This window comes from Polypterus senegalus, chromosome 3 (assembly GCF_016835505.1).
Source record: "Polypterus senegalus isolate Bchr_013 chromosome 3, ASM1683550v1, whole genome shotgun sequence".
Taxonomy (NCBI): domain Eukaryota; kingdom Metazoa; phylum Chordata; class Cladistia; order Polypteriformes; family Polypteridae; genus Polypterus; species Polypterus senegalus.
In genome coordinates this window covers 175,240,574-175,384,752 of record NC_053156.1, presented here as the reverse complement: position 1 = coordinate 175,384,752, position 144,179 = coordinate 175,240,574, and the positions used below count along the sequence as shown (strand labels likewise).

The 144,179-nt window shown below is 38.0% G+C and overlaps 3 protein-coding genes and 1 long non-coding RNA gene across 5 annotated transcripts in view; 2 read left to right on the top strand and 2 right to left on the bottom strand.

Moving 5' to 3' along the window:
• The window catches only part of lin9 (lin-9 DREAM MuvB core complex component), a 268,691-nt gene extending 263,087 nt beyond the window's left edge, over nucleotides 1-5,604 (top strand). The window contains exons 14-16 of one of the 2 annotated variants that reach the window (XM_039748225.1): nucleotides 403-500; nucleotides 2,889-2,986; nucleotides 4,932-5,604. In XM_039748225.1, the coding sequence (XP_039604159.1) occupies nucleotides 403-500; nucleotides 2,889-2,986; nucleotides 4,932-4,951 (216 nt within the window). In that variant the 3' untranslated portion in view covers nucleotides 4,952-5,604. Of the gene's footprint in view, nucleotides 1-402; nucleotides 501-2,888; nucleotides 3,212-4,931 lie in introns of those variants that run through there. The other variant, XM_039748226.1, reaches the window with a different exon arrangement.
• Nucleotides 5,605-35,628: 30,024 nt separating this feature from the next.
• Nucleotides 35,629-38,597, bottom strand: LOC120526628 (homeobox protein Mix.2-like). The gene is made up of 3 exons (XM_039749790.1): nucleotides 38,266-38,597; nucleotides 37,842-38,026; nucleotides 35,629-36,234 (listed from the first exon to the last, which is right to left on the bottom strand). Exons 1-3 carry the CDS (start codon nucleotides 38,324-38,326, stop codon nucleotides 35,629-35,631), a joined length of 852 nt encoding a protein of 283 aa, XP_039605724.1. The 5' UTR covers nucleotides 38,327-38,597.
• Nucleotides 38,598-55,524: 16,927 nt separating this feature from the next.
• acbd3 (acyl-Coenzyme A binding domain containing 3) lies at nucleotides 55,525-115,835 on the bottom strand. The gene is made up of 8 exons (XM_039748224.1): nucleotides 115,479-115,835; nucleotides 93,185-93,326; nucleotides 89,588-89,728; nucleotides 87,413-87,571; nucleotides 79,142-79,316; nucleotides 75,972-76,149; nucleotides 73,232-73,516; nucleotides 55,525-58,407 (listed from the first exon to the last, which is right to left on the bottom strand). Exons 1-8 carry the CDS (start codon nucleotides 115,741-115,743, stop codon nucleotides 58,193-58,195), a joined length of 1,560 nt encoding a protein of 519 aa, XP_039604158.1. The 5' UTR covers nucleotides 115,744-115,835; the 3' UTR covers nucleotides 55,525-58,192.
• Nucleotides 115,836-115,839: 4 nt separating this feature from the next.
• Nucleotides 115,840-124,480, top strand: LOC120525697. Its single transcript, XR_005632997.1, has 2 exons — nucleotides 115,840-115,976; nucleotides 124,184-124,480. It is a non-coding gene; the product is annotated as an uncharacterized LOC120525697 (long non-coding RNA).
• Nucleotides 124,481-144,179: the final 19,699 nt, after the last annotated feature.

Sequence of the window (144,179 nt, the reverse complement as noted above, 5' to 3'; positions counted from 1 at the left end):
ATTTGCATTCATTAACAGGTACATATTTAGTACAATGTTAAGCAGTTATATACTTGCTTTGTTACTTGTACATTTTTATACTGTATTTTAAACATGTGAATGAAATTAACCATCAAATGCAGTCACTAGACATACTAGGTATTTGCACCGACTTAAGCACTTTTGCAGGCATCATTCTATTAGCTTTTAGTACTACACAAGATAACCACAAACATTTCCAATATTATGCACACATGTTCTGTGTCAGGGTTTTTCAGCTAAACTATTTTCTGTTGATAAGCTACTATAGGTGGGGTTTTGTACTAGTTTAGTAGTCCTCAGTGGAGACTGTGACTTTTAGTTTTCTTAATTAAAAATAACTTTTCATATTTTTTTCCCTTATTTTATGTGTGATCTTTACAGTGTCTTGCAGAAGGGGGTGATTTGAACTCGTTTGAATTTAAATCATTAACAGATACATTGAACGACATCAAAAATTCAATAGATGGTTCAAATATAAGGTAAGAATCTGAAAATAAATCCAGTAGATCCAGTGAAGCAAAAACAAGTTGTAATTGTTTAAAATATAATAGGTTGATTTGCTGGACTTCAAAGAGCTTATGGTAAATTTTGTTTTGCTTCTATGCCTAATAGTTGGTGTTAAGTGTGTCAGCATTACTTTATAATTTAATGGTATTTTTCCTTTAATTCTTTGTATTAAGACAAATGGATACGTTAAACCAGGAGTCTACAAAACTCAGTTGAGTGTTTTATTCATGTTTTTAGTTAGTTGAGTAAAGAATATACTGTTAAAGCAGCAGCCTTTTTTTCATGCTTTGTAGTGATTCGTGAAATTGTGTCCCCCAATAAAATACAAGGTCTATGGTTTAGTGCTTTTGCTTTCAAATGCTGGTGCCAGCAAGTGCCTCCTACACTTAATTAGCCTGTTAAACAGGTATCTTCAAATCCAATTTTAATGACAGTGTTGCTTCTATTTTTCCTGTTATTATTTTTTAATATATAAATATAAAGCTTACAAATACATTACTTCATAGCTTCCTGAAATAAAAATGGTTTTAGAGTATGCTTGTGGTTCCCTCTTGCACTTTAATAGTAGGCAGCCTAATGTTCAGCTTTTTTTCTCAAATGTTTTTGAAACCATGCAAGTTCTCACATTTGAAATCCTGGACATAATGGTATGACAGGATAAACGTTATCCCTTGATTGCAGAATCACAGCTCAACTGAAATAGTTCCCTTGTAATAAGGCGGAGATTAGGTTGAGCTGTGTTTTATTTTCCCTTCCCCCCCATCAGAGAATTCACTTTGGCACTTTTACCTGTAACATGTAGTCATATTTTTTTTACACCAGTAATGACCGTTTTGCATTTTCATTTGGATCTGTGCAAGCATGCACTGTCAACATTTGCAACTTGCAATGTTGTTCACTGCTGTGCACTTAGCAGTAATTACAAGAAGGGGTTTTAGTTGCAAGTCAACAGTATTTTAAAGGTCATCCATGATCTTTTTCAGGATTCTTTCCCATGATTTTAACATGGGGGTTAAGAACATAACGTTACTTAAGATAATCCACTTTTAGATTTTTTTTTTTTAATCCTTTAATTTTGCCTTAAGGATACTTTTCACAATGAAGTCTTTCTTACTACATAAAAATCTGCAAATTGATCAACTGTGTTCTGTTTATACAGTAACAGAGTTAGATCATGTACTGTAACATCCATCCATCTTCCAACCCGGCGAATCCGAACACAGGGTCACGGGGGTCTGCTGGAGCCAATCCCAGCCAACACAGGGCACAAGGCAGGAACCAATCCTGGGCAGGGTGCCAACCCACCGCAGGACACACACAAACACACCCACACACCAAGCACACACTAGGGCCAATTTAGAATCGCCAATCCACCTAACCTGCATGTCTTTGGACTGTGGGAGGAAACCGGAGCGCCCAGAGGAAACCCATGCAGACTCAGGGAGAACATGCAAACTCCACGCAGGGAGGACCCGGGAAGCGAACCCAGGTCTCCTAACTGCGAGGCAGCAGCAAATGAAGAATGAAACCTCAGAAACCTCGCTACAGCAGCTGAACATAGTCAAGGCAGAGACATCTCGAAAAACCTAACCAACATTTCGCTTGTTTTAAACATGATCAAAACACACCTTTTTTTTTTTTTTTAAACTTGTAACAATATCTGAATCTAGTCATTTTATTAATGTACACACACAAAAAGGGACACACCAAGGGACAGACTAAGGGTTTTTGGCTAAGCAAACAAGTAAAATCCTGCCTTTTCTACAATACATCAATGATAGGCTGTGACTCCTTGGACCTCTAAACTCAAATGAGATGGTTCAGTTAGTGAAAATATTAGTGGATTATTTCCATAGTCCAGATAATAGGGTATTCACTTTTCCATAATTAAAGGAATAAACTAAATTATAAAAAGTAAAATGTACTTGATTCACTTATACATTAGCTCCATACTTGCTTTGTTTACTTTAAATGTTTTTATATCTTCATATTGTTCACCAAAAGTAAGACATTGTGACTTTCTTGAGCATTCTATTTGACATTGCCTGAAGATAGTCTGATTTACAATTTGTTTAATTTGTATGTGTATTTCTTTTAGAGCATGAGGTTGTGTTTTTAAAAAATATAATAATCCAGAGTAAACAACTAATGTTAGCCGCACTTTCAGCCTTACTGTAATGAAAATGCTGCAAACAATATATTATGTTGAATGTCCAAACTATCCTGTAGATTGGGAAAAATAAGGTTTAATAGAGATATTTTCATCTGTTTTTCATTTAACATGCTACTTTATTTTTTGTTTAAGAATTGCATGTATATTTATTCAGATCTGAATTTACCTTATGTTTTTACCGTTTTAGTTGCTTCCAGAATAATGTAGAGATCCATGTTGCACATATACAGAGCGGCTTAAGTCAGATGGGAAATCTTCATGCATTTTCAGCCAACAACACCAACAGTAACTGACTTTAAATATCTGTACATTTTTTTTACAGTATTTTAAAGGTTACCATGAATTGAAATAACATTGTATCAGTTTTTTTAAAGTTATCTTCATATAAATCTTCTTAATTAAATTGTTGACAATTTGGCACCAATATAATGACATCATGTAAGAGAGGTTTTGTTTTTTCCCCTTAATAAAATATGTAAAAAGGGTGGTTGGAGTGTGTGTGTGTGTGTGTGTGTGTGTGTGTGTGTGTATGTATATATGTACATATGTGTATATATATATATATGTATATATATGTGTATATATATGTATATATATGTGTATATATATATATATATATATGTATATATATATATATATATATGTATATGTGTGTGTGTATATATTAGGGCTCTCTATATATATATTTATATTAGGGCTGGGCAAGTTATTGTGCGTTAACACAGTTTTTGTTATTATTTTGAAAGCCTTAGTCTTGCTAGCAATTGATGGAGATCAGTGATCCTCTTGTTACAGTGCTTTTCGATACGCTTTTGCTAGAAGGAAAGTTAGCTTTGTTAATTTGACCTCGATTCCCTGTGCGTACATGAGTAGCAAAGAGCAAACTGCTTCTAAAATGGGATGTGAAGAGATACCAAAGTGAATGCTCAAAGCAAAAGTTTTTTTGTATTATCGCTGAATCAGACACTGATTTGTTGGACTCCAATTTTGATGCAGGTGATCTGGAAATATAGATCGAAAACGAAAGTGAGGTACAGGCATCAACTGATCGGTCCCCAGCTGGTCGATGTGCTGAACACGTTCGTGTAGCTAATACACCTATGGCAATGCCTGGGAGTACAGACACTTAGGATGACAGGAGGTACAAACCATATTGCGTCTCACTGCAACTGCCACCCCTGCCCACCTGTCTTACAAAGACTGCCCGGCAGCCAGTCCACCGTGCATTCCTGCTGGCCGTTGAGCCGGCGGCTGCTGCTGCAAACAGGCGCCAACAGCAGGTAAAACGGCAGCAACAGACATTTTATGTTGATTTATGTGTGAAACCATTGCTTTGTGTGCATTTCAGAAAACTAAGTCTTTTGGGGAAAACAATATTAGCCTTCAGAGAGTTGTCACTAAACATAGACTGTTTATACTGCTCCCTGGTAAAAGAAAATGTTTCTGCTGGTATCTGTTCAGGTAAAAAAGAAAACGGCTTTAGAAATGTTAACTTGCTGTTGCTTGGAAGGTGCCTGTTATAATGTTGTAATCGTGGCTCTAGACTGAGGGTAACTTGTTTTTCTATAACAAACTAGATAAAACATTAATACCCTGGCAGTGGCAAATAGATTTGGTTTTATATTTGATTTGATTACATTAATGTTTAAAGTTGAGATTTACAAGAAATATTTTAACTGCTACTATGTAAAGGGAATACTGCTGTTAAAAAGCACCTTTTGTTTAAAGTGTTTGCAAACCAAATATATGCAATACACTACTTTAGAGTTCATTATTGAATTTTGTGCATATTAATATAATTGATGTGATGAATCGTGATTGAAAATGTTAATCGTTGCCCAGCACTAATTTTTATATATGTACAGTATGTGTGTGTGTGTGTGTGTATATATATATATATATATATATATATATATATATATATAAATAAAACACAAAAAGCAATAAAATAAGTTCTAAATTGCTGCATTGTAACTTTTTCTGTTTTATTTCCTTTTTTTTCTCCAATGCCACTGATCTTTGTTTTAGTAACATATAATTATCATATGGTAAATTTTAAAACACACATAAAATTACAAACTTACTGTCTATATGTGCAGTTATTTGTAAATATTAGACTGTCTACTATTTGTAGGACAACAGGGTTGGTACTCTTTTTTTTTTATATTTTAATGTTTCATTATATGACCTAAAGTAATGGATATTTATTTAAATTTTGTTTATTTTACAGTGCTGTGGCAGGTATTGTGACTAACTGGATAAGGTGTTGGACCTTAAACCACAAAGTTAGTGCTTTACTTCCCACCTTTTAAAAGACACTATGTGACTCTCACTAAGTTACTTTACCTGCCAGTGCTCCATTTGTACATAAGGGGCAGGGGGCGTGAATGACCTCCTTATGTTGTAAATGCATTGCAGGGGATGGTTATTACTATAAATAGAATATTTAACAATGACATAATTTTAATATCATGTTCACGGACAGTATTTCTAGAGTAACTGGTTTAGCAAAATCCCTTAAATCAAGGTTTTCTATTGAGTAAAAACAATTGTACTACAGAAAATCATTATCTTAGTTAGGTGGGCACTGTATAATAATGATGACTTTATGAAATAAAAAAATTAATTTACATTAGTGTAATCTATTCAGCATATTTGCACTGGTCTGCTACAATTAAGAAGAAAATGTTGAATGCTTGTTTAACTATCTTGGAGCATATTTCTTTATTTTTGTAAATGCATTGTTTGCTAATAAAAGTACAGTATAACATTTTAATATCTTAATCTTCAAGATGAACAGTAACCCAGTTCCTAGTGGCTGTATTTGATTTTTGTGATTTTTGTATATCTGTAATTTATTTCATCTTCATAATTTCAGGTGAAGAACAATAGAAAATTCAAAATTATGAAAAACTGGCACATGTCCTTTGAAATTTTTCATTAAAAAAAGTGACTGTAGATATATTGTACAGTTTCAAATGTAATGTAACTTTTAAGGTTTTAAGGCTAAGCAGTTTGTTTTAGAATGTTTTAAAATGTCTAAGAAAAAGTTGAAGGTATCTTCAATACATTATTTAATTAAATTAAAAAACATTGTATATTTGCATTTGAAAAGTCTTATTTGTGTTTACAAGTCATTTTTCATGTGCTACTTATTTTTATTTTTTTTTGTTTGTTTTTAAGTATCACAGTACTGGAAAAGAGTTATAGAAGAATTCAAAGCTGATTCTGGACATTTTTCAGCATTTTTTCAGAAGCTTTACAAAACAGTATTAAATTCTTTTTTCAATTTATTAAAAGAAAAAAGTTATTTTATAGCATTTAATGTTGGGAACCCTATTACAGTAAAAGTAAAGCATTTCTATATTTTTTTTAATTTTAAACATAAAATATATAATATGAGAAACACATCTAAAACACTTGATCTAATATTGTTGAATAGTATAGTGTGTGCCACACAAAATTAGTTCTTGGATGTGTAAACTATGTATTTCCTTCAAAGAAGTGATTTTTCTGGGGGCAGTTCTTTTTAAAGGAGCATTTCTTGTTTTTTGCTTTAGAATGATTTTTAATTCTCTAGGAACTTCACAGTCATAGCATTTAGTGCACGCATCTATTCAAGATGTAGACATGTTGCTCATTTTCTTAAGATTCTGAGCCATGGATTGCATATATGAAAATAACTTTCTTTTGCTACCATGTGATCTTTGTTCCATCAGTACCAAATTGTGTTTATCATAATACATGTGCCTTGCATACAAAATCAAGAAATTAAAAAAAATTGAGGTTTAGGGGTAGTGTATTAAGGCAATCCAGCATTGCTCATTTTCTCTCCATACATCCAGAGCAACAGGTTTCTGATCGACCAGAATAAGGTGCCACAAGGAAGTGGCAGAGGTCTGACAGTTTGCAAACTTGCCACTGTGCAGTTACGTTGGCAGCACTGTATAAACAGCTCGGTAAGGCTTTATAATCTTGGTATAATAGTGTCTCACAGTTGTGATTGTGTTGCTGAGTGGCGTTCATTATTGTTGTTGCATTTTCTTGTATGCCACCGCAAGAATGTCAGACCTTGTAATGGAACAAGCATTTAATTTCTTGTTAAACTTGGCAAGAATGGAAATTAAATCGGGGACATGTTAGTCCATGTTTTATGGAAATAATGCAGTGAAGAAAATGGCAGTGTACAAATGGATTAAACATTTTTCTGAGGGGAAAGAAAGCATCACTGATGAAGAGAGGTCAGGGTGGCCATTAATGAGCAGAACTGACAAAAACATTGCAAAAATTCATTGAATTGTGTATGAAAATCGTCGTCTGACTGTGAGAAGCACAGCAGACCAAGTAAACATTGATAGAGAAATGGTTAGGAAAATCTTAACTGAAAATCTTGGCATGAGAAAAGTGTATGCAAAAATGGTCCCAAAGGAGCTCACCAATGAAGAAAAGCAAAGGAGAGGCGAAATTTGCCAGGACCTTTTGGAGAGACAAGACAGTGTTTGGGACGTGTTTCCACTGATGATGAAACATGGACGTATCAATGTGACCCTGAAACAAAGCGTCAAAGTGCACAATGGAAGTCGGCCAATTCTCCATGACCAAAAAAGTTCAGTCAGTCCAAATCAAGTGTCAAAATGATGTTACTAACCTTTTTTGATATTCATTATGAATGTATACCAACTGGACAAACAGTTAAGCAAGTTTACATTTTGGAAGGGCTGAAAAGGCTGCATGAAAAAATTAGATGAAAATGACCTGAACTTTTCACCAACAACTCATGGCTCTTGCATCACAACAGTGCACTGTTTGTGATGGAGTTTTTAGCCAATAAACAAATAACTGTATTGGGAAACCTTCCCTACTCACTTGATCTGGCCCCCAGTGACTTTTTTCTTTACCCGAAGATAAAGGAAATATTGAAAGGAAGACATTTTGATGACATTCAGGACATCAAGCTTAATACCATGACAGCTCTGATGGCCATTCCAGAAAAAGAGTTCCAAAATTGCTTTGAAGAGTGGACTAGGCGCTGGCGTTGGTGCATAGCTTCCCAAGGGGGTGGAGTACTTCAAAGGTGACCATAGAGATATTCAGCAGTGAGGTATGTAGCACTTTTTCTAGGATGAGTTTGCAAACGTAATTGTCAGATCTCTTATTCAGTTAAGACAAAGAATGTTCTTGTACTTAAGATTTTGGTTGGCCAAAAACCTGCTCCCTTGCACCAGCTCAATGGCTTATGTGTGTCTTCATACTGATGGAAGTGCCAGAAATGTAAAGACTTTACAATAATCAGACTAGCAGAATTGTTTACCTTTTACTGAAAAAATGAACAATGAGTGAACTTGAGTAAACTAACTAATCACTGCAATGTTTTAAATCATAACTGAAAATTCATCACTGGAATATCAAACAGAAGTATGAAGTTAGTAATTCACAGAAGGCAAATTGATACATCAGTTTTTTTATTTTAATGTTTCTACTACTGGATCTATTCCTGTTCCCACCCATTTTTTTGAAGCAAATCTGATTGAAATTGGTCTAGCAGCTTTGTTTTCATTATACCATTCAAGCTTTGGAGGTTCCGTTTGTTTTTAAGTGAGTGGTATGGTGGTTAGCTCTGATGCTTCACAGCCCTAGGGAGCTCTCGGTTTTATTACAAGTGTACCTTCGGTGGAAGTAAACATCTAGTAGTCAACAAAAAAGTGTGTGTTCAGTCCACCCACATGTAGCGTTTCATACTGGGCAAACAACATTGAAAATATTGAGAAGAAGTCTAGTGATTTTGTTGGTATCACTCGTTCTTGGCAAAGTCTTCAGTCCCAATTAATGAATGTTCAAGTGCAGAAGATAATGCTTTATCAAAGGTAAGAGCTGGGACGTACTGTATGTGTGAACACTAAGAAGAGAAAGCAGAAAGGAAAAGTGATTGTGCTAATAATCCATCTAAATATTTCTCATTAAAAATGTGTAATCATTTGAATTTGAGCTACTTGATTGTATGGGACAATGAAATTTTAATAAACTTTTCAAGCTTTTAATTAAAATTTAAAAATTCAAGTGTGTTAATATGTAGGCAGCAAGTATTGAATTTAGCCATCACAAAGTTTAATATACGTGGTGTTAAACCTTGAGTGTCGCTTGGAATTCTGTATAAATATAGTTAAGCCTGAGTGAACCTCAAAGTGATGTGTAATGATCTGCTTTACTGTGTTAAATCTTAACTCTTGGGACAATATTCTTCTACCATCTAGTTAATGGAATAACATGATGCTGCAAAAAAAATATATATTTTTATGCCTTCTGCCACTTTATGGTAACTAATTCATTTGTGTTTGAGCTAGACCCTTTAACCCAAAACACAATGGCAAACAAAAAGTCGTAAAGCCAGTTTTCATATTAAAAAAAAAAAAAAAAAAAAACTGACCCTTTGCTCAAAATGAACAATAGTGATGACATTGTCAGTTAGTCATAAGACATTGATCCACAATGAAACTAACACAGAACTATCCCATTTGTAGTGTTAGATGTAATATGTGTAATATGTGATTTCTGAAGGGAATATGTCATTTGTCCTCATTCATGGCAGCCTCATGTGTGCATGTTTCTGCTCAGTTTTGCAAATGGGCAGCACCTAGTGTTAAGCAGTGCTACTCTTCCTGTGTTGTTTCCCTTTCTTTTTTTAGATTTGCATCCATGGCATTTAATTTATCAAATACACTGAAATTAATTACACATTGTTTACAAATTTAAGACACTTGATTGCAATCAATTCTGTAACAATATGATGGTGCACAACCATACCACCTTTTAGCATTGTTAGAAGACACACAAAGAATTAGAGGAGAGGGTATATTTACAGATCATACGGACTTCTTGTCCCATGATGATGACTGCTTTCTAAGTTGATTTAGTTTTCCAAGAACTATCCTCTTGTAGCTGTGTGCGGTTAGAATGCTGGGATTTATATTTGATACCATTTTTATGAGATGCATTGAAGTATGTATGTTACAATTTATAAATAATGTATACTGTTAATAATTTAAACCTGTGGAGGTAGCTGTAGTGATGAGTTGGCAACCCAGCCAGGGATTGTTTGTGCCTTGCACTCTGTGCTTGCTTGTGACTGCTGTGACCCTGGATGGATGAAATAATTTAGAGAGTGAGAGAGAGTATTTTGTCATTTCATCCATATACAGTAGTACAGCATACAGTGAAACGAAACAACGTTCCTCCAGGACCATGGTGCCACATCAAATACAGGACAACGAAGAATCCATAACACAACATAAACACACATACTATATAACAAGGTGCATGCGAGTCAAATGTGCAACCATGTGCAACATTGCAGAGCAGAACACATATATCAGATATACATGTATGATGTTCCTTAAAAGTTTCAAAGAAACGGCGCTGTAAGCTTACAGCTGGTTTTACATTTATTATAGACCCTTATTGTGTTGCAATAGGTTACATGGAATAAAGAAAACCAAAATACAGGAACTGGGAATTGGTACCTATGACAGACATGGTACTGCTGCAATAAATTATTCCATTAAGAGTTGTGTATGTGTGCCAGGAAGCATCTTGCTGGAAGTAGAAACAATCCTTGGACGGGGCACCAGCTCATCGCTACCACTGCGCCACCGTGCCCCCATGTTTAATACATGCTTTAGATAGATAGATAGATAGATAGATATGCATTTCATCATGAAAATTACATCAAGTGTACATCTTACCATTCTAAAATGTTCAGAGGGCTATATTATGAAAGTAATGCATTCTGTGTGGCAATCACTTTTTTCTTCACTGTGTCCCATGTGGACGAAATCTCAGACCCGACAGCAGGTGCGGTTATAAAGCAGCTTTATTTTCAGAGTCACGGTGAGAAGAGTTTCAGAAAAGCAGACAATCAAATATACATGACAGCGTCAGCGCTCTTCTGAACCCCGTCTGTTGGGTGGGGTCCAGTTTTATACCCCTAGAATGCGTAATTTAATATCATTATAAAATGTAACAGTCAACACATTTATTATACACAAACCTTTAGCCCCTTCAACGCCCCTTGTGCAACTTGATTTCTTTGCTCCTTTTGTTATGGCGTTCAGATGTAAGCTAAGGGAAAACGTGATAAGGCAGACTCATGTGTGGAATGCTCAGACCTTGAGTCCTTTGCACAAACATTTTTCTGTTTGCTAAAACAAAGCATGCTGTTACTTGGTTTCGTAAAGCTTACTTCTCAGACATGAATTAGTACAAGGGAAAGAAGAGAACATTCGTCTTCCACATTCCCCCCTTTTTTAGCAAACAAAAATATTTGATCAGGGAGAGTTGAGTAGGAAAGGGTAGGAGAGGAGGATGGAGTGGAGTGGGCGGAGGAGTGTGGGGTGGCTGTGCTGATCTGAAGCATTTTTCTTTGTGTAAAAAGTAAGCCTTTGCCATAGAGGCAGTAAAATACTTGGATACAATGTATCTTATCAAGGGAACAATACAGCAAGCTACAAGCAGGAGAACAATTAAAGCAACCGTAAGAGAGATGAAAACTGATTTAAGCCATTGGCCCCAGGACCCAAAAGTGGACATAAACCATTTGTCCCAAGGATTAGAAATGTCAGAATTAGTAGCTAGTTCATGTCAAATCAGCTAAAGCATGGGTGATTGATCCATCAGGAGCTGTATTATTATCACCAAACATAGCACAAACGCCTCCTTTCTCAGCCAAGAGCATATCTAAAGCCAATCGATTTTGCCAGGTCATGAGGGATGTTTTATCAAGTTGCTCATGGATACCTTCAACAGCTTCTTAGTAAAATTTAAGAATCTTTGTTGATTGTAATAGAGATAATTAATCCAATCTACATTTTTGTTTATAGTAACCTGAGGAAAAATAGACTCAAATTCGCAGCAACTTGGTCCCTTGCCTTGAACTTATCAGGGACTCCACGAGGGACTCGAATGGAATCAAAATACACCCCAGGGCCATGTAGGGAAAACTGGGAAGGGTCCACAGAATGGGGTTGACGATGTCGGCCAAACATGGTCGACACATGGAAGGCAGTTAAAGGGAAAAGTCGGAAAGGCATAACAAATTGTATTAAAGCAGAAGTGCCAGTCCAGTCAGGTGGAAGGATGTCAAGCAATTTAGACCTATGGCACATCCACCAAATATCAGTATTCTGAGTAATCAGAAAAATTGATAATTTGGAAGCTAAAGAGGAAGAATTAATCGGAAAAGTTTGGAAACAAAAGAGGATGGGATTATTACCAACATTTGTGCCACGAGAAGAAGTAAGGTTTCTAAAAAACAGGTATAAATACCTTCATCAGGCTGGAACATCGGGGGAGTCATGGGAAGAGTAGGGGGAAAAAGAAGGGAAAGTGTAATGTAATTAGAGTCGATTGGAATAGAGGAAGAGATAAAAAGGGCAAGTAGGCAAGGAAGGCCAGTAGGATCAGATATGTTAGAAAGAGGAAAAGGGACAGTGGCCAAATGTGGCCTAGCTATAGCACATGCATAGCAATCAGATTGATTCACTTGTCTAGCGAATATAATACCCATTGCAGCCAACGGTTCTGATCCCCATACCCAATTTCAATAGAAAAGTGGAAGAAGAGGTGGAAATATTCATGACCTTGACAGGGGGCGGGTTTGGACCAGGGGTAGGAGAGAGAGGTGTGTGTGTGTGGGGAAATGGGAGGTGTTATTAACAGGGTTCTCAACCTTAATTTGAAATCTCCCTAGAGGATCTATTCCAGATACACATGCCCCTAAAATACAGGTTCCTGAATCATGTAAAGAAGGGTTCTTCAGAGTAATGATCAAAGGGTTACAATGGTATTCGGCACATTCATGAGGGGCATGTCCTTTTATAATAGAAAACGATATTTCAGACCATACTTCTGGGCCTTATAGGGTTGATAAACCCCAGTCATCAGTTCCAGTATTAGCCAAAACCCAGTCCCACATGTCACAGTTACTTCGAATCCAGAGTTTGTAACAGTTACACACACATATTTGTCAGACCAGTTCCACTGGATTTGTCGATCAGTCCCACAGTCAATAATAGAACAGAAATCCACCTGAACTGATGTGGTGATTCCGAAAGGAAAAGTCAAGGTGACCAGAGCAGTCGACAAGGGGATGGAAAGACATAGTAGGACCACAATCAAGGGTGCCATCTTTTGCAATGTGAGATGTGAATCCAAGCAGGCAGTCCCTCAACTTTAACAGCATGTGGTGTCTACAGCAGAACTTGGAACGGTCCTCTCCACGAGGGTGATGCCAATGTTTCCTTGAGTATCTCTAGCCAGAATCCAGGTTCCTAATGGAATCGGGAGTCCTTTGATGGAGGACTAGTTCTCCAGGCCTGATTCACCTGCTCGTGGACTTCCTTCAGAGAAGCTCGGAGACCTGTAAGACTGGAAAGAAGATCATTGTCCACAGTATGCAGTGTAACATTACCTATGACCATGCCGACTGGCATGGTCCATCCGGTCAGAATTTCGAATGGCGACAGCCCTAACTGCCAATGTGTTCTTCCCCTTAATCCCATCAAGGCCAGAGGCAGAGCATCAGGCCAAGTTAAATTTGTTTGCTCACAGATTTTAGCCAATTTAGATTGCAAGGTACCATTGCATCGTTCCACAATACCTCCACTCTGGGGGTGGTATTTGCAATAATGATGCACATTTATCTGGAGCCAGGTGGTTAATTCATTTATAACGGAATTTAGTGGGTGCCATTATCAGTTTGTAATTTCTGTGGTATTCCCCATCTAGGAATGATTTCCTTTATCAAAGCTTTTGCCACAGGTTTGGCATCTGCATGTTTGGAAGGGAAAGCTTCCACCCATCGGGAGAACACATCAACAATTACTTAACAGTATCGGTACCCTTTGATGGTGTTAATTCAATGAAGTCCATTTGAAGGTGTTCGAATGGACCCATTAGGTTAGGTGTAATGGCGGGACTTACCTGGGTGCCCTTTCCTACATTAAACTTTTGACATAATGCACAGCGCCTGCAGAACTGCTCTGCATATGTAGAGAAACCTACAGCTTCCCAATATTTTTCAACATCTTGAACCATGGCGTCTTTTCCAGCATGGTCTAGCCATGGGCGATTTTTCCATACCTGGGAAAGAAGCTTTGGGAGGAAAGGTTTGTTAGTTTGCTTATGGGTCCAGACTCCATCAGAGAGGGACCCTTCTTTGGACCATTTTCTCTTCTCTGTGTCCGTGGCTGCATTCTGTAAAGAAATAATTTGATTATCAGTGTCCTGGTCATTTCTCTGTTGGAATAAAAAGATTGGTGTTATTATACGAAGCCCGTTTAGCAAAATGTTCAGCTAATTTGTTTCCTTTGCTGACAGGATCCTGTTTCCTGTGTGAGCTTGACATTTAATGATCGCTAGCTTTGATGGTTTCGTTATGGCCTCTAAGAGGGATTCTTTTAGTTTTTTATGTTGAATGGGCTTGCCAGTACTGGTCTTGAATCCCCTGAGTTTCCATAATGCCCCATGATCATGGCAGACTCCAAAAGCATATCTAGAATCAGTATAGATAGTTACAATTTTTCCCTCTGACAACTGACAAACTCGGGTGAGAGCTATCAACTCAGCTGCCTGCGCGCTTAAACTTGAAGAAATTCGTTTTTTTCCTGTAGGTCTGGTCTAGGTTTTATAACCTTAGTTATTTCATCATGACAGTTGTGGGGTTCCCCTTGATTTTCAGTTGGAAGCAATGTAGCTGGATTTAAGGTGGGTGGAGCACCTTTCTATGGTAACGTTTGACAATGTACAGAGTATATTTTGGTAGTGTATTTCCCTAGCAGTAGTGAGATGTGAGGTTTTAGCCTGTACTAAAATGGAGTGTACGGCGTGAGGCACTTTTACCACTAGGGGGCTCATGAGCACTATATCTGTACTAGCTAGCACAGCCTCTGTTGTGGCTGCTACAGCTCTGAGACAGGTTGGAGTTGTGTAAGAAATGCATTCATATATCCCCCCTTTTCGTCCACAAACAGAGTGAATGGATGAGATAGTCAACAGTCCCAACGCATGCGCAAACAGTAGGGCACTTTTTTTTTTAAGTTACATAGAGCCTTCCCAGCTTGATCTTTCCATGCCACCTGACCAGAAAGGGGAGATCAGGGGTTGCAAAAGCTGTGCTCTTTCATTGAAGTTTAAAATCCATTGCTGGCAGTATCCTATAACGCCTAATACAGACACAACCTGTTGCTTTGTAACAGGTCTTGGTCAAGGAAGATTTTGAATGGTGTTTATATGGTCGCTAGAGAGAGAGAGAGAGCTCTCGTTCCGCAAAAAATGTCATGACCTGAATAGTTCACGGTTGTTTGAATTAACTGCAGTTTTGTTTTAAAAACTGTGTGGCCATTTTCTGCTAAATAATAACAATTGCTGAGTATCCCATGCACAATCTGCTTCCGTAGTACTACACAACATTCCACATAGTGTATCAATACACTGTCTTTTTCCGGCCAAAAGCCTTTTAAATTTTGAGCAAGAGCTTATCCAAATACACAAGGGGTTTCAGTATATCCCTGAGGCATAACGGTCCATGTCCAACGGCGGTTTTAGAAAGTAAAAGCAAACCAGAATTGAGAGTCGGGGTGCAAAGGAATACAACAATAAGCATTAGCAATGTAAATAACAAAGAAATAATAGGCGGACGAGGGTATCGTAGAAAGAATAGTGGAAGGATTAGTAACAATAAGTGCCCTAGGAAAAACTGCAGAATTAACGTGTCGAAGATCTTGAACAAAAACGCCATGAACCGTCAGCCTTTTAAACAGGTAAAACGGGGGAGTTGACTGGAGAGTATTTAATTTGAATGACTGCTCCACATTTCACGAGATCGGAATGTACGGCGGAGATGCCAGCCTCTGCTGCTGGAGACAGAAGAACTGGGAGCGATGCGGGCGGAAGGAGGATTTTTGGGTAAATCACCAGTGGCTCACAGTGTGCTATCCTTCCATAATCATTCTTCCCCTGGGACCAAAGTGCATCGGGAAGTGAGGAAAGCCAAGTGGGAGAGGTGGTTTGCAATGAAAAAGCAGAAAGGGAAGGACGGCACAATGCACGATGTACTAAAAAATCATTTTGAAGCACAAACTTTAGTTATCAAATGATCTGAGGTATCAAAGATACCCGAAGCAACATGCAGCCAGTCCGTCCTATTGAAACATTGTTCCACCCAATCCCCACTTTCAACTCAGTGAATGGTGCTATAATTGGCTAAAGAAAAACATGGGGAACCGAACCTCCGAAATAGAAAACACTTTGTGAATATGTGAAGTGCACTGACAGCAGCAGCTGTGTGTGCATGAGAAAAAAAATGCAAGGGATATGGAGGGTCTCTGGGCTAGTACCTGAAAAGAGACAAGATTCTAACCAAGGTGTGTTCACTTCAGAAGGGACGTACTGGGCAGTGCAGTGGAGGGTATTGGGGACTTGCAAGTGGGGAAAAGAATATAAAGATAAAGAGTGTAGGGCTTTAAGGAGAATGGTGTGTGAGGAGATGTTCAGGGTCCGAGCTGCAAAAGAGGGCTTAGTGTGGGGGGAGGTTTGGCACAGGAATTTAGGAATAGAACAGTGAAACCCTCGTTTGGTTAGAGAAATAGAGAGGGAGAGCGTAGTCATCATCCCTTCCTGAACAGATTAACAGGGCAGAGCTGATTTAACAAAAAACGGTGCATCAAAGTGGAACCACTGAAATGAAGCTGAACCCGAAGAGTTTTAGACACCAGCAAAACATGAGGTTGTCCAGAAGTAGTAAGTACAGTCAGTGTATCGTTCGAGGCAGACTAGAAAACAGTTTCAGTGCCATTCACCAGCAAAGTCAATAAAGGATCTGTGTCCGCATGGCAAGTGAGCAGAGGCAACTGAAAAGAGTGGCTGGGGTCCCTGTGAAAGGAATATGCTCAGGTTCAGGTAAGGAAGGTGGAGGGAAGAAGCTGATGTGGGCAATTGCTGCAGAAGTGTCCCATCATAACAGGCAAGATGTGTAGATGCTTGATCTGAGGGGAGAGGCGGCTGAGCAGACGAATTCGGATTAGGGAGTAAAAATCCACGACCTCTCCCCCGGCTTCGCCCCTGTTCTCGGAAAAATCCACGTCTTTCATGTCCTCGCCCCCTGCCTGAGGCAGCTCCACCTGCATAATAATTCATTTGTGCCGCGATTTGTTAAGTCTGTCGTTCAGCATGCTCCGCGTGTCTTTTTTTTTTAACTTCATCAAAAGTGGCACTTTCCCATCCAAATACAGGACATGTTATTTTGAATATCACTTATGAGTCCTGACAGAAAAAGAAGAACTCCTGCCTTGTTACGGTCGTCTGGGCTGTCTAAGCCAGAATGGTTTGTCAACAAGTCCTGAATGTGGTGTGCCCATTCATCTACTGTCTCATCTTTCTTTTGTTTGGCAGCTGAAAAGGTAGTCGGTGCCCTTTTTATATTTTGCAGTTATTGCAATTTTCACGGGTTCCCATTGGGGAAGGAAAGGGCCCTCATTATTTTGTCCACGATTGACAGTAGCTCAAATGGTGCCCATCTTTCTGCGTAGCACTTGGGTCCACTCGGCCGCACTGGGTTATATATGTTGTCTAGTTGCTGCACCTGTTCCACAAACTTCAACCCACCGATTACCTTACGATCAGGCAATTCGGACACTACGTCTTTCAGCTCTTGAATATCCCAGTTACGGTGTATCATTACAGTAGTGGGGTTATCGTTTCCTGGGGGCAGTGTGGGATTGTGTCGGGGGTTAGGAACCTCAATTAAAGGGCATGAAAATGTGGGTGCTAAAGGTTTAGGGGACTTAAATGGGGTAAGGTTTTCAGGGGTCTTATCTCTGAGGGTTTTGGTTCTAGCACGTTGTAAAATGGAGGGCTTTTTATGTAAGTTAGAAGAGCCTCCCATAGCCCCTAACAAGTGGCCGTCAGTCTCATCATCAGGATCTGTAAGTGTGGAGGGGTCACATTGATATTGTTCATCAAAGAAATCATCAGTAACTGTGGCATCGGTAACCACAGGAGCCGTTGGGGCAATGATTGAATGTGGCAGTGGAAGGGGTTGTGGGTAAAGTGTTGGGGAAGAGAGCACTGGATATAAAAGGGTTTTTTTTTTTATCACTCCTCTTCCTCCTTCCTTCAGACTGGGGTCCCGTATCAGCCTACACTTTCTGTAAAGCTATAAGCAGCTGTTCTTTTTCCTTTCTATTCTTAAGTTCAGCAACTAAAAGCTCATTCCGTTTTTGTGCCGCTTCCAACGTACGGTCTTTAATAACCAATTCCCATCTGTCATAAATATCCATCCGATAAGGACCTCCATTACAACAACCCTGTGTATTTCTGCACAGTATTTTTCTAATTCATATCTCCAGTTCCTTCCACTGGCCATCCACCTCCACTGTCCTTATTCCACCTCCTACATGCTTTTTTTTTTTCCTGTCTTTTCAATGAGCTTTCTAGGGGACCCGCCTTTCGATCCCGACAGCACACTAGGAGCCTGGCGATCCCCCGAAAATAATCCTTCTAACGTTAGGTTTTAGGACTCTTGGGGGACTGTTTGACTGGCTACTGATTGTTTTTCCCATAGTGAGTGGCAGGATCTCAGCAGAAAGTGACTCAGCCCTCGATAAACCCCGTTCCACCTGCCGTCCGCTCCTATTCCCGGATTACAGCTTCAGGTGACTTCGTGTCCGTTTATTCGCATCAGCAGAATCCTACATCAATACGCCCCGTGGAGTCCAGGATATGGAGGTTTTTACCCGATCCCTTCATCAGACGGTTTGTATGCGTCAATCTGCCAGGGTATTGTCTCCGTCACCTTAGCAACCCGTTGAAACAAGAGTATGACCAGACAGCGGATGAAAAACTCGACCTCCCGTTTATTTAGACACACATTCTCTAAATACGCCCTTTCACCCCGTTCCTCAAATTATTATAGGAGCGTGCAACTCGCCCCTTTTCTAATCCTTTCCACAGGGGTGACTAGCTAACATTCACACTGTGCTGTTTTCCGTAGGGTCCCCAAGCCTCTTTCCGTGAGCCCCTAGAACACTCCTATGTATTTTCCATACAGTATGCTTTCTTATTCTTTATTTTGCATATGCTTTTTATTCCTTTTCCTTCTATATTCATATTACTTCCAGCACACCAGTCAAACTAACAGGAATCCCCCGATCTACTCACCGTGACTCCATCCACCTGCATGGAAATGCCCGTCAAGTCGTGCCTCGTATCGGCTAGGAGGAGGGCAGGGACTCCCCACGCAGGAACGCCCAAGGCAGGCCAATCCTACATTTACCGAAGCTGGACCCGATCCGGCCGGAATCGGCTCCACCACGGTCATCTGGACAATCCTGCATGAGGAGCTGTCTGCCGTCTCCTGCCCACGTTGGGCGCCAAAACTGTGGACGAAATCTCAGACCCGACAGCAGGTGCGGTTATAAAGCAGCTTTATTTTCATAGTCACGGTGAGAAGAGTTTCAGAAAAGCAGACAATCAAATATACATGACAGTGTCAGGGCTCTTCTGAACCCCGTCTGTTGGGTGGGGTCCAGTTTTATACCCCTAGAATGCGTAATTTAATATCATTATAAAATGTAACAGTCAACACATTTATTATACACAAACCTTTAGCCCCTTCAACGCCCCTTGTGCAACTTGATTTCTTGGCTCCTTTTGTTATGGCGTTCAGATGTAAGCTAAGGGAAAACGTGATAAGGCAGACTCATGTGTGGAATGCTCAGACCTTGAGTCCTTTGCACAAACATTTTTCTGTTTGCTAAAACAAAGCATGCTGTTACTTGGTTTCGTAAAGCTTACTTCTCAGACATGAATTAGTACAAGGGAACGAATAGAACATTCGTCTTCCACACCCATAATATGCTTCCATATGACACTCGCTCACTTTTCATGTCTGACCACTTTTTTTTATTTTGTGCACTGTATGACTTTCTGACCTTCAACTTTTGATTGTCTTCACCACGCTGTGATACTCTTGTCAGTTTTGTTTATACCACAGCCTAAGCCACCAAATAGTATGTTTTTCCTTGCCTCCACTTCACTGAGCAGGACGCCCATTTTGCATTCACTGAAATTCTTTCTTTTTACACGTGCTTTTGCCATTGTTTTTTAACAAAACACTAAACAGAAGGGGCTATTTATATTGATTTGCATATTCACATATGTGAAATTCGGGGAGAAGTTGGGATGGGGCTGTTGGTGCTTGCATGTGCGTTTTAAAATTCGCATTCATTGAGATTTATGAAGGGGACATGTGTGGAACTTTCCTTACACACAGGTTTATACATCTGAATTTTTTTTGTGCATATGTTCATTTCTAGTTTTGTCTGTACGCTGTGTTTTAGTGTGAATTCTACGCAATGCTTTATACACGAGACCCTTGGTGATGGGCAATTTATTTAAGACTAAAGTTCTTCTGATAAATATTTATGCACCTAACGTCGATGATAAAGATTTCATCCAAAATGCATTAGTGTCTATTCCTAATGTGAGCACTCAAAATTATTATGGCCGGAGACTTTGTATTTTAAATCCAGACCTGGGCAGATCTTCAGCTACAGCCATGATAACATCTAATACTGCAAAAGTCATTAATTACATAGTCTGTAATGGATCAAAACTTATTAGACCCATGGAGGTTTTTGAATCCTAACCTTACATATTCCTTCTTCTCACAACTTCATCATTGTTACTCAAGAATTTATTATTCACAATCATTTTTTGCCCATTATCAAATTGTGCAAGTATGACGCTATTGTTATCTCTGACCTTGCTCCTCTGATAATAGTAAATTAAGCTCCATGTCCTTTACACTCATCTCGTAGCTGACATCTTAACCCCCTGTCATTAGCTGGTGCACGCTGTACAGAATTCATATCCAAGAAAACTGATTATAACCTGGACACAAATGCATCCCCAGAGGTCTCTGCAGGTATACTCTGGGAAACTCTGAAAGCATTTTTAAGAGGGCAGATTATTTAATCTTTCTCACAAAAATAAACGGGAAACCAAGAAAGCATCAGAGTCAATCAACAAAATTACCAGAATAAATCTAGAATACTCCTCTCCAAATTAGACACCTGTTATAGGAAAAGACTGGTTTTGCAATCAGAATGTCTTGACTACCAAAGAAACGGGACAGCTCCTGTTTAAATCATGACATCATTATTATGAACACTTATAGAGGGCCAATGGGCTTTTAGCTCAAAAAATCCATAAGCAGGAAGTCCACAATGCAATAACCGCAATTACCAATATATGTAGAAAGAAATAAAATCATAGACCATAAAAATACGACCCACACGTTCTGAGAGTGTAATACTAGAAGCCCTTATATTCCACCCAGACTAAAGAAGATAAGACCCAATCTAATGAGTTCTTTGATGCATTACAGATACCACAGCTAGATATTCTTAGTGCTGTGGGCCTGGATAAGTCTCTGAGACAATCAGAATTACCAGATGCTATAAACTAATTTCAAAGAAGGAAGGCAATCAGCCATGATGGCTACCCAGTGGAATTTTATTTAAAAAAAAAAAAATCATCATATTAGCAATGTTTACAGAAGCTAGAGACAATAAAATTCTACCTCAAACTTTTTCAGCAAGCATTAATTTTCACCTTTCCTAAGAAAAACCACTCACTACAATGTGCATCATATACTGTAGACCATCTTCACTGCTGAATAATGTTAAGATACTCTCAGGTTCTTGCTAGGAGAATTGAGAAAGTGCTTCCTTCTAATCTTCGACTTTTGTTTAATATATTCACCCATTAAATCTTTAACACCCCATAGATCTTAATATCTTGGGATGCAGAAAAAGCATTTGACACTGTTGAATGAGACTACCTCTTCACCACATTGCACAAATTTGGGTTCAGCCCGAACTTGTGTGCATAGATCAAACTACTATATATCAGTCCAGAAGCTTCAGTTTGTATTAGCAACATTATTTCAGACCACGTGGCACACAACAATGATGTCCCCTTTCACCACTGCTTATTGCAATCGCCATTGATCCATTGGCTGTTTACTTTTGAAATGCATCAGAAAAAGGGGATTTTCAGAGAAGGACTTGAACAGAAAATATCATTATATGCAGATTATATGGTATAATGTGTGTGTGTGTGTGTGTTTAATATATATCTATATTACCCACAAAATTCCATGCCAGCAATCCTAAAAAGACCAGATTTTCAAAAGATATCGAAAATTAATTTGAACAAGTCTGCTTTTTCTAGTGAATTCTTTTGCACACAATATTAGATTGGACATCTTCCCATCTATCTTGGCAAATTAGTTTAAATATCTTGGGGTAAATATAAGTAAATTTAAAGCCCTTTTTCAATCAAGTTTTGCTGTCTGCATGGAAAAAAATAAAATGTGAATAGGTGGTACACTCTTCATCTCACATTAGCAGGCAGAATCAAAGATTAACATCCTTCCCAAGCTTCATTTTCTGTTTCAGACCATCCCCATATACATTAACAATTTTTTCTGTAAAAAATTAGATTCAATCATAACCTTATTTGTTTGGAATTGTAAACGTCCATGCATCCACTCTACAACAATTTAGGGCAGAAGGGGGTATGGCAGTACCTAACTTTAAGTTTTATTACTAGGCTGCAAAAATACAGGCCATAAAGACCTGGGCATCAACACAAATCAATGAATATACAAAAGCCTGGGCCACAATAGAATTTTAAATCTTGCAGTGTTATTCCCTGCTCTTTGCCCCAGCAATTAGAAATTATCATCAATACATTGATAATACAGTTGCTCTTCATTCACTCTTATTGGTGCACTTCTGCATGACAGTCACTCTTTTCCACCCTCTCAAACATCATACATAACATTTAATGCTTGGAAAATGTCTGGAATTAAAACCTTTAGAAACTTGTACATTGGTAAAGTTTTTGCATCCTACGAGAAATTAAGCTTCAAATATAACTTCTCATTGACGTCATTTTTCCACTACTTTCAAAATAGAAATTTTGCTGAACTAAACCTCACAAACAAAAGTTTTCCTCACATTCCACTTGATTTCTATTCCAGAAGAAATACTGAACAATCTTGAAGATTCAGATAGCATCTTAACAATTTATAAAAACGTCCATTCTTTCAAAGATTCTAGGGCACAATTGGTAAAGGATCTTTCACTTAACATTTCAGAAAAGGAGTGAAAGGCAGCCATGCACAGAATACACTGTAGCTCCATATGCAGAAAGCACTCAATTATTCAACTTAAAATATTCAGTCAAAGACATTCATCTTGAAGTAAATGTTTCCAGGGCAAGATTAAACTTGTGAACATTGCAGTCTAGGTCCACCATCACTGGGCCACATGTTTTGGGCTTGCACCAAATGAACATAGTTTCCGACAAAAATTGACTCCTAACCCATTAACAACTGTATTTCGTGCACTTCCAGATGGGCTTAAAGTGGAGAAGGACAAACAAATCGTAATTGCCTTTACCTCTCTACTAGCACGTAGACTTCTCTTGCTCAAAAGGAAGAATCCCAACCCACTACCTTTAAGTCAATTGGTAACTGGTGTCTGAAATTACCTCAGTGGATCTGTTTAAAACTTTTTGAAAATATGTCTGGATCCAATCAATAATATATAAAAAAAAAGCTTCTATATCATGGAAAAGGATATCTTTCCTTCCTTTCTGCATCAAAGATTTGCTTTGTTAGCTGGCTCATCTGGCATTATTTCTTTTGGGTGGGGGTTGAATATTGGTTTTGTTAAGTTTGATTTGATTGTATGAATTATTTGCTTTTAGTTAAAATTAATTGAAAAAAAAAAAAACTTTAACAACTGCTCAGTAGATTCCTTTGTGCCAGATTTCACTGATGTTTGTGTTTGTTGCCTGACAAGCCTGCACCCCCTCTTTACCCATTCATGGGTAACCACAGTCTAAAGATCTCTGTTGATCATGTGTATGTGGACTATTTACAATTTCTATGATAGTCTGGTAGAGAAAATAGTTGTTAAAATGAACTGCTATGCTGAGCAGTTTTGAAAAAGTCACATTAACACTTTGCTTGTTGCAGTTGCTGGCAACCTGTCTCTGCAGACAACATGTGGGTGTTTTTCAGTCTCATAGTACTGCTGGGCATATCGGGTAAAACTGCTGTTGAAGACGCCCATTTTCATAATATCAGTGAAGTTATGAGTAAGTGTTATTTTTAATTGTGAAATAACTGTTTTTCGGCAATTACAATGACTATGATGAAACCAATCACCCAGCATCAAAACTGTACAAACTGTTGGGTATGTATCTGGCAATCAGCAGAAATATACAGATGGTGGTGCTCCTGATTGTGACACAATTATTGATTAAAGTCTCATGACTTACAAGGGAAGGCTGTCTTGGAAACAGTATACAGCATCCAGACAGCCCCACTCTAGTGTCAGGTTCTACATGCTGTGCAAAGCAAGCTCTGGGTACATCTGGAACTTGATGCTTTACACCGATAGAGGGACCAAGTGGGATGGCAAGTACAGTCAGTACACGTTGTTACATCACCCTTTGCTTGACCCAAGATTACTGTATAATGGGCCGTTTCTATAGAGTACCTAAACTGCTTGAGAATTTACTTGAAAGGTAAAGTGGTGTTTATGGCACTTGTACAACTGAACCATAATATATGCCTGATTTACTCCGGCTGCGTGAACACATCAAACTGCGGTGTGGTGCCGTGTGGCAAAATGACTGCAATCAAGTGGAGGAACAAAAATGGTTTCCGCCTCTTAAGTATTGTTCACAATACATCAACTATCAATGTTTTTGTCAGGGGAAATGAGGAAGTCACTACCTTGCTCTGTTGTAGACTACAATAATATAGTGAGAACTGTCGATTGTGTGGGTCACAAACTGCCCTTCTACCCTGTCATGTGCAAGCACTAGGGGAAAAATATTACAATAAAATCTTTTGACATATGCTTGTACAATGCATAGGTGCATTGGTGACAATTTTAAAACCTGTCACATGAAGCAGTACACTAAATCTGCATCAATACAGCTACTCACACTAGATGTACCTTTCCTATTGTGATTATGGTGACATTTTGTTATTTACATGTTTCTGTTACACAATATTTTTTTGTTGTTAGAAAAAAAATCTGTGCTTTTGGCACACTTTTCCAAAGGTAAACATACAGCGATGGAGATTAAAACAGTAAAAAAGAGTTAGTGTTAAAGGAGTACTTTGCAATTCAAGGGTTTGGTATTGTTAATGTACTAATTAGCAGGAACTACTAAGGGTTGCCCGTAGACTAAAATGTACCAGATGAAGGTAGGTAGTAAACGAGAGACTTGCATATTCAATTACATAGAAAGATAGTATTATAGCTGCAGCTTTGAAATGAAACATCTCAATATTATTGTGGTTTTATTTCCTTTCTTTAACAAGATGCTCCTGATGAAAAAAACTAACACCTCATTATTACTAAATTCTTATAAAAGGCACTGACTGATGACATACATGGGAAGTTAAACATCTGAACTCCTGGAAAAAATATGATTTATCTGCTCTACTAAGCATTTCTGTCTATATAGGGCAATACATTACTTTAGTAAGAAGCGCATTTTTGCTTACTTTTGAGAGCTATTTTCTCTTGAAATTTAAATTCTTACCCATGTCAACAGGAGCTTTCTTTTCCAATTAAACTTCTCAGACTAGAGGAGGAACATGCTAGCATCTTGCTTTGAAATGTCATGTTGACCTTACTTCTATCACATTGTAGAAAAGAACAGTGTAGCAGAAGATCTTGATCCACCGGGCCTCGTGTTTACTGTGTGTATGCACAAAAATGTTGCATATGTCTGTTTCCACGCACACTTTGAGATGTATTAAAAACTAGGCGTAAAGCTACGCATATTTTCACGGCAGCCTTCCCCCTTGCATAGGCAACTTTCTGCATGGTTTTGCATCAAAGCAGTGCTACTGTTTCTGTGTAGTCTTCTTTTTTCAGATTCACATCAATGATGTGGGATTTATCAAATATATCGAAATAAATTGCATACTGTTTACAAATTTAAGGCACTAGATTGTAATAATTCTGTAATAATATAATGTTGCACACAATGTTACAAATACTATAGCTGCTTTAACATTGTTACTCTCAGTGCACCACTCAGAGTATTTTAACCCTTTGTTTCTATGTGTGGAATCGCAGCTATACAGCATCTGATCAGAAAGCCCTGGAGGGCATTTATAGCACATGGTGCCTCTGGAAAGCCACCAGCATCTGCATGAATTCCACTTAGCCATGCACACAGTCTATTTGAACTTCTCCCGTCTGGCAAACACTTTTAAGCTTTTCCTGCACAGACTTGAGGCTCAGAAACAGTTTCATCCCAAAACATATAAACACACTTGAATGAGTCCATCAGGTGCTCCCAGTAGAACTGTTTTTACAATTACCTCACTGTAAACTTGCACTACAACTGTAATATTGTACAACCTGAGCCACTTTATGAACAATTTGTACCATCCGTACTATATGTACATGTATATTGTACTTTTGCTTTCATGCTATATACAGTCATATGAAAATGTTTGGGAACCCCTCTCAGCCTGCAAAATAATTTACTTTCAACAAAAAAGAGAACAGTGGTATGTCTTTAATTTCCTAGGAACATCTGAGTACTTGGGTGTTTTCCAAACAAAGATTTTTAGTGAAGCAGTATTTAGTTGTATGAAATTAATTCAAATGTGAAAAACTGGCGCTGCAAAAATTTGGGGACCCTTGTAATTTTGCTGATTTGAATGCATATAAATGCTCAATACTGATTACTTGCAACACCAAACTGTTTGGATTAGCTCGTTAAGCCTTGAGGTGTGTCCAATCATGAGAAAAGGAATTTAAGGTGGCCAGTTGTAAGTTATACTTCCCTTTGCCTCTCATCTGAAGAGTGACAGCATGGGATCCTCAAAGCAACTCTCAAAAGATCTGAAAACAAAGATTGTTCAGTATCATGGTTTAGGGCAGGGGTCCTCAATCACTGTCCTGGAGGGCCGCAGTGGCTACAGGTTTTTGCTCCAACCCAGTTGCTTAATAAGAAGCACTTATTGCTCAAGTAACACTTCTGCTTCATTTTAGTTGTCTCGCTCATTATGATTTTGAACCCTTATTGCTTATTTTAGTCTTAAACAGATGTATTCTTGGTGTTAATTTCTCCCAATTAGTAATAAGATGCAAATGATACCAGCATTTCTCCATTTAGCTTGTTTCCATTTACTCCTCTGTGTGTGTTTTATCATGCAGTATTGGATTTAATTAAATACTTGGAAGGAAAGTGAAGAGAAAAAAGTAAAAGACTGAGAATTATTCATCCATTTTAGCCTTCAAATCACTTGGATGCTATCCTTAAAAAGGAGAAGAAAATCCAGGATATTAGAATGAGCTGACATAGCGGAGTTAAAGCACAAACACGCTATTAAATTAAATTATTGGCAAGAATTGCTTTATAATTAGGCAACCGGGTTAGAACAAAAACCTGCAGCCACTGCGGCCCTCCAGGACTGTGATTGAGGACCCCTGGTTTAGGGGAATGCTACAAAAAGCTATCTCTGAGGTTTAAACCATCAGTTTCAACTGTAAGGAATGTAATCAGGAAATGGAAGGCCACAGGCACAGTTGCTGTTAAATGCAGGTCTGGCAGGCCAAGAAAAATACAAAAGAGGCATATGCGCAGGATTGTGAGAATGGTTACAGACAACCCACAGATCACCTCCAAAGACCTGCAAGAACATCTTGGTGCAGATGGTGTATCTGTACATTGTTCTACAGTTCAGCACAATTTGCATAAAGAACATCTGTATGGCAGGGTGATGAGAAAGAAGCCCTTTCTGCACTCGCACCACAAACGGAGTCGCTTGTTGTATGCAAATGCTCACTTAGACAAGCTAGATTCATTTTGGAAAAGAGTGCTTTGACTGATGAGACAAAAATTGAGTTATTTGATCATAACAAAAAGCGCTTTGCATGGCGGAAGAAGAGGACCACATTCCAAGAAAAACACCTGCTACCTACTGTCAAATTTGGTGGAGGTTCCATCATGCTGTTGGGCTGTGTGGCTAGTTTAGGGACTGGGGCCCTTGTTAAAGTCGAGGGTCGGATGAATTCAACCCAATATCAACAAATTCTTCAGGATAATGTTCAAGCATCAGTCACAAAGTTGAAGTTATGCAGGGGTTGAATATTCCAACAAGACAATGACCCAAAACACAGTTTAAAATCTAGAAAGGCCTTCATGCGGAGGGAGAATTACAATGTTCTGGAATGGCCGCCACAGTCCCCTGACTTGAATATCAGTGAAAATCTATGGGGTAATTTGAAGCAGGCTGTCCATGCTCAGCAGCCATCAAATATAACTGAACTGGAGAGATTTTGTATGCAAGAATGGTCAAGAATACCTCCATCCAGAATCCAGACACTCATCAAAGGCTAAAGGCTACCTAAAGGCTGGTATATTAGCAAAAGGAGGCTCAACTAAGTATTGATGTAATAGGTCTGTTAGGGTGCCCAAATCTATGCACCTGTCTAATTTTGTTATGATGCATATTTAATATTTTCTGTTAATCCAATAAATTTAATGTCACTGCTGAAATACTACTGTTTCCATAAGGCATGTCATATATTAAAAGGAAGTTGCTACTTTGAAAGCTCAGCCAATGATAAACAAAAATCCAAAGAATTAGAGGGGTTCCCAAACTTTTTCATTAGTGTATTTTTCATTTTTTTACCGTATTATTGTTGTTGTTATTATTGTTATTTTATATGATAAAAAGTTTATGAAGGATTTGCATATTGAATGTCATTGTACCATACTATGATCATGAAGGAATTTAATTCAATTCAGTAGAAGTTGATTTAGATTTCCAAGAGCTATCCTCTTGGCGCTGTGTGCTGTTACAATACTAGGATGTATACTTGATGTCATTTTTATGATGAAATGCCTTAAAGTATGTTTATTACACTTTACATATAAATTAACTTCATCTAATGTATACTGTTAATAATTACACGTGTGGCAATGCTGGCACAGCAGTAGCAATGAGCTGGCTGCCCGTCCAGGGATTGTTGCTGCCTCGCGCTGTAAGGTTTCTGGGACTAACGCGACCCTGGATGGATAGATGGACGGGATAATTAATCGTGTATTTAGATTTTTCAGTGTTCCTTAAAAATTTGGAGGAATCAGTGTTCTAAGCTTATAGCTGGTTTTACATTTACTATAGAGCTTCTAGTGTGGTGATTGGTTACGTGGAGAATGAAAAATTGGGGAGTCTTTTTGGTATGTTTGACATAAAGAGTACGGCAAAAAAATTATTTCATTGTGGGTCACGTGTGTCCCAGCAAGAATCTTGCAGGAGTCAGGAACAATCCCTGGAGGGGGCGCTGTCATCTATATATTCATCTATACCGCTTTGTCACCGTGCCCCCATGTTTAATACAAGCTTTAATGCATTTCATCATGAAAATGATATCAAGTATACATCTTAGTATTCTAAAATGTTCAGAAAGCTGTGATATCATGAATATACTGTATTCTGTTTGATGAGCAGTGCCTGCACGCTTCCGTCTGCGAAATAGAAAGCCTATTTAAGAAGCATGTAGTGATTCACACAAATAGAACACAAAGCATTTAATGTGCTACTTTAGTTACAATGGGATTGGAGAAACTCTAGTAAATTAAACAAGTTTTAAGATGAAGTTTACGACATTCTACTTTAATCTCATAGTTTATTTTGTAATTAAAGTCGACATTTTGACCTTTTCATTGTGTCTATTATTTTTGGGCACTGTGTGACTTTCTGAACTTGAACTTTTGAGTGTCATTCCATCAAGTTCCTTTTGTTGCTCATACCACTACCTCCACTTTGCATTTGGTGAAATTCTTTTTTTCATATGTGGTTTTGTCATTGTCTTAAAAAACACACTCAACTGAAAGGGCTATTTATATTGATTTATATATTCAAATATGCAAAATTCTTGGTGGGGCAGCAGGCACGTTCACTTGTGTTACATTTCACATTGACTAGAATTTATCAGGCTAAAGCTTGTGGAATTTGGTTTACGCACATTGTACATTCGAATTTTTTTGTGCATACGCACATTTCCACTTTTATCCATATGCCATGTTTTAGTGTGACTTCTATGCACTGCATAGCTGCCCCAGCACTCTAATAATCTGGTTTAGATGTGTGCCTAAGCCAAAGAGACTGTCTCTCTCTTGTATATGCATGCATGCATGCACAAAACTGAAATTTGTCAGGATTGTACAACTATGATAGTATGTATCCACTAAGAAAGGACATTATGATATATCCATATTTAGGGGTAAAAGGGTAACCCCCCCCCACCCCAATATACAAAGACTATATACCCCAAAATCTTAAAAATGCTTTGCTTTGCTTGATTTGATTGAAATTTGCTGACATTATTTGTTGAAAATAATGCAGTAGAGAGTAGGCTATTCTAAGGCACCACATCCTTTTTTGGTTTAGAGCTGTGACTGTGAAAGTAAATGTGGCTTGCTGGTGTGTGCAAATGAAGGAAGCTGCTGAAGCAATATGAAGGATTACACAGAGAATGACACAGACCATTAGGGTAGATGAAATAGTAAAGAACATCAGATGCCCTGCACAGGAAGAAAAGATCGGATGATATCTGGCATGAGCTATGAAATGAAACCAAGAAGGTTCAGCGAAGCTCAAGTAAGATATGAGTTAGTAAACATGCTATAAAGTTGGGGGTGCTTGGGAGGGAGAGAGAAATACAGGAGGAACTGGTTTTCTTGTGTCCTAGACCAGAAGGGAATTATGACACTAGTTTAAACATTACCACAGTTTATGCAGTGTTGCCAAGTCCTTGGAGAACATGGTTTTCTTTCTAAAACCTTAATTTTAAAAATCTCCTAAACCTGGGTTTAGTAAGTTGCACAAGTGAAACAATGTTTTCAAAAGGAAACTCGGCTATTTTGCTTATCTATTGTGATGGAATATTTGACATAACCTACGAAGTAAAACTCATGGAGTGTACAGTGGCAGTGTGGTGCACTTGGCCAAAACATGCACTTCATTTAACTGTTTACACCACATGTGACAATAAATCTGAAATGAATTGATTACACTTTTTATCAATGCATAGCCTTGCATTTTTGAAAAAGATAATATTGTCAGCCTGCATATGGTCATTGAGTTCATATTGCCAATCAACAAATAGTGTTGAGTGTTTCCTGAAGTAAGAAAAACATAGAGGAAATGAAGAAATAAACTGCAAACTAACTGATGGAGACGAGTCATGATGGAACAGAATGAAGCATGAATTTTTTTTTTCTTTCTATATCTGGTATAGATGCTGTTTTTTAGACTGTGACAGAAAGAACAGGATGGTGCTTTTAAGTGAATAAAAGTAATTAGTAGGTTTTTTGGTTGGTAGGCATTGATGTAATGTTGCATTTTACCAGCTTTTAAACCCATACTAATAATTTTAAGAAGCATAGTACTGTATTCCCCTTTCCCCATGAGCATATGACTGGTAGTACATTCAAAAACAAATTCTTGAGTGATTGGAATAAAAACCTGCATTTGAAGCCAACTTTAATTCACTTTGCTTGCTACTGTTGTATGATACATAGGTATTGCTTATTGCAAAGTTAGGATCTGTAGTTTGCTCACCTTTTTATTTCAATTTCCAGCAATTTCCATTTTGTAAGTTTGTGTGGTTTATTTCAGTTCTTATTTGCTTTTTAGTTCCCAACTTTTTCCAAGGTAAACTCTTGTTTCCATACACTAGGCCTGTTTTAATTCGTATTGCTATTCAAATTTGATTACAGCTACCATTTTTATAGGATATGCTATGGGATGATGTTATATTTACATCCAAAATTCCCATTATTCAACCAATTACCTGTTTTGAAATAAGAACAATATAATTTCCTGTAATATTGTATTTTCCAATAGCCATCAACAAAATCCAAGGACACTCACCATTCACACAGGAAAGCATAAATGATTTTGTCATGGGCTACTTACTGTATGTAGTATATTACAATACAATGCAGTTTATTTTTGTATAGCCCAAAATCACACAGGAAGTGCCGCAATGGGCTTTAACAGGCCCTGCCTCTTGACAGCCCCCCAGCCAAGGAAAAACTCCCCAAAAAAACCTTGTAGGGAAAAATGGAAGAAACCTTGGGAATGGCAGTTCAAAGAGAGACCCCTTTCCAGGTAGGTTGGGCGTGCAGTGGGTGTCAAAAGAAGAGGGTCAATACAATACAATACACAGAACAGAACAAATCCTTACTACAGCATAAAAATAAAAATTTTAGAAGTACGGAGCAGAATTCAACAGTAGATGATATCACATAATAAGATTTGGATATTTTTAGAGTCCTGGAGACCTCATCCATCAAGCTGCCTCCCCCATTTGGCCATTCCACGGCTGAAACGTTGCTCGGCCAGCCAATCCGATGAAAGGACCCCTCTTTCCCGTGATTCCTGTCATTCTCCATCAGGGATGACTTTACCATAGGCAGGCAAACAACTTGGCAGGTGGGCCGTGGCACCAATGAGTGCTGAGTACTGAGAACAGAAACAGAAATGGTATGGGTTAGTATTCAATTATAACTATCATGTTACTTATGTTTTAGTGCTAATGACTAACAACAGAGATGCAGTATGTACAGTTAATCAGCAGCTCTAGTCAGGATATGCTAAACTGAAGTAGTGAGTCTTCAGCCGGGATTTAAAGGCTGGGACTGAATGGGGCATCTCTTATAGAAGCAGGAAGACCATTCCACAGTTTAGGGGCCCTGTAACTAAAAGCTCGACCTCCCACTGTTATTTTATTAATCCTTGGATATTCAAAAATAAGCAGCACTAGTGAACTAATATTAGAATCTAGTTTAAAAAATTATTGTGTACAGCAAAGGACATCCTGTACTTCTGATATATCTAATTAAGCAACGACACAGTAACTGCGGCCCATCGTCTAAGAAAATTGCCCAGGCAAAGCCTGCTAACACTGCTAGTTACTAACAAATGTCAATTGTTAATACACATACAGTAATAAACTGCATTATTAATCACATAATTGCCACACAACTTCAGAAAGCAGCAGCAGATATAGACAGGTTATATATCGAAATGTATAGCAGCCTCTGTTGAATAAAATTAGCCATAGTAAATGACTGTGGTGAGATATTTGCAGTTAAAGAGGAGGGGTGTGTAAGTTTTATATGAGTATTCTGGCAGTTCTTGTCAGGTTGCTCAGGCTTAGTGGGTTGTGCCATAGCAAGCTTTATACCATTTTATAGCCGAGTCTGAGACATTTCCAACAATATACAACATGCCCACATTTGAAAAAGGATACTGCCAAAGATGAAATTTTGACTTTTTTTTTAGGGGGTGTATGTGAGAGAGTATTTATATTTTATATAAATATATTTTTATATAAATTTTATATTATTTATATTTAGATTTTGGGCATACCTGTTGAAAGGTTCTGAAGGTGAGTGGGATGTCAATGGTGTCAAATGTTTTCAACAAAACTTTTCACAGGTACAGTTGCCATGCCTAGAAACGCCTCAGCGGTGAAAAAACTCACCTGGCATTACTTGAAATATACTGTATATGTAACAGAATTTTGGAAAAAAAATCAGTGTCAGCTTGTTTTTTTTGCTATTTTGCCTTTGGTGTTTAAGTAAATGAGTTTTGCAAACAGAATTAGTTCCCTTTCTTTATTTATTGCATAATAAGGCTGTATTATGGTGTTCTCCCCTCAGGTGGAAATTGCTAAAAAATGCCCTCCGCTGGGAAGACTTACTGCATGTACAGATTTTTCATTCATACTCTGAAGCTTACAATTACTATACAGCATAAATTTGGTGCTTACTTGTGTAAACCGCAGGAAGAGGAAACTGCCTCTACTCGGGGGTTCTCAGTTTCAGTTCTGGAGTACCACTGCGGTTGCAGGTTTTCAATCCAACCATTTTCTCAGGTCAGATGGTTATTTTTGCTACTTATTGTTTAAAGAGCTAACTTTTCCCCCCACTTATTTTGTATTCAGCAAAATCAGCTGGAGTGACATTGTCTTTTTTTTACTTTATAAAGAAAAGATAATAATTATGTTATTTCACTAGGGTTTTGCCTGCTTGTAGCCAGTTTTGACATCAGGCATTTGCTTGAATCATATTTTGTGGCAGTTAGTGAATGAGATTGACATTGATATTGAGATTCAGCATGTACCCAGCAGGCATTCGAGTGATAAGAATAGAATTGACATTATATAAGTCTATACAGTTTTTTTTTTAAATATGCTGATGAATAAATTTAGCCCGTCCAGTTTACAGTCACAGGGAGCCAGTGATTACTCAACAGCTCTGGGAGTAAATTATGTAAATGCAACCATTGTGGATGTTTCCTTATATTGTACATAAATAATTATTTAGTTACATACCACTCCTAATAAATTATTAATTTCCCACACAATAACAAGGAAAATCATTTTGTAAAGGTTGTTTGGGGCAGTGGTTGGTATGGAAAGGTCTGGGTACAACTCTTGAGCCATGTAGTGCAACTGTAGACTTTTATTATTGTTACATTTGTTTCTTATTGACCCCTCCCTACAAATGTATGACTACTTTATATAGTAATGCACAAACAACATGGTCAGGTTTGGTACTTATAGCTTAGCTGTTCATTTATGGTAGTAATTCCATAATTTGTAGCTGGCTGTCAGAACTGATATTTTCTTATTGATTTCAAAATATACAGATAATTGACATGCAAACTCTGTAGTATACATTATATAGGGGTCCTTCTAAAATTGCATTTGAAGCACCATAATTCAGTGCACTAAGGTATAATTTGTGCAGTGGTTTTTAAATTACATTTTTTTCATTACTTCCTTCACAAATTTGCAGAATATGCTAGTGCTCCAAAAATGGAAATATAAGACAACTCAGACATTGAGGGCTCATGCAATTGTGCTTAGAATGCGGCTGCCTCCTAATAGCTCCTGGAGCCTGAGCTGGAATCCCCTCTCAGTAACTGTGTGGAGTTTGTGCATTCTCCTTGTATTAGAGTAGTTTTCAGTACTTCAGCTTCCCTTCCAGATCTAGAAACTTGCAAGTTCGACTGACAAGTGGTGCCTATAAACTGATTCTGTCTGAGTGAGTTTGTGCATGAGTACATCCTCCCATGGATTAGACCCTCCAAGTTAGGTTTATTTCCTGCCTTAACATAAAATTGGCTAAAGATTACCCAAATCTGTGCTCAAACCCTTCCAATATTAAGTACTTGCTGGACCGAGAAGGAGTCAAGAATCTGACTTGAGAACGTGTTTTAGATAATGCAAATCCCACTGAGTTCTCTTAGTCATCATCAATCTGGGAATGTAAGGTATGGAGATTATGAGGCCACATAAAGACAATATAAAAAAAAGTAAAACAAATTTAATAAATAAAAAATACCAGCCTAACATCATGAAATATATTAGTCTACCGCAATCATAAAAGGTGTAACTCTATTATATTAATTTTAAAATATTCAATAAATTGCATTTATTCTGGTATTTCATTATTTCAAATGATATTTCATTGCACTAGTAAATTAAAAAAAAAAATCCTGTTGCTGGCAATCTAAAACAACATTTAACGATTTACAGTTCAATATAATGGCTTGAAAAAAACATTCTTCAAAGGCTCTAATGAAAATGGTCAAAAAAGATAACATTAAGGTTCCTCCGTCAATCTCATTCACTTGACCTTTGTAAATACCTCCAAAGCAATCCAAAGTACAAACAATTATTTACTCCTTTATTTTTAAATTTACTTTTTTTTATTATACACTGGAAATTACATTTTTACATTAAATCTGGAAATCCTGAAACTGCACCTGCATCCCATTCACAGTCAGAATCTGTGAAACGGCCGCCTGAATCTCCATCATCAGGTATTGGGGAAAAATGTCCAGTTTTGTCAGTTGTAAAAAAGTACGGCCTCTGTCCCACTGGACATGCATATGGCTTTGGAGATGAGCGAGTGGTGGGGATGGGTGGGATTACCTCCTTCATTTCTGGCCCGATGGTTTTGTTGGGTGGATAATTATCATATTCCACAAGGAAAACTGACTGGTCCTTTACTGAGTTTTTCCATGTTTGATTATGGATTGAATTTTGGTTCTTAAATTGCACATCCAATGGCATGCAACTGGGCTGAACATGATTGCTCCAGGAATTGCCTCCCTGGATAAGGCTTGCAGGTGGCTCTCTCTGTCTGTCAAGCTTTCTGTTGGTATCATTTATCAGGCTTCCAAACAGACAACCATGGGTTAGTCTAGATTGGCGATTCAACTCTAGGTGCTTTGGCTGATCAGTTGGATCAAATGATTTCACAAGATGATGGTCAGGTCTTCGAGGCGAGACTACTGTTTGCCGCCGAGCTTTTGCACGTCTGTTCTGGAACCAAACCTGTTATTAACCAAATAAGGAAATATGTCATAAATAAAAATGTATGTATTTAGTGGGATCAGCAGATATTTTATGGCAAGCCATTTAATGCCTAACTTTGATTAGTCATAATTACATTATGATATGTCATATTCTAAATGTCTGAATCATAATTTGGTCTATCTGGAAATTGAATTTGATATATCTACTACATTTTTGACTAGCCAAACTCAGAATTGGAGACGTCTAAAATTCAATGTTGACTTGTCAGAATTAGAATTAGAAATATCTCTAACATGCAATTGAAGAAATGTTCCCACCGACTTATGCAAATGTTTTAAATTACTGATATCTAAAATTTCATTACTCAAAATTCAAATTAGATATCCAGAAATTACATTCTCAAAATGTAAAGCTTTGACAAGTAAGAAAATGCATTTTAGATTCTTATGATTTACATACTGGTATCTGCAATATGGGTTCAAATTAGTCAAACTGTAACTGTTGATCACTAAAACAGCAGTGTGTTCATGACAGATATACAACCCTGCTATTAAATCAATTACTTTTGTAGTGCATTACAAGTCTTACCATTTGTGTATCTACTTGGTCACTTACTGTTTTGCACACTTGCACTGCCAAAATATTTGGTTTTCAAAAGGCAGGCAGTTACCTTATCAAGGAAAGCAGTTATGCACCTCTTTCTGCAGATTATGTACAATATAAAGAAGACTAGGCTGGTATGCTCACAAGGAATGTACATCTTGCAGTTTAACTGCTTCTAAATAAATAAAAGGGTCATGTGTGTAATGTACATATACACACACACAAAACACCTTTTACCAATTACTATTTTTCCCCTATGGATATAATATTTCATTAGGCATGAATGAAGAATTTTAAGAGCTGCGGGAGTATCACATATCATAAGACACATTATCTAATAAAAGACGAGATAACTGACCATTCTGAACTAAGTTATTGCAAAAAGGGACTTTGGGCTCTTTGTATCAATTATTCTGAAGTGAGGGTTTGTTTATTTTTTATTAAAAATGTAGTTAACAGATAAGTAAGAGATTTTATGTTAAATTACATTCCCATTTGGCTCATCCTAGCTGCAGACAGTTAGGCAGCCAGGCACTTGTAATCTGGAGTAAAGGCTTGTTTATAATTTAAAGAATGAAATAAAACGGTATGTTTGTACGATATTATTGTCATGTTATTGTCTATTGCAGATGAAGTACTACCTAACAAATCCTTAAAAATTGTATTTATAAGCTGGCCTTGAATGACTGTATAAAGGGGTACGAATGTCCCCATAAATCCCTTGGTTTGTTCGCGAACTTGTCCGTTGAACCGGCCCCCGTTGAGACCCTCTTAAACAATCGTTCTAACGTTAGTATTTTTAACATTACCAAATAGCTTTACCTCCTGTATTTTGAAGAAAAGAAGCCTAATAAAATAATTTGCTATGGGATGCAATCTTATGGTTTAGTCAGCGTTGGTAGTCAGAAATCAAAGTACACTTTACTGAAATTTGTATCTGCCATTTGTAATTGTGTCGCTTTACGCCAGTTAGCCTGATTATTTACAAACCAGGACACCCCCCATTATGTCGAGGTACTCACCTGAATTCGAGACTCCGGAAGCCCAGTGAGCTCCTCCAGGCTCTCCCGGAGGTAGATATCTGGGTACATAGTAGAAGCGAACACTTTCTCCAGAACGCCGAGCTGCTGTTGCGTGAAGTTAGTCCTCTTCCGTCGGTGTGTCAGGAACTGAAGAGTAGCCGACGAGCTGCGTACCCCACTGGAGTCTAAAGGAGAGTGGACACGATGGGGTTAATGCAGCACGCCTGCCTTGCAGTTGTTCCCTCCCTTCCCACGCGCGCCAAACGGACTCGGAGACGGTGTCCAGCTAAGGTAATGCACATTTCTGACATGGGTTGAGAACGACACGTTATCATATATAGTCTAGCGCGAACACCGTCACGAGGCACTTTAAGTACAAAGATGGCAAAAGACTTGTGAACCATCGAGAGCACGGCTCCTTTACCTGGGACGTTGGGCAGCTCCAGTTGCGAGCTGGTGACCTGCGCACTCATTGCCTCGGACATGCTGCTCCTCAACTTGCGTCTCTCAGTAGCGGTGAGTTCCTTTCCTACAATCAGTCTTATACAAGTTTGTCGGCTTTCTGATCAAAGTCACTTCAGAGGTGTCAACAGTTACCGATTTCTTTCGACTGGCACAGCGCTAACGCAGCGGGTTGCTTGTAGACGCTATTGTTCCGGCAGTTGCTTCGCTGGGTCTATTGGTGTTCGTTTTGAAAAGGCGCCCATTGATCAATTGAAGCTCGGCATCGGACCTATTAGCGTTTGATAACGTCAAATACACATTTCAAGAATAACATTTGCTTTGTAACAAGTCAGCAGCTAATACACAAATTACATTGTGCCCGTGGTGCTTGCCAAGAAGGCGACTTTTTATTATGTCAGACTTAACTTTTTTTTATTGTATAGGCGAACAGTTGAGGTTGTAAAAATATTGCGTTAGTATATTCTCTCATCTAAATTGCCCCTAGTATGTGTGTGTGTGTGTGTGCTGGCGCCCTGCCCGGGGTTTGTATCCTGCCTTGCGCCCTGTGTTGGCTGGGATTGGCTCCAGCAGACACCCGTGACCCTGTAGTTAGGATATAGCGGGTTGGATAATGGATGGATGGATGGATATATTCTCTAATTCCCATGTTTAATTCTGCAAAAACGTGCTGGCCAAAAATATTTTTTTAAGAAAACGATTGTATATGTGTTGTATATAATCATTAAAGAGACTTGGATGTTTTAAATGATTTTCTTCTACATTAAAATTTTAAAGCTCTAATGGATGGATGGTCAGTATTTAAACTTCTAATACAAATCAATATGAGGTCAAGTCTGGACTCTTAAGTGGGAATACAGATATTTGCTGTATGATTTTTGTCTTATACTTAACAATTTGTTTGATAGTGCGTTGTGTTTTATTACCCTGAATTAAAACATCTTGCGATGTGGATACTGTACTGACTGGCAGTTTTGTGTGAGAGAAAGTTTAATAATTTACTCACTCACTTTTCTTTAACAAACTAACCTTGCTGCAAGTTACAAAGAGAGAGCCACTTAAAACACCAGCGCATCATGTAATCACCTGACCTCATATCTAATATTCATAACCCTTTCATTCATCATGGAATGACTTTAACATGCACTGTATCCTTTACCTTGTGAGGACAAATCAAGAAATAATTTAGATATGCTCTCAATATTTCAGAACATGTTTTTTTGCTTGTGAGTGTCTAAAACTAAAGCTTTTGTTGGGTCATATTTCCTTTAGGGCTTCATGGCAAAAATATTCCAAAAACACTAAAGGTACACATCTTAATATTTACAGAACAAACTGCTTAAGTGAGCAGGATGCAAACTAGCAAAACGGGTGAGACAAGTGGCAGATCACAGACAATAATTAATGAACACTAGTATGTGAACTCCATCTGTCCATTTTTAACACACTTAATCCAAACTGGTAGCTTATATTATATACAGTTATTTGTTCATATATTTATTTTGTTACCTACTGATCATTTTCCTCCAATATAATGTATAATTTAAATGAACTGTTTTGTCCAGTGTCATTTTCTGTGTTCTAAATTTCTCTCAGAGAATATTTTACTTTTTAGAGAAAATATAGACAATATATGATAGAGCAGAAGGAATTGATACCCAGTATTTGTTTGTAAATGTATTATTCTGCTGTTCTGTAAATACATGTACCTGGTTATCTGCACCTCATTCTTATTGTCATCTGGGTTTGAAAAGTTAAAGCTAAAATACCCAAACATTAGCAAGCAAATAGAAAAAAATAAGTACATTCAGGCATAGAGAAATAAAACTTGGACTTGTATAAACTTGTACTTTTATACCGAAAGTTTGAATTTTGCAAGGCATTTTGTCTTTCTCTGTAAATATGATATATGAAATAAAAACTACTTGACTTCAATAATTGTCAGGAGTGTTTTTCAGCCTATCATTGTGCATTTTCCCTCACTGGTAGTAATGGTAATACTGCTTGTGCAAAATGTAAGCCTTTAGTAATTAAATAAAGAAATCAACATTCAATCAGTGTGGAAGCATGGCACTCAAAGGCTGTTACCTTAATTATGTTTCTGTGTGAATTTTGATCTTCTGGGTTGTTGCATATCAGAAATTGAAGAGTACAAGTAAACAGTATACTGTCAGCAGTTGGATTCCAAAAGGAAGAAGACAAGATGAAGCTAGTATGGCCCACATAGAAATGAGTTTAGCTTAATATTCAGAGATACTTGCCAATACCAGCGTTTGTTTCAATGTGATGCAATGGGTAGCGCTGCCGCCTCAAGCATCCAGCATCCTGGTTTCCTGCGCCTGGTCATTGCACGTTCTTCCCGTGTTTGCTTATGTTTTCCCTTCCCTGACTGGCAATTCTGCACTGGATCCTGTGATGGGCTGGCATTCTGTCCAGGGTAGTTTCCTGCCTTTCACCCCGTGCTACAAAGATAAGCCATGTCGTCCCTTATTTGTATAAAGGAGCTATGAAAATGTTTTGGGTAAATTCACATTCTGACATTGCCGAAAATTCCAGTGAGGATGTTATATGTGCGGCTTTGCAGGCAGTTCACCAGCTAAACTGCGGGAAAATATGGATGAATATCATACTGGATTCGTTATTTACGGCGGGACTGTAAAATAAATATCGTAATAAAACTAATATATTTGCCGTGCTAACATGAAGTTGATGTTGTTCATTATTTTTATTATTCGTATCCATATATCTGTGGGCCTTAAATACTACTTTCGTTTCAGGCATATTGTATGCCTAAATACATACACAATTTATGGGACGAGATTTAAACTTGTCTTTTTCGAGACCTCATGTGCAATATGCTTTTATTAACTACATGCAGATGTTTTACCACATCGACATATTGAAGTCTGTACGTAACAAACCGTTCATTAAATATGTCCCATTCTCTACCCTAATCTGTTTTGAAAACTAGCACTTTCCACCAAATTCTAACCCTAAATTGAACGTCACTCCATCAAGTGACACTCTGAGGCCACACTCAGACTCATGGATTTATAGCTTCCAGTCAACATAATCAGCTTTCATACAGTATATCGTTTGGTTGTACCTGGATGCATAATTTGGATTGCCCGATTTTTTAATGTTGTGCTGTGTAATCGGTCTTTTTCATTCCACCGTCACATCCTTTGCAGGGTTATTCCCGTTGTTTTAACGAGAAATAATAGTGCCGTGAAGATTAAAAACTAGTCGATTAAAAAAAGCGTGTAAGTGAATAGCAGTGTAGCGCAGCGGTTAAAGCTCACCGATGACTACCCAAGGACCCTGAAACAGATTTAATGATGGGTCACCTGAGCTTAGATTAAACTCGGGCATTCTGCGACGGTTTTGAGCCATGATAGGCAGTGAATCGACAGTTTGGAGGTAGTCACCGACAGACTGTCGTTCTGTCCAGGGCTGGTTTCTGCTGACACTAGGTGCCGCAAAGCTGCTCTTTATAGGAAAAGTGTGATCATCACTTAAACGTGGCGCTTAATTTTTCCTCAAGGAAACGTGACTTAGAAGAAGAAAACTGCCTTTCCAAAATAGGTTTCCAGTTGACAGCTTTTAATAGAGTGAGGATTACAAAGATGTGAGTTCACTAGCGTAGAGTATAATCGTTGCCTATGCACTCAAACAATACTTGCTTCACCCTGGCGTTTGGGGGATGGGTTGGAGAGTTCAAGGTGAGAGACAGTCAAAAACTGTTACTGAATCTCCATGCCCTCCCCTGTCTTTGCGTTTATCACTTTATAACTTTGAACATGGATCACTATAAATCTAATGTTTTATAAAAAGTCAATAGTACGGTACCAGTGACGCTGAAATGAAATGAATACTCCAAGTAGGTCAAGAAAGGAAGGAAGGACTCCGAAAAAAGTGTGAACCACAATAAAGCAAATTAGGTGTGTTACTAATTTCGTGTTTGAATTGAGCACATAACAACAAGAAGGTAAATACAGAAGTGTATTGACGAAGACCCCGAGCGTCCAGACTCCGTTCACTCTAACCAGATCTAAGGAGCACAATACTTGAAATGTGCCGCTTGACGCCACCGCTTCCCGTGTCGAGAGACTTTCAATCCACGCGGCTGCCGAAGTGCAGAATTTTGTTTTTATTTGTTCGGAAGAGGGGAAGTCCGCTGAATCCACAAGCTAAACACGATTGCCGCAGCTGCACTGACTGGTGTCGTCTTATAACGAAACGGGCTTACGAAAGTTTCAACAAATCGCGGCACCCACACTGATAAAGAAAAATATTCAATTGAAAATAAAATTGAGCGGTTTGGCTACTCAAAAAGGGAGAGAGTACAAGTCATGTTGTAACCGTCTCTTTTTTGGTAAAAGATAATCTCTCTAAACATAAGTGAAACAATTTTAATTAATCCATCCGTTTCAATTCGTTGCCTCTGCTGATTTGTTCTGATTCAACTCGACACTTTACTTAACAGTTCTAGTAATGATCTTGGCAGCAGCTTTTTTGAATAAAGGTGTAGCTCCTAAATGAAACGTGTTCACTGTTTTTTTTTTTTAGTTATTAAACTGTAAATGACCTCCGAATCCCTTTATAATCAGAAAGCACAAACGTTCCAGATCCAGTCAGCTACTGTTCTTATCACGCTGATCTATCGTAACATGAAGACAGTTTACAATGTTTTAAAAGGTATTCATTAATTGGTGGCATTAAATTCCATCAACAATTCCAAAGAGAAATATTCCTCATTTTGATTGCATATGAATTTTGCCCATTCCAATAGATCAGTCAAATTCATTTGCAAATTGGCACGTTCTCATTGGACGAATTAGTATATTAGCCTGCCTTGCCTAAAGCGTTCCGTTTGATTGGGCCATCTTTATTTTAATACATCTGCAATAAGAGAGACTTCTGTGTTTGAACTACATGTACAATGTGACCAGACCAACATGTGTATGCTACTCAAATCAACTGGGAAACACGTCGCACTCTTATGTGTGCACCACAGCACAAGCTAAACTGTAATGTCTGCTGAGCACTCTATAAGGTTACATCACATTGGGCTACTGCCATTTTCAGACTTTTGTGTCAAACAGCAATCTCTTATTGAGCTGCATTTGAATTTTGCTTGACCTAAAGTTGGTACTCTTGTCAAAGTCACTGGCATAGTTCGCACACTCCATGAACCTGAAGTCCTAGGCTGCTTGTTTGTAGGATCTCAACCAGCTGCTTATTTACACACCAGAATGGAGCCTACAGGAGGGTATGTATTGGTTTGTGTCATTAAAAGTGTTCTGCAATTCAGACAAATACACACATTCTGATTGCATGGGAATTTTGCCTTGCACAGTTTGGAATGTATACGTAAACAGTAATCCATTCTCAAACTGGGATTTCTTTCAAATCTGCTTTCCTCACTGAATGGAAAACATAATGATGGTGATGGCGCTCTAAAGGACTTGGTTGCATTGGAACACTTTAATTTTGGCATGGTCAGGATAAGAGAGAAGCAGCAGTTGAGATTTCCCATGCTGAAATTTAAATTCTTTATAATGCTTTTGTGCCTTTGTTGCAACATGATTGTGCAAATGAGTAACTGTGAATAAGAAGCTATCTTGAGTCTGGTTCTTTTACTATCTTCCCCTCTTGAGTCTATTGTATAATGGATGTTCAATCCCAAGACCCACCCTTGTTCCCAAATGTCTTGACTTAGTGACAGATTATGTTAGGCCATTTACTGCAATATTCACAGGAATGTACTTACAGACACTTTTTGTGTGCCCTATGTGCTTTTGTCACTTCCAGCAAATTTATAGCAGTTTTGCTGGTGCTATAAAAAGGAAAAAAAAAGCATTCTAAAATTCTCAAGCAAACAGAGTTTGAGTGTAAACTGCATTATTTACACACAGGACTTGTTAGTTGTATCCAGTTTATAGTTTGTGCCCAGACCGTTTCATTCAGTACATTGCAAAATCACATTCTTGGAGCTTTTGGAGACATGAATTATTTGTGTACCAGTGCACTGCATGAATACACCTGACTTGAGCATTCCTAGTTTTCCTCCTCTTTCTCTGTATGTTTAGCATTTGTTTGCTCAGAGGTTGATGCGCCAGCTGCTTCCTTTTCGCATTAAAACTGATTAAGTTAGTTTTTCTGTTGCAGTTACTTAGTACATTTTCTTTCATTTTTCACTTAAGTCTTCAATCTGCCTCAAGAATGATTAGCGAAGGTGGTAGGGAATGAGAACGACGGCCATACGCATGCATAGCACGGCCGCCCTGCTGCGCACTGCTGAGAGTGGATTCTACAATAGCATAAAATAAAAATAATGAGAGTAATAAAAATCATCACCCGGAAAGCGGATAGTAGACGTCACGTAGTATATGTCTACCAAATTTCAAGTCAATAGGTGAAACGGTTTGCGAGCTACAGGTGATTTAAAATCCTGGACAGACAAACGAACAGCCATGGTAGCGTATTATAGAAGAAGATCATTTTCTATAGATTTGTTTCTTGAACTGGCCTTTTTAAGTGTATTTCAAGTCCTTCCATACATCGCTTCATGCTTCTTTTAACATCTGTGGCATGTGCCCACCCTGTAAAACACCTAATTGATATGGACTTATATTGTTCCCATAATCTGCTTCTGTTTTTCTGGGTAATGAGGTGGATGGACAACACTTATTCCGTGTGGACGCTGGTGTGCTCTCCACTGGCCGTACTGTGCATTCTGTCCAGAAACTTGATTAAGCAGCACAAGACATTAAATGGAAGAATAAGCAGTTATGGCGTACCAGATCCACGCCATTTGTCCAAAAAACAATTGTTCAGTGGGTTTAGATTTTTCAGATGTTAATCATTTCACACATTTTACTACACATTTTTCCATTAGTATATTGGTAGCCTTATTTAATAGATTATTCTTTTGTACCCTATGCCTTTACATGGCAGGTTGACCCAAGTTCAAAATTTACTGAACATTAGATGTTTTTGCATTATTATTATTATTATTTTACTGAAAAACACTGACAACCTCCAACATTTATTGCATTTACTGTATACAGGAAAAGACAAAAACAGTCCCCTTGTAAACACAAGAATTCAGCAAACCAGCCTTTAATTTATGAGACATTTCAAACTCACTTAGAGAGACACAAAGTACTTCAGGTAATAATGAAGAATTTGTCCCAAAATATTCAAGCAATGAGCCACAGCCATTCACTAGGATATACAGTATGATTTAGTAAGAGATTTAGGCCTTGCCAAAGATGCTGTAGCAGGTTTGGGGTCCCGATTAAAAGATTACTTAACATAACTTTCTCTTGGTACCAAAATGAAGAAGAAGAGGTTTTAGCCTATTTCAAGAAAGATGGATCCTTGGTATACTGTTCTGACACAAGTGGTCTACTGCAGAAGCCTAAAGGAGTTCTTTTGCATAACAGTGATCAATATACATCAATATCTTTTGCTCATCTGTACATTTAAAAGAAACACATGAAAATTTTCTCAAAAGAATTAACTACAATAAATTCCCTTGATGTGTGGACACAAAGTTCTGTGTATCTTACAGGGTAAGCATACAGTCAAGACCTACATGATTCCCATGTTTTCTCTGTGAGTGGGAGAGCTGAGCCAAGAATTTACATTAGGTTCAGAAAGAATGGCAAGCTAGAAAAAAAGCTACGCTTGGTGCCAAAAACATTACTGTATCAGACCTAGCTTGGTGGAATCAGATAGTGTGCTGCTATCACTGCTTTTATATTAAACTTGGTTTAATGAAGCAGTTTTTCAAAGCTCTATCAAAAGATGGAGCCTGTTTAATGTATTTGTACCAAACGTTTCTGGGTTAGTCTCAGGCTAAATTGAAAGAGGGCATATTAGAAAACTGATGCGTGATGGAGAATTTGATGGTGCAATGTTGGAATTTTTCATGATCATTAATTAACCAGTAACGGTGCGAATACGCTTGACTTGAGCATTCCTAGTTTTCATCCTCTTTCTCTGTACGTTTAGCATTCGTTTGCTCAGAGGTTGATGCGCTTACAGCTTCCTAAGCAGCTCTTCTTTTCTCCACCCTGGCGGCCCGCTGCTTCTCTTCTTTCGTCGGCATCTTATCACGTTAATACTCATTAAGTCAGTGTTTGTGTTGCAGTTACTTGGTATGTTTTCTTTAATTTTTCACTTCAACTGGCACTTAAGTCTTCAATCTGCCTGAAGAATGATTTAAGATACGAAGAGGTAGGAGAAGCGACGGCGAAGATGAGAACGACACCCATACCCATACGAATGCGCCTCACGACTGCCCTCTGCCGAGAGTTAATTCTACAATAAAATAAAAATAAAAAGAGGAATAACCTTGGAGGTCAATCATTACCCCAAAAGCGGACAGTAAAGATCATGTAGTATATGTGTACCAAATTTCAGGTCAACAGTTCAAATGGTTTGCAAGCTACAGGTGATTTAAAATCCTGGACAGACAAACGAACAGGCACGGTAGGGTATTATAGAAGAAGATAAGATGGCCACCCAGGAGGATGCCATAATCATGTGGGGTTTTGTAATTTAAATTTTTAACTTGGTTAATTATCAGTTTTTAACACTGGTAATTAATACAATAATTCAGCAAGGCTCCTGCTTGATTTAACTTACCTTTCTTTGCTGTAGGAGGCAGGTCTCCAGCCTTTAGACTTATTGCGAGTTATCTGAGGCACACTCATTTTAAGAAACAGAATAATACAATTTATTGATAAAAATAAGGATTATAGAAATGTGAAAAATGTGTGTGTATATATGTGGACACACACACACACACACTAGACAAATATATAACATATAGGCTGAATGTTTACTGGTATTTAGAGTTCTACTTTATCTCGGTAGAAATAAATAGTTTTATGATATCAAGTGTTTATGGATGATGTCTAATGTTGTGTGGAGTTGTTATTTTGGGTTCAAGTGAAAGATTCTTCAAGCATTCACTGAAAAAAATTACATTGGTTGCACATAAATTGTTTTAATATAATTATTCACTATCTGCTGAAAAAAACTATATTTTTATGTTGAATGAATTTTAGTCATGCTCTGTTAAATTAATTATATTATGTTAGAATGACATATATTTTAATATTTTTTAACAGCCTTTTTGAAAAACAAAAGTAAAACTTCAACTTAATAAGCTATAATCTATTTAGGTTGCTTAATATACCAAATTTCTTTACCGATTTTTTATAAACTGTCTTTTTACAGTGTAAAAAAAGAAGCAAATACAGGAAAACCTTTGGGTCATACCCATGATCCTGTATAATAGAAATAAATGAAAGCAAACTTATATCCTTTGTACAGAGGTGAAAATGGTATCTTTTCAGACTGGAGTCCAACAGAAAACTGGTTTTAAATGGCCAAACATCCGGTCTTATGGATTCCAGGCAGTAAGGGTGGGTCAGCAGTGGAACGGCCATCAGTCTTCCATTTTGCAAAGGGAGGAAAGAGAAGACATTAGAACACAGCGCCAACCGCTGGAAAGCTCCCTCCCCAACACACACACACACACACACGACAGCTGTTTATGTTCAAAGTGAGAGTATAAGAAATAGACACAGATTTATCTATTTATTTTTTTACACACCAATGCCACTGTCTTACAGAAGACAAAGAAAAAGATGCTTTACTTTTCCTTTTTTTAAAAAAATATTTTATTGAATTTATTAAAATCAAATAATATTCTATACAAGAGTGTCAAATTTTACAAAACTAGGTTCGAATAAAATCAACCCATGAGAAACAGACCTAGGCCAAATTTAATAGTAGAAAAGTAAGTAAGTAAAAAAAAAAAAAAAATAAAAAAAAAATAAGATAAATAGAATTTAAAAAAGGGAAGAGAATCTGCTTCCTCGATTTAAATGCTTGTTTGTTTGTCCTTCTCCACCTTAAGCCCAACTGGAAGAACACCAAACACAGCTGTTAGTGGATTAGGAGGGATTGTGACACCAAGGCTGTCTGAAAGGCATTTAAAAATTTTGGTCCAAAATGAAGTTAATTTGGTGAACGCCCAAAACATGTGACCCAATGAGGCTGGAACTTGATTGCAACGTTCGCAGGTTGGATGTTGCCCTGGAAACATTTTGGACAATTTTAAACGAGACAGATGTGCTCGATATATAATTTTAAGTTGAATAATTGTATGCTTTGCGCATATGGAGCTCAAGTGAATTCTGTGCATTGGTACCTTCCACTCCTTTTCTAAAATGTTGATTGAGAGATCCTTTTCCCATTGTTCCTTGGGATCTTTGAAAGGGAGGGACTTTAAAATGTTTTATATATTACAGAAATGCTGTTTGAGTCCTCGACTGATCGATCTTTTTTGCAGGATAGAAGTAGGTGGGAGGTGAGGAAAATTGGGCAGATTTTGCTTAGCAAATTTTCTAATTTGGAGATGGTGAAAGAAATGTGTTGCTCAAAAATTAAATTAGGAGTGTAATTATTCATAGGATGCGAAGACATTGTCTATGTACACATTTCTAAGTGATTTACTCCCAAATGTTTTTTAGTCATTAAAACTGTGTATGTTTTGAGAGCGTGGAAAAGGTGGTTATCATGAAGAGGTGCCACAGATAAAAGGTTCTCTATCTTGAAGTATTTCCTACATTGGTTCCATATTCTAAGTGAATGAAGCACAATTGGGTTGTTAGTATATTGGCGATAACTTGTATTTACTGGGGTACAAAGTAAGGAATATAAAGAAGTACTTCAGGATTTTATTTCTATTGTAGACCAAGCTTGTGTGTGTTCATCTATTTGTGCCAATGTTCAGGTTTATATAGCTTGTATCTTTGCCACCCAATCATAAAATTTAAAGGTAGGTAGAGCCATGCCACTTTCTGCCTTATGTCTTTGCCTTTGGATACATGGATGTTTTGAATTCCATGTTATGATTGAATCTAACTTATTAAAAAACAATTAATTGATGTGCATTGGAATGTTTTGAAATAGAAAAAGAAGCTTAGGAAGGGTATGCATCTTAACAGTGTTAATTCTTCCAGCTAAAATGAGATGAAAGGTAGACCATCTATGCAAGTCTTAATTAAATCTTTTCATGTGGACAGCAAAATTTTATTGATAAAGAGCTTTATGTTTACTTGTGATGTTTACCCCTAGGTATTTAAACTGATCTGCGATGACAAAAGGGAAGGTGTCCAACAAATATTATATGCCAGGAAGAGCACACTTAGAATTTCAAACGATTTCTGGTCTCAGAATTAATTTGAATCAATGTGCTGTTAGGACTGTAGGCACAGTATTTTGTGGGTCTGATATACACAGTACCATATCATCTGCATAGAGAGAAATTTTCTGTTCAAGTCCTTCTCTGATAATCCCCTTTAACTCATAAGGATTTCAACAGTGCACTGCCAGTGGCTCAATGGTGATTGCAAAAAGCAGTGGTGACAGGGGGCATCTTTGTCTAGTACCACGTTCTAGTTTGCAGTAGTCTGAATTAATGTTGTGAATACAAACTGAAGCTTCTGGACTGGTAAACAGTAGTTTGATCTATGCACAAATGTTCAGGCCAAACCTAAATTTCTCCAATGTAGTGAAAAGGTAGTTCCATTCAAACATTTCAAATGCTTTTTCTGTTTCCAACAATAAGAATATCTCTGGGGTGTCTTTACTTTGTGGTTGAATATATTACATTAAACAGGTGTTGAAGATTGGTTGCAAGGTGTCTGCCTTTAATAATTCCAGTTTGGCCTTGTGATATTACCGAAGGAACCACTTTCTTAATGCTAGGACTTTGGAGAGTATCTTAAAATCTTATCCAGAACTGGGATTGGTCTGTCTGATGCACATTGTAATAAGTTCTTATTTTGCTTAGGAAAGATGGTAATTAATGGTTGGCGAAAAGTTTGAGGTAGAATTTTAATGTCTCTAGGAACTGTAAATGTTGCTAATAAAAGGGAAGCTAAATTAATTTTTTATCAGATTCGGCAGGGTAGCCATCAGGGCCTGCTGCTTTCCCATTCTGAAGTGAATTTATAGCATCTAGTAATTCTGATCGTGCCAGAGGTTTATCCAATTTCTCTGCACTAAAAGTATTTAGTTCTGGTATCTGTAATGCATCCAAAAACACCTTAGGTTGTGTCTTGTCTTTAAACAGAGTAGAACATAAGGACTTACAGTAGTCTGTAAAAGTGTGCATTATATTTTTATGGTCAATGATTTTGTCTCCATCTCTATTGGTAATTACTGGGATTCCAGCAAACTTCATGCTTGTGGATTTGTTGGGCTAAGATCGTATTAGCTTTCTCTCCATGTTCATAGTAATGATGTCTAGAATTAAACAGGAGTTGGACTGCTGAGACTGGGGTAAAGTCATTTGCTGTGATGAATCACCTTTCCAATTGTTTGGGGCATCCGGAAGAAAGATTGTCTGGAGAAGAAAGGCGAGCGCTACCATCAGTCCTGTGTAATGCCAACAGTAAAGCATCCAGAGACCATTCATTTGTGGGGTTGCTTCTCAGCCAAAGGAGTGGGCTCACTCACAATATTGCCTAAGAACACAGTCATGAATAAAGAAAGGTACCAAAACATCCTCCAAGAGCAACTTCTCCCAACCATCCAAGAACAGTTTTCGTGATGAAAATGGCCTTTTCCAGCTTGACAGAGCACCGTGCCATAAGGCAAACATAATAACTAAGTGGTTCTGAGAACAAAACATTGAAATTTTGAGTCCATGGCCAGGAGACTCCCCAGACATTAATTCCATTGAGAACTTGTGGTCAGTCCTTAAGAAGAGGGTGGACAAACAAAAGCCAACAAATTCTGACAAACTCCAAGCATTGATTATGCAAGAATGAGCTGCCATCAGTCAGGATTTGGCCCAGAAGTTGATTGACAGCATGCCAGCGTGAATTGCAGAGGTCTGGAAAAAGAAAGGTCAACACTGCAAATATTAATTCTTTGCATAAACTTAATTTAATTGTCAATAAAAGCCTTTGAAACTTGTGAAATGCTTGTAATTATACTGCAGTATACCATAGAAACATCTGACAAAAAGATCTAAAAAACACTGAAGCAGCAAACTTTCTAAATACCAACACTTGTGACATTCCCAAAATGTCTGGCCTCGACTGTACACGTCATTCACTTCCATTTTTTATTATATACATTTAGTGAAAAACTGATCATATTTTAATGGGAAGAAAAATATGAAAATAGCAGTAGTAACATTAAACATAAAATACTACAGTCTTAATGGTAATTCACCACTGCATAAAAGATTCTTAACACATACCACCCATTTACTGAATTTGTTTGATTGAATTTCAGGGTTGCTCACAGCCGGTGCCATACCTGCCAGTCCAGGGCATGAGGCAAAGCCCAACTCTGAAATGGGACAAGAGCCTCTTGCATGGCACATTGACTTCTACGCCTACACTGGGCCCATTTAGTCACCAATCAACCTAGCATTACCTCGTAACCCTGAACTGGAAAAGCTGGTGCTGAAAATACTGTACAGTGAGATGAATACGGTCAGCCTAGGATACTGTAATTGTCTGCTGGATGTAAGAAGGAAACTGCTTGTAAACACAGGGAGAACAGACAAACTGCAATTTGAATCTCTGCTCAAACTCTAAAAACTTCCCAGCGGTTGCTGCAGGCCACAGGTTTTGTTTGACCAGCAGATGTCACATCCTTCGCTTTCGATTAAGACCAAGATCAAGGTTATAGTCACCACTATGCACTGGATTGACAGTACATTACAGGGAATGAAAATACTGTATATCAGTCTCAAAAAATAGTCTTACCATCTCCTTCACCCTTGGCCAGAGACTTCTCTTCATAAAAGACCCTTTTCACAAACAAAAATACTTTTGGTTATCTCAGATTTAGTGAGCTTTTTCAGTGCAGCCTTGTACCACTGACAGGTTGTGAAGCTTTTTATTGTTAGGACACAAAGACGAGCACAAACAATAAAGGCAACAACTGAACTGAAACTTTCAAACAATGACAACAATTTCTCCCAAGAAACAGTGCATTATTTAGATTTATGGAAAATTCATTTTCGCTTGCACACTGGCTTAATTTTTAACAAGAGTCAATAATAATATTGTATTAGTATATTTTTATTCCCCTTGGGGATTAGGATTCTATAGAAAGTAAAAATGCACTTAAGGGATAAACATTCATTTAAAAAAATACGATGGGTTATATACAGTAGTGTTCAAAAATATTGATTAATGAAACTATTCAAAGCATTAAAGTCGTCATGACCGCTGTTTGCTTTAAAACAGCAGCAGCTCTCCCTTAAGCCCATTGTCATGCAGTTTTTGAAGGTACTTGTGTAGTTTGTCTTTCCAAGCCTGTTGGTGAACTTACCACAATCCCACTGCTGACTTTGGCCATCTTGCTTGCTTCTACAGGATGTCTACACGATTTGCTGTAGGATTCTCTGGTTTTGGATTAGGCTGTACGTTTAGGGTTACGGTCATGCTGCATAATGAAGTTGAGACCAATCAGACCCCTTTCTGATTAACAGGTAACTGACTGCCTATATACTTCTTAACAGTGAGGATGGGATATACATTTTGTTTAAATCACCAACTCTGTTTCTGGAAATGCAGCCTCAAACTGGCAGAGATCCTCCACCAGACATTGATCCATTTGCTGTTTTCCAGAAACAAAAATGTCAAACTTTGCCATATGAAGGCAGAGCACATTTCTCTAAGTGCTGCCTATCCTACAAAACAGACAACATGCAATTGATACGTGCTTAAGACATGAAATAAGGGCAAGCAGCTGAGTATTTGCAGGCCGAGGCTGGACAATGTTCAGGCTGAGCCAAGTAGTGGCTTTAAAAGAGCTGAATGTTTACGGAGCCTCCTGGGGTAAAACTATTTTTTGTCCATTGTGGAAATGCAGAATGAAAATAAAGGCGCAAAGGAGAGAGAAAGAGGGGCTTACCAGGATAACAAACTTTGGATGTACAGTTAGGTCCATAAATATTTGGACAGAGACAACTTTTTTCTAATTTTGGTTCTGTACATTATCATAATGAATTTTAAATAAAACAATTCAGATGCAGTTGAAGTGCAGACTTTCAGCTTTAATTCAGTGGGTTGAACAAAACGATTGCATAAAAATGTGAGGCAACTAAAGCATTTTTTTTTAACACAATCCCTTCATTTCAGGGGCTCAAAAGTATTTGGACAAATGAAATAACTGGAAATAAAATGTTCATTTCTAATACTTGGTTGAAAACCCTTTGCTGGCAATGACAGCCTCAAGTCTTGAACTAATGGACATCACCAGATGCTGGGTTTCCTCCTTTTTAATGCTCTGCCAGGCCTTTACTGCAGCGGCTTTCAGTTGCTGTTTGTTTGTGGGCCTTTCTGTCCAAAGTTTAGTCTTCAACAAGTGAAATGCCTGCTCAATTGGGTTAAGATCAGGTGACTGACTTGGCCATTCAAGAATTTTCCACTTCTTTGCTTAAATAAACTCCTGGATTGCTTTGGCTGTATGTTTTGGGTCATTGTCCATCTGTATCATGAAACGCCACCCAATCAATTTGACTGCATTTAGCTGGATTTGAGCAGACAGTATGTCTCTGAACACCTCAAAATTAATTTGGCTGCTTCTGCCCTGTGTCACATCATCAATAAACACTAGTGTCCCAGTGCCACTGGCAGCCATGCACGCCCAGGCCATCACAATCCTCCACCGTGTTTTACAGATGATGTGGTATGCTTTGGATAATGAGCTGCTCCACGCCTTCTCCATACTTTTTTCTTGCCATCATTCTGGTAGAGGTTGATCTTGGTTTCAACTGTCCAAAGAATGTTTTTCCAGAACTGTGCTGGCTTTTTTAGATGTTCTTTAGCAAAGTCCAATCTAGCCTTTCTATTCTTGAGGCTTATGAGTGGCCTGCACCCTGCAGTGACCCTCTGTATTTACTTTCATGCAGTCTTCTCTTTATGGTAGACTTGGATATCGATACGCCTACCCACTGGAGAGTGTTGTTCACTTGGTTGGCTGTTGTGAAGGGGTTTCTCTTCACCATGGAAATGATTCTACGATCATCCACCGCTGTTGTCTTCTGTGGACGTCCAGGTCTTTTTGTGTTGCTCAGTTCACCAGTGCTTGCTTTCTTTCTCAGGATGTACCAAACTGTAGATTTTGCCACTCGTAATATTGGTAGCAATTTTTCAGATGGGTTTTTTCTGTTTTCGCAGCTTAAGGATGGCTTCTTTCACCTGCATGGAGAGCTCCTTTGACCGCATGTTGTCTTTTCACAGCAAAATCTTCCACATGCAAGCACCACACCTCAGATCAACTCCAGGCCTTTTATCTGCTTAACTGATAATGACATAACGACGGACTTGCCCACACCTGCCCATGAAATAGCCTTTGAGTCAATTGTCCAATTACTTTTGAGCCCCTGAAATGAAGGGATTGTGTTAAAAATTGCTTTAGTTGCCTCACATTTTTATGCAATCTTTTTGTTCAACTCATTGAATTAAAGCTGAATGTCTGCACTTCAACTGCATCAGAGTTTTTTCATTTAAAATTCATTGTGGTAATGTACAGAACCAAAATTAGAAAAAAAGTTGTCTCTGTCCAAATATTTATGGACCTAACTGTACGTACCACGGTTGCTGTTGAAGCGTAAGCGAATTTGTCTGGTTCTAATATTCAAGGAAACAAAAGCACATTTGGGTTCATGGCAGCACCTTTAAAGCCCATGGTGTCTCAGCTAACCTCCAGGGTGTATAAACTTGAACGGTCAGAGAAGAATGTGATCTGAAGTGGTAAGTTCACCTTCTCTGCTTGTGTGTGTACCACATACTGGTCTTGCAGCTCACATAGTAAGCCGCTCACATGTGCAGCCACATCCACACAAGAGGAGTTTGAATAAGCCAAATTGGACCTTGGAACCATCCCTGTATAAACGGAAATCTGTTGTATGACAACTTAATAAAAATATGGCTTTACACAAGGTCCAAACCAGTAAAAAGTGGTCTGCAACTGGTGTTTATGCAGTATTTGTATTATGTCAAAAGCAGTTTTGTATATACACAGCTACGCAAGTCAGCAGTACAACCCCAGAGTGAAGAATAAGACTCTTAGCAAAGAGAACATCAGCCTCGGACTAGCTGTCAAAAGCATAAAGAAAAAAAAATTATACATTTAAAAAAGAATAAAGCACATCCCTCAATAACTGCGTATGTCAGAATTTTAATTTACAGCTTACATAAAGATCTCCAAATACATTTTATCATACATCACCAATTCCACACCCCTTCCCCAAAGGAATAACATTTAACATTATCACTTGAATTAAATAAAAATGACCACCCAGCTTACCTTCTTTTGCAGTTTAAAGCAAAACGATACAAAAGCACCTGAAGGATAGGGTGTCTACTGGTGTTTTTGGGTGTACTTAAGTATTTTTCCATAATCAATTTCAGCTATAAAGTTATTTACTAGAGCTGCATCATATACACATATGAAACGACATTTAACTAAACATGGCTAGTGATGAAGATGTAATCTTTATGCAAGGCCTAGTGTTTAACGGTTAGAAGAACAAAGAGCTACAAAGAAATGTCAAGCTTCTTCATCCCCTTTAAGTAGTTTGAATGTGTTCAGTCTTGGAGCATTTTTAATCAAAATTAGTATCCCTCTAGTAGATATCAGACAATAAAGAAAAACAATCAACTTAAAACAATGAACTTCCTGGCATCTGAAGCAGAACAGTGATAATGTTAAATGATTCAGGCTTTTTTTTTTTTCCAAGAACATTAAAAAATAAAACTGTATTGTAAAGCAAAAAATTCACAGCAAAAGGGAAATATACAATCCAGATATCAAAGAACATAAAAGCACTACAGTATGAACATGACAGGTTAACTTCAAGAATGGCGGCTGTTATGCTAAACAAAGAAGAGTCAAACCGCAAAAAAGCATATGAGCAAAAAATCACAGGCTAAAATGAAAGTGACGAGAGCTGCAGAGACGGTGCTTTGAGATCTTGTTTAGGTGCATTTTTTAAATTTCATATGGGATTAAACTGCAAATCCTATTCAACTAGAAACTGTTATGTTGTAGAAAATGCTATTAAATGTTTAAAAGCATAATTAACATTTCATTTCCAGGGCAAACACACACATATTTGTGCACACAAAGATGAGTATTTTGTTTTTTGGCAGTGAGATCTGCAAAGGACAGCAAAAGTGAGCCCCACTCCCTTAATCTGTTGTTCTATAATTAATCTCCTATTAATACATCGCAAAACACACAGATCATCACACTTAGTTGCTTACTTAGAAAATATTACATTTGAAATTTTACATTATGCAGGGTACTGTAAGCAGGAATTTATTAAACATGACCACGTTTTTTAGCTTTTAGCAGCTAAACCCATACATACCTCAAAGCTAAGGTGGAAGACTGATTTTGATGGGGGAGAAAAACAAAAAGAAGTGAGCGTCAAAATAACCAGCGTGGACTAAGAAAGTACCAGTAGTGGCAGTGTTAGGATCGCTTTGTCGTTACATTCTACATCAGTCTACAAATCGAAAATATTTTTGGGAACAAATTTGTAAAAACACATTTTTGTTTCATTTCTATTCTGAACTACCAACACAAATTGGACCAACGCTATTTTTCAGGTAAACAAAATAAACATTTAAAACAGCAGGAAGATTAACAAGGTCCTCCAGTCCGAGACGGCCGACTGGGTGCATTTACCTTGGGTACTGGAGGGTGACACCCACGACCATGCAACGTTTTAAGATGGAGGCCCAGTTCAAGATTCAATATTTGAAATAACTGTTTATACATCAGAAATGAGAACAGTTTGACAGGCTTGGCATCTTAATCAGAATGAAGAGCTTATTCAAATGATTTTAATAATATTTAAACAAGTAGACAAGACAACCGAAACATGGACTGATACTGTTTACTCCTTAATAAATTTTATTACAAGCTTTTGTTTTGTTTTTGTTAAATATATTTGAAACTTTGAATAATTTATTTAATTACTCTATTGACCTCATTTGAGACAGCAGAGTGGAACCGCAATCACCCACTGACTCGACTGATTTATGGGAAGCCATGTTGCCTCATGACATTTCTTCATGCATTACATGCTACTCCAGCAAGTATTTTATATTGTAACACAAAAATGCACGTTATGAAAAATCTGGGGCTTGCAGAATTTTCACATAAGGATATTTTATCAAAAATTAATCTAAACCATATTTACTCTAAAACAGAGACTTGTATGAATGAGATGTAGATGTATATAGAGTCATCAAAAAGACAGAGAATATATATGTATATTTATATAAATTAGTTGTTTCCGTTATGGTGCAAACACTGTGTTTTTATTCCTTTAGTTAACGCAGCCCAAAACTATGTACGATAAATGTAAGATCTCAGAATGTCAGATATATTTCTCCCCTCCTGTACATTTTATATGCAGGTAATGTGCAATTAGAAAAGTAACAATTAGTCATGTACTGAAATAATGTAAATCAACACAAAAAGTAATTATCACAATGCCGTGAGTATAAGAAGCAAAGATCTTTCTGAAAACCAATGGTAATCTGCTAGTCACTTCTGTAAACTACAGGATGTTTTGTATCTGAACAAATCAGAAAAAAAAATTTTTTCTCCAGTGAAACTTCAAAACAGGTTGATAACGCTGATATTTCTTTTGGAAATAGCTTTTTTATTATTGTTTCACAGAACCAACAATGGCCAATAATGTCCACATGCATCGGGCATGGATAACAGGGATCTATATGGACTGAATCGACTACCTTTTTTAAACAAATCCATGCTCCATCCTGCACACCCCCATTGTCTTTAATGCTTTCTTATCTAGTATAATAAACTCTGTAGTAAACTGTTTTTGATCTCCATAAGGAATACGAATTGTCAAATTTAAGCAGATACACTCCTCGTCCTGGGTACTGGTGGCTGCCTGCATAAACTTCTTCATGGCAGTCTCGTCTGTATACTGGTACAATCTCATCGACCTGAGGCTTGTTTACATTCTTTTTGGCTTTTTCTTCTTCGCTTGGATTTTCTCCTAATGGGGGGGAAAAAAAGAAACATTAGACCACAGTAACACATTTCAATACAATCCTTGTACATTAAACTACACTGTTATGTTTTATACAAAACATTAATTAGCTTTTCTCTGAGAAGGTCACTACATTTGTAGGATTTCTGACTATCAACGCCCCACCAGTGGCTGAGGTGAAGCTTGATCCCATCTCTCTGAATACTTCATAAAGTTGTCTTTCTTTATCTTCTTAAACCTTCTAGGACTCTGTAGTTGCATCAACCAGGTTCAACACTGGACCTTCTTCACCTTCAAATTTATTTTGGAGGAGAGATTATTTCACATTGCAGCCAGTGTAAAAAGCACACCTTCTGTTCAAAGTGTTATCTTTATTTCTGAAAAAATAGCAATCAAGCAGTCATGAAGAGCCAAAACCTGGTCAGCACTGCCATGTTTGTCATTAGTGTTACCCTATCACGCTGCAAGAAAACAACTAAATGGCCACAACTCAAGGCTTGCCTGACAAATCTTTTTCACCCATATGATTTACTGGCCATTTTTCTAATATTCTACAGTATATTAGTTTGTAATATAACAGATCTTATATATAATTAATCATATAGGGATTGCATTTTTTCAGTTTTATAAACGGTATCTAAAATATTTGTCAAGTACAGTCAATCTGTGACACTGACCCATTAACAAACCCTTGTTTAACATGGACTTTTACATACAGATAATGTACATAAAGAAAGAGTACATCCTTTTTAGAGACACGACACTTACAAATCATGGGGATGCAATTTGTTTATAACAAATTATTTTCATTATTTAGTTTCTTTATTTTAGCCCTTATACACCCCATTTGCCTGAAATTCATTTAGTAATACTCTTGTGTAATAGACTTTGATTGCACTTACTGCTGACTTTTACCATCCCAGTCAGACCCAATATTGGTGGTCTCAAAGGCATATTTAGACCTAGAAATGGTGGGGTTTTTTTGGTGTTGTATATACTGTCAGTAATGATAGGCAAGTACAAATTTTTAATACAATGTTTTTATGGAGAGTTTTGTAAGTGATGGGTTACTTGTGTGGATATTCTGTACAGACTGTTGAAACAGCACACAACTGTGTGAATAGTGGCCAGGAAATGCTTATACCATGTAGGCATATTCAGATTTCAGAGGTATGGGGTTGGAGGGGGTTCAGGGGGTTGGGTTGACACATACAAAAGGGCCCCACAGGAGACAAAACTTGCACAATTACAAAAAATATTTCCCAATATCCTAGCATGATATAGTAAGGATGCCCAAACACTTCATTTTTACATGGAAATTATAGCTGTACTTAAAGGGTGAAGGCATGCATCATTATAATCAAACTTGTGCTCCATCACAACTTTAGATGCATCCCCGCTCTAACCAAGACCTTATCCAACCATCCAGGGAGGCACCCAGTGGACAACACACCGTGCAAGACTCTCTGCCTCTGGAGCAAACCTGTGCTTCAATCCCCCTGGTTTTGAGGTGGCCCGTTGGGGCTCCTCATCCCTGCCTACCCCCTCAGAATCATCAGAGTCACCATCCAGCTCCGCAAGGACATGGTAACGGTTTCGACTCTTCTAATTCTGGGATTGATGCCCCCGATCTCTGTACACCCTTTACCTTACACCTTGTGATCGTGACCCACCTATCTCTACCTGTCTGGTCTGGAATCTCCTCCCACGGCAGCTTAGGGGTGTACACTATCTCTCTAAAGGACACCGGGGCCAAGTCCGCCAATTCTCTATTACAACGCAGCCCAGACAACTCCTCCTCCAGTTCAGTGACCCTGAGGTCGTGGTGCGGGATCAGCTGGCATATCCTGCACATGTAGCCCTCATAGGCGACTGGCTCCTCCAAGCCATCATCTAAAACGTCCAACACCCAACAGGACTTGCATTGCACTGGCCTCATTGTTAAATTTGATTCTGGGTTACTAAAACTGCCTGAAATTTCTTTTTCTTTTTCTAATTAAAATTAAAAGATTTTAACTTAAATGGTAAAACTATTATGATTACATTATTTTACACCTTCTGTCCCTTTAAGCTCCTGTACTGTTCTCCCTCTCAACTGCCTGCTGTTTGTTCTTCTATGAGGTCAATTTTACTTTTCTGCCTGCTTTTCTAACTTTGTGCTCCTCTTATCCCCTACATAAAAGCTCTCCACTTGCACTGTTTGTATTCCTTTGTATTACTAAATCCATACGCTGTCTCTCACTTAACTGCTTCACCTTCGGACCACTAAGAATGTTCCAATCTAAAATAAATAAATAAAATTTGTTAGTGAATATCTGCTGACAGTTAATTTCTTTTGCTGCTACATACTGCTGAGCCTTCCCCTTTGTAACTTTAAAGTCAGACCCCAGCCCCCCAAACCCCCACATACTTAGGAATCTGTTTTAGTGACTTATTAAGTACTTATCACTACAACACGGTTATTTAACTCGGCCACAGGGGATGCACAAACCAGTGTGTTTCTTCGTGCCGGTCCCAAGCCTGGATAAATGGGGTGAGTTACGTCAGGAAGGGCATCTGGTGTAAAATTTTGCCAAATCAATATGTGGACAACAATACAAATTTCCATACAAGATTGGTCAAGCCCTGAGTTAACAACGACCGGCACCAGTACTGTCAGCCAACAGGGTGCTGGCGGAAATTGGGCTACTGTTGGCCAAAAAAGAAGCAGCAGAAGAAGAGGGGGTAGAAGTGTCCGGAGGAAGGAGGAGAGGTGGAAGGTAAAGAGAGTGGAACTGAGGGTAGGAACTTTGAATGTTTGCAGTATTACCAGTAAGGGGAGAGAGTTAGCAGATATGATGGAGAGAAAGAAAGTTGATATATTGTGCATGCAAGAGACTAAATGGAAGGGGAGTAAGGCCAGCTGGATTGGAGGTGGATTCAAATTGTTCTATCATGGTGTGAATGGGAGAAGAAATGGGGTAGCAGTTATTCTGAAGAAACAGTATATCAAGAGTGTTTTGGAGGTGAGAAGAGTGTCAGGCAGAGTAATGATTACGAAGCTGGAAATTGGAGGTATGATGATGAATGTTGTTAGTGCATATGCCCCACAAGTTGGGTGTGCAGTGGGTGAGAAAGAAGATTTTTGGAATGAGTTGGATGAAGTGATTAACAGTGTACCTAAGGGATAGAAAGTGGTGATTGGAGCGGATTTCAGTGGGCATGTTGGTGAAGGGAACAGAGGAGATGAGGAGGTGATGGGTAGGTATGGTGTCAAGTTGAGGAATGAAGAAGGTCAGAGGATAGTGGATTTTGCCATACGGATGGACACGGCTGTGGTGAATATGTATTTTAAGAAGAGGGAGGAACATAGGGTGAAGTACAAGAGTGGAGGAAGATGCACATAGGTAGATTACATCCTATGCAGAAGAGTCAATCTGAAGGAGATTGAAGACTGCAAAGTGGTGGCAGGGGAAAGTGTAGTTAAACAGCATAGGATGGTGGTCTGTAGGATGACACTGGAGATCAAGAAGAGGAAAAGAGTGAGGGCAAAGCCAAGGATCAAATGGTGGAAGTTGAAAAAGGAAGACTGCAAGGTTGAGGTTAGGGAGAAGGTGAGACAGGCACTGGGTGGTAGTGAAGAATTACCAGACAGTTGGGAAACTACAGCAGATGTAGTACGGTGACAGCAAGAAGGGTGCTTGGCATGACATCTGGAAAGAGGAAGAAGGAAAAGGAAACCAGGTGGAGGAATGGGGAAGTACAAGAGATTACACAGAGGAACAGGATTGCAAAGAAGAAGTGGGATAGTCAGAGAGATGCAGAAAGTAGACAAGAGTACAAGGAGATAAGGTGGCAAAGGCTAAAGAAAAGGCGTATGATGAGTCATATGAGAGGTTGGACACTAAGGAGGGAGAAAAGGACCTGTACAGATTGGCTAGACCGAAGGACCAAGCTGGGAAAGAAATGCAGCAGGTTAGGTTAATAAAGGATAAAGATGGAAACGTACTCACAAGCGAGGGGGGGTTTGGTTGGGTGGGGTGTTGAGAAGATGGAAAGAGTACTTTGAGAGGCTTATGAATGAAAAGAAGGAAAAATAGAAGAAGTTGGATGATGTGGAGATAGTGAATCAGGAAGTGCAATGGATTACCAAGGAGGAAGTACGGACAGCTATGAAGAGGATTAAAAAATGGAAAAACCGTTGGTCCAGATGACATACCTGTAGAAGCATGGAGGTGTTGAGGAGAGATGGCAGTGGGGTTTTTAACTAGATTGTTTAATGGAATGCCTGAGGAGTGCAGAAGACGTGTACTGGTGCCGATATTTAAGAATAAGGGGGATGTGCAGGACTGTAGTAACTACAGGGGGATACAATTGATGAGCCACAGCATGAATTATGGAAAAGAGTAGTGGAAGCTAGGTTAAGAAGGGAGGTGATGATTAGTGAGCAGCAGTATGGTTTCATGCCAAGAAAGAGCACCACAGATGCGATGTTTGCTCTGAGGGTGTTGATGGAGAAGTATAGAGAAGGCCAGAAGGAGTTGCATTGCGTGTTTGTGGACCTGGAGAAGGCATATGACAGGGTGCCTCGAGAGGAGCTGTGGTATTGTATGAGGAAGTCGGGAGTGGCAGAGAAGTACGTAACAGTTGTATAGGATTTGTATGAGGGAAGTGTGGCAGTGGTGAGGTCTGTGGTAGGAGTGATGGATACATTCAAGTTGGAGGTGGGATTACATCAAGAATCAGTTCTGATCCCTTTCTTATTTGCAATGGTGATGGACAGGTTGACAGAAAAGATTAGACAGGAGTGCCCATGGACTATGATGTTTACTGATGACATTGTGATCTGTAGCGATAGTAGGGAGCAGGCTGAGGAGACCCTGGAGAGGTGGAGATTTGCTCTAGAGAGGAGAGGAATGAAGATCAGTAGGAACAAGACAGAATACATGTGTGTAAATGACAGGGAAGTCAGTAGAATGGTGAGGATGCAGGGAGTAGAGTTGATGAAGGTGGATGAGTTTAAATACTTAGGATCAGTACAGAGTAATGGGGATTGTGGAAGAGAGGTGAAAAAGAGAGTGTAGGCAGGGTGGAATAGGTGGAGAAGAGTGTCAGGAGCAATTTGTGACAGACGGGTATCAGCAAGAGTGAAAGGGAAGGTCTACAGGACAGTAGTGAGACCAGCTATGTTATATGGGTTGGAGACGGTGGCACTGAGCAGAAAGCAGGAGACAGAGCTGGAGGTAGCAGAGTTAAAGATGCTAATATTTGCACTGGGTGTGATGAGAATGGATAGCAAAACACCCATCTAAAGGAAAAAAGCTTTAAAAACTCCCACACGGTTCCTCAGCAGCAACTAAGACCCAAGTTTATAGAAGCAAAATGTATTTTTTTAATTAACTGTCAGCAACTCTCAGCAGCCTCTATCGTTTGCAAAGTTGACATCAGCACGTCAACTATATATACACACATACTGTATATTGCATATACCATAAAAACAGACACAAATTGTTTGAAAATGTGTATTGTACAGACTAGACAATATAAAAAGGAACAAGACTGACAATAAAATATATTCAAAGAGCTATCATTCCAAATTACTTTGGTTCCCCATTGAGCCTAATTACACTTTTCATATTGCCTTCCAAAATATCCTTTATATAATTTTTCTGTGTGTGCATAAAGACTAAAAAAAGTATTATAATTCTTTAACTAACAAAATGACTGTTTTCCACTATTATCTATTAGTAATACAGTGGTGCCTCATACTTCAAACAATTCTAACTTGGAACGCTAAATTAGAATGATGCTGTGACGTTCAAACTGCGTGTGCAGTGAAAAAATGCAGCAACAGAGGCGGCTTACACAGCGAGCATAAACATCATCTGTTGTTCACCCAAGTCTCCTCTTCCTCTTAGGCCGGAGTTATACTTCACGCGACGCATGCTGCAGCGGACGCTCCTGCTACGCAAGCGTTGTAGTGTTCATACTTGCGCGCATACTTTACGTAAATCTGGAGGAATCCACCAGGTGGCAGTGCGAGCTATTATCACGGTGAGAACATGTTCGGCTTCTCTGTGTTGTGAATTGCCTAGAACACCTATTAAATTCTGATGACACCTTACCGCAATATCTCAGAAAAGGATGTTTATTGATTAAATCCATCAATTCAGGGATGTGTCCATTCCAGCAAGCATTGGGCACGAGTGAGAAACAGTCCCTTGACGAGGCCTCAGCTCATCGCAAAGTGAATACAAGCACACACATACACTAGCGTCATTTTAGCGGCACCAAATCCCCAAATCTTTGGAAGGAAAACGAAGCACAGTGTGGAATACAAGCAGGAAATACCAGCAACATAACTCCCTGCGAGACAGCAGTGCTATCGCTCTGCCTCCGTGACACCCCCATGTGTGCAATTATTAACAGTATTCATTATTTAAATGAAATTATATGTAAAATGTAACATACACACTTTAATGCATTTCATCATGAAAGTGATATCAAGTATAAATCTAAAGATTCTAAATGTGCAGAGAGTTGGAATATCATACATTTAATTTGTTCTGTGTGGCGATCTATTGCTGCTTTCCGCTGCTGTCAGGTCCAAGAACCTCTTAGCAATTAAAAACCGGGATGTTTACGATAGTCTTCATTAATGATAAAGTAAACTACAAGGTTAAAGTGGACATTTCGAGATTAAAGCCGAAATTTCCACTTTAATCACAAAATACACGTTTTCACCGTGTCCTTTATTTTTTTCTCAGTGGCTCAAATATAACGCTATACATTATGTTGCTGTTGTTAAGTTGCAAAAATAAAAAAATAAAAAAGACGGCACAAAAGATGGTATGTGAGACTTTTAAAATGTATCGTGTCATTACGTTTGGGAATATGCGGCGCTTGAATATAAAAGCACCACGAATGCATCTGTATGTCGGCATTTTGCTTCACCACATCGGAGCATTCATCCCGTAGGCTCTGCATAGAGGCTTTCTGTCACATGTAGATAGTAAACAGAGACACTGACGTCACGTTCCGACTTTTAGCACACTGTGCCCCCTACTTTTTGCTGGTACTGCAACTCGTGCACGCGGCGCGCTAATTTCCGAGGATCTGCTCAGAGGACGCGTGAAATGAACGCTGGGAACGCGTGGCAGCCATGATTCGGGCGCGTACGCGTTCTGAGCGTTAAGTATAAATCGCCCCTTACTGTGATAAACATCTCTTGCATTATGCTTGTATGTTTGCAGTGCTTTTTTCACTTTATTTTTGGTGTGTTTGGTTATCTGTTAACCATGGTGTCCACACGGGACATCACCACTCCTCACTAAGATGCAGTAAATGCAATTTTCACTTTATTATACAGTATTTACACATTTTATTTGCCGTTTAAGTTTATCGAAATGGGTATTGTTTATGGTCTGGGAAAGGATCAATTCACTATCCATTATTTTTAATGGGGAAAACTGATACAGACTTCGATCAACTCAGAGTTCAAATAGCTTCCTGAAACGAGTTACGTTTGAAGTATGAGGTACCACTGTATTTATGTGAGAGAAATGTGAGGAAACAAAAGCATATAGTTTGTTGGTTTTTTTTTTTTAAATGATATATAGCGATTATAATTTGTCTATATGGATCTGCTGTCATTATGATGATCTTCTTCTTGGGTCCCTGGTTTGGTACCAATTTTCTTATCTGAGTCCTCAGATTAAACCCTTGCTATATATTAATATCACTGATAAACAATGATGTCAAGATGCTGTCAATAGTTCTATCAAACAGAATACAGAGACTGATTCCCAGTCTGATTTCACAAGATCAAACTAAAGCTTACCTAAAGAAATTACTAGTGTATCCAATTGTGTTTAATGTGATATACAAACACACATCAGTTTTTCTAAAGTCATACAAGGTGTAACTGTCAGGAACTGCAGAAAAAAAGTGACAGCAATGAATAGAGCAACTTATTTACTGTTTTATATGCATTTGTACTACAGAATTTTCAGTATGCATAAACTAACTTTCTCTCTCATTCTTTCCTAGGGCACAAAGCGGAAGCAGACAATGGCCGACGGTGAGATTAACTGCGTTGTCAAAGAACTCCAGGTTGTCAACATCCAGATCCATAAACTCCTTTCCAGACAGAGGTACCTGAGGGATTTAAAGGTTCGTCTGCAGGAAAAATCCTCCCCGACACCTTAAATTGTCACAGAAAATCACGGTTCAGTAACTTTGACTCCACGCTGTGCCGCTCACTTTCAAGGCTAAGTGAGCTTTACCCCCGTGCCTCGTCATCGGAGCAATGACGTCAACAATGAAGAACTCGGCCCGTTTCAGCTAAGCAGGCGGGGGTTTAAGGCTAGAACACCTCCATCGGCACAGGCAAGCATCTCCACCCAGAACCAGTTCAACCCTCTCCACGCCCCCAGTTTGCCTTCAACCCCGGGTGATGTATTTGTGATTGGAGATTCAATTGTACGAAACCTAAACATCTCTTGCCCTACTCAAAAATCTCTTGTTTTCTCATAAAATCTCTGACACGAGCGGCGACAGTCTTCAAGAGGCACAAGAACAGGGCAGTGGGATCCATTGTGATACACGCCACGGTTAACGATGTGATATACCAATAGTTGGAGATTCTCAGCACTAATTAAAGCCACAAACGAGAGGACCCTGGCTGCAAGAATTTTCATATTGGGTCCCCTACCTCTCGTTAGAAGATCGAATAAGTATTACAGTTGTCTGCTGGCGTTAAACATCTGGCTGAAAGGCTTCTGCGAGAGTCAAAACATCAGGTTCGTAGAAAACTGGGACCTCTTCTGGGAGAGGCTGCGTTTCTTCAAGCGGGATAGTCTGCATCCAAATAGATTTGGCGCCTGTGTCTTCTCCAAAAACATTGCTAAGTTCATTCGTCTCTCTTGACTCTTTATTTTTACTCTTAACTCTTCCCATAATGCTTTGCTAGGACATGAATTCGGTAACAAAATCTTCCTTCAAAGTAAACTGCATTAATACTTTAATAACTAACCTCAATGCATGTAAAAAAAAACAAAAAAAAACTAGACAGTGCGGCATAAATACAAATAACTTAATTAGAATTACACCTCTAGATGAAAAAAGTATTAAAACTATAAAAACAGATTATTGATTAAATACAAAAATACACAGAGTGCCACTAATAAAAAAAATAATTCATTTCTATCTCAAATTCCCATAACCACATACAATTCAGTTCTGCTCTTCTGAAACAATAAGGCTTTATTAAATGTTAGAGCATTAACACTAGAATTACCAAAGCTTACGAAAAAACTCGTAGATCCGTCCCACCTTAAATCGCTTCAAACCTCTCCATCAGCATGTTTTGTCCTGTAAATGTGTTGATAAGCAACAAACAGCAAGCAGTCTACTATCACATCCCCCCCACCCTGCACAGTTTTCTCAGCTCAAGTCTGTTTACCCGCGTGTTAGTTGCTTAGAGTTGTATAGAGTGAGAAGTCAAGCAAAATGACACCTTTTATAAATACTATATTGTTACTTGGAACACTTGCATTTCATGCGTGTTCCTTGTCTACAACAATCTATGTAAACACATCGTTAAAACAGAAATGTTTTTCATGTTTTAGTAATATTTGACAAAATGTAGACATGAAGTGTATAATATGTGAAGCCTGAATTCCAAATATTAAAGAAACACTTTCATAAAAGGTACAAATATAACAGAGCAAGTGCGCTTCTATTCAAGAATATAACTGCAGAAAAAGAACCTGTGTTAGGGTGCGACATTGACACGCATTTGCTACTACCACTTTGGTGGCACAACGGTATCAACTGTTGACTGGTAATCAAAACTTCACGGGTTCGATCCCGGACAATACCGTCTTAAGAAATGAGCTGCTCTTATTCTTACTATTTTAGAATAAAAACATACATTTAATTCCAGTCTGTAACAGCCAGTGTAATTTATGATACAGTGAGGAACATAAGTACAGTGGAACCTCTAGATATGATCACCTCTGTATATGAGAAATTCAAGATAAGAGGAAAGTATGAGCGAAAAATTCGGATCTAAATACGAGCATTGGCTCGCATAACGAGCCACGAGCCAGGCTGTGGTTATGCGTGACACGTTTCCCAATCCGCCTCGACTCGGGGATTCACCCAAGCTGACGCTGCCAGCCCATCAGCTCACTCAGTGTTCCTTGTTCTCCCATAGCGTGAGGATCTACGCGTTTGTGCGCTTGTGATTTCATTGTTTTGCTGTAGCAGTTCGCCGTATAAGCGTATCCAAAAATATTGCGGACATGCAGACGGAGAATAGGAGACGATTGCCCTCAAGAGGAATACTAGGGTGTTGTACCATGTTAGCCATTATGAATGTAGAGAAAAGCCAAGCAAAATGACACCTTTTATTGGCTAACTAAAAAGATTACAATATGCAAGCTTTGATTACATCTTGCCTGAAGAAGGGGCCTGAGTTGCCTCGAAAGCTTGCATATTGTAATCTTTTTAATTAGCCAATAAAAGGTGTCATTTTGCTTGGCTTTTCTCTACCCTCAAGAGGAGAGAGAGAGAGACGAGCGAGCATGAGAGATGAGGAGAGGGAGACGCACACGAGAGAGAAGAACCATCAGCTCAGTTATGATCACATGACGCTCAGCAGGCAAAGTGTATCCACACTTATTTATCAGTGTTATTTGTTAGGAAAATTGATTTTTATGTTGATATTTTTGGGGGTGCGGAACGGATTAACTGGATTTCCATTATTTTCAATGGTGAAGTTTTGTTCTAGATACAAGAAATTCGCTATACAAGCTCAGTACTGGAACGAATTAAACTCGTATCTAGAGGTTCCACTGTATTTGAACACCCTGCGATTTTGCAAGTTCTCCCACTTAGAAATCATGGAGGGGTCTGAAATTCACATCGTAGGTGCATTCCCACTGTGAGAGACAAAATGTAAAAAAAAAAAATATTCAGGAAATCACATTGTATGATTTGTACATAATTTATTTGTATTGCACTGCTGCACATAAGTATTTGAACACCTGAGAAAACCAGTGTTAATATTTGGTACAGAAGCCTTTGTTTGCAATTACAGAGGTCAAACGATTCCCGTAGTTCTTGTCCAGGTTTGCACACACTGCAACAGGGATTTTGGCCCACTCCTCCACACAGATCTCCTCTAGATCTGTCAGGTTCCGGGGCTGGCGCTGAGCAACATGGACTTTCAGCTCCCTCCAAAGATTTTCGATTGGATATAGGTCTGGAGACTAGCTAGGCCACTCCAGAACCTTGATATGCTTCTTATGGAGCCACTCCTTAGTTAACCTGGCTGTGTGCTTCGGGTCATTGTCATGTTGGAAGATTCAGCCACGACCCATCTTCAGTGCTCTAACTGAGGGAAGGAGGTTGTTGCTCAAAATCTCACAATACATGGCCCCATTCATACTCTCCTTAATACAGTGCAGTCGTCCTGTCCCCTTCACAGAAAAGCACCCCCAAAGCATGATGTTTCCTCCACCCATCCACAGTAGGAATGGTGTTCTTGGGATGCAATTCTTCCTCCTTTTTCCTCCAAACAAGGCGAGTGAAGTTTAGACCAAAAAGTTTTATTTTGGTCTCATCTGACCATATGACTTTCTCCCATGCCTCCTCTGGATCATCCAGATGGTCATTGGCAAACTTTAGACGGGCCTGGACATGTGATGACTTTAGCAGGGGAACCTTTCGTGCAATGCATGATTTGAAACCATGACGGCATAGTGTTCTACCGACTGTGATCTTTGAAACTGTGGTCCCAGCTCTCTTCATGTCATTGACCAGCTCCTCCCGTGTAGTTCTGGGCTGATTCCTCACCTTTCTTATCATCTGTGATACCCCACGAGGTGAGATCTTGCATGGAGCCCCAGTCCGAGGGAGACTGACAGTCGTCTTTAGCCTCTTCCATTTTCTGACAATTGCTCCAACAGTTGATCTATTTTCACAAAGCTGCTTGGCAATTGCCCCGTAGCCCTTTCCAGCCTTGTGGAGGTCCACAATTTTGTCTCTGGTGTCTTTTGACAGCTCTGTGGTCTTGCCCATGGTAGTAGTTGGAGTCTGACTGACTGTGAGGTGGACAGGTGTCTTTAAAGAGCTCAGACAGGTGCTACTAATTAAGATTACTAAATGGAGTAGAGGTGGACTTCTTAAAAGCAGAGTTACAGGTCTTGCTTGCTGCATACTTATGTGCAGCAGTGCAATACAAATAAACTCTGTACAAATCATACAATTTAATTTCCTGATTTTTTTTTTTACATTCTGTCTCTCACAGTGGGAATGCACCTACAATGTGAATTTCAGACCCCTCCATGATTTCTAAGTGGGAGAACTTGCAAAATCGCAGGGTGTTCAAATACTTATGTTCCTCACTGTACTTGTAAAGGTTAGCTTTTTTTTTTTTTTTTTTATTCAGTTTTATTCTCTCAGCCGCGTTCACGATCCTACCCTACCCCCCTCGCATTTGACACTGCTGTTTTCACATAAAGACGCGCTATAACAGAGGTGGACCCTTCTATATCGGAGCAGAATGCACTTTTGCCATCGCTGTACTTTGTATATGTACATGGGAAGCTCTGCACTCTACTTGTGACTAAATAAAGGTAAATAGGTAAATAACATTCAATCTGTTCTACCTGATAGATCTACCTGATTTATATAAAATCATTTCTCAACTGAGACCCTCCACCTGCATCCTTGACCCAATAACAAGTTTTTTCAAAGAAGTATCAGACGTGCTAACTGATTGTATTCTTGACATAGTAAACTCACCATTAGATACGGGGGTCTTCCCAGACTGTCTTAAACCTGCTGTAGATAAACCCCTGCTCAAGAAAAATAATCTGAACTCCTCTGCTTCTGAAAATTTTAGACCCATTTCTAACCTGCCTTTTTTAAGTAAAATCTTAGAAAAGGCAGTCATCATGCAGCTAAATGACCACCTCAATAAACATGCTATTCTTGATAAGTTTCAGTCGGGTTTCAGAACAAATCACAGTACAGAAACTGCACTCATTAGAGTAGTAAATGACTTGCAGGTAAATGCAGACAGAGGCCGTTTATCTGTTCTCATCCTCTTAGATTTGAGTGCTGCATTTGACACCATTGATCACAACATTCTTAGAAATCGCCTTAGTCAATGGGTGGGCCTCTCTGGCAGTGTCTTAAATTGGTTTGAATCCTCCCTGACAGATACAAAATTCTTTGTTAGTTGTGGTAATTAGGTTATTATACTTCAAAGACACATGATATCCTATATGGTGTTCCAGAAGGATCTATCCTGGGTTATTGTTTTATAACATGGCACCTGAAGCAGCATACTTTACCCATACATTTTGTTTACCATCACAACTAAAGCCTTCAGATTTTACATGACAATCAAAAATATCGGAAATTAAAACAAAAAATAGATTTCAAAAACTTCTTTATTGAGATGATATGGTGCTTTATGTTGGTTCCAATATTCATCACTTCTGTGAGCATAAAATCTGTAGAACTTCTCAAAAACATTTAAAGTTCAGTTTAACAAGAATAATATGGTGAATGGCCCCAGACATAGGCTCAGATGTTCCATTTTCTCTTTAACTGTTTCATAAGCAACATCATTTTTTAATCTGCTTAATCCAGGCCAGGGTCACGTTGAAGGGCTGGAGCCTATGCCAGCTAGTATAGGGTGCAAGGTAGGAACAAACCCTGGACAAGGCGCCAAACCATTGCAGGGCAAACACATACAAAACACACACAAACCAAATATACTCTAGGACCAATTTAGCAGCACCAATTCACCTAACCTGTCATGGAAAAATGTATCTGTCCCAAACATCACACAGCACATCATATATTCAAATGTAGCCACATTATCGGCTGTTTGGAGAAGCAGGCAATATGCATTATGCATTCTCTCATGTTAATTATTGGATATAGTTCTACTCAGTGCCCAAACTAGGCACACTAATTGCCTCCACTACACTTGACAACCCTTTTAGTGCCCATTATTTAAATTTACTTTAGTCAGCCAGCTGACTCACCAAATCCCACTATTTTGATTAGTTTTTAGACATCCATAAAAGTAATTCTTGTTGTTTTCATCCACTGCTCCCATTCCTGATGTCTCATCCCCTGAACTTCATCGTAATACAAATCTATCAGTGATTCTGCATTTTGCTTCCAATGGCTATACCACAGCCTGTTCCTTTGCAATCTATCATTTATTTTAAATTTGTACAGAAACATTCTCATCTCAGTCCTTTCCAGATTTCTGCCTTAATAAATCATTATTCACTTCTATTCATCACTTCACACAGAATGCATAACTGTTCCATTCAATAACAAAGAGTTCCTAGTGAGGGCAGAAATGGATGGTGGCAGGGGTTTCTCCAACCAGGTTTACAGTAATTCTCAATATGTAAGGTTACACCTCCTGTATCAGCACTCAATTGTTCCCTGACAATCTGAAGTCACACTGCAACATCACTTATGAAGCCGTTTCCAACAAACTGTAAACTGACCACTTCTGAAAAAGGCACCAGTACCGTCCACCTCTCTTGCTGTTTTTTGTCCAGCCATCATTTTAATCTGTCCTGCCTTAGTCTCCAGGTTTTCCAATTCAATACAATATTATTGCTGCACTTACTTCACATGACTAACCCTACTTTAAGTATCAAAAATGTTTTATTACACTTCATTAGCTAGAAACAGCTAGATGACTGAACACTTAAGTTTAAAACTAAAAAGCTTAATAAAGTAAATATAACATTAGTCACAAACAATAAATAGGTTTTACAAAATGCGGTGTTGCCAGATTTTTTACCTTCGTCATCTTCCTCATCCTCACTGGACTCGCTGACATGAACACTGACAGATGTGTTTGGAGAATCAGTCCATTCAAAGTATACTCCAAAACCAATGTCATAATGATCAGTCGCAAATTCCCAAAATAGGTAAGATCCCTCCTCGTGTGTTGGGACTCTGACTGTTACAACTTCTCCTCGTCCAACTGTGATTACAGAGTCTGCATCCTGTCTGATTTTCTCCTTGAAGTCTTTAATCTGGGGCCTTGTCCACATTGAAGGAGCTGCAATCACAGGGGAGGCATCTGTGAGGAATAAAATGAATAAATTCACTTTATGGAATGAGCTGTAGTATCAGTTTAAGAATTTTATTTTTGTGACAGTCTTACAGAAGATGAAGAGTAGACTTGTACAACCTAATAGAATATTACAGACCTTCTGCTACCCTAAATATCTAGACCTCAATTGGTACACGTCTAATTCTTCAGTTTTATGTATCAGTCAATTAGAATCTTCATTAGCTAAACTTGAATAAAACAAGATGGGTGCCCTGCTACCAAAAATAAAAGCACTTGCTTTCAGTAGCCATCATGAGATATCATGAGACAGTGAAATGATACTAGTGTCAAGGAAACCTCATCCAATGTTACCGCACCTCCATCACCACAACTGTGCATTGCTGAAAAGCAGACTGGTGCTCTCAGTGTGAACTAGCAAAAAACATGATTTATTAAACAAGGTAATTCCCCCCACATTACAGTGTTTGCATTTGAACCTCCAGTTTTTGTTTTTTTTTTGTTTAAACACTCTCTTAAAATGAATAGAGCTTTATGGGATCAATTGCCGTATCACATCTGTGACATATTTGTGCAAGACTGTGTTTTGGCATGGCTCTTTTGGCACCACTTTTGAACTCCAGTGCTAGGCGATTAATATGGTTACCATGGAATTAGCTTCACATGGATGTTTTTTTTAGACTAAAGCCCATCCTTAATCTGAGCATTACCAATGTTCCAAATATACTCATGGCGTCACATCTAGCACTTACAATTGTGTCAGAGTCAAAGCCACCTAAAATTTTCTTATGGAGCGCAAATGGTGTGTGGTGCTCCCGATATCTATGCAAAAGGACAAAGGTCCAAGTCTTTACAATCTTGGTTCTTCCTGTCTTGCTATATGGTTGAGAGACATGGACGCTATCCAGTGACCCGAGACAAAGTCTGGACTCCTTTGGTACTGTGTCTCTTCAGGGAATCCTTGGCTACCACTGGTTTGAGTTTGTGTTGAATGAGCGGTTGCTCATGGAGTCCCGAATTAGGCACGTTACCTACATTGTGAGGAAGCATCAGGTACAGCACTATGGCCATGTGGCCCGATTCCCTGAGGGTGATCCGGCTTGCAGGATCCTCATTGTTGAGGATCCGAGTGGCTGGACCAGGCCAAGGGGATGCTCACGTAACACCTGGCTGAAGCAAACAGATGGTCATTTCCGGAGGGTGGGACTGGACCGCATGTCTGCTGTTGGGGGGATGTTGCCAACCAGGACCCAGAGCTTCTGCAGTGGGTGCAGCAACGTGCTGTACCAGTGCATGCTCCCCAACCTGACCTGACCATTCCTCCTCTGAAATGTGTGCAGTGCAAACATGCGCACAGACACAATCTCTCTCTCTTTCTCTCTGTGGATGCTTTAAATAGCACCTTTAGCTCATATTTTCTTGTTACTTAATGAAGAGTCAATTAAAATGGGAAAACATGTCTTCCTAATAAACAGGGCACTCTGTTTACACAAAAATAACATACTGTACATGTAAAACAGATTATAACCATTTTTCCGTGGTATGTCATAGCATTTTTCTGTAAACATTTTCCATTACTCCTCTATTATCACCTGGTAAAAATGTGCTTGCATAGCTTCACCTCTGGTAAAAAATTATGAAATCACTACTCTTGGAGGATGTTCATTCAGTTGTTTTACTTTGCTGCAAAAACAAATATCACAGATATGATGCAAAACTATTTTAACAGCTGAAAATTCTGGAATTGTAAAACAAACTTCAAAAAAAAAAAATCAAACGAAACAGAATATAACCCCTGTTTGTACTGTGCACAATGGCACATTTTTTATCCATCGAAACACATGTTAACTAATGCTCTGCTATACAAATAGAATTGTGAACTAAAAAGTACAGATTTCTTTCCCCTCGCTGCTCCCAAGCAAGCACAGTACAAGATATATCCAATCAGGTTGAATCTCGGAGCCCTCTGGGTAATATTCTTAAAAATCACATTTCAATTCATGATTCACATAATTCACAAGTCCACACACAAAGACACCTTTAAGACACAAATACACTGGCAGAAAATCACTTCCCACTTCTTCTTGCATTAAAGTTTTGTGCTTTATATTTTAATGTTTATCAGTTTAACATTATTTTTTAGCATACCAGCAAAATAGTTTTTATGAAATCCATACCAGAAGAAGAACTTTCTTCATTAGGTTCACTGGATCAACTGGTATATTACCCACTGCTAAATTAATGCTTATGAAGTTGTTTACGTGATCCATGGTACCACTGCTCAGCTTAGATTACTCAATAATTGAATTAAATGGGCAAAAGATATTTAGTATTGTACTTATTAAATGGACTACAATTATTGATAATTCATCTTCGTGAAGCTAATTTGTAAAAGACACTGATAGTTAATGGTATGCTGCTCATTTTGTTAGAAGGAAGAACTTTAGCTTTTGGCTCCTCATACCTTTCGGTCCATTCTCTATTACATCTTCTGTTAAATCTGATTCAGGCACTTTTTCCATGTTTTCCATGTGAGAGTTGCTCTGTCCATTTACAGTAGGGCTCTCTCCTGGAGAAGTGGCGTGAACCTTTACTGCTCCAGAACTTAAAATAGCTGCCTCTTGCTGCTTCTGTAAGGCTGCCTACAAAACATATATTGTGCATATTGACAAGAAAATTAAAAGGAATATACAAACAAATATGATCAAGAGTCAACAATTATGAATTATGTTATAAAACTACGTAGCAGCCCTCTTCTGCATTATGTACACTAAGACTTATTTAAGCACATAAAACTGTATTCAAAATAAGATGAATAGACTTAGTAAAGTATTACAATTTATGTTAATATCTGTATTTCAAAAGAAACATATTATTGTCAAAAGACAATAAAAGTGACCACAAATTTTCAATAAAGCCATAAGGTAACTGTCATCCAAAAACTGTATGCATTAATTAGACTAGATTAGACCAGAATGATTATTGTTGGAAAAAAGGAAGAAAAAGTTATCCTTAGATTCTAAAAACAGTTAAGTGTTGGTCCTCAGCAACCATATAACCACTTTTCTGTGATAAGTGAGGAAGCTGCATAGCATTAGTTTGAGAATGAAGAATGAAAAAAAGTCACACAAGCCACAAAGAATGTAAAACGGGAAGGGGCCTTGAAATTCATTATTAGTTGTCACAGAAATAAAATACACATTCATTAAAGATACAGGCAAACTTGATCCTCTGTTAGGGTAATTTAGAATATAAAATGCACAAAATTAGTCCAAAGAACCACAGTGTCTACATGGGCGAAAAAACTGAACCATGTGTATGTTTGGTTCCTTTCCTTAATCCTGAAGCTACCAAGGCTACATCCACATTACTACATTTTCATTTAAAAACACAGATACTTGTCTCAGTTTTCATCTTTGGTCCACAATACCTCAGTGTTTTTAACCCCAGAAAACTGACATTTTTGAAAACACTTTCCAGAGACACATACTTCTTAAAATAGTGCATCTGCAAAACAGTGTGTACAGGTAAAACACAGACTTTCAAAAACACAGACTGTTCTTATTAGTTCAAGCTTATTAAGTAGCCCTTCCTGATTGGGTTCATTACAACATCTCATTCCCTGATGGTTCACCATTCATGGAAGAAAAACATGTTCCTACATAGAGGCATGCATCTACCTGTATATTGTGTTTTGTAAAGTTTGAATGCTACATACATGCACAAAAGACAAATTTACTGGATCACTATAGTTATTTGATAAATCCCAAAGCAGGCAGTGTAACCATCCCTTCAATGACTGTTACATTGCTGTGTGGTGTGAACATCTACGTCATATGAATTTTTGGTCATTTTAGTGTGGACCGAGATATTTTCGTAAGTGATGCTAAAATGCTAGTGTAGACGGAGATGGTTTTCATTTGAAAATGAAGTTTTTAAATCTAAACTCAGAAGTATGGACATTGCCTACAATAGACTAATTTTCCTCACAACCACAGAATAGGATTAAGAAAGTTCCGTCAATGGAGGAATTCATTACTAAACCTAAAAAAACATACTATTTTAATACCACAGGATCACAGACGGCTAGCCTTTAATTCCATCACATGTAAATCTCTCCCACAATACTCCAACAATAGAGGCTTAGAAAAGTAGAATAACCCATATTTAAATATGTTTTGCTCCCCATATTTATTCAATCTGGGGCAGCATGTTACTACAGTTGATAGCACTGCTGCTTCACGTTTAAACTCTCTTAGCCCAGTCACATATTATGTGGAGTTAGATCACATGTTAGGGTGTTCTCCATCTACGCCTTCTGTGTACCAAAGAATTCAAGGTAAGGCTGACTGACAACTCTGAATTGGCTTGGGATGTGCAAGTGAATATGCCTTGCAATGGACTGGTACCATATAGTGCCGAGATAGATCCTCCATATCCCTTTACTAGATTAATGAAAAAAACAAACAATGCACATAAATATAAATGTTAATTCATTTAGATTTATTAAGATTTACTGGAGGTACACACACTGCAAATCATTTTTCAGAAGTAGTGTTCAATATCAAGCCCCATATAAAAAAATGATTATAGAGACTAATAGTGATGAGCTGAGTTTGCTTCGCTGTGAATTCCCTGAAATCATGGAAACGTTTGAGATATTCTCCGAACTTGGAGAATGGCATTAAAGTCAGCGAGGATGGACTAACTGAACTAAATTTGACTGGATAATAATGGTGTAGTCATCTTTAAAGTGTCCCTGATGGCTAGGGAAACATCTGCCAACTATACAGGACTGATTATTATGGCCAAAAAGGTGACCTGAGCTGTGTGGCAGCAGTGTGTACCACCATGCCTCTGCGATATTAAAGAAGAAAGAACTCAGTCAGAGGCATGCAATAATAGATTTCGTCAAAACACAGCAGAAATGCCGAAATCATAGTCAAAAGTCAGAAAAAATATGTAGGTCTTTTAAAGGCAAAAATTTTAAAGTGGTGTGTCATGACCGAAGCTGCTAGCTCATTCTGTTTTTTGAAGCTGTGCTGAAGGCTCTCTAAACTGTCTCTGCTGATGCTTTGCACCCTATCAGAAAGATAGAAACATCTTGTAAATTGAAATAAATATTTCATTATTATTAATTGTTTCATAGAGTTTTCTCTATGGGGAGCTGGGTTGTCAGGCTCCTTCAAGTTTTAATTTCAAATTTTGCTGCACCATGTGGCTAATGCACAGAGCATGCGCTTCCTTCTCTTATGTTAAGGTGGATCTTATCCACCGGCACACTTGGCCGAAAGCACAGATAACTCATGCCCCAGAATCTGTAATACAAAAGTTTTTGGGGGGGTTTGCAGTCCCAACAGTGTTGGCTGGAGGAAGTTGCACTGGCCTTACAAAGCATTATGGGGGGCGCTGCTATTCGGCCAAAAAAAATTTGGTCAGTTTAGGAGAATTATCAGTAAATAAAACAAGGGCAAACACAGCAAATGCACTGTGAACAATGCTTTGGCGAAATTCGCCGATCAACACAAAAGACTACAAAAAAAGTGTAACCTTCTATGCATCTTCTTAAAAAAGTCTGTATTGCATTAATTTAAGAATATCAATTGCTATGAACATTAATGGTTATGTTAATACCTGCTGTTGTGCCAGCTGAACTTGATAGAGCTGCTGCATATACTGCTGGTAGTGTTGCTCTTGAAGCTGCCGAATCAGGATCTGCTGCTGTTCAAAGTTTCCTGGGTACTGCTGGGCTGCATACTGTTGAAACTGAACTGCTGTTTGCGCATTTAAAGCCGCCATAATCTGCTGCCTGAAACAAATCAAGAAATCGTTTACTCACTCAGCCAGTTAATGAGAGGGTGAGAAAAACAGAGACATATTAGTGGCAGTTTTATTAAAAATTAACATCCAAGGCTGTATAATACACTCTGGTAATTGGCATTGGTAACTGGAATGGAACAAATTATTACTGGCATTCATGTAATGAAAAAAGTGTAAAATAAGCAGCACGTACAAGTTAGTTTTTAATCAATGAAAAAAGGAAACTAGAGTTTGCTATGCTTGTTATATTATTCTCAAACAAATACAGTATCTTTTAGTTGGCAAAAAATTATTTTTCTGAAATGTATGTGTTGAAATTAATTAGTATATCTAACAGTGATGCAGCTCCCTCCAAGACTGTTGCTATACTATTTCATTAAGATTCAGGGAACAAATTGAGTGGAATATCCCAAACTACTTCTCTATGCAGACATTTTCAATGTCCTTGTTTTTATAATTATGGACTGCTCTCTTTCTTCTGTCCATCTTTCCAAGTGGCCTGTTGGCAAGTATGTAGTATTTAATTGTTGACTTTCTGCGCTGGTAATCGGAAGGTTGCCTGTGTGTCCTTCATTTGTCTGTTGGACAAGCCATAAGATCAGCAGAAGTGAAGCCTTTTAAATAAGGATACTACACAAAGTTTTAAGGCAAGTAAGCAAATTATGGCTTGTGTCAATAACCTTAATCAAACTAAACTTTCATCTACTCAGATTCCTTCTGGTGCTCAGGGGTGTTTGTTAACTGTCAGATGGTGGGTACAATAAATTTAAAGTAACTGAAGTGTGTTTCATACTGAAGAGTGTGCAGATACCAGAAAAAATAAAAAATGATCACCTTAAGATTTTTTGAAGGAAAGGGCCATTTACAGGTGCTGGTCATAAAATTAGAATATCATGACAAAGTTGATTTATTTCAGTAATTCCATTCAAAAAGTGAAACTTGTATATTAGATGCATTCATTACACACAGACTGATGTATTTCAAATGTTTATTTCTTTTAATTTTGATGATTATAACTGAAAACTAATGAAAGTCCCAAATTCAGTATCTCGGAAAATTAGAATTATCAATTAAGACCAATGCAAAAAAAGGATTTTTAGAAATGTTGGCCAACTGAAAGGTATGAAAGGTATGAGGCACAGACCAGGATATTGGTCTCTGAGGAACCAGGTTAAAAAATGTAGATTTCTCAATGAGAAATCTGGTTAGCTGCCCATGTAAATCCTTAATAAAGTTACAAAAAAGGATTTCATAATCTGTACATGTGTTTACTTAAGTGCATCCAGCAGTTAAGAGTAGAAAACAGTGGAATCATCTGCAAAGATAAATTTCCTGTGGCAAATGCTCGGGCGATTGCATTATTCCTTCAACTGTTTGAAATAATCTGCTCCAATATTTTAAAAATCGCTAAATTCAATGTTGATGAACTGAATGTACAGTGTAGTAGCACAATCTCAGGAGCAGTAGGGTAACACATTAAAAGTTATATGCATTAAGTAGTCTGATAACTTTTTAAAGCAACTTTACACAATACTTAGGCAATGAGTACTTGGAAGTTATTTTTGAAAGATTCATTCTACAAACTGCTTGGCAGGCACAGGCTTCAAGCTTGTTTTCAGATTTACGGTGGTCACAAATGAAGTTTAATCTTTTTTTTGTGCATGTCTATGACACCAAAGTGTTTTACCAAAAAAACACTCCATAAGGGGTCTTGCACATGTAAATGAATGTTTTGAAGAAACCAGGTTTCCGTCTTAACTGGGTAACTCACCATGTCACAGGTTTTGTGTATGCATGTAAATGAACTCACTTTAGGCAAATAATTCAGTCATTTAAATTTGCTTATACAAGTATTTCATCTGTGAATGCTCAGAGGAGCTTACTTCATCAAAGCTACATTTGGCTTTTTCAGCTGGTGTGTTCAGTTCATGCTGCCTAACCATTAGTGAAATGTAAGAGGATTTTGGCAATTAGCAAGAAAGTGTGCCATATTACAGTTGCCATTAAAAATACAACTGAAATTCCGTTACAACGAACTCCCAGGGACCTAAAAAAATATTTTGTTGTAACGAAAATTTCGTTGTAATGAGATTCTGTATTTGTTACTATAGTGCTTTCTTTAACTTGCCTCCAGGCATTTGCAATCATTTCAATAGCTTCTTTCACGTTAATTTTAATCTCCTCCTGCCTACAAGTTATGCTGACGAGAATTTTTCTCAGCATTTCCTTGCCATAAATCCAATGGCTGAAGCACTGCTGTGCAAAAGGGTGGGAAGAATTCAATGCGAACATTATCTAAATGTGGAAGCATGTTGTGTGCAGCACAGTTACCAATCAGAAGCCGAATCACCATTTTCTTCTTCTTCATAGTGTGAGGTTTCTGAACACTTTTGGGATCCCCCCACTCCCTACCCAATGGGAATGACATGCTGAAGTGCGTCCCAAAGTGTAATTGCAGCGTCTGTGGAAGATTGTTTGTCCGTTGCTGGGGCAGGGCAATAGCAGGCTCACAGCGGTGCAGTGAGGCACCACAGAAGCGAATCCTAAAAGATCAGGGTCGCACTATAAGTCTCTGTCTTGCACCCCAAAACAAGAGGCTTAGTCTCAGTACTTTAGCAAAACCAGCTTTACTCAGCTTGAATAAGGAATGGCACACTTATTTATTGTAGCGGGATCCGCCACTCTGCCATACACAGACACAGCAGTCAGGCAGGGTCGTGGCCAGATCAGTGATCAAGTAATCCTGTTACCAGCATTTACAATGTACCTTGAATCACCTACCGATATTTTTTCGGTTTGCATTGGCAGAGACACGCAGCATAGCTTTGAGCCTACTGTTGCCCCGGAAACAGATAAACAGTCTTCTCTTCAGTGTGCTGTCTAGTTGGGGGAGGTCCCAAGAGAGTTTACAAACGTCACATTTTCTTGAATGAGTGTCACATCAATAGGAGTGTTTCTTGAACGAGCATCACTGAACCACATAAAAACTGCTTTTTCGACGTCTTCAAATGCAGCAGTTCACATACGTTTGCAACCTGAGAAAGTTGACAGCTTAGATGGCGAAATTCCAAATTCACTGGCAATGTCTTTTTTCTTTTGTAAAAATGTAAAGTATTTTTTCTAAAATGAACTTATCATTTTTTCGTGTCTGCCATTTATATTAGGAGGGTGACAATGAGTTAAATTCCAATGGATGTTTTCAAATGTTGACAAACAATAAGCAAAAAGGTATCACTGAGAACTGCAGGAAACAAAAAAAGGCAAAAAAAAAAAAAAAGTTCGAACAAAGAACTTTGGCACTTCATTGTAATGAAAGCATCTGCTGAATTAGATAGATGATAGTCAGACAGATAGACAGATGATAGACAGATAGATAGATACTTTATTAATCCCAAGGGGAAATTCACATACTCCAGCAGCAGTAAACTGATAAAAAAAAATCAATATTAAAGAGTGATAAAAATGCAGGTAAAAAAGGCAATAACTTTGTATAGTGTTAACGTTTACCCCCCTGGGTGGAACTGAAGAGTTGCATAGTGTGGGGGGGGGGAACAATCTGCTCAGTCTGTCGCTTAGGCTGCTCCTCTGTCTGGAGATGATACTGTTCAGTGGATGCAGTGGATTCTCCATGATTGACAGGAGCCTGCTCAGTGCCCGTCACTCTGCCATGGATGTCAAACGGTCCAGCTCCATGCCTACAATAGAGACTGCCTTCCTCACCAGTTTGTCCAGGCGTGAGGCGTCCTTCTTTATGCTGCCTCCCCAACACACCACCGCGTAGAAGAGGGCACTCGCCACAACCGTCTGATAGAACATCTGCAGTATCTTACTGCAGATGTTGAAGGATGCCAACCTTCTAAGGAAGTATAGTCGGCTCTGTCCTCTCTTGCACAGAGCATCAGTATTAGCAGTCCAGTCCAATTTATCATCCAGCTGCACTCCCAGGTATTTATAGGTCTGTACCCTCTGCACACAGTCACCTCTGATAATCACGGGGTCCAGGAGGGGCCTGGGTCTCCTAAAATCCACCACCAGCTCCTTGGTTTTGCTGGTGTTCAGGTGTAAGTGGTTTAAGTCGCACCATTTAACAAAGTCCTTGATTAGGTTCCTATACTCCTCCTCCTGCCCACTCCTGATGCAGCCCATGATAGCAGTGTTGTCAGCGAACTTTTGCACGTGGCAGGACTCAGAGTTGTATTGGAAGTCCGATGTATATAGGCTGAACAGGACCGTAGAAATTACAGTCCCCTGCAGCACTCCTGTGTTGCTGACCACAATGTCAGACCTGCAGTTCCCGAGACACACTTACTGAGGCCCATCTGTAAGATAGTCCACGACCCATTCCTGTCAGCTTGTCCCAAAGGAGCAGAGGTTGGATGGTGTTGAAGGCGCTAGAGGTCCAGAAACATAATTCTTACAGCACCACTGCCTCTGTCCAAGTGGAAGAGGGAGCGGTGTAGCATGTAGATGATGGCATCCTCCGCTCCCACCTTCTCCTGGTGTGCAAAATGCAGAGGGTCAAGGGCGTGGCGGACCTGTAGCCTCAGGTGGTGAAGCAGCAGCCACTCCATGGTCCTCGTTACATGTGATGTCAGAGCAACAAGCCAGAAGTCATTCAGCTCACTAGAACGTGATACCTTTGGGACTGGGGTGATGCAAGATGTTTTCCAAAGACTCGGGACTCTCCCCTGTTCCAGGCTCAGGTTGAAGATGCGCTGTAGAGGACTCCCCAGCTCCAGCGCACAGGCCTTCAGCAGTCGTGGCGATACTCCATCTGGACACACTGCTTTGCTGGAACGAAGTCTCCTCAGCTCTCTACTCACCTGGGCTGCTGTAATTGTGGGTGGGGATGTCTTTCCTATGCTGGTATCAGCAGAAGGATGGGTGGAAGGTGCAGTACTCTGAGGTGAGAGTGGGTTAGGGTGGTCAAACCTGTTAAAGAAGTTGTTCATTTGGTTTGCTCTCTCCATGTCTCTCTCGATGGTGGTACCCCGCTTCGAGCTGCAGCCAGTGATGATCATCCCATCCCACACTTCCTTCATGCTGTTATTTTGCAACTTCTGCTCCAGCTTTCTCCTGTATTGCTCCTTCGCCGCCCTGAGCTGGACTCGGAGTTCCTTCTGCACGTGCTTGAGCTCATGCTGATCATCGCCTTTAAAAGCCCTTTTCTTCTGGTTCAAAAGTCTCTTTATGTCACTTGTAATCCATGGCTTCTTGTTAGCAGAGCAGCGTACTGTTCTTACTGGAACTAAAATGTCCATACAGAAGTTGATGTAGTCAGTAGTGCAGTCAACAACCTCCTCAATGTTCTCACTATGTGACCCCTGCAAGATATCCCAGTTCGTAGTTCCAAAGCAGTCTCTCAGAGCCTGCTCTGCCTCAGGGGACCACTTCCTGAATGAGTGTGTGGTCGTAGGTAGCTCCCTCACTCTTGATTTGTAGTGAGGCTGAAGCAGGACCAGGTTTTGATCTACTTTCCCAAGCGCAGGCAGTGGGGTGGCGCTGTATGTGTCTTTAACGTTTGCATACAATAGGTCAATAGTCCTATTTCCCCTGGTGTTACAATCCACATACTGGGAGATTGCAGGTAATGTTTTGTCCAGAGTCACAAGGTTAAAGTCTCCAGCGATTAGCACAAGCACCTCAGGGTGCTGTGTTTGTAATTTAGCAACAGCAGATTTAATGATGTCAACCACTATCTCCATGTCCACCCGAGGGAGGATGTAAACAATAACTACAATGACGTTTCCAGACTCTCTGGGCAAGTAAAAGGGATGCAGACGTACGAGATTTCTATAGACTCACGTCATATGGGGAAGCTATCGGGACCTAAAAAATACTTCATTGTAATGAAAATTTTGTTGTAAAGATATTCGTTGTAACGGAATTTTACCTGTATAGAGAATAATGGACTTAGAAATGGGGTAGAGTTAAAAGGAGAAAGACTGCATGTGCCTAACGAAAGACCAGCAGAGTCTTGAAAGCAGACTACTTTTTTTCCAGTGTCTAGCAACCAATTCAGTTTCTATCCTTCCTATTTGGCTTTTAAGGCATCATGTTCATACATTATATTCATACATTACAATGCAAAAAATCTGTTTGTAAATAGAAAGTGCCTTTTACTGTAATGCTTCAAAGCACACAAATGGTTTTGTGCTTTGAATCTGTCCCTTCCACAGGTGTGATCTATTAATTACATTTCTGTTTTACATAGCACATTTAATATAGCACACCATCACATGGTTATTTATCCTTATGTACGTTACTGAAGAAAATCTGTGTGCAAAAATACCCCCATGTTTAATACTTAATAAATCCATCCATCCATTTTCTAACCCGCTGAATCCGAATACAGGGTCACGGGGGTCTGCTGGAGCCAATCCCAGCCAACACAGGGCACAAGGCAGGAACCAATCCTGGGCAGGGTGCCAACCCACCGCAGATACTTAATAAATAGTACTGTAAATTCAATTGTATGTCTGATGAAGCTAGATGCATTCTAAACCCTACAGAAGGATACACTCAATTATATTTGCATGATGGAGTGCAAAGAATGTCTCTTGGTTTTTCATAGTAAGAAAGAGACATGGCAGAGATAACTGTGGACTACATTTTTGTCTCTGCCATATTTCAGGAGTGAATTAACAGGTACACCCAGCAGTTCAAAGTTAAGCGCTTCAGGTTATTTTGTATAAGACAGGTGACTAACATTTTTTAAACCAGCTATTTGGTTAAGTATTCACCTCTATTTAGTTTAAAAAAAAAAATCACAAACAATTCAAAGTAAAAGAAAAATGATGCACATTTTCTCAATTACAAGAAAGGGCTCAAAATAATCTAAAATCAATGTTAAAGCCTCACATAAAATTTGCTTAATGTAAACTTAAGTTAGAATATGTCTAATAACTTACAACAAGTTGAAAATTTTATGTAGGTTATCCAAACGTGCAATGCACTCTTAACTTCAAAGACTGTTAAATGTTCCATGAAGTGCTGAAAGAAGCAAGTAGAGTAGGTTGTAGCAGAAAAGTCTAGTCTACACTAGTCTCTACTGCAGTCTACTGAAGTCTAGTCTAGGGCAGAGGTGTTCAAGTTTGAATATCACATACATTTGGATGTTTATTACAGTCTAAATATTCAAAGTAAAATCAAAAATTTTGAAAGTCCCCTATCAGTACCTAAATTCTGAACATCAACATGCAACACTGTGGAATTTTAGGGATTGCCATCTTGTGATTGCACATTTCCAAAAATAAACTACTGTATTTTAATAATTAGTTAGACGACTACTATTGTCATTAAATTGACAGTCATTTTGTCCAATGAAAAGGAGTACCCATTTCCTTTTCAGATGCGAGGTGAGCTGTAGAGCTCGCAATGATTCTTATGTTGGAAAGATTAGAGGACTTCTTTGCACAGAACAGTACAAAATTAATGTCATGCCTTGACATCTATAGCAGAATTCTTACTACTAGAGAGACACATTTAATCAATGCAAAATCTGTTTACAATTATGTTCTCAGTGGCGGGTGGGATTCTTCCATTTGAGCAAGGCAATTCTATGTCCTAGTAGTGTAGTAAAGGACATTACAGTTTGTGTTTGTCCTTCTCCAGTTTAAAGCCATCTCGAAGTACACCAAACACAGCTGTTAATGGGTTAGGGATGATTGTGACATAAAATCTGTCCAACAGGCATGCAAAGATTTTTGTCCAAAGTGTTGTTAATCTGGTGCCTGCCCAGAACATGTGGCCCAGTAAGGCTGGAGCTAGACTGCAACATTCACAGGTTGAATTTTGCCCTGGAAACATTTTGGACAATTTTAAACAAGATAAATGCTCTCAATAAAAGATTTTAAGTTGAATGACTGAATGCTTTGCACATATGGAGCTTGAGTGTACTCTTTGCAGGGCTGCCTTCCACTCCTTTTCTGAAATATTAAGTGACAGATAAAAGCAAAACTTACTCAAGATAACTAATCTGATTTGAGAAGATATTTATGTTTCATCCATAAATAAAAAATATTACTATGTTAAAATTAAGTTCAAAATGTTTCCTTAAAACGACTTTTAGTTATAAAAGCTTACTTTTGCTGCTCCATTCGAAGTCTTTCTTCCTCTATCTGTCTTCTTTCCTCTTCTTCCAGTCTCCTCTTTTCTTCCTCTTCTCGACGCTGCCGCTCTGCTTCCTGTCTGGCACGTTCACGCTCTTCTTCCTCAAGCTGACGACGTTTTTCTTCCTCAAGTCTGGAATTAAGAAAAAACACAAAATGATCTGTTCAATCAGGCAGGCAATTACGAATGCATATTGTATGGTATTCAAATAGCTACTTTTCAATTTTAGCTAAATAGTTAAAGTTTTTGTCACATAAATAACATGTGGTCAGATTAAATATGGCCAGACACTTGGCATGCTGGAGGGATAACATCTCTTAAATGGCTTGACAACATCTAGGAACTGGGAGTTATAAAAGGCTGCTGGGAACAGGGTTACCAATAAATGAGTAAATATCTATATAATGTTAACCTCAATTTATTATGTTTATTTTTAACCAGTTCAATGTTCTCACACTTCTGTTTGGTAATCTATTCGAAATAACCGGTAACAATAAGTACGGGGACCAGACATTCTCCTTTTCCTGTGCCTGGCCTATTTTACAGGCCCATATCATTGGTCTGACCAGGATATATAAAATTCCTAAAAACAGTACTGTACTTCTGTTCAGCTTGATGAATAAAAGAATAGGTGAAATGGAGGTTTAAATAAATATGTTTTTAATAAATAAATGTCTTTTTAATAAATACCCTTTTCCAAGTGTTTCCTTTAATGCATACAATTAAGATTTTTATGTATGAATAGTTAATTAAGTTGCATAATAGTAAAAGCTTAAAAGGTAATACAACTAAGCTTTTTTTACACACACCAACCATGTTCTTAGAGGAAACAACTGTGGTTGACCATTCCTCTTTTCTCACTAAATGCTTGTGCCCTAATGAGCAAAATTGTTGGAAAGCACCTACACTGAACATGTCTTTGAACATGGACACACAGCAAGGAATTAGTTATAAATGGGAAGGTTCTGTCAGGGAGTATTTCAAGTATGACAGCAGCACTTGGGTTTGTTCCAACACAAATTTTATTTAAAGGGAAAGGACCCAAGGAATCTAAAAACACATTTAATGTGCTCTCATAAAGATGTCCATAACAAGATAGAGGATTCTGATATGCTGAAAAAACAAAAACCTACCAAAAGGTAGTAACAGGACAGGCTATACATCCAAAAAGCTTTGTCTCTACAGAAAGCTGCTTTCTGGTAACCACAATCAATCAAACACAAAAAAGGAAACAGCAATAGAGCAACAATTTACTGAATATCTAGGAGGTTGTGTGAATTGCCTGCCTTCATAAAGAACTGTTAATGAATTTAATCCAGAGTTTATAATGCCCAGTGCTGTCAGTACTCTTTGTGAGGCACTATGAAATGTTTAGAGAAAACGTTCTGCACTGACATCAACAGCAAAAAACAAACAAACAAACAAAAAGCCTCAGTCTTTTATGGGCATTGCTACCATTCTTAATCAAAAAATAAGCATTTTTTAAGCTAAACCAACAAGTAAGCTGAAATAATTCTCTTAAAACTTAAACGAAACAAGTCAAAAATGAAAACTAAAACAAAAGCTTACAACACTAATCTGAAAATTAAATAACAGGTTTAAATAGTATTAAAACAAAAACAATTTTTAAAAAATTAAGCCAAAATAAACTTCATACCAAGTCAGGAGTTGCCTGGAGTTTGATCTAATTACACATTCACCTCAGTAATCCAAAATATGTATATAAATGTACCACACAATCAATTTTATCATGTTTTAGATGTATGCACATTTTAACAAAAAAATAAAAAATAAAATCGAGCTGAACCCTCAATTTGAAAAACGATCACTTCATTGAAGACAACAGCAATTTACCTGGCTTAAACAATACAAAAAATATTAAATGACACATAAATGAGCATGATGGAAAAAGCAATGTATTGTTTTCCAATGATGTATGAAGAACTAAAGTCATACAAAGGTTTTCATTCTCTGAATGTTTTACTGCCTACGTAATTATTAGTTTATTGTAATCAATAGAGCTTTGCAAGCATTTAATAATTTATAGCATCTTGAAACTCTAGAATGAATAAAAATTAGACTACCTTGCAAAATAACAATATGCATCCTGTAAAAGAAGAAACATTACCAATTGTTGATAGTACTTACCTTTTTCGTTCCTGTTCTTCCTTCTCTATTTTGTGAGATGTAACATAAGGGGCAAAAAGACTGCAACATTTATTAAGCAGCCTTACAAACTCCACCATTGCCTCTTCTTTTGACAGGTTTCCCAAGAGAGCCCATTCTTTTCTATTGAAAACCAAAACATCACCTATATTAGTTAACTGAATGTCAACTAGATTCCTAGTATACCAATTATAGATAAAGTCACAATATTAGTAATAATGATTTTCCTGACTACTTTTTCCCAACTGCTAAATATGAGAATTCTAATTTGTACTGAAATAAACATGTGGTTTTATCTACTGCAAGAACTCATTAGTGATGAGTGAACCCCATGTAGTTAATTTCAACAACACTTTGGCAACATCGTGAAAATGTCCGGGAACTTCATCACTGAAGTCAATGATGCAGGAGGAGCTAAACTTGTTTGGAGTGGATTATAATAGTGTAGTGGTCTTTTAAGTGGCCCTGAGAGCTGGAAAAGCATTTGCCAATTACTGTGTCCAAAAATGTGACACGAGTTGTGAGACAGCAGTCTCAAATCTTCTGGGTAATGATTGGTGCAGGGAAGCAGGTAGCACGAGCTGATTCAGGAGGTCTCGGCAGCCATACACTGGGTCCATATAAAACAAGGGGACAGACTTTGGCATTAAGTCAAAACAAACCTTAAACCCTGTGAAACAGTAATGGTAATGAAAGACTTATTTCTATTTACAAGGAGTTTTTCTGATGAAAGAAAAAGATTTGAAACAAAAACTTTGTTTTCTACATCAAACCCATCTCTACAGATTCTTCACGCTTTTATCTTCCATGAAAAAGATAGAAATGCCTCGTAAATTGTAGGCCTGGGTAAAAATATTGATTTTCTAATTAATCTTTATTTTTCATTTAAATGGTTCAGTATTGATTCTTAAAGTCTCAAGATCGATCTCATGAATCTCCATCCTGCTCAACTGCTATATGTAGATTTTTGCTTATCTTTATCTTTGGCATCCAATCCAAAAGATGGAGCTAATGCACCGGTTAAGTTTTATTTGGAAAAAGCACTTTACTATAATGCATAAAATGGTGTGTCCTCTTTAACAGAAATCAGCATCTTCGACACTTAAATCAGATATGTGGACAGCTGAACATCCAGGGCACTAGATTCCTATGTGACAGACACACATTAAAAATGACTGGGGACCTGTGGCGGATGTGTTGCAGATAAGCATGCTCGCTGTATGCAAGTCACACCAGGAGCAACCTCTCTGCCTATATGCAGAGCAGCAGAAATGACTCGCTGTTTGGTATTAATTCACTTAGAGATCTGTACATAGACAACGTCTTTGCATCCTATGAATGATTACATTCCAAATTTAACTTTCCAGCAACACATTTCTTTCACTACCTTCAAATTAGAAACCTTGTTAAACAGAACCTGCCCAATTTTCCTCACCTCCCACCTACCTTTATGCCAGAAAACATTCTAGAGTCCCTCCCTTTCAAAGATCCAACAGGACAATGGGAAAAGGATCTCTCACTCAACATCTCAGAAAAGGAGAGGAATGTAGCAATGTGGGGAATTCACTTGAGCTCCATACGGGCAAAGCATATAATTATTCAACTCAAAATTATATATCAAGTACATCTATCTCGTTTAAAAGTATCCAAAATGTTTCCAGGGCAAGATCCAACCTGTGAATGCTGCAATCAAGTTCCAGCCTCACAGGGTTTTGGGCCTGCACGAAATTAACATCATTCTGGATCAACATCTTTAAATGCCTATTAGACAGCCTTGGTGTCACAATCTCTCCTAAACCATTAACAGCCGTGTTTGGGGTACTCCTAGATGGGCTTAAGGTGGAGAAGGACAAACAAACTGTAATGGCCTTTGCTACACTATTGGCACGTAGACTTATCTTGCTCAATTGGAAGAATCCTAACTCTACTATTCTAAGTCAGTGGGTAACTGATTGTATATACTATTTGAAACTGGAAAAAATCTAATTCGTACATAGAGGAGTTATGCAGAATTTCTTCAAAACCTGAAGAAATGTACTTATTTTTACTAGCTTTAAGTTTTACACTGTTGGCTTAGCTCTCTTTCTCAGGGGTGGGGGTTGATTTGTTTTCAATCTTATTTTTGTAAAAATCGATTTATTTGTAATGGAATGTTGTGTGATCTCAATAAAATCAACAAAACAATTAAAAAAAATGACTTGCTGTTGTTCCAGAAACCTTTCTAGCATTTCCATTGCGCTGCTCCATCACATGACAGCACCAATCACAAGTTTGTGTGATGGAAAATCCAATAAATGTTGCATCTCTTTAAGCACGTGGCTAGCTAGCTATGTTGCTACAAAAAAAAAAGTTGGAAAAAGTTTGCAATGCACCTCATCAGGTAAAGCAGGCAGGAAATTGTTGGAATTTTAAGAGCAGCACACGTTTGGGGAGAGGCAAGTATCGTGCTAAGCACTTCACCAATCTTGTTCACCCCACCCTTACAGAGCAAACAGCTCCCCATACATTTTTGTATATTTTTATTGTTTTGCTTAAACAAAAGTAAGTTTTGATTGGCAATTATGCATAGTACAAGTCCTTCAGGCTCTAACCCCAAGCCTGTAAACCTTAGTGAGAAAACAAAGGTGCTAGGTAAACTTATGTCAGAATGTCGCCAGCCACTGTTGACCGCAACCAGCTGGCTCCATCATCAATTGCAACCTCAAGGTTAATCAACTTGCCTCTGCTATGCTCCCATACTCCAAGACCCACAAGGATCCTAAGCAGCACACAAAGCAGATGTCGCTGATGGATTATTTCAGGCCTTTGCATCCTACACAATCTTTAAGCCATCTACCAGTGAATGTCAAGAGAGACAGGTGTCACTACCTGATGAGCATTACGTGCTTAATCCAGCAATGCAGTTACAATGTTCAGTGAATCTATGCAGAACAATGAGGGATTTTCATAACATTCTCCCAATGGCTAATGTACCTTAGAATGAAAATACAGCAAGGGTGGTTAAGGGTGCTTAGAGAGGAGTTGTGATACTGTATGAGGAAGTCAAGAGTGGCAGAGAAGTACGTAAGACTGGTACAGGAGATATATATATATATATATATATATATATATAAATAATATAAAAACACACGAGGGTGCATATCCAGTTGGAGTAGTGATGTCACACATACTCAAAGCAGTCAGGAAGCAATCTGTGAAATGTTGGGTGGAGAATGCATAGATTACGCATTCTATGCAAGATTTAAAGTTCTTTACATGGCAGATGTCACAATGCCCTTGCAAAACGTAACAGGGTGCTGGGGGAAAAAAATGTTAGTCTATGCTGGACAAACATGGTCACCGGCAAACACAGCTTATTTGATGTAAAAACACTTCAGTGAATTTTGCAGATCAATATTAGTACTCACATATCTATTATGAGGAGTCTTACTAATCTAAATAAAGTATCTATATACACTACTAAAACTATGATGTGAAGTTTTCATTATGTATTATTAATTCATTATTGATCACAAACACAAAATTATGTAAATTTTAAGGAAACCTTGACAGTTAAAATAAAAAAAAAAAAAACCTCACCTCCTGTCGTTTCCAAGTACATCAAAAAACCCAACTTCTGGGCAGGCATCAGGATTATATGGACCGAGAGAAACCTGCTTATGCAGAGCCACTAGTCTAAGTTTATCTTCATACGTTGGATGAAAAGCTTTTCCATCTTTCTCTGCAAATAATTAAAATAAGGCAGTATAATTTAGAAAATTAACATGTTTAATAGAAAATATAATCTAATCTTAATTTACAGCATAAGGATATTATCTGCACTTCCTATATACTTTGACAAATTTTTCCAGATTTTACAACAATGCACAGACATTTATTAAAATATATGATTCAGATTTTTCCTAGGTCTGTCTACAGTTGCATTTTGCAAGCTTGGCAGCATTTCAAAAGAAGAGATGGGTCTAGGTCACACCAGTTTAGTACCCCTTTCAGTTGAACAGGAGAAGATAATTTGGTGGATAAAAGTATATATTTGAACACATTAAGATATTGGCTACATCTACATGTGATTCAGTAATCATGGTTAAATAAGCCAGAGACAGTACAGATAAAACACTGTGAAAGATTTTTTCAAATTTCTAATAATGCATCTATATTGACTCCAATCGTAAAATAAATATACTATGCATTTTCATTTATACCATATATACAGTAATCTCGATCGCGGGGGTTGCGTTCCAGAACCCTCCGCGATATAATGAAAATCCGCGAAGTAGAAACCATATGTTTGTATGGTTATTTTTATATATTTTAAGCCCTTATAAACTCTCCCACCCTGTTAACATTATTAGAGCCCTCTAGATATGAAATAACACCCTTTAATCAAAAGTTTAAACTGTGCTCCATGACAAGACAGAGATGACAGTTCTTTCTCATAATTAAAAGAATGCGTGTCAGGAGCAGAGAATGTCAGAGAGAGAGAGAGAGAGAAAAGCAAACAATCAAAAAATCAATATGTGCTTTTGGGCTTTTAAGTATGCCGAAGCACCGCAATAAAGCAGCATTTTTTAGAGGAGCATCGTATCCTCTAGGCAAACAGCCTCTCTGCTCACACCACCTCCGTCAGGCGCAGAGAAAGTCAGGGAGAGTGAGAGAGACAGACAAAAGCAAACAATCAAGCACTGCACGGGAAGCATATCGTATATTATTGATGAGTTTTATTTAATACGTAATACATGCTCTGAGTGGGTAGCTTCTAAGCCATCTGCCAATAGCGTCCCTTGTATGAAATTAACTGGGCAAACAAACTGAAGAAGCATGTACCATAAATTAAAAGACCCACTGTCCGCAGAAATCCGCGAACTAGCGAAAAATCCATGATATATATTTAGATACGCTTACATTTAAAATCCGCGATGGAGTGAAGCCGTATTACTGTATGGTCACGTAGGCACAATACATAGAAAAAAAAGCCAGAGTGCTCTGTGGATACTCTCTCAGGTCGCTGTTAACATTGTCGCTTTCCACATTCAACTTATACAACCGACATTATAAAATACTGGAAAATATATGGTAAAATCAAGCCCGACTTATCTGCAGGAGAACTTAAATACGAGTATATACGGTATGAACAAATGTCACATTACCATTTATACAAAAACTACTGTTAAAAAAAAAAATACAGGAATCAACCCTTTACACTGGGAATCCCAGGAATATCTAGGGATATCCATAAGCAGAGATGTAACAACACATCTGCAATTTCCAAGTGTATTTTAAGGTGGACATGTATTAATGTACACAGCTTTGTGTTTTCAAACACTATTCAGAATGCTGCTACCTGACATTTTGTTTTTTTAACAAAGTTCTTGACACATTTATCCCATTATGGAATTAGTTATTAAGCAGAATTGTCCATGCTTTTAGTACAAAATAATGTTACCAATCAACTGTGTAATCATTTAATATGAATTGTCACATATTTATAAGAGGAGATTAGAAGATAACGAGATTAATCACGTTTAAATAGGGCCCCACATAGTCTTGATAAATGAATTGAGGCTTTGCATTCATTCTCCGATTGTAATGAGCACTTCTACAGATGCTCATCAGTCCAAGCATCTGTCCATTTTCTAACCGATGTACAGAGTTCAGGGATTCGTGGGGGACCTTGAACACATCCACAGTTATGCATGCATAATTATGGAAATTGGGTAGACTGGCAGTACTAACAGCAGTTGCAGCAAGTAAACATCAGGCAAGATTCAAACAAAGGAGCAATGGCTCGTCTAGACCAGACATAACGAGTTGCTACATGTGTTAATGCCAAAATACAAATGCTTAGAAGGACAAGGCACATCTTTGTATTTATGACATGTACTATGTTAACAGAGACACTTAATTGCTGAAACATGCAGTTAGTAGGATAAGCAAAACTGCATACTACATTGTGAAATATGAATCTGCAGACATCGAATGTGTGTGTAGTTCTTTTTTTCTTTAAGGTAAACCAATGTCCATCAGTATAATAAAGTACAAGCAGACATGTCATATATTTGAATGGTTTTTTGAAGAATGTAATCCTATCTCACAGTTACAGATTTATGGAGTACAGGCAACAACAGGCCAAGTAATTTTCTAATTTTGGATTTGTACACAAGCATAAAACAATAACAAAATTCTGATCACTCTAGAAACACTGAAAACAGCAAAATAAAGGATGTTATACAGGAGTTCCCACAGTAAGCTTTAAAGTTGAGACAAATGGGGGGGTTTAGCGACACAATTGGAAAATTAAAGCGTCACAAAGTTTCTCTGTATATGAAATTTAAACTAATTTGACTTACCTGTTAAATATTTTTTTTCATGATAGGTTTTAACCAGGTCATGAAGCAAATTTAAATCGTGCAATAGCAAATGTTACAAACCTAACAGACTGCTTCACTGACAAACTAGACTTTAAAAGCATTCTGTTAGAAAAATAATAGTGTTTTTAAGCGGAAACATCCAAAATTATGTTTTAATTCACTAATTCAACAGTACAGATATAAAAAGGTTTGAATTTTATATTTCATATGGATTTTAAGCAGTATTTTTCAGTTACTGAATAGAAAATATCAGAATGATAAATTTACAATGTACACATGCAAAGATAAACCAGGTAGTGCATGATGCATAATTCTTCATAAACCCAATGCTGAAATTCAAGATTATCTTAGAGTTGGCGGTTTATATTATAAACCCCTCATATGTTGTTAAACTGGGGGTTCCCATCTTTGCCACACATTAAAGTTCAAACCGTACACTGCATTTTGATATTTATGAATGCCAGTACTTGTTTATAATGATAGTTAGGTAAGTACTTGATGTATATAGCAGTATTTGTATATAGCAGCATGGAGGTACTTTAATAAATTAAAACTACTGAATGGGAATTTTGTTTTTGCCATGGTACTGAAAGTGTAATGGCCGACCCCTTTCCCAGCCGGCAGCTACACCTCTAAGACCTGTGGCCTGGATAATTTACTGAGGCTGAATCTTATATATCAAACCATACCTCTAATAAATAAACTTTTCCCCACAATTGACGGTGTAAACATAAGCACAAAAGAAAAGCAGATATGTAAAAATAATTATATTAAATGAAAGAATAACAAAAAATCCAAATTTCACACATGAAAATAAATGCGTATATATAAATATGTATATACCTCCACCAATCTAACACCACCACAATAACAAAAAACCTCCCTTGTCCCTGTAACATATAACAAACACAAAAAACAACAAATGAATGAATACGGAATGAATGATCGTGAACTTGAGTCCGAGTGTACAACTGTCCTGAATGCGGAAGACTGGTCAACTGATATGAGAAGCGTTTGTATTTCCTGGAATAACTGGAGCATCCGCACCGTGAATCCTTCGGCTTGTGGTGGATGATGTAATCCGACCCTGGGGTCTCTGGTGATGAGGGAATTGAAGTCAGTCCGGCGGCATGAAAACAAACTGGTTGCAATGGTGCAATGTGGTAAACAGCAGGTAAGTTGATGCTTCGTGGTGAAATGTGATCCTCGTCTCTCTCCTCTCTCCCCCTGTTCCCTCCCGATTGTTTATGTAGTACTGCCGGATGTAATTGATAGTTAACAGGTGTTTTCCAATTTGGGGCTGCGGTCTCTTTCCATTATCCGTCTGCCTTGTATTTATGGGGACAACATTTACTGACGCACACAAACAGCAAACGGGACGATGGAAACAAAACGCACTCAGTACAAACATTAAACACCACTATTACTATGTAGCCCCGCTACAAAAGGTGTGAAGTATTAAAAAATTCACCAGCATTGGTATTGAATACAAAACTTAAGGTATTGCAAAATCCCTATTCCTTACAAAGTTTGTGGTGTTCTCAGCTACAAAAATGCTGTACTCAGTACATGAATAGACGAAACAAAACTACCTCTATAAGTAAATGGCAGATGAAAAAAAAAAAAAACACCAAAAATATTTGAGGTCGTTAGTAGGTCCCTTAGGAGACAGATTATACACAATATTGTATGTATCCAAAAATAGGTTTGTTTTTAAGTTTAACCGCCGGTGTATTACCTGGTTACAAGTTACAAATAAAATAGTCCTCATAATTAAAGCAGAGTAGTTCATAGAATAAAGTTTAACATTGATATATTAATTGTTGTATTTATGAAATCACAGATAAATGGCAATTTTGGAAATGTTTTTCACATCTGAAATGAGCAATTTAACTAAAACAAGAAACACGATATACTGAATGCACTGTTATTTCAGATCTAATTGGATTACATCTATATTTGTGTAAATTTAAGACAAATTAATTAATAAAATGGAGGACGGTGCACTTGCACTTTGCAATAATCAACATTAGAAAACATCATGCTTCAAAACGAAATTGCAAACTAATTACTGCCAAACACCATGGTGGCAAAAGGTGCAAGAAAGGGATTCAACTTTACTTTTTAGAGGTCTGCCACTAAACCATAGTTTGTAGAAAACACTGATGTTTTAAGATTTTTAAAAACAATGAGAAACCAGTACTGTACTTCATGCATGTATGATAAGAAAGAGTGTATAAATAAACAAGCAAATGATCTGAATTGAAGTTCCATTTACGAAAACCTGCTTTGCTCACTATATATCTGTGTGAGTGTGCTATAAATAGATCATAATCAAATCTAATATTCATGTGAATAATGTCAAAGTCAAATGAATTGTCTATCAAAAAATATTTGAAATGTTTCTCAACACACATCAAAATTTATTGAATAAATAACATTCACTTAACTTCTTTGGCTAATGAATCACAAAAGTTATTAATGAATGTCCTAACTGAAGCAACTATGTATTCAAATATACAAAGTAGTAAGTGCATTATATTGCTTACTGCCTTGTTCCTGATGCTGGCTGGAGCAGGGGTAACAAAAAAGGTCATTATTAATGTTGGATATGGCATTGTTCAGAAAGATGCTTCAAATACATAACTTTGATATAATTTGAAATTTACATTCCACAGCACACAATACAACAAATACAGGAGCCCACATAGAACTTTTTTAAGTTTAGGACATTTAAATACATTTACCCACTTGCAGAGCTTTACCCACTTAAACATATATTTAATTTAAAAAACTGTATTTGATCGTCATCCTCTTTTAAACAGTATCATCATTTCAGTATTATGAAACTGAAGAAACTCTGCACCAGCATAACTAGAAGAGTATAACTTTCAATAATCAAATCACAGTTCATCAATACAGTAAACACTAAGCATTGTCGGTCAACAAAAAGTGCTTCCTCCTTTTTTCAAAACTCACTGCACCTTTGTTAAAATTTGACAAGAGAGAGTAGTGAAGTACTAACTTACAGGCTATACAATAATTTCATATAGGATTTTAACAGCCATCACTGGGACTTGCTTATGTCAAAAAACAGGCTGATTCAGAAAGTTTTTTTCTGGGTGTGTGTAAAACCATCATTATCGATTTAATGGACATTTTCTGAGGCTTACCAATGCCCCTAATAATAGGTTTCCTCTACTCTCTATAGACATGGGCATCCTTCTGAATGAGACCCATTCTTTTTATACCAACCAATATCACCCTCCAACCATGTCAATAACCTTTAAGTAAAATTAAACCCGTTTAACTACTTTGTTTTCAATAGGGTGCAGTTTTAAGATGTCAATGTCTTATGGCCTGTTTCCTGTAGTTCTTTATTTATGCTTTGCTTGGAATTAAGTATCTGCCTTTGAATGACAAAAATGTAAGTGCTCCTCAATCGCTTCTGGTGCAATAACTAGCATCATTTAGCCTTGATTAAGGTTAAAAAGGAAATGGGGTTCTACTCTCTTTGCCCTAACCCAGCTTACACCCAAAATGAAACCAAATAAATGCGTCACTGCAGAAGTCAGAAAAAGAAATACACTAGGATCCCAAATTTAGGTAAAGAGAGTTATTTCCTTTCATGTCAGCATCCCTTCACGATTCAAGATGGATACAATATGTATATTTCATCAAAGTGCGCTTTCCCTTGGAGTTTTGACTGTGATAAGAAACAACTGAGTGCAAAGTGTTTTTAAACTACCATTTATTTCTGGTACAGAAATTAAATGCTAGTACCATACCATTTAAAAAGTTCTACTGTGCAAGTGCCAATATATTATGAGTAAGACATAACCTTCATCCTTAAAGACATTGAACTTGACCACAAAAAAGGTAATTATAGCTGGGAACATAAAACCTCTATCTGGGATCCAGGCATACCAGTACTGAATAATAAATAAATGTTGTTTTATTTTTTCAAACAGAATGGAACGATTTCCACCAACCGTAACTGAAACCTTTGGACTGGTATTCAAACAACTGAAAGAAAGGACACAAGATTTAAGACAGCCAAATGTCCTGTACTAAACTTGTAGATGTTCATGACAATTTTAAAAGAGCTCAGGAAATTCAGTTGAACTAAATTCACAAGAGAGTCAATGCAATCCAGTACTAAAACAACAATTATACTATGTGAACAGTCATCCTTTGAACACTTCTCTGCAGTACTAGTATCAAAGTCCCAGCTGTCTACCATATTCACACACATACATTTCGGTCTACCTCCACAATCATCTGGCAATGTAAAGCCAACATATTTTGCTCAACTGACACTACATAGTGGACTGATGTGTATTTATTGAATGTACACTTTTACAAAGAAAAAAAAATATTTAAACCAATGACACAGATGAAATACAGATAATACAAAGTCTGTGCTTGCAAAGTTGATGTACAATGTCTGGAATATGAAAATAACACAAAAAAGTAGCAATATTCAATTTAAATTTAGTTTACAAATGTTGTCAATTATTCTGCATGAAGTGTCACATGAAACAAACTGAATCAGTGACTGGAGCAGATTACAAAAATTTAAATTTATGTTCACAAACATAACTTGCTACAGTCAGACAAAATAACACCACTGAAGCTGAAGTGCAAATCCATTCCATGCAAACATACTAACAGCTCATATAATGGAAAACAACTGTCCAAAATGAAAAGGGAGGCAGACCCAACAAACAACAATACATACAAATTACACCAATGCTTGTATGTGCTGTCAGAACCTAGAATATATAAAGTCTATCTATATATATATATAATTCACTAAGGGCACGCAAGACAAGGACTACGAGAGACGCTCGAGCTCCCATAGCACAGGGTTTGATGTGTGGTACATAAAGTAGAGCTGCAGATGAGAATCTGAGTGAGCGAGAGGGAGTGTCAGTCTGTAGGAGATCAGTGAGGTTGTGGTGAGCTTTAAATGTTAAGAGCAGTATTTTAGTATTGTATTCTGTAGTTAACAGGGAGCCAGTGAAGCTGAGAGAGAACAGTTGTAGTATGTTCAGTGGAATTAGAACAGGAGGTTATTATCCTGGCAGCAGAATTTTGAATAAATTGTAAGCGATGGATACGTTTTTGTGGGATGACAGATAGAATACCATTACAGTAATCTATACGTGAGGTGACTCGGGCATTAACCAATACTTTAGTACTGTGTTGCGTAAGAACAGGATGAATTCTAGAAATGTTTCGGAGATGGAAGAACGCAGTCCAAGAAATGTTACTTATACGGGAGGAATTATTTAATAAATAATAATAATAAATAATAATAATAATAAAATCATTATTATTATTATTTAATAATTGCCATTATTATTGTATAAATGGATATAAATAATTGCATGTAAACGATTTGTCAAAATCTGTTGTATGTAAACGATACTGTTTAAAACGTTATTGTTTTTTTCATCAGAAAACCCGGTTTCCACGTCTACCTGTATTAGTTTAAATGGCACTTTTATCACTCCCAATACGGCGGACATGCTGACTTATTGTGTCAACTGGACAACACAGTGAATGCTGCGTCTATCTATATATGTCTATGTTTTCTGTAGACTGCCACAGGAAGGTACTCTCTCGACCATTGGCATTGGTTTCATCCTTGCTATTTTTGTTATTCTGCGATGGTGGTTTCCTAATCCTTTGTTATACTGAATTCCTTTCTCACCGTTTTCCGTTCCTATTCTTACACTGCCGTATGCTATGGCAGGCTTCGGCTAGTTTTATATAAAACTTTGAACATAGTTTTAAAAGTAGAAACATTAAAAGAGGTAAAAATGTGAATAGCACTGAGGCCAGCATTTGATACTGGGTACCACTAAAGTTCCATAAAACATCTGTACATTTAGGTATTGGAAATGTATGTAATCCAATAAAACTTTGCATTAATATCAAAAATTTAGTTTAAGAATTTGGAATTGATATGTGATTTTCATCGAGTCACATAATGGGGTTGCACACAATTAAGAGGTAACAAAACCAAACTATGGCTTAAAAACAGGCTGAAAACTGCTTCTTTATACTTAACTAGCCAACCCGCGGTGTACCATACGCCGCATAATCAGGCCGGTTTTTTAATGATTTTTAAGCACAGGGAGAAAATTAACATTTGAAAAATCGGTAATGTAATGAATCAGCAAGAAAAGCAACATTGTAACAATGCACGGAACGAACCACACACAATCATCCGTGCGACGCTCAGGTACGGAGGGTGGAATGGGAGGAGAGGAGGACGTTCACTCTGCTCCCTCCGTCATGCTAGTCTGCTGATTTCTCGTCCAGTATGCACTGACGCTCATGTGCCCACCTCCAACTCGTCACTCGAGTCGTTGTCGTCTTTGCACAGTCCAGATGCACCTGTGACTCACGTAGACTTTTCATTGCTCTGTGCGTTTTGGCTGCCTCTCTATATATAATCAACCAAGACACCCGACCATGGTAGTAGCGAGGTGGGAGGGGGGTGTGTACAAAGTGCAGGAGAATCTAAGAAGACACATGTTTGTCGCGGATGCGAATTGCTGTATGTAGCATGTAAAACAGTTTGCTATGGTGCACGCGTCGCGGCGTCGTAACCGAAAACTTGGTTTTTAAAGACTGCTTACTTCATTGTGTGTACGACTGTAGGTGAATGAAAAGATGAAACTCTGGAGAGGGCAACATACAATACAGCGTTTTACACGCTGCATACAGCGATTCACATCCGCAACAAATATGAATCTTCTTAGATGGTGTTGTCGTGTCCACCCAAGCTCTCAAAGCACACGCACTGCCTGGTCATGTGCCCGCTCGCAAGAGCAACTAACAGAGACCCGCCCACCAACTGTAAGACCATGGAAAACCCCTTGCAAACTGTTTTACACACTGCATACAGCGATTCACATCTGCGACATGATTTTTCTTAGATGGTCCTGTCGCGTCCACCCCTTTTCGAAGCATACACACTGCCTGGTCATGTGCCCGGTCGCAAGAGCAACTGACAGAGACCCGGCCACCAAGTCTAAGACCATGGGAAACCCCTCGGAAACTGTTTTACACGCTGCATACAACGATTCACATCGCATCCGAGTTGGTGGGCGTGGTTCTGCGACTTGTCGTCGTATCCAATGGTCTTAGAGTTGGTGGGCGTGGCTCCTTCCTGCGTGCACCATACTTGTCGGCGGCTTAGTGAATCCACGCCCCTTCCGGCGTGCTTTCCATGGGTGTCTTGCTTTAGTGAATTTTTATATATATTATATATATATATATATATATATATATATATATATATATATATATATATATATATATATATATATATATATATATATATATAATGTTTTTATCAAACTTATAACCCAGACACAGGGGATGCACAAAAAAAGGTGTAAAGGAAATGAATGCAGAAGGTCAGATGGTAGTAGATTTTGTGAAAAGCATGGACATGGCTGTGGTGAATACATATTTTAAGAAGAGAGAGGTGCGTTGGATATTAGAGACTGCAAAATGGTGGAAGGAGAAAGCATAGTTAGGCAGAATAAGATGATGGTTTGTAGGATGATGTTGGATATCAAGAAGAGGAGAAGAGCAAGAACAGTGCCAAAGATCAAATTGTGGAAGTTGTAAAAGGAAGACTGTAAGATTAAATTTAGGTAGGAGGTAAGACAGGAACTGGGGGGTAGTGAAGAGTTACCAGATAGCTGGGCAACTACAGCAGAAGTAGTAAGGGTGACAGCTAGAATGGTGCCTGGTGCGACATCTGGACAGCGGAAGGAGGATAGGGAAACCTGGTGGTGGAATGGGAAAGTACAAGAGTATACACAGAGGAAGAGTTTGGCAAAGAAGAAGTGGGCTAGTCAGAGAGATGTAGACAGGAGTAGAAGGACATACGGCATAAGGTGAACAGTGATGTGGAGAAGGCTACAGAAAAGGTATATGAGGAGTTGTGCGAGAGGTTAGACAAGAAGCAGGGACAAAAGGACCTGTATCGATTAGCTAGACCAGTGTTTCCTAACCTCGGTCCAGAGGACCCATTGGGGCTGCAGGTTTTTGTTCCAACCACCTTCTGTTTTTAACTGGACTCCTAGGCTAATTAAGTGATGTGTTATTCCCTAAGTTCTGTGTTTTGGGAACAATAGAGAAATTTGAAAAACAAGTTTGGTATATAAAAAAAGTGTATTTTTTTCTTTTTAACAATATTTTCACCTTGATTTTCATGTCTTATAAATGTAAAAATCATGCTGCTGTGCTTTTTTGAATGTAGAATAAAAGAAAAATAATACCAGCTAGTTAAATGAGATCAGTGTTATCAGGTCTTGTCACTGATTAGGAATCTGGTTGGAACAAAAACTTGCAGCCACAGTGTGCCCTCAGGACCGAGGCTGGGAAACACTGAGCTAAACAGATGGACTCAGCTGGGAAAGATGTGCAGCAGGTCAGGGTGATAAAGGATAAAGATAGAAACGTACTTGCAAGCGAGGACAGCGTGCTGAACAGATGGAAGGAACACTTTGAGAGGCTGATGAATGAAGAAAAGGAGAGAGAGAGAGAAGGTTGAATGATGGGAGATAGAGAATCAGGAAGTGGAGTGGATTAGCAAGGAGGACCTAAGAAAAGCAATGAAGAGGATGAAGAATGAAAGACTGTTGGCCCAGATGACTACCTGTAAAAGCATAGAAGTACAGTGGTGCTTGAAATTTGTGAACCCTTTAGAATTTTCTATATTTCTGCATAAATATAACTTAAAACATCATCAGATTTTCACTCAAGTTCTAAAAGTAGATAAAGAGAAACCAGTTAAACAAATGAGACAAAAATATTATACTTGGTCATTTATTTATTGAGGAAAATGATCGAATATTACATATTTGTGAGTGGCAAAAGTATGTGAACCACTAGGATTAGCAGTTAGTTTGAAGGTGAAATTTGAGTCAGGTGTTTTCAATCAATGGGATGACAATCAGGTGTGAGTGGGCACCCTGTGTTATTTAAAGAACAGGGATCTATCAAAGTCTGCACTTCACAACACATGTCTGTGGAAGTATATCATGGCATGAACAAAGGAGAATTCTGAGGAAATAAAGAGTTGTTGATGCTCATCAGGCTGGAAAAGGTTACAAAACCATCTCTAAAGAGTTTGGACTCCACCAATCCACAGTCAGACAGATTGTGTACAAATGGAGGAAATTCAAGACCATTGTTACCCTCCCCAGGAATGGTCGACCAACAAAGATCACTCCAAGAGCAAGGCGTTTAATAGTCGGCGAGGTCACAAAGGACACCAAGGTAACTTCTAAACAACTGAAGGCCTCTCTCACATTGGCTAATGTTCATGTTCATGAGTCCACCATCAGGAGAACACTGAACAACAATGGTGTGCATGGCAGGGTTGCAAGGAGAAAGCCACTGCTCTCCAAAAAAAAATTGCTGCTTGTCTGCAGTTTACTAAAGATCACGTGGACAAACTAGAAGGTTATTGGAAGAATGTTTTGTGGACGGATGAAACCAAAATAGAGCTTTTTGGTTTAAATGAAAAGCGTTATGTTATGGAGAAAGGAAAACACTGCATTCCAGCATAAGAACCTTATCCCATCTGTGAAACATGGTGGTGGTAGTATCGTGGTTTGGGCCTGTTTTGCTGCATCTGGGCCACGACGGCTTGCCTTCATTGATGGAACAATGAATTCTGAATTATATCAGAGAATTCTAAAGGAAAATGTCAGGACATCTGTCCATGAACTGAATCTCAAGAGAAGGTGGTTCATACAGCAAGACAATGACCCTAAGCACACAAGTCATTCTACCAAAGAATGGTTAAAGAAGAATAAAGTTAATGTTTTGGAATGGCCAAGCCAAAGTCAAAGGCCTGACCATAATCCATTCGAAATGTTGTGGAAGGACCTGAAGTGAGCAGTTAATGTGAGAAAACCCACCAATATCCCAGAGTTGAAGCTGTTCTGTACGGAGTAATGGGCTAAAATTCCTCCAAGCCGGTGTGCAGGAATGATCAAAAGTTACGGAAACGTTTAGTTGCAGTTATTGCTGCAAAGGGGGGTCACACCAGATACTGAAAGCAAAGGTTCACATACTTTTGCCACTCACAAATATGTAATATTCAATCATTTTCCTTAATAAATAAATGACCAAGTATAATATTTTTGTCTCATTTGTTTAACTGTTTTCTCTTTATCTACTTTTAGGATTTGAGTGAAAATCTGATTATGTATTAGGTCATATTCTAAAAGGTTCACAAACTTTCAAGCACCACTGTATTTAGGAGAGATGGCAGTGGTATTTTTTATCCAGATTGTTTAATGCAATTTGGAAAGTGAGGGGATGCCTGAGGAGTGACGAATTGTGCTGGTACCACTTTTTTAAGAATAAGGGAGATGTGCAGATCTGTACTAACTACAGAGGGATAAAATGAATAAATTTATAAATTAATAAAATAAAATGCTTTACTACAAATGTAAAATGCCTTATAAATAAATTGTTATTATTAAAATTACCACAACATGAAGTTTTGGGAAAGAGTAATGTAAGCTAGGTTAAGAAGAGAAGTAATGATTAATGAGCAGCAATATGATATCATACTGGAAAAGAACACTACAGATGTGATGTTTGCTCTGTGGGTGTTGATGGTGAAGTATAGAGAAGGGCAGGAGGAGCTGTATTGTGTTTTTGTGGACTTAGAAAAAGCTTAAGACAGGGTGCTTAGATAGGAGTTGTGATACTGTATGAGGAAGTCAAGAGTGGCAGAGAAGTATGTAAGACTGGTACAGGATATATATATACACACACACGAGGGAAGTGTGACAATGGTGAGGTCTGCATTAGGACTGATAGATGCATTCAAGGTAGAGGTGGAATTACATTAGAGACCAACTCTGAGACCCTTCTAATTTGCAATGGTGATGACAGACAAGATTAGACAGAAATCACAGTGTACTATGATATTTTTGGATGACACTGATTTGTAGCGAGAGCAGGGAAGCAGGTCGAAGAGACCTTGGAGTGGGGGAGATATGCTCTAGAGAGGAGAGGAGTGAAGCTCTGTAGGCAGAATACATGTATGTGAATGAGTAGGTCAGAGGAGCAGAGTTGGCAAAGGTGGAGTTTAAATACTTGGGATCAACGTAGAGAGTAATGGGGGGTGTGGAAAAGACGTGAAGAACACAGTGAAGGCAGGATAGAGTGGGAGGAGAAGAGCGTCTGGAATGATTTGTGACAGAAGGGTACTAGCAAGAGGGAAAGGAGTGGTCTGCAAGAAGGTACTGAGACCAAAAACATGGGGACCGAGCTGGAGGTGGCAGAGCTAAAGATGTTAAGCTATGCATTGGGTATGACGAGGAGGGACAGGATTAGAAATGAGTACATTAGAGGGTCAGTGCAGGCTGGACTGCTGGGAGACAAAAATCAGAGAGGCGAGATTGCGTTGATTTGGACATGTGCAGAGGAGAGATGCTAGGTATATTGGGAGAAGGATGTTAAGGAAGGAGCTGCCAAGTAAAAGGAAAAGAGGAAGGCCTAAGAAAAGGTTTATGGATGTGGTGAGGGAGGACATGAATGTAGTGGGTGCAACAGAGCTAGATGCGGAGGACAGGAAGATATGGAAAAAATGAACTGCTGTGGCGACCCCTAACAGGAGAAATCAAAAGAATATGTTTTAATCAGTCTCGTGTACTACATTTTATTCAATTTTTATTTTGTTTTTAATGCAATAGAGATGGTTGTTTAATCCATTCTTTCCAATTTAGGCTTACAAATGTTTTACACTCTTGAAATTAACCTTTTTACGTACTTGATCATCTTGTAACTTTTTCAGCAATGCTCATTCTTGAATTATTACAACATAAAGCCAAAAGAGAGTACTGTGTGTAAGGCAAGAGCCCAACTGGAAGGGTGCCAATCAGCTGCAAGGCACACAAGCAACAGGTTAATTCAGAATTGGCCAATAGCGTTATGCACATTAACATGTACGTGGAGTTTGCATGTTCTCCCTGTGTCTGCGTGTGTGTGTGCACCCTGCAGTGAACTGGTGCCCTGCCCAGGGTTTGTTTCCTGCCTTGTGCCCTGTGTTGGCTGGGATTGGCTCCAGCAGAACCCGGTGACCCTGTTAGGATATAGCGGGGTGGATAATGGATGGATGGATTTACACACAAAACCACAGACAGATCCACAAGTATACAAGGAAACAAAGTCCAAACACAGACAATGATATATTGAAGCTAATCTCCTGAAACTGCGAGGCATCATCCTCAGACTTTATATTTCTGCTTTGTAGAAATTATGACATCACCAAATGGCTATAAATTGAGAAACAAATGATAGTGATGGGGACCTCCAGCCAAAAAAAAAGAAAATTATATATATATATATATTGTTGACTGTCAATTTATCACTCATCTCATCCCTATATCTCTCTAATTTATTTTGTTTCAGTTTTCACAGTTATCATAAACTTCTGTTTTAAAAGCTTGCTAAATTAAATAAAAAGCTGTGAAAGCAAGATGTGACTGAACTGAAATTGTTGAGGGATGACCATCATTTCAATCCAATGCAAATTAATTTCTTCTGAATTATAATCATGTGTCATCATTTGTGATATCATTTCATTTCACCAGAGTCTATCAAGATCTATTAACATGGGAAACTTTTAATTCTAGTACTTTTACTTTGAAATATCCATCCATCATCCAACCTGCTATATCCTAACTGCAGGGTCACAGCCTACCATTTCAGAGGAGTGGCTGGAGCACCTTTACACAGAAACTGGATGATAATTATACATTATTTTTCAGGGTCAATGAATGATTGCTTGGCAGAATATGAGTGGCATGGTTAGACATTATCATTTGAAACCACGGACTTCTGTTTGTAGTGATTATAATACTTAATGCTTAAAAAGAAAATACGTTTACAATATAAAAGTAAAAGCTGCGAATAAATTCATAAATCACTACTTTTATGCTGAGTGTATGTGCAGGAAATACTTTATCCATTTTCCTACTTTGTGTTTTAAAAAGGAAAAAATATAGAAATATGTATGTTCACAGTATATTTTGATGAATATAGGCTAATTGACAATTTTAAATTGGAGCTTGTGGTGGTGTTTAGGTGTAAATGAAATTCAATGCATACACTGCTGGTCAGTTTTAAAACACCTCAGTTTTTCTTAAAATTTACTCTGTTTAAATGCAATGAATGACCTAAAATGATGAAAAGGTAAGCAATAAACTGCCAGATGTTTAAATTTAAAGTTTAGGTTAGAAAAAACAGAAAAGAAAGGGAAATTTCAGAATATTGTAAATGGACCTTCTTCAGAGAAAAACTAAATTACAACCTATGGATGTTCTGCAGGAATTAAAGAAACTGAATTCTTGCAAGTTGAAGTAAAAAATTGCACAGGTATTCCAACTTTTGTTGATTACTTAAAAACCCTCCAATTGACTTAAAGCAGAGTTGGAACAGACTGTTACTACACCCCTTGAAGTACTACACTGGAGAAAGTTGGAAATTTCAGTGATAATGGCAAGGAAATGGCAATGAGGCAGAGCGTTACTGCCCTTAAAAGTGTAGTCCTTTCATTTAGAGAATTTGGGAAAAAAAATTCAGTGTCCTAAACAATCCAAAAGTAATTGGAAAGTGGGAGAAACTCTGATAGGAAGAGATCTGGCAGACCCAAAGTCAGAACCCAATTGGAAGACAAGTTTCCAAAAGTCACAAGGTTGCATGATAGGCACCTCATAGTACAGAAGCTTCAAGAACAGCTTAACAGTGGTCCCCAAAAAAAAAAAAAAAAGCAGGTCTCAGTTTCTACTGTGAAGTGGGATGGTCTAGGGTTCTTGCACTGGAGGCAGAGTTGGTGACTTACATTCTGAATTTGAAATGTTACCACAGTTTGTTTTTTATATCAGTAAAAGGTGGCTACTTTGATAACCCAAAAATCTGAAAAAGATTTTGTACACATTTATTATTCCTTGACTTTATTTTTTTTTAATTAGCCATCATTTATTTGTTCTATGTCTTAATTTTATGAAACATTAAATACATCAAACTGCATGCATTTCCATAAGAACTGAAAAAAATTGAGATATTTTAAAACTTACAGTACTACATATACACAACTTGATAACGACAGTAATTATCATTCCCCAACAGCTCAGAAACAACCAATTTAAAATAAGCACACACACAAAAATCAAATTACTCTAGAAGACTCATAATGTCAAGGATTTAATTTCTTACATCTCACAACTTGCAGGTAAGTGGTATAATTAAATCAGGCAGCACTGTTTATGAGATGGAAGCAGCATGAACAGAAAATGAGGGGCAACAAACAAGATCTTAATAATTTACATTTTTCAGCAAATCCACAGTTGGGAGTTGACAAATATTTTTTAAATATATAAATGCTGAAAAATATATACTTCTTTCAAGAAGAAAGGAAAGAAAGAAGGAAACAAAGAAAATAAATCAGAATCACCCAATTCTATTAACAAGAATCAGTAATGGCCCCAAAAATAACTTGGAGAATTATTACTGATTTGTGATTTCTATTCTGTAACATGATGATTATCGTGACTTGAGTGTTTCACCACATGAAACTATTATTACAACTTTCATCCAAGCACTAAAAACTTTTGGGTTTATTGTAATATCTCACCACTTAATCAAATGTAGTAACACTGTGCTGTAAGTGCTTGGTGCCAAATACAATCTGAACAGGGAGTGATGTATTACTTAAAATTAAGAAAACACACACACTATAATTAGGGTCTCCCCTTTCACCACAGCACTCACAACGATCTGACAGAGAAATGGGGTGTGCATGTTTACTCAAATGAAGTTCACCCGCTAAAGAAAAGTTAAAGGAGCAAAGTTCAGTGTAGTTCAAAAACAGATGGATTTAGCAACTGATTCAGTAAGAAATCTAGTCCTACTCCACCTTCATCTTATCTCCATCCTTGTAACAAATGTAGTCCCCATCAGCCAGTGCGACCTCCAAAAGATTTTATCAGTAGTTTAAATAAGACCATCGATAAATGGGCCATACAATCAAAGGTAGCAACTTCTGCATTCTTTTTCTTCAACCACTGAGATCATTTTAATTTTCTCACTGGATTACAGCATTTATCTTAGAGCACAGTTTCTCAACCTTTGCAACTTTGGAGCCCTGTTTTCTCTCTTTTAAGTTAATTGATGACCCATAAACAGAACCTGAATTGAACATGGTTAAAAGTGTGGGGGAAGGGCGTGTCCTCTTGGTGAAACAAGTGTAGTAAGGAGTGGGGAAAAAATACTGCGCCGCATTGTTGATCACTTCAGCGGACCAGAGATGTGATTTTTTTTCTGCAGCTGATGGAGATGCTGAATAGGATGGTGCTTTTGAGTGAGTAAAAGTAATTAGTAACTTTTTTTTTTTTTGTTTTGTTAATAGACATCTACTTGAACCCCTGTATACTGAGGCAATAGCAATTTTAGGCTTTGATATCAATGGAGAGTCAAGATTTTTAGCAGTTTTAGCTTTGAATAAATCAGCTTTAAATCTCCTTTTAAACATGATCAAACAGAGAGTTGTGCTGTAATCTCTTTCACACCAACACTACCAAGGACTGTATGTAGCATTTTGAACAGTTCACAGCTCATAAGAAAAAAAAAAATTTATTCAGAAAAGTACTTAGTTGTACAGTATTTCTGATACATCCCATTAACCAATGGCACTATAACAGAGGCCCACTGACTTCAAACACGACTCAGCTAGCTAGTGTGTATGTATCACATTTACTCTGCAAGGAAAGTACTCAAAAACTAATTTTTTATTATAATTTTTATTTATGAATTTAGTCTTTACTAAAACTCTATAAGCGGCTAATAAAACTCAATAGCACTAAACTTTGTATTATGGTTACTTTTTTCTATTAGAGGGTTAAACAGGACCTAAATTGTACAAATAAACCAATTGTACGTATTTAGATTAATAACTCCTAAACATCTTGTAATGCTCTTGTGAAAATTAATTGTAAAAAGCCTTATAATACTAAGATCAGTCCCCAGTTTAACAGGAATTGTGATTTAGAAGGAAAGAGTGCATTTCCTTATTCTCAGAGTCACTTCATTAATAGAATATATATACTTTATAAAGGCAGTTTACACCTCAGGTCCTTCATATAAAATAGTTATTATGGAAGATTATTCATGCCAAAATTAAATGCAATCCAATGTGTTAATTACACTGTAATATAATATATATGCAAGTGGGTCATTTAATTTTTTTTTAATTTTAATTTAAATTTAAAAACATATCCAAATGATTGATAGAGAATGCAACTTTTAAATCAGTTTAAAATGCAATAGAAAAGCATAATGCATTTTCTAAATTACGATTTCATTCTCTTGAATATCAAAAGAAGAGAAAAAACATAATACCTTGTTTTCACAGATAGTATGAATAAAAAGTTACAAAGAAATCAAGCTTGGTGGATGCTAACATGTATTAATATGTATAAAAAGAAAACAAATTTAGATAAACTAAAAGTAAAATTTTTCAGCGAGGCTGTAAACATACCTTTTTGCCATTTTGGTTAATCACTCCACATTAATGGAAATTATGCTTGCTGCCATAACACAGAAGTAAAGTGGAACTGTTGATGCCCCTTGCCCCACACCTCTTGTCGATGACTGATCATTTGATTATATTTAGCATTGGTACGATTGAAGAGTGGTCCCGAATCAAAACAAAAAACACATGGAGATGCCACTAAGAGAAATGTAAAACATCTGCTTTGCTTTTAGTTATGACATGCAATCTAGGGACAAGAATTCAGATGCAATAAATATGCTTTTGTATCGCATTTCAAAAATGACATGAAATCTGATTGCTGTTGCGAAAAAAAAAACATCATTTGGTTGATATACTGTTAATTTTGACATGATGAAGCCATGCCAATTAGACGCAATCCAAACGGTTAAATACATTGAAATGTAATGCATATGCAAATAGGGAATTTCATTTTGGCACAAATGATCTTTAAAGTATATACAACTAACCTTTAAATATATCATTAATAAACTCGACTATAATAGACAAACAGAAGCCAAAGAACATAAAATACCTGCAGCCTACACGCCTGTTACATACATACATACATACTTTATCAGATATGCACAAGTGAGTTAGCAATAAAGGTGGCCTAACTCTGTTCTAATCCAATTTGGTATTTTTGCTTTACGTAATGTTATAGCCCACATAAATACTTTGTTTCAAATAGAGATGTTGAACAAGGAATACAGTACTATACAGAGAACTCTATATTGCAATTGTTACCATAAACCCATAAAGCAAACATTTGTAAATTTGTTTAAAATGATACAGTTCATCAAAACAGACAACCATAGAAAGTTTACATTTGAGCCCACTCCATTCATTTTATTTGATCTAATTATAAACACTTATCCATGAGTGATCACTTAATTACCCAAAATGATAACATTTACATATGACCATCTGAGGTATTGTGAAGCAATCCAAAACAGTGTGTAAAAAAGTCTGCAATCATCAGCATCACAACTGTGTATCAAAAAGAAAATGCAGGCAAGCAGAAACAGTCAAATACCATATTTTCTGAAAGGCACATTCAGACAAAACTTTGGAAGAGAAACTGCAAAGCATTACTGCCAAATAAGCAACCTGCAGTGATGAAGAAAAATGCTTTTTGTAATTACAAAATTGACATAGTATTGACAAAGGACTAAACCAACACCTAATATACCCATAAAATAAAGTCAAACAAAATACAATGAGAAAACAGTACTTACACTTTTACAAGGTAATAAATGATTATGTACCCAAAAAAGTATAATGTTTTAAGTTTAAATTGAGGTCAGTCTTCTGCCACAATTGGGTTGTCAATGTAATATATATCAAGTAGCTATAGTCTCCTAACTCTAAATAAAACTAGGTTACTCAGTTAAACATATGAAAATAAAGAGTGAAATTTTCTTAAAAACTGATTGTGTGTAAGAGGGATAAATAATGCAATAAAATGAAATGCCCACAAAATCATGGAAAAAATAGTTGCCAATGCTTAAATTAAGCACATAATAAAAGTGGTTAGAGAGAGAAGTACTCTAAGTGTTATTAAAAATAAGAGGAAAAATGCTTTTAATGCCTAAACTGTAGTAATTACTATGTAGTAATATTCAAGTTAAGAGGTGTTTACATGTTATACTATTTTCAGAATTATCATTTATATCTTGAAACACTGAATGAGTTTGAGCTTAATAAATACCTTACAGAAGGAAAGTGATTACGTACAGATTTTGGTAAAACAGAGGTACTTTGTCTGACAACAAACTGATAAAAATCTGTCTATAGAAATGTATAAAAAAGACGGTTGCATATGTTGTTCAATCTACTTGTCTGAAAACGTATTTGCAATGCCCTGAACTTCCTGCTAGTCTGGTGGAGTTATACTCGAAAATGATCATCTCAATAGTGAAACCTATAAACACACTGGAAAGCAGCTTGTATTTTCCGAGTCAGTTAGCTTAATTACTGTGTGTGGTGATTTCACAAAGGTCTCCAAAATCAAGGGTATATGTATACAAAACAGAGGAGATTCTTCTGCAACAAGTAAAAAAACCTATATGCAAGTAAGTTTTCCTCAAGTATGTGAAATCAAAAAATCTTTTGAAACCATAACTTGCTCTTCTACTTGTCACCTATTATTTAAAATAATAGAAGTGTCGCTGAGAAATACTTCTCCAAAAGGAATTTCTGCATTGACCTGTCAGTCAGTTTAAACCTGTCATGAGTCAACGGTAACTACCAAATCATTACTGAATGTGTTTCCTGGTGAAGACAACAATATACAGGTAAATTACCGTGCATGACAGTCGCATAATCGGGCAAACAAATACGGTTTATGCATGTAAACTCAAAGATTAAAATATGAACACATTAGGAAGTCTTTGTTAGTACAGGCCACGACTCTCCTGTGTATGTTACTTATATGTTGTTATTTTGTGACGTCTTTCCCCCGTCAACATGGGGGGAAAAAAAGTTTTAGCTTACTGTTTCCCGTTTTTAATACTGGAGTTACCGCAGAGGAATCTGACAATTCGAAATGCTAGTGTTGTACAACTTAAAACAACTGAACGCGCAAGAGTGAAACTGTGAATTAATATACTTGAGAAAAAGCAGCAGCAGAATAAACGTGTACATCTTGCTTCTAGAAGAGAACTTTAGTATTCTCTAGTACACGTTTCTTCTGAGCACAACTAAAACAAACGTTAAAGCACATTTAAGCAAGCACATGAATGCACGCTTAGAGTTACATGTATGGTTAAAAAAGAATGCCGTGTCTAACGAGAGTCCAGAGGCAAGATACTATGGCGACACACCGCGTAGGTGACGCGACCGGTACCTGTGCACTTGCCAGACATGACAACGCTGTCGAGAAAAAAAAATCATTTACCTTTGAAGAATTTAAGAGCCAGACTATACAGCTCTGGCAAAGGAAAGCCCCATTTCCTTTCCATGGTTTTAGATGTCTCGCCCTCCCCATCTCCATCTAGCTGGTTCTGGACTTCTTTTCCGTGATCAACATGTGACTCTCTCGGTCGCTGGTTGTGTTCTTCCTCGCCCTCTGGATCAGGACTAAGCGTTAGTCCGTCTATAGAAACCTCTAGTCGACTGGAGTTACCACTGTTTGGTTCAGAGCTGTGCAACTCCATCGCCATGATGCTTAGTGTCTCTGCCGGAGCAGCAGCCACGTACCAACTTCCGTTTCATTGCTCGCCGGAACTTCCGGGATCACTGACGGGTGTAGAAGGTGGGCTTGTCACACCGGTGCTGTGGTTGAGGGGATGGGAGGGACAAGGCCGGAGCAGGCTTGTTATCAGATATTATGTCCGGGATCGCTTTTTACATCCGCGTCGGTGGAACCTGCATTTCCGCATGCAAAGATACCGAGGTCTCAGTTTGTTTTCCTTTTTTGTTATTTTTGAAATGCATTATGCTATGTGTGATATTTGTTTACTTAAGTAAACCTAACTACATTTATACAACAATTGTAAATTCTTGAGCAATACACTACTCTGTCAGTACCGACCGCAGCTGCCACTTTTAACGCACTTTTACTATCTGTCCATCCATTTCTAAACCGACTGGTCTAGAACAAGGTCGCATATTGTGTATAGTTTGTTCCTGCTTTAGTGCTCTACTGCCATCTACATGATTGGCGTACTTATTTAAATAATCGCCACAGTACATATTTGTAATTTGCAAATGGTTTTTCTGTGTTTTCATGCTAATATCTGTAGCAATACCACCGCGCCACTCCCTCCTTGCCTTTAAGCCATAGAACGAAATTAAGCTAAACCATCATTTTAACAGGAATTCTTTTTTTGGACTTACTGTAAACACAGACTGGCGTCCTAGGCGTGATTTAGGAGCGAGTAAAGAAGAAACGAGCAACCCAAAAGAAGTTATAATCTACACGGGTTAAAAATGACCTTCACAATGAGAGTGATTTTAGAAACTGCCCTTTAAAATCTTTTATATTTGATTTATTGGTTATCACAAAATACTGATTTTATTGTATTTATGTGGTTTTTGATTGATTGATAGATATATAGATACTGTAGATAGATAAGATACTTTATTCAGGGAAATTTTGGTTAATGCTGCCGCTTCACTGCTCCATAGACATTATATGCACAGTATTGGCACATTCTCTCATTGTGGTGTTCTCCAAAATTGATAACAAATGGGCATGCTTGGTTAATTGGCAAAGCTCATCACAGCTAATGGGAGAGGGTACTGGACAGTGCCCTCCCTTGGACTTTCTCTCTAATGTTGGATCCTCTCTTGTACAAGATGTTGTTGGGATGGGTTCTGTTTCCCTGCAACTTTGTAGTAGAAAAACTGGGTTTAAAATGGGATTGTATGATCTCTTCTATCTTATTTATGTGTGTGTGTGTGGCCTTGTTTGATTGTTATTTTTTTTCGGCGTAACACAGTGGTTAATACTACTGCCTCATAAATTTAGATTCCTGGGTTCAAATCATCCTTTTTCCCCCCGAAAGAATTTTCTCATTGTATTTTAGTTGCTTTTTAAATGGAGAGTTTAGTAATGCTTGTGGTTGACAAGTACTCGATAACATGCCCATGATCTCCTTCTTGCAACTGAGAGGACATGGTGGATATTTGTTGACTGGCTGACCAACCACAAGCGTTACCTGGTAGGGTACAACCAACATAATCAGATTGCGATTCAGACATATGGATATAATACTCCGATCTACACCCTATCACTTAAGCCAGGGGTCCTCAATCATGGTCCTGGAGGATGGCAGTGGCTTCAGGTTTTTGCTCCAACCCAGTTGCTTAATAAGAAACACTTATTGCTCAAGTAACACTTCTGCTTCACTTTAGTTGTCTCACTCATTAAGATTTTTGAACCCTTGTTGCTTATTTTAGTCTTAAGCAGCTGTATTCTTGGTTTTTAAGTTCTCCTAATTAGCAATAATACGCAAATAACAAAATAGACCAACATTTCTCCATTTAGCTTGTTACCATTTACACCTGTGTGTATTTGTCAAGCACTATTGGCTTTAATTAAATACTTGGAAGGAAAGTAAAGAGAAAAAGGTGAAGGACCATTTTAGCCTTCAGATCATTGGAATGATAACCTTAGAAAGGGGAAGAAAATCTAGGAAATGAGAATTCCTGACATAGCAGAGTTAAAGCACTAACAGGCCATGAAATTAAATTATTGCCAAGAATTGCTTTCTAATTAAGCAACCGGGTTAGAACAAAAACCTGCAGCCACTGCGGCCCTCCAGGACTGTGATTGAGAACCTAAACCTAACTAAACCAGCCACCGTGGCGTAATACGGAGGCATCGCCTGAGGTGCTGATGTCCAAAGTTCGATCACTGCAAAGGGAAGCAATTGTGTGTACACCTGATGAGCCTCAATTAGGACAATACACGCGTTGTGAATTCTTTGTATTATTTGACAGATACTCTATAACACACATATGAGAAAATACTAAAGGTTATTCATGTCCTGATATACATACAGTAAAAAGGTTGAAGTTTTTGCTGTAGATCCTGAGGTTACACAGTTAAAATGCTGCGTCTTTACGCTACACAGGCAATATTTTATAACTCTAAACTTCTTTTCTTTTGGAAACAACCTTTAACATTTTTCCTTTTAAGGCCTTTCACTATCTCCATATGTTGTTTAGTCAAGAGAGTTGCAAGTGTTATGACTCAGGATAGAAAGGTAAGGCGAGGGATAGAAAGAAAGGGTGGGAATTCAAGACAGGCCAAAAAAGTACAGCTCAGTAAGCCACTTTATAATGGTGGGCACTACAAGGGATTGTAGTCACATCAGGTGTTCCAGAAGTTATTTATATATGGACATCTTATAGCATGTTTGACCGTAGAAGAACCACCAAGGGCCCATGAAGAACAGTATATGGTCCCTTGCAAAAACAATCTGCACCCTGTTATGCTTTTAAATATGACAGTCAGGAGGTTTTTAATTTTTTTATAGGCAATTAGATGCCAAGAACCACTGCCTGACTGGGAAGAATAGGACCAATTTACAGTGCTAAAACTGGTTACAAGACCTGTATTTTAAGGATTCTTAATAGCACTAAACAAATTGTATTAACATTCACATCAATGAATTTCATCACATGTTCTAGCAACATTACCTTTGCAAAAATTGTGAATTTTGTGTGTGTGTATACACTCACAGTTCCATGCAAAAGTTTGGATACACCTGACCAAAGTACATATTTTGACATTTGATAATAAGATGCTGCAGATGTTCTACCAGACGGTTGTGGCGAGTGCCCCCTTCTACACAGTGGTTTGCTGGGGAGGCAGCATAAAGAAGAAGGACGTCTCACACTTGTTAAGAAGGCAGGCTCTATTATAGGAATAAAGCTGGACGTTTAACATCTGTAGCAGAGCAACGGGCACTAAGCAAACTCCTGTCAATCATGAAGAATCCACTGCATCCACTTAACAGTGTCATCTCCAGGCAGAGGAGTAGCTTCAGTGACGGACTTTTGTCGCTGTCTTGCTCCAGTGACAGACTGAGGAGATCGTTCCTCCCCCACACTATGCGACTCTTCAATTCCTCCCAGGGGAGTAAATGCTAACATTATTTAAAGTTATTGTCAGTTTTTACATGCATTTTTATTACTCTTTAATTTAATATTGTTTTTTGTATCAGTATGATGCTGCTGGATTATGTGAATTTCCCCTTGGGATTAATAAAGTATCTTATCTATTTATTTGAGGTAAGAAATTGTAAAGTACATTCTCCCACGTGTTTATTATGTAGTAGCTGGGATTGTTAAGGCATTATTTTAACTTTACTTTAAAGTGAGAACAATTTATTGTGCTTAGGCTCAATTTGTTATGAGACTGGATTCAGCTGTGAACTTATTACTGTTAAAGTGATTACAAGAGAACAGATTGCAAGTTGCAATGGTTTTGTAATGATGAGAGATTACATATGTAGCCCCGATTTTTTAATAAATAACACTGGAGACAATAAGGCCCCGCAGCGTGATGTGGAGCCATGACAAAAAAAGAGAGAGAATTTTTTGCATAAGGAAGAAGTTACGTGAGATGAGCAGGAATCAAACTCATACCAACTGGTTTGAAGGCAAGTGCCCTAACTATTACACCAACATTATATCTTGCCTAGCACAGCTTCTTTGTTAACAGAACATACTGTAGAATTTCATGATATTCAGGAGGGGGTATTAAGATTCCATATATTATAAATGTATAATATTTAATCTATACTAATAAAAGGCAAAGCCCTCACTGACTCACTCACTCATAGATAGATAGATAGATACTTTATTAATCCCAAGGGGAAATTCACATAATCCAGCAGCAGTATACTGATACAAAAAACAATATTAAATTAAATAGTAATAAAAATGAAAAAAAATGGAAAAAAAAAAAAAGCAGACAATAACTTTAAATAATGTTAGCATTTACTCCCCCGGGTGGAATTGAAGAGTCGCATAGTGTAGGGGAGGAATGATCTCCTCAGTCTGTCAGTGGAGCAGGACAGTGACAAAACTCTGTCACTGAAGCCACTCCTCTGTCTGGAGATGACACTGTTCAGTGGATGCAGTGGATTATTCATGATTGACAGGAGTTTGCTTTGTGCCCGTTGCTCTGCTACAGATGTTAAACTGTCCAACTTTACTCCTACAATAGAGCCTGCCTTCTTAACAAGTTTGTCCAGGCGTGAGGCGTCTTTCATCTTTATGCTGCTACCCCAGCACACCACCGCGTAGAAGAGGGCACTCGCCACAACCGTCTGGTAGAACATCTGCAGCATCTTACTGCAGATGTTGAAGGATGCCAACCTTCTCAGAAAGTATAGTCTGCTCTGACCTTTCTTACACAGAGCATCAGTATTGGCAGTCCAGTCCAATTTGTCATCCAGCTGCACTCCCAGATATTTATAGGTCTGCACCCTCTGCACACAGTCACCTCTGATGATCACAGGGTCCACGAGGGGCCTGGGCCTCCTAAAATCCACCACTAATTCTCCAACTTCCCGTGTAGGTAGAAGGCTGAAATTTGGCAGGCTTATTCCTTACAGCTTACTTACAAAAGTTAAGCAGGTTTCATTTCGAAATTCTACACATAACGGTCGACAACATCCGCCATGTTGAACTTTCTTATTTATGGCCCCATCTTCACGAAATTTGGTAGGCGGCTTCCCTGCGCTAACCGAAACCGATGTATGTACTTATCTTGATGGTATGACGCCACTGTCGGCCGCCATATTGAACTTTCCAACGTCACTAATTTTCCAACTTCCCGTGTAGGTAGAAGGCTGAACCCATCTTCACAAAAATGTCATGAAAGTCTGTGTAGCCATTTTTGCATGACAAAGAATAATTTCTGAATAGTTTCATTTTTAGCATGAATGTCACACAGAGAGGTGTTATCATATAAACTGGGATAATTGAAGAATGTGGTTCCTGATCCGTCAGGTAGGACTGAGGGGTCTCTCAAATCAATCTTGATTACCCTGCAATAGTTCCTCCATTCCTACTGTTAAGCCCTTGAAATCTGTTAAAAGGAGCAACAGTGTAGAACATGCTACTTTTAAAGTTTTTTTGTCCTTACTAGTCCGCCTTTTTCCTCTCACTCGTTCTTGCTCTCTTTCTCTCTCATTCTCACTGTTTCTTTTTTTCTGTGACTGACTCACAGTTATTTAGCAATACTCTGTGTCTTTATTCTTGGCTCCTACTCTGCTCAAGACAAAAGGCTCCTTTTATTTGCTGTCTGACTTCATCTATAAGCAATCAGATTGGTGAAATTTGAGTAGGGTGGAGAATAGTGGAGTTACTTGTTTGCTTAAGTAACAGGGGAGCCTGTTTTTGTATTACTTTGCACTGGGAAGAAGACAAAGCTATACGAAATAGTGCATTTATTATAAAACATATACAGTACTATACAAATGTAGAGTTACACTAAGTATGAAGGAAAAACAAAAGCCAGCCTCTATTAATGTTATGATCTTTTCTGTATAGATAATACTTGTCTAATAAGTGCAGAGGCTCACTCACATCTTCCACCTTTTGTATACATGCTAAGGCAGTCCATTCTTACTTCTCATCTCTCCCTTTTGACCTTGGCTTTATCCTCCCATTTGTGCCCCTCAGCCTAAGTCATCTTCTCTCTGTACACTCAGAAAAGAGTTCCCACTAAAGATGCTTTACACTCCTCTCAAAAATACACACAGTATTATAGGTACCCCTTCCTTGTCTAAAGGGATTCCAGGCTAGACCTCCTTATAGTAGCCCATGGTGACCTCGCACTCCAAACATTTAAGGGGTACAACTTCATGGCATTGTCCATGCTTTTAATTCTTTTAAAGTCAGGGGCTATGTGCTACTCTGCCAGCTCATTGGGTTAGAATTGGCTCCCCTCTGGTACTCACTAACCTTGCCTTTAAATGAACAGTTTGGCCTCAGTTTTTCTAGCAAAGGAACGTTTGACACCCCTGCCTAGTCTCTCTCTCTACCTCACTGCCTCTTTAGTTAGAAAGTCACACATGCATGAAATCTAAAAGACACCTACATCCTCAGACTCTGAGCACTCCCCATGCACTCCTTTTTAGTTTCCAGGAAGTGACATATAATGAGGTGTAGCCCATACTGATAGCATTGTATACTGTATACAGTATGTCATAACTCCACTACGTCCTTTTACAAGTGAACAGTTGTTCAACACCTTTTCAAGATCAACTCATAGCTTTTTAAATTCTAAAGTAAGAAAATAAATATGTGAAGGTTCAGAGCTCTTTGCTGGTTGGCTTTAGAAATGAGTCACACCTATAGGGTATTAGATGATAACAGGACTGTCTGCAGATTTTAGTGTAGACAGACAACTGTGCCAAGGCAGCTTGTTGAGATCTTACAGGATGATCTCTGGGCTTGGTCAATTTATATTGGAGTGGTACCAAAAGATTTTGTGGGCCGTTCCTTAAAAAAGTAAAATTTTTTCCTAGGGCAGTCTGGAGTTATGAGCCATGGTGTGAGACAAGAAGGAGGTGTAGGAATTATATTTATGGAATTAAGGACAAACTATTGTTCAATGCCTGTTAGACATGTATATTATATGCTCCCTATCACATTTTTATTATTATTGTTAAAAATCCCTGCCTTTACTTTCTCTTACTTGGTTTTGCTAATGCAAAGTTGAAGGTTGCTCAACTCACATCATTCGATAAAGATATTTACTAGGACTCTGTATTTCTCCAACTGCTCATAATTTATACACATCATGATTGCGGAGTTGTCTGAAAGCTTTTGCAGATGGCAAATCTCCAAACTCTTGTTAATATTACTACTACTACATGTTGTGGCGGACGACCGGGACCCATACCCGGCCAGGACGCCCCTTTGACACTGGGGCTGGGGGAGCAGCCACGGGATGCACACTTTGTCCACCGGAACGCATGGTGGCAGCCCTCCTGGGTTACATCAGGGCCACATCCATGGGACTTCAGGGCTCAGACCTGTTAGGCTCCGTGGCCACCACCCAGAGGAGCTGCATGGCTTAATGAGCCCCCCGTGTGGGCTGGAATGCAGCGAAACCCGGAAGTACAGCCTAATTAGGCCAATTACCACCTGGAGCACTTCCGGGAGGGTTATAAAAGGAGCCTGCGGCCACTACTCAGGGCGCCAGAGTTGGGAGGAGGAGGAAGAAGAAGAAGAGTGTGTTTTTGGGTGTTTTTCTTTTGGTGTTTTTGGGACTGTGTAGGGCCTGTGAGACATGGGGAAGACGTGCCTCACAGCTGAAGACTAGAGTAAAATCTTTTGTTTATTTTTACACGTGCCTCCGGTGTCAGTCTGTGTCGGGTCATCGCCTGTATAGCGCTTTTGCCACACTGTCCAAAGTGAACAGGTCTGGAAACAGGACAGTTTCTTGCATGGCCTCTCTGTTGCTGAATATTCTGCACACAGCTCTGGAGTCTTGCTAGCATGTTACATAGTCAGTAACCCAAATACTAAGGAAATAACCACCTTCATTAATGACAGAATATAAACTAAGTTTAAGTTCTGTATGGTGTTGAGGGAGCTGGAAAAGTCAAAAGATTAGCCTGGCACTGCTGCCTGACCCAACCAGATAGGAATAGCACTGAGTAGTGGGCAGATGGTGGCATCCTGCACTATAATGTGTGCATGTTAGGCAGCCTGCAGGGGTTTATGTGCTCTTTTCACCTAAGGTCTAAGAGAGTTGAACCATAAGCTTTTGCTGAGTTTTGACTTGATGTGAGATGTTAAGACTACTGGCAACAGCTATTCGTTATCCAAGCCAGAAGTTCTTTTGTGTATTTGGGTGGTTCCGTGTGTATTATAAAATATATATCATAGTGTTTGTGACAAAGACACATTTTACCTTGATTTGTTCCACAGTTTAAAATTATAAACCAACCAATTCAGATGTGATTAAAGCGCACATAGCACTTTATCCTTTATATGTGTGTGTATATATATATATATATATATATATATATGGTCACACACGTGCACATGGGAAGCAGCTAAAGGGTAATTCCATGCCAGACCAGGGGGTGGCAGAGTGCACTGACCTTTTTTCTCACTTTCCTGCAGACTGTTCACAGGAAATTCCGCCTGGCCCTAGTGACCTCACTTCCATTGAAGAACCCATGACCGAAGAGACTTCCTGTTCCGGCCCTTTTGATGACATCACGTCCGGGTCTGAACCTATGGAAGAGGACTTTTCTGTTTCTGCCCTTGATGACTTCACTTCCATTTTCTGGCCTTTAAAGCAACCATATTTGACTAACATCATCAGTTATGTTTTGGACTCCATTCTGAGCACATCAGTGCTAGCAATTTAAACATTTGCAGCCAAGAAATTTTATATGGGTGGCTGCCCCAAACCTTTTTATGACTCTTGTGTCTGCTTTTTGTGACTATATATACAGGTGTGTATATATATATATATACAGGTATATATATATACAGATATATATATATATATACAGGTATATATATACATACACACACAAATTAACAAGTGTTTAATAGTACAATAGTGATCTAACATATAAAGAGAAAATAACATGGAACAAACACTGACGCTTTCACACAAATTGTGTGAATTTTACATCGCAAAAGAAAGTGTATGATGGCAAAGAGTTTGAAATCAAGACCACTTTGATAAAATGTCTATGAAAAATAATGGTCTTTATATGGTGCACTGGACACTATTTGAAATTGCTTTACAGCTAAATATCTGCATAGTTATTTGTATATACTATATGTGTACTTCTTCCAGTTTACATACAGCAGGTCAGGGTACTCATAGTCTTATTGACAAATAGTTATAAGTATCAAAAGTTTGACTAACAATTCAAACATGTCCAAGAGCAGTCGAGAATGTTGACTATTAAGTGTAATTGGTTTCCATAAGTTTCTTATGGAGCCATTGTTGCAGGAAGATGGTTTTAGTTGGGTAGGCAGTGAACATGAGAGAGAACAGAGTAGCTCCATCATTTGTGAACTCTGTGGGTTTTATTAGTATTGGCCTGGAGAAGCAATGTCTTGCACCTGAAGATGAAGGCCAACAAATCTGGTTCTCGACAACCCTATAGGTTTCCCTAATCCAGTAATATTTTTAAATGGTATCTTCATTGTTGGAATGGAGGAAAAGCTAATATAAATGTGTTGAAAGCTATTACATTCTAGCCGGCAGGATCGTTATATTGGTATGTAAGCCTTCCATATAAATTGTTTAAATATACTGTATAAAATACATATGTGCAAGATCACAATCCATTGTTTTTCTGTGGTACAATCAAAGATACTTTAGGTTATGAATTAGCTAAATATGCCCCTTGGCCACCTTTTAGCACTAATGAGCTTTAGCAATACTTAAAGTGTAGTTGAAGATTTTAAGTTCCAAATCTGCATTTAAAAAACTCTGAGTATGGAAAATACATGTATGTTGTATCTACTCAGTATAAGACACACTGCAAAACATCAGCTGGCTTAGTGATGCCTGTTTCTAAATTGTTGCTTAACTCTGTTTTTTGTGTTTTGAAGTGGTAGAGGCTTTTTGTTGGATGGCTGAATGAACAGAGGTGGGATAGGGGTAGGATGTAAAAAGCTGATGAACACATTCATATCAGGAAGAAGCAAGTAGAGTTGGAAAATCTGATACAGAAGAAACATTACACCTAAAAATGGCTACACCCTCAGACTTCTGAGCCTTATTTGGTGATATACAAAGGAGATGCTGGGAGATTCCTGCAATTTTCCAAGATAGGTGCTGATCAGAAATACACAATTGCAATTTTTCTCCTTTTCCAAAATTGACAAAGAAAATGTTTATATAACTCACTTTTTTCAATTCCCAGACCTGTTCCAGTAAAGCAAACTTAATTTAAAAAATATTTATTTATAGACACCCAACAATGACCCCCAAAATTATGCTGAAGAACACATTAGGTGCTAGTAACCTGAATCTCTACAAGGCTGAAACTCTACTTATTTGGCTGGCTAATAATTTTGCCTGATCCCATGATAACAATGTTCTAAAAGTTACATATTGGTGTGTATCAATAATTCAAAAAAGGTAATATTTTAAATTATTTGCAGATGCAGATTCTTTCATAGCCCAAGTAAAAAAAAGACAAGATAGTCAATTATTTCTGACATCATTATTATTAGTAGTAATAGCAGTAATACTAGTATTTCAAGATCCACTGATATAGTGTAGGAGTTACTAACAAGGCCTAATCTAATAATGTTCCTGGTCCATCATAAAAAGGCCTCAGTTAAAGCTGCCCATTATGATAATGTTACCACAACAATCAATTAGTTAAAAGTTATTTTAACATGTTTAAATATAATATTACACATTTCTAAAGACACTTCCTATCAGTAAACCATTTACTTTAAACCAAGGACATAACAGTTTCAATATTGTACCTCTCATTTTCTGGACCTGACTTCTTGCATTTAAGCATAAAGTATAATGATGTGCCTAAAAATATCAGTACGAAAACTTAGAAATATTGCAATATGATGGCACCATCCCTTAACTGATATTATGTTTTAATCATAAACTGCACAAAAAAATTAAAGGAACACTTTGAAAATATATCAGATCTCAATGGGAAAAAAATCATGCTGGATATCTATTCTGATATGGACTGGGTATTGTGTTAGGAACGAAAGGATACCACATTGTTTGATGGAAATGAAAACTATCAATCTACAGACGGCTGAATTCAAAAACACCCCGAAAATCTATTTGAAAAAATGATGCGGCAGGCTAGTCCATTTTGCCAAACTTTCAATGCCAATCGAGCTCCACGGTGCTGGGCAGTGAGCACAGGGCCCACTAGAGGACATCGGGTCCTCACCCTCATGAAGTCTGTTTCTGATTGTTTAATTAGAGATATTCACACCAGTGGCCTGCTGGAGGTCATTTTATAAGGCTCTGGCAGTGCTCATCCTGTTCTTCCTTGCCCAAAGGAGCAGATACCGGTCCTGCTGATGGCTTGAAGACCTTCTACGGGCCTGTCCACCTCCACTAGAGTAATTGTCTGCCTCCTGGAATCTCCTCCATGCCCCCGAGACTGTTCTGGAAGACACAGCAAACCTTCTGGCAATGGCACATATTGATGTGTCATCCTGGAGAAGCTGGACTACCAGTGCAACCTCTGTAGGGTCCAGGTATTGCCTCATGCTACCAGTAGTGACACTGACTGTAGCCAAATGCAAAACTACTGAAAAAACAGAAAAGATGAGCAGGGTAAAATGTCAGTGGCCTCCCCCTGTTAAACGATTCCTGTTTTGGGGTCATCTCATTGTCACTACTCTAGTGCACCTGTTGTTAATTTCATTAACACCAAAGCAGCTGAAACTGATTAACAACCCCCTCTGCCAGTTTACTGACCAGATCAATATCCTAGAAGTTTCATTGACTTGATGCTATACTCTTTTTAATAAGTGTTCTTTTAATTTAGACTGAGGGGGTTACATGGTCATTCAGGATAAAGTGTTTTGATATGCTTTCCATATTGAAATATACCATACATCATAAATGAATAGCATAAACAGATTCCTGTCTAGGCATATCAGGAAACCAGATAAAGGTCAAGTGAACAACAAAGACAAAGATATAATACGCAAAATGTACTGAAAGATGACTAAGAGATGACTTAAGAAATCGGTAGATGTCCTGTAAACAACCAGAATGGACAGTTGTTACATACACAGAAATTTCAAGGGTGGTCGCTCAGCCCAAAAGGTGTAAGAAGAGCCAAAATATAATGAAATACACTTTTATTTTGTACTAAGTAATTTGGGTGTAAATCAACAAACCAATCGGAGTAAAATGTATGCATTGATTGACACTGTATGTACAATAGTAAAATGAACATCTACCCTTTGTTTCTCTGATCATTCTGACCATGCTGTAATAAACTGCTGTGATGGATGCTCTCTCTCTAAAGCATTTGCTGAGGAGTAATAAAAGATGCAATGCACAGCTTTTCACCTACTTGATTACTAACTCAAAAAGGTTTACTAGACATTTCCTAATAGAGGGCAAGGTTCTTTATTTAATTAATATGTTTGATTTCTATCACATCAGCCGGCCTGTTTTCAGCTCCAAAATGCCCACAGTTGACCTTAGAATCTATTAAAAGTATTATTGCATAGCACAGGGTAACTCAATCCATACTGAGAGAAGTAACTGACACGTAGCTTTGTGCTCTGAACTATTAAATTCCATCTCCCAATTTCCAGCAATTTAATTTTTCTTGTTTAGCTTTTGCAGATATTGCAGTGTTGTAGAAGACAGAAAAGATTACCATTTGCTACTTAATTATTAATGATGCTGAAAATAAAGACCCTGATGATATATCAAAAGAAACCAATACTTTTTTGTAAATTACTTCTCTTATTTTTTTAAATACAGTACCATATTAGTCTGATACTTGCAGACTTTATAAAAATTATGTGAATCCAATTTAGACTTGGTAGAATTGGATTTAGCAATTAAAAACTGCTGTATGGTAAGGCTGCTGGTACTGCACACTTCATTTTTTTGATGGTGAATAGTTAAATAATTTACTAGCTAAAACATTAGACATTTGATATTAAAGAAATGGGAGAACTAACTACTTGTATGAAGCAGAGTCTAATTACTTTAATTCCCAAACCAGAGAAAGTTAAGAAATTTCTGGACACACAAAACACAATTTGGAGGATTGTTTATATATATTTTTATATTATACATATGTTTTGTTAATGACTTTGATTATATACTGTATATACACTCACCTAAAGGATTATTAGGAACACCATACTAATATGGTGTTTGACCCCCTTTCGCCTTCAGAACTGCCTTAATTCTACGTGGCATTGATTCAACAAGGTGCTGAAAGCACTGTTTAGAAATGTTGGCCCATATTGATAGCATCTTGCAGTTGATGGAGATTTGTAGGATTCACATCCAGGGCATGAAGCTCCCGTTCCACCACATCCCAAAGATGCTCTATTGGGTTGAGATCTGGTGACTGTGGGGGCCATTTTAGTACAGTGAACTCATTGTCATGTTCAAGAAACCAATTTGAAATGATTCGAGCTTTGTGACATGGTGCATTATCCTGCTGGAAGTAGCCATCAGAGGATGGGTACATGGTGGTCATGAAGGGATGGACATGGTCAGAAACAATGCTCAGGTAGCCCGTGGCATTTAAACGATGCCCAATTGGCACTAAGGGGCCTAAAGTGTGCCAAGAAAACATCCCCCACACCATTACACCACCACCAGCCTGCACAGTGGTAACAAGGCATGATGGATCCATGTTCTCATTCTGTTTACGCCAAATTCTGACTCTTCCATTTGAATGTCTCAACAGAAATCGAGTCTCATCAGACCAGGCAACATTTTTCCAGTCTTCAACTGTCCAATTTTGGTGAGCTCGTGCAAATTGTAGCCTCTTTTTCCTATTTGTAGTGGAGATGAGTGGCACCCGGTGGGGTCTTCTGCTGTTGTAGCCCATCCGCCTCAAGGTTGTGCGTGTTGTGGCTTCACAAATGCTTTGCTGCATACCTCGGTTGTAACGAGTGGTTATTTCAGTCAAAGTTGCTCTTCTATCAGCTTGAATCAGTCGACCCATTCTCCTCTGACCTCTAGCATCAACAAGGCATTTTCGCCCACAGGACTGCCGCATACTGGATGTTTTTCCCTTTTCACACCATTCTTTGTAAACCCTAGAAATGGTTGTGCGTGAAAATCCCAGTAACTGAGCAGATTGTGAAATACTCAGACTGGCCCGTCTGGCACCAACAACCATGCCACGCTCAAAATTGCTTAAATCACCTTTCTTTCCCATTCTGACATTCAGTTTGGAGTTCAGGAGATTGTCTTGACCAGGACCACACCCCTAAATGCATTGAAGCAACTGCCATGTGATTGGTTGATTAGATAATTGCATTAATGACAAATTGAACAGGTGTTCCTAATAATCCTTTAGGTGAGTGTATATGTGTATGTATGTATATATATATATATATATAATTATACATATGCATTATATTGGCCAGGTTGTAATTAATATCACAAGAGCCAAATATATTGTATCTAATATGCTTGTACACACATACAGCTCTTTGTGAACAATTGTGATGATTTTGGAAAGAATTTACCCATGGTTAATTAAAAAGGAACTTTTATCAATATGTGAGAAAAGTATAGTTTTCAACATGTTTTGCTTCTGTTTGATAGTTTTTTAATTACAGTAACTGTGAAAAATAGGTTGAAAACTTGCAGAAATAAAACAGTTGCATAAGATAATGCAACAACGTACACTCACTGGAACTACTGTAGGTTGATGCATTTTTTGGCTATAGGGATATCATTTCAACTTTAAATTCAAGTAAAAATGGGATAATATATTACAGTTTATTGTAGAATTGAAATGCAGTGTTTAATGTTGTAAAATATAAATAATCACAATGTTTCTGTATTATAACTTTGGTATAATGTACAATTAACATGGTATTGCAAATCCCACCCCAGTATCTGTTCCAGTGTGTAATCTCAAAATATGATAACATAATGTCCTTGATTACTAATTAAAGCACTATTTAGGGCAAGGGTCTGTAATGTAAAATTGTAGGCTGAGTTTAACCCTCTTTAGAGTTTTTTTTACTGGCTACTACCCAGATTCACTCTGCAGGGGCATCTCCAAGCCAAACTTGTTTACCTGAGTCAGACTCACATAAAGTTGACTCTTTAGCCAGCATCTGGTAATTTGGGCTTTCATAAAGAAGGACAACGGGTTATGTTGTTCTGAATTTGAGTGAAGAGGCAAGTTAATAAGGACTGTCAATCAAATTAACAAGACACAATCAAACTCAAAGTTGGAAACAAACAAAAGTCAAAGTAAAAAAATTCTTGAAAACAAATACTGTAGCTAGAGAAATAAGCTTTCTCTTGGTGAAGATTTCCCCTTTGAAAAAGTTCATGCAACACTAGATTAGAGCATACATAATGGCCTAAATAAGATGGCCACAATGACAGTACATGACCAAATGTAAACATTACTACTCCCTGAGATGTCATAGTAACTTAAATTTCAATGTTGGATCAGTAACCTCATCATTATATGTGATGACCACATGGCAAAGAAAAAAAAACAAATAGAAATTTAAAGGTTACACTTTATTTATTTATTTTTTAAATTGTGTCAGTCTTGATGGGCTACTTTAGTAATAATATAGACATACGTTTAGCTGTATCACAATCACATGATAGGTCTAATTATTTCTAATGGTGTTGATATTAAAAAGTTAAGTGTCTCTACCCTAAATGAGGCAATTTGACATTGTTGCTTAATTATGTTTCATCTGGTTCCACCCTTTCTAAATAAATGTTTATAAACCAGAACAGTATGATATCTGGATTACAACTGTACATCAAATATCTGATATTGGAGAGAAATTGGATCTTGTTCCTGAGATCAGTTCACATATGACTGTCTTCAGCAGAACTTGGAATTAGTATTTGCAGTGAATCCGGAAAGTATTCACAGCGCATCACTTTTTCCACATTTTATGTTACAGCCTTATTCCAAAATGGATTAAATTCATTTTTTCCTCAGAATTCTACACATAACACCCTATAATGACAATGTGAAAAAAGTTTACTTGAAGTTTTTGCAAATTTATTAAAAATAAACAAAACTGAGAAATCACATGTACATAAGTATTCACAGCCTTTGCTCATACTTTGTCGATGCACCTTTGGCAGCAATTACAGCCTCAAGTCATTTTGAATATGATGCCTCAAGCTTCTCACACCTATCCTTGGCCAGTTTCACCCATTCCTCTTTGTAGCACCTCTCAAGCTCCATCAGATTGGACAGGAAGCGTAGGTGCACAGCCATTTTAAGATCTCTCCAGAGATATTCAATCGTATTCAAGTCTGGGCTCTGGCTGGGCCACTCAGGGACATTCACAGAGTTGTCCTGGAGCCACTCCTTTGATATCTTGGCTGTGGGCTTAGGGTTGTTGTCCTGCTGAAAGATGAACTGTCACCCCAGTCTGAGGTCAAGAGCGCTCTGGAGCAGGTTTTCATCCAGGATGTCTCTGTACATTGCTGCAGTCATCTTTCCCTTTATCTTGATTAGTCTCCCAGTTCCTGCCGCTGAAAAACATCCCCACAGCATGATGCTGCCACCACCATGCTTTACTGTAGAGATGGTATTGGCCTGGTGATGAGCGGTGCCTGGTTTCCTCCAAACGTGACGCCTGGCATTCACACCAAAGAGTTCAATCTTTGTCTCATCAGACCAGAGAATTTTGTTTCTCATGGTGTGCAAGTCGTTCAGGTGCCTTTTCGGCAAATTCCAGGCGGGCTGCCATGTGCTTTTTACTACGGAGTGGCTTCCGTCTGGCCACTGTACCATACAGGCCTGATTGGTGGATTGCTACAGAGATGGTTGTCCTTCTGGAAGGTTCTCCTCTCTCCACAGAGGATCTGTGGAGCTCTGACAGAGTGACCATTGGGTTCTTGGTCACCTCCCTGACTAAGGCCCTTTTCCCCCGATCGCTCAGTTTAGATGGCCGGCCAGCTCTAGGAAGAGTTCTGGTGGTTTCGAACTTCTTCCACTTACGGATGATGGAGGCCACTGTGCTCACTGGGACCTTCAAAGCAGCAGAAATTTTTCTGTAACCCTCCCCAGATTCGTGCCTCGAGACAATCCTGTCTCGGAGGTCTACAGACAATTCCTTTGACTTCATGCTTGGTTTGTGCTCTGACATGAACTGTCAACTGTGGGACCTTATATAGACAGGTGTGTGCCTTTCCAAATCATGTCCAATCAACTGAATTTACCACAGGTGGACTCCAATTAAGCTGCAGAAACATCTCAAGGATGATCCGGGGAAACAGGATACACCTATGCTCAATTTTGAGCTTCATGGCTGTGAATACTTACGTAGATGTGCTTTCTCAATTTTTTTATTTTTAATAAATTTGCAAAAATCTCAAGTAAACATTTTTCACGTTGTTATTATGGGGTGTTGTGTGTGGATTTCTGAGGAAAAAAATTAATCCATTTTGGAATAAGGCTGTAACATAACAAAATGTTGAAAAAGTGATGCGCTGTGAATACTTTCCGGATGCACTGTAAATAAAGTAGTCCCAGTCAAAACAAACTTGATCACAGCAAAATAAATTTCAAAATGGTTTAATAAAGTTACATGTGCTCCTAAATTTTCTGTCACATAATTCCTTCTTCTAATTGTTCCATTTACACTGCACTCTGGGCTATCTCTGCATCTAATTTTCCATTTTGGGCTACGACTGATCCTAGATATTGAAATGCATCCATTGTTTTCACTGGCTGTCCCTGCAGGCTGTCTGAAATCTGATAATCATTAAACTTCATATATTCTGTCTTCTTACTATTTATCTTCAGTTTTCATATCTTCCAAAGCCCTTCTCCATTCTTCCAACATCCGCGGCAAACCAAACAATGTCAGGAACGGCATCTAGCTGTAAAATTTAGCCAAAATCTTAATGATGGAACTGGAGTTTGTATTTTGGTTTTAATCTAGAAAATTGTTAATGTAAAATGTTTTCCCTAATTCATTTCTTTATAACATGTAAATCTGGAAGTTGATTAACTTATCCAACACTTATATATCAAAAGATCCTCAATTATAACACTCTGCTACTTCATTCTGGCAAAAAACAAATAAAACCTTATTGATTTTACACTGGCAAAATTCCTGCTGTGTTGTGTGTGGGTTTGTTTAGGACTAGAACAGCAGGGAGAAAAGAGAAAGGCAGAAGTGGTGATACTTTCTGGTTGCCATAGTCAACACAGTCCAAGAAGCTGAAGCTAAACAGTGCTACATCTTACCAGGATATAGATCTGAGCAGGACCATTAGTTACTACAGAGGTGGATATAAAGCCACCTCATGGCCAGAGCTATTTGAACATGGATTCAGGTTGTAGAAAAAAAAGAAGCTGATGAGATAAGGGAGTGTTAGTGCATCCATTGGTAGGTATGTGAACCAGTCACCACACCTGTCGGACAGGTTTGGACTCCTTTATGTAGACCCAGAGAGACCACAGGATTATTGTTTTGCTTCTTGTTTGTACTATATGTTGAGTTCTCACTTTGTGTATCCCTTCACATTTGCTAATTTCCTTACTTGCAAATATTATTTTGCTATAATTAACAAAATACAAGAAAAATAAAACAATGCTATAACTTTAAAAACATAACTATGGAAGAGAACAAGACTATGGAATTGTTTCTGTGTAATTAATACGTTTTTAAAAGCTTTAATAAATCTTGGGTAATATTAAAGGTATATCTTGGCAATAATTGTATTTTGTTTAGCTTCAAATATCTCATGTTGAAATTACCCAGCTTTTGTGTATTTTATATTTTATTAGATATATTAGAATTTCTAATTCATATTCTTTGCAGTTATCTGAAAGTCTTAAGTGAATGCAAAAAAAAATGTGTCTTACCTGCCACATTTTGGAATGAAAGTCCATTTTTAGCTTTAATTTGTTACAACATTTTGAAGTACAGTAATAGGACAAAGATTTGACTATTTTATGTTTTTTTTTTATTTATTTAACCTTTTTGATCCTTAACTGAAAAATGCATTGTGGCAAATGGGCAGCACTTTGCAGAACTGTTGCCATTGTTTTTGTTGGTGTGCAAAAATTGTGTAAATAAAAATTGTAGTGAACCCTCTTTGTCTTGCACTAATTATAAGAAATAAAATAATTAGAAATATAAATAAAACTTTAATGACTGCAGATTGTTCCACTAACTGCCCTTTAACTTCTGTGGCATTCTGTTTATGGGATGTTCTAAGTTTTCTTGTTTTACCAGTGGTCTGAGCTGTTCCACCAGAACTGGAATTACTCCAGTGTTAGGTTTCCCGCATATACGGTATCTCTCTATCTCCAGGTCTTTGTATTTGTTGATTTTTTTTCTGTCTCTTAAGTAGCAATTTTATCATTGTCAGGGAGAGCCAAGTCAATTATCAGACATAAGTCATCCTTCTAGTTGTGGAATATATGATAATTTGATTAAGAAGTAGTTGGCCTTAGATTTCTGAAGCTCTAAATCTGCTGGTAAATCTGCCACTAGTCTGCCTGATATATTCACAAAGACCTTCTTTGTCTTTTCACTTGCTTACCAGCTGTATAAAATCACTTCCATTATAGCTCTTACAGGTTCATGTAGCTGTTTTATATCTGCTTTTTGGATGATGGAAGCTGTATGTCGTATGGAGCTTTTTGGCTTTGAAACCCACTTTCTGGTTTACAGTCTCTCCTCCTCAATCACCCTAAAGCTCTGTTGCATGTTGGGTATTGTCTAAGCTGTTTGTAGCTATGATTTTGTGCACGGAATTCAGTTCACTGCTGAGGACAAGCCTTTAAATGGAAATAGTATTCTTTTCTCTGCTTTTTTGTTATTCTTTTTGCAGTGCTGAATATCATTCCGATCTAAAACAAGGTGCAGATAGACCTTATCCTGTTCTTCTGATCTTGGTGATAGGGTCTATTCCAGCAGCACTGGGTGCTAGACAGTGCATCAGACTACTATGTTTATTATTATCATTTTGTTAATGTTACGAACATTTTATTTTTCACAGATTTCCCCTTGCATGGCATATGTGTGTAGCAGATACAATTTCTCTTTTTCAGCACAAAAACATTAGTTCAATTTCCAGTGTCCATGTTCTCTCTGCTTCCCTAAGCATTTCTTCTCATAGTTCAAAGATATAGATATGGGGCATCCAAGATGAATTAGGGTGAGTACACAGTTTCATGAACTGTCGTTGTTATCTGCCTAGCAGCTGCTGCTTCAGAAACAGACTCAAGTGAGGATATCAATGAATTAAAAAAATGGACTGATAAACTTTCAGGAAGCAGACAAGAAGATCAAAATTTAATGGGATCTACAAGAGGAATTAAATTTTAGTAATCTCATTAAAAAGTTTCAAATTTTTTTCTGTGTATTTCCCTGCTGTGATTTTAGACAGAATTGAACATATCAACATTCGTGTAATTCCAAGAATTTGAAATAATATTAAGCCTACAATTTTTGTTCCTGTTACCTTTCATAATGCAAATTTCAAAGGTATTCATACATGATTTGCAATACACTTATTTTACATGCAGTACTAAACAATTAATTTGTGTCATAGGCTTATTATTTTAGGTCTTCTAATCATTTCCAAATGTTGAAATGTGATGCTGATCTCTGATGTTCTCTCTGTTCATCTGCTTTGAATCTGTTCAGACACTTGTAAACAGAACTCACATTTATGTACTAACATCCTCTGACCAGTTCAGTTTCTTTTTGTAATGTTACATATACATTTATGATTATGGTAGTCTTTTCTAAACTGCTCATACAATATTTTTTGCAAAACCCTTGAATTATAGCTGAAAGTCTATACTTTAATCACATCTTAATTGCTTTGTTTTAAATCCATTGTGGTGGTGTAAGAGCCAAAATTATGAAAATTGTGTCACTGTCGAAAAACTTTTGGACCTTGCTGTTTTATGGTGTTGAGTTTATATCTGCCTTATAGTGTTTTTTAGTAATATAATAGTGTGAGCACAGCAAGAATTTCTCACTGCAACACTCTCTGTAATATCACAACACTTCCAGTTGCATTTTATCCAATAGTGTGAAAATTCAATGCAGAAAAGTATTTGGCACTGGTTGTTCCAGTTAGGAACTCATTCAAAAGAAGCAATAAAATTAAAAGTGAACTTGCAATGCATGTTGAAAAAACAAATGAAAAGGAAAACAAACAGTGTTGCTACCTTACAGATGTCTGAACAATATATCACAGAGTGGCCCCTTTGTGAAAGTCCAGTGCACCCCTTTTAAATTTTCCTTGTTTCCAACCTTTCTTTGCGATTTTGAGTTATTTATATGTTGTAATATTCACAGCCACTGGTATATGGAGCACAGAAGTCACAGTTGTCCTGTTTGCAACATATTTTTACTTTATTAATTGACCTAGTAATATTAATACGTGATACTTTTCTCCATGATTCCATATAATGTAAATAATATTGTATCTTGAGCTCTGATTGAGTGTAAGTAGGAAAACTCTGCACTGAAATTACACCTTTTAATATCCAGCCTAAAGCACTGGATTGCTTTTATGCAAGTACTATATTGGCCTTGTGTCCACACAAACTATCTGTTTTATTCATGCCCCATACTGGAATTTATGTATGTCTTGCACTGTACTATATTGATTGATGACATGATGTTAGGCAGCGACAGGAGGGACAAATAAAGAAGACCAGGTGCTGGTGAAATCATTGTGGAGAGAGAGGAGGAAAAGGATCAGTACGTAGACAGCCTCTGTATTTATTTCCAAATACCTAAGACAAAAAACTGTGTGCATCCTTGTGTTTTCTAACCTACTTTTCCATTTCAAGATCATGATTAGCCAATGACTGTCTTGGCAGCAATGGACTCGTTGCAGGAAATCACTTTAGACAGAACACCCACACTCATTCAGAGTGGGCCAATAGTTAGTTAACAAATAATCCAATGTAAAAACAATATTATAAATTGTGACCTTTTCATAATTAGTGTTTCTTAAACATTTTCATTTTTGAGGCAATGCAGTGAAGAGTTAGTGATGTTCGCTTTCAGTTTCAGATTGTAGAGTTGTAATTCCAGCTGGACATTGCCTGTGATGAGGTTTGCATGTTCTTCACATATATCTGAAAGTTTTGCTTTAGGTGTTCTGGTTTTCCTTACACGTACCAAACAAGTGCATGTTTAGTTAACTGGTGACATATAAGGAAGAATTGATGTGTATGTGAAGGTTTGGTAGCCATTGTCAGAAATGCATTAACATTTTGTTACTAATGCTTGCTTTATTGTTATAGCACATTTTTAAATTTTTGTATTTGTTTGTTATTGTGAAAAGGACTGTCAGAGTGCTTTAAAGTGTCATGTGCCATTTATTAATAAATGACTTCCATCTAACCCTTGGGTTCCCAGTGGCATTTCAGATGGTGCGGCAAAGAGGAAGCTGTTTTGCAATTCACCAAAATTGAGTGAAGTACGCTGTCTGACTTTATCGTGGTGTAATTGGTGTCTTGCAGTATGTTGTAATTTGTAGGTCATTTATTAGATAGTGTTCCCATTCTATGATATGAAAAGAATCGAGCATTGCAATTGTAACCTGTGAAAGAGCAACAGAAAAGCTTGTTCTCCCTAGTTCCTTGTTGCAGGTGAAACATTATTAAAGTCGAATAACTTTTTTAAAGAAAATGGAATTTGCACCTTGTGATCCATAGTGAAGGATGAGGTCTCGTATTGATTTCTGTGCAAGCTCTGATTGTGAAACATCACTGATTTTGAAGTTTGATTGACATTTTGCCAAGGGGAACAAGGAGGACTGAATTGGATACAACACTTGCTGCTTACACTCAGCCCATGTCTCCTGCTTGCGGCCCTGACAGAAGCACTGCAATTTTAACCGAGCAGGGCATCTGTTTTTGATCTGCAGGGCAGGTGTTATCAGGGAACACAGCTTGTCAAATGTGTTGTTCTATGGCTTAGCGGCAAGCCGGCACCAATTGCTTCATTGATCATGTGTCATTTCCTCACGGTGTTTGATGATTCACAGGACACGCCAACCCCCTGATCTTCAATCAAGTGTTTAAGCTTCACGCAGGACACATTTACAAGATTTAGATTATTTTTAAAAATTGTATACATTATGTTAAAAGCTTAGTTTTTTAAATTCAACTTGTTCACTTGTAATACTATATGTGGTTCAATTTTATAATTCAGAAAATAGAAAATTGACTTAATTATCTTCAAGTTTGATATTACTTTTGTAGGGGTGCAAACATAAATCAAACATTTTCTAGAGGTGTGGGGCATAGAACAGGTTGGGAACCACTGATCTAGCCACTGTGCTATAAACAACTGATTAATAAAGCACTGCTGAGATGTTCATCTTTCTGTCAAGATCTACCATTGCAGCAGAGGACTTCTAAAGCTCTATTAAAATGAGCATTGTGTTCTTGGTCACCCCCCTGACCAAGGCCTTTTTTGCCTGATTACTCAGTGTGGCTGGATGGCAAAGTCTAGGAAATGCCCACTCTGTTATTGAGGTCACTCTGCTCCTGGGAACACTCAAAGTTTTAGAAATGGTTTAATACCCTTGCCCTGATCTATGCCTCAAACAAATTTTTTTACCCCAAGCATATAAGTCATTTTCAGCCAAGCAATATGTTACAACTGTATTTGCTGAGAACCTACAGACCGGAATAAACAACTGCAGGAGCTTAGACAAGATTTCATCAGACAAGGTTATGCCCTCAAAACAACAGACAATCAAATAAGTAGAGCTACTGCCATACTCAGAGACAACCTTCTGGAATATAAAAATAAAGACAGCATCTTGGGTATTGTCTAAGCTGTTGTTATCACCTATAACCCATATCTTGAAACACTTTGAAAAATTATAAAAGAACTTCAGCCAATACTAAATAATGATGAAATGCTGAGAAATGAATTTCCAGAATCTCCCCTCCTCGCATACAGACAACCACCAAATCTGCAGCAACTAATTGTCCGAAACTCCCTGTGTGGACCAACAGATAATGGTACATCTCCCTGCCTACAGAAAAGATGCAAAATGTGTCCTTACATTTATGATACAGATTGTGTAGTTATACACTGCTGACTAGAACATCGCATAAAGTGATCATTTTCCTGCAGATCACCTAATGTCGTCTACCTAATTCTCTGTATGAAATTGCCCGATACTGCCCTCTATGTGGGAGAAACTGGACAACCACCCAGAAAAATGAATTTACACAGGTTCCACATGCATGGCAATAGGGATGTTCCTGTCGGAGATCACTTCACCAGCCATGGACACTGTGAGAAGGACTTTAAAGTCACAGTCCTTATGGGCAGCTTCAGAACACAGCAAGAGAGAAGAGAATGGGAATTTAAACTCATGTTAAAATTTAACGCATTACAACACAGTTTAAATAGAGACAAGAGTGTTATAACAAGATGTGAGGATTGTTTACATCTCTATGACTGACCCAAACAACCTGGCTACAGATCCACATTGTATGGAAAAACTCATCAAAAACTTCAAAAGACTTTCTTGGACAGTTATCTTATAAAAAAATTTTGACTATACATTGTTCTCCTCTCTCGCTAAATTAATCTTAAACATGGTGGGGTCTATTAATTTTTTACATTTAAGATGTCTCACTTCAAGGTTTTCTAATGTTGTTTCTTGTCCTAGTGTCTACATAAACACAGGGAATTCCAGTCTCTGTAAGCTTGCATACTGTAATCTTTTTAGTTAGCCAGTAAAATGTATCATTTTGCTTGACTTATTACATTCATAATGGCTAACACAGTACAACACCCTAGTACTACTTCATGGAGGTCTACGAAGACATCCTCATGGCTTGTTTTTTTGTCCTGACATGCAGCGTGAATTGTGGGACCTCATATACACACAGGTAAATGAGCTATCCTATCATGAGGCTGAGAAGAGGACTTTACAGGAATGCGACTGGGAAAGAACATGCTGGCCAAGACAGTTTGAGACACAAATATACTGAAGAAAGGCACCGAGGGTACACATAAAAGTAAAAGAATTCAAAAATGTTTACATTTATTCTATGGCCTGTGTTTAATGTAGCTAGTATAGTAAAATAAAAATGCAGATGTGGGATGAACTTATTTACGAGAAAGAAACAACAAAATAAAAAGACCAAGCAAAGCCCTCTCTGTCACTGTAACAGGCTTTGTATTCCAGGCTACTGGCACCTTTTAGAAACCCCTCATCCATCACACCCCATACTTTTACTCTAAACTTTCTTGCTCTTGCCAGTCAAAATTCTTTTGTTCTACCTACCACCCAACCAACAGCAAAACCAAATGACAGGAAGGAATTATCTCCTGGACACTTCTGACAATTACTTGTGTAGCCAGAACTTTTTAGCACTCTGTTTAGTGGTCCCATTTATCCCTGCAACTTTGAATCCCTGCTGTCCTTTAAAGGGTTTGATAATCCACAGGGTATCTGCTCATTATCTGGGGCAGCAAGGAACCACATATGTCATGATAAAATTGCCTGCTGCTCCCTTCTGTTCTATTGCTGATTGTCCTTAAATTATAGCTAAGTGCAGGGTTACTTCCATGAATAAGAGGCTTGCTGCTATTTTGTTGTAATTATTTAGTTGCATTAAGACATTTAATGGCTCAGCCATTGTCATATACAGACCGAATATGCTTATAGCAACCGTTGTAAAGATAACACGTTTCATTCATCGAAGTGATCACTACCCAGATCGGTACTCGTGAATCTAAGATGTTCAACAGGCATTTCCGGTATTAAGTTGTGGATTTGCCTGGGAATATTTAACGGCAGCGTATCTATGAACGTAAAAAAGTTTCTCTCGCACTGTTGCTGAGTTTGTGCCAAACACTATTCTATCCCTGACCATCTCATCTTTGTTTGCATAAGCACAGTCCTTCACCAGCAATTTTAACTGTTACAAAGTGATCAAAAGTCTCTTTTATACCGTGTCTTCTCATTAAACTTGTATCTCGTGAATATCGTATTCATCGTAGGCATGACAAACGCTATCGGCAGCTTGTCTATGAACTTAAACTTAAGGTTTACACCGTGCGTTGTTTTTCGCAGTAGCTGCACTTATGAATATGCTTGTCACTCGCTTCATATTCTTTTGCTGTCTTCTCAATTGTGTAATGCGTTTTTTGTTCAGCGCTCTTTGGAGCTTTTGCTTGTTCTCTGCATACTGCATTCACAGTCAGTTCACGTGAGCCGCTCGGAGTACATGCATCGAAGGTTCTCAGCTGTGCTTGTGCTATCTCGTGTGATCTTGCGATGTCCATGGCTTTATTTAATGTTAGCTAAGACTGGGCACTTAAAAGTTTCTCTCGCAGTTTCGCTGAGTTTGTGCCAAACACTAGTCTATCCTTGACCATCTCATCTTCGTTTGCATAAGCACAGTCCTTCACCCGCGAATATTTAGCGGCAGCGTGTCTATTGGATTGCTGCTGACGGCCTTATATGGGCAGGCACTCAATTACATGGGAGGCGTGATGATGAGGGACGCAACTCCGCCAAACACGGCGACCGAGCTGCAGGCTATGGCCGTATATATGTACGTAAGTAGGTTCGTTATGACCTTTCCGCGTAGAATTTCGAAATGAAACCTGCCTAACTTTTATAAGTAAGCTGCAAGGAATGAGCCTGCCAAATTTCAGCCTTCTACCTACACAGGAAGTTGAAGAATTAATGATGAGTCAGTCAGTGAGGGCTTTGCCTTTTATTAGTATAGATAGATGGATGGGAATATCAAACTTTCAGTTTATTATCATGGTAAATGTATATCAAATGACAGCAAGAAATTATACATTTGACTTCTAAAATTAAGCCAACTACTTGCCCTGTAGAATTGATTCTAGTTAGCATTAGGATTTATGGTCCACTTTTTAAACTAATGACTTCAAATGGGATGAAAATTGAGTCAGAAACTACCCTTAATTTGACTTTTTTTTTTAACTTACCAATTTTTTAGTACTTAGTAAAGATTTGATAACAATCATCTCTTATATGCAGTTACTATATACCGCAGGCTTGGGTGCTGGTCCAGGTGTTTTTCCTCTTCATGTCATCATTAGAAAAAAAGAATTGTAAAATGCTTTGCATGGTGATGACACTAAGCTGCACATCTTCAGTTAAATCCACTGCTTCACATCAGTCCTAATGCTTGACTTTAACTTGCACGCTGCACCAAGGTATGCCTAAAAGGATGTTGGGTGAGGGCATTTACAGTCTAGGAATACGATTTTTTATTGACCCAGTTTCTTTAGTGTTTACAAATCAGTAAACATCCTTTTGTTGCATTGCATTTAATATAAAGCTTAACGGGAAATGAAGTTAATAAGAGCAGAATGAACTAAAAAAAAGACATGCACAGCGACTGTACACACTTTTGCCACAAAAGGCATGGACTCCCACTTCCAACCAAATAAGATTAAGGAGATTTGGAAGGAGAACATTTGGATAAACATGTTCTAAAATGTATCCTTTTGAATAGAATGGTAAAATTTCACTGCATGAAATCACAGGCATCCCCAATTTATTAAATGTACAAGAAAATGGAAAAACTGCAAGACTAAATAAATATTTAAATTTGGCTCCAATGAGGGATGCTATTAAACTTGGAGATGATCTCTTACTAGTTTTGTGGGGCCAGATGTCTTGGGGCAAACCGTTAAAAGTTTGCATGAATAGAGATGAAATCCTGAGCTGCAAAAGCTACACCCACAGGGCTTCCTCCTAAAACACCTGCCCCCAATTTCCACAGTTCATGCGTTTTAAACGGTCGCCGGTGTTTCAGGGAGAGAGCAAATGATACAGAACAGTCTCAATACTGAGTGAAAATGAAAAGCTAAAATTGCTATCTACTACAAAGCTCCATAGGCACAAGGTAACTAAAGCTTAATAATTCCATCTGCAAGTTGTAATGAGTGCTGCAACAGTGTAGACAGACAAGGCACACATAGACCACCATGGCTACTGGTCTCCACACATTTCTAACTTACACCAACTCCTATACTGAACATCTGAGAGCCCACACAGAACCTGCAGTAATATATCGTTCATGTTTAACATTTGTCCATTGAGGAAGTTGAATGCCAATATACAATTCTGATCCTACTGGAACCTCTAGAACAGGGGTGCCCACACTTTTTCAGCTTGCAATCTACTTTTAAAATGACCAGGTCGAAATGATCTATCTACATTATAATTTTTATATATATATATATATATATATATATATATATATATATATATATATATATATATATATATTTCCATATTAACAGACAAAAAAAAGAATTTTTGAAATTGTTGCAGATTTATTAAAAAAGAAAAACTGAAATATCACGTGGTCCTAAGTATTCAGACCCTTTGCTGTGACACTCATATTTAACTCGGGTGCTTTCCATTTCTTCTGAT

Excerpts from the sequence above, each read along its gene's own strand:
- LOC120526628 (XM_039749790.1), bottom strand. The coding sequence starts at position 38,326 with ATGTCCGAGGCAATGAGTGCGCAGGTCACCAGCTCGCAACTGGAGCTG. Across the intron at positions 38,027-38,265 it reads GGAGCTGCCCAACGTCCCAG|ACTCCAGTGGGGTACGCAGC; the intron begins GTAAAGGAGCCG and ends ACTCTCCTTTAG. Across the intron at positions 36,235-37,841 it reads TTCCGGAGTCTCGAATTCAG|GTTTGGTTCCAGAACAGACG; the intron begins GTGAGTACCTCG and ends GGTTAATAACAG.
- acbd3 (XM_039748224.1), bottom strand. The coding sequence starts at position 115,743 with ATGGCGATGGAGTTGCACAGCTCTGAACCAAACAGTGGTAACTCCAGT. Across the intron at positions 93,327-115,478 it reads GGCTCTTAAATTCTTCAAAG|AGAAAGATGGAAAAGCTTTT; the intron begins GTAAATGATTTT and ends AATTATTTGCAG. Across the intron at positions 79,317-87,412 it reads CTTCGAATGGAGCAGCAAAA|GCAGCAGATTATGGCGGCTT; the intron begins GTAAGCTTTTAT and ends GATTTGTTTCAG.